This window comes from Necator americanus, chromosome X (assembly GCF_031761385.1).
Source record: "Necator americanus strain Aroian chromosome X, whole genome shotgun sequence".
NCBI lineage: Eukaryota > Metazoa > Nematoda > Chromadorea > Rhabditida > Ancylostomatidae > Necator > Necator americanus.
Window position 1 is genome coordinate 32,103,547 of NC_087376.1, and position 136,626 is coordinate 32,240,172.

The 136,626-nt window shown below is 35.0% G+C and overlaps 12 protein-coding genes across 17 annotated transcripts; 5 read left to right on the top strand and 7 right to left on the bottom strand.

Annotated features, from left to right (window-relative positions):
• Positions 1-10,762: 10,762 nt before the first annotated feature.
• On the top strand, positions 10,763-17,174 carry RB195_026108 (uncharacterized protein; the record flags this gene model as incomplete). The annotated part of the gene is made up of 13 exons (XM_064214521.1): positions 10,763-10,833; positions 10,910-11,031; positions 12,661-12,779; positions 13,382-13,495; positions 13,825-13,965; positions 14,031-14,075; positions 14,621-14,735; positions 15,244-15,383; positions 15,665-15,750; positions 15,838-15,964; positions 16,382-16,476; positions 16,593-16,722; positions 17,103-17,174. The coding sequence occupies 13 exons, from the start codon at positions 10,763-10,765 to the stop codon at positions 17,172-17,174; spliced, it is 1,377 nt and encodes a 458-aa protein (XP_064070402.1).
• A 574-nt stretch (positions 17,175-17,748) lies between these two features.
• On the bottom strand, positions 17,749-20,721 carry RB195_026109 (uncharacterized protein; the record flags this gene model as incomplete). The annotated part of the gene is made up of 4 exons (XM_013437459.2): positions 17,749-17,919; positions 18,560-18,613; positions 19,518-19,675; positions 20,649-20,721. The coding sequence occupies 4 exons, from the start codon at positions 20,719-20,721 to the stop codon at positions 17,749-17,751; spliced, it is 456 nt and encodes a 151-aa protein (XP_013292913.2).
• Positions 20,722-21,534: 813 nt separating this feature from the next.
• Positions 21,535-26,150, bottom strand: RB195_026110 (uncharacterized protein; the record flags this gene model as incomplete). Of its 3 annotated transcripts, XM_064214523.1 has the most annotated exons (12): positions 21,535-21,646; positions 22,063-22,163; positions 23,254-23,354; positions 23,420-23,545; positions 23,607-23,790; positions 23,857-24,027; positions 24,096-24,231; positions 24,578-24,756; positions 24,830-24,977; positions 25,031-25,139; positions 25,514-25,683; positions 25,759-26,150. In XM_064214523.1, the coding sequence occupies 12 exons, from the start codon at positions 26,148-26,150 to the stop codon at positions 21,535-21,537; spliced, it is 1,929 nt and encodes a 642-aa protein (XP_064070403.1). The 3 variants fall into 3 exon arrangements, with proteins under 3 accessions (XP_064070403.1, XP_064070404.1, XP_064070405.1); XM_064214522.1 differs by lacking the exon at positions 21,535-21,646 and having other exon boundaries at positions 21,939-22,163; XM_064214524.1 differs by lacking the exons at positions 21,535-21,646; positions 22,063-22,163; positions 23,254-23,354; positions 23,420-23,545; positions 23,607-23,790 and having other exon boundaries at positions 23,994-24,035.
• A 4,036-nt stretch (positions 26,151-30,186) lies between these two features.
• On the bottom strand, positions 30,187-36,585 carry RB195_026111 (uncharacterized protein; the record flags this gene model as incomplete). The annotated part of the gene is made up of 9 exons (XM_064214525.1): positions 30,187-30,380; positions 30,501-30,626; positions 31,744-31,949; positions 32,598-32,713; positions 33,495-33,620; positions 33,687-33,838; positions 34,892-35,032; positions 35,455-35,560; positions 36,469-36,585. The coding sequence occupies 9 exons, from the start codon at positions 36,583-36,585 to the stop codon at positions 30,187-30,189; spliced, it is 1,284 nt and encodes a 427-aa protein (XP_064070406.1).
• Positions 36,586-38,844: 2,259 nt separating this feature from the next.
• RB195_026112 (uncharacterized protein) lies at positions 38,845-47,575 on the bottom strand (the record flags this gene model as incomplete). Its single annotated transcript, XM_013437456.2, has 22 exons — positions 38,845-38,955; positions 40,340-40,438; positions 40,503-40,618; positions 40,683-40,822; positions 40,900-40,999; positions 41,073-41,217; positions 41,275-41,341; positions 41,411-41,566; positions 41,727-41,825; positions 41,890-41,972; positions 42,757-42,855; positions 43,214-43,306; positions 44,137-44,268; positions 44,326-44,415; positions 44,515-44,604; positions 45,104-45,197; positions 45,535-45,696; positions 46,744-46,824; positions 46,896-46,977; positions 47,139-47,261; positions 47,401-47,435; positions 47,541-47,575. 22 exons carry the CDS (start codon positions 47,573-47,575, stop codon positions 38,845-38,847), a joined length of 2,232 nt encoding a protein of 743 aa, XP_013292910.2.
• A 4,408-nt stretch (positions 47,576-51,983) lies between these two features.
• On the top strand, positions 51,984-54,361 carry RB195_026113 (uncharacterized protein; the record flags this gene model as incomplete). Of its 2 annotated transcripts, XM_064214526.1 has the most annotated exons (5): positions 51,984-51,986; positions 52,044-52,089; positions 53,793-53,861; positions 54,047-54,213; positions 54,272-54,361. In XM_064214526.1, the coding sequence occupies 5 exons, from the start codon at positions 51,984-51,986 to the stop codon at positions 54,359-54,361; spliced, it is 375 nt and encodes a 124-aa protein (XP_064070407.1). The 2 variants fall into 2 exon arrangements, with proteins under 2 accessions (XP_064070407.1, XP_013292908.2); XM_013437454.2 differs by having other exon boundaries at positions 51,984-52,089.
• Positions 54,362-56,210: 1,849 nt separating this feature from the next.
• RB195_026114 (uncharacterized protein) lies at positions 56,211-57,331 on the top strand (the record flags this gene model as incomplete). Its single annotated transcript, XM_064214527.1, has 4 exons — positions 56,211-56,268; positions 56,899-56,955; positions 57,039-57,175; positions 57,242-57,331. 4 exons carry the CDS (start codon positions 56,211-56,213, stop codon positions 57,329-57,331), a joined length of 342 nt encoding a protein of 113 aa, XP_064070408.1.
• Positions 57,332-61,332: 4,001 nt separating this feature from the next.
• On the bottom strand, positions 61,333-72,981 carry RB195_026115 (uncharacterized protein; the record flags this gene model as incomplete). Its single annotated transcript, XM_064214528.1, has 14 exons — positions 61,333-61,481; positions 62,299-62,410; positions 62,635-62,713; positions 63,868-63,956; positions 66,498-66,659; positions 66,738-66,854; positions 67,274-67,386; positions 67,477-67,618; positions 67,737-67,840; positions 68,301-68,342; positions 68,598-68,729; positions 68,932-69,007; positions 72,561-72,611; positions 72,781-72,981. 14 exons carry the CDS (start codon positions 72,979-72,981, stop codon positions 61,333-61,335), a joined length of 1,569 nt encoding a protein of 522 aa, XP_064070409.1.
• A 14,861-nt stretch (positions 72,982-87,842) lies between these two features.
• On the bottom strand, positions 87,843-88,544 carry RB195_026116 (uncharacterized protein; the record flags this gene model as incomplete). The annotated part of the gene is made up of 2 exons (XM_013437452.2): positions 87,843-87,908; positions 88,272-88,544. The coding sequence occupies 2 exons, from the start codon at positions 88,542-88,544 to the stop codon at positions 87,843-87,845; spliced, it is 339 nt and encodes a 112-aa protein (XP_013292906.1).
• A 3,375-nt stretch (positions 88,545-91,919) lies between these two features.
• Positions 91,920-109,629, bottom strand: RB195_026117 (uncharacterized protein; the record flags this gene model as incomplete). The annotated part of the gene is made up of 3 exons (XM_064214529.1): positions 91,920-91,928; positions 99,886-100,059; positions 109,522-109,629. 3 exons carry the CDS (start codon positions 109,627-109,629, stop codon positions 91,920-91,922), a joined length of 291 nt encoding a protein of 96 aa, XP_064070410.1.
• A 1,413-nt stretch (positions 109,630-111,042) lies between these two features.
• RB195_026118 (uncharacterized protein) lies at positions 111,043-121,027 on the top strand (the record flags this gene model as incomplete). Its single annotated transcript, XM_013437451.2, has 14 exons — positions 111,043-111,078; positions 111,171-111,216; positions 111,591-111,687; positions 112,216-112,306; positions 113,388-113,441; positions 117,185-117,273; positions 117,934-118,026; positions 118,113-118,179; positions 119,032-119,131; positions 119,236-119,335; positions 119,508-119,565; positions 119,616-119,696; positions 119,761-119,881; positions 120,861-121,027. 14 exons carry the CDS (start codon positions 111,043-111,045, stop codon positions 121,025-121,027), a joined length of 1,200 nt encoding a protein of 399 aa, XP_013292905.2.
• Positions 121,028-124,893: 3,866 nt separating this feature from the next.
• Positions 124,894-135,088, top strand: RB195_026119 (uncharacterized protein; the record flags this gene model as incomplete). Of its 3 annotated transcripts, XM_064214530.1 has the most annotated exons (18): positions 124,894-124,975; positions 125,063-125,086; positions 125,150-125,292; positions 125,483-125,593; positions 125,834-125,975; positions 126,835-126,985; positions 127,072-127,142; positions 127,202-127,353; positions 127,460-127,556; positions 128,429-128,496; positions 128,564-128,608; positions 128,670-128,756; positions 132,659-132,766; positions 132,874-133,009; positions 133,070-133,223; positions 133,285-133,364; positions 133,431-133,579; positions 134,933-135,088. In XM_064214530.1, the coding sequence occupies 18 exons, from the start codon at positions 124,894-124,896 to the stop codon at positions 135,086-135,088; spliced, it is 1,956 nt and encodes a 651-aa protein (XP_064070411.1). The 3 variants fall into 3 exon arrangements, with proteins under 3 accessions (XP_064070411.1, XP_013292904.2, XP_013292903.2); XM_013437449.2 differs by lacking the exons at positions 124,894-124,975; positions 125,063-125,086; positions 125,150-125,292; ... (7 more) ...; positions 128,564-128,608; positions 128,670-128,756 and adding exons at positions 131,847-131,943; positions 132,328-132,399; positions 132,458-132,603; ... (1 more) ...; positions 134,256-134,323; positions 134,390-134,452; XM_013437450.2 differs by lacking the exons at positions 125,063-125,086; positions 125,150-125,292; positions 125,483-125,593; ... (5 more) ...; positions 133,431-133,579; positions 134,933-135,088 and having other exon boundaries at positions 128,670-128,804.
• Between the last annotated feature and the right edge of the window lie 1,538 nt (positions 135,089-136,626).

Below are 136,626 nucleotides of genomic sequence, written 5' to 3' on the forward strand. Positions count from 1 at the left end.
GCTGTGGACACTGCTAATGAGATGTTAGGACAGCATTGCTGCAGGATATTGGAAGTAACTAAGTTGATCGGTTTTTCTTTCTCACTCTCTCGGTCTCTCTCTCTCTTCCTTCCTTCCCTCCTCTCTTCCTCTCTTCCTCATTTTTTTTTGTTTGTCTACACATGAGAAAGTCAAGTCTACTTCCAGTTTTTCGTTTGTTTGCCATCATTCGTCTATATTCTTTTGTTCATATTTTTCAACCAACTGTTGTTTCTTCGCGTCGTCAAGTGCATAGAATTTTTTTGAAGCATAAAATAAATGAGAAATTAACATTACATTGCGCATGAACAATATAATTATTTACATATGCGTTGTGGGAAGCTGATACGACAGTTGTTGTTATTATTATTAGTGTTTTGGTGGAATAACGTAGTGTGGAGAGAGAGGGTTGTGTGTGTGTGTGTGTGTGTGGATGTATGTCTGGATGTGTATGTGCGTGTGTATGTCAGGTTCTGCCCTCATGTTCGTTCAAGTTGTTTTCATATGCGATCCTTGCAATTTGTTCATACAACCGCACAAACAAGGAAAAAACGCAGATAGCTCCGCTTCTGCTTCTGCTTTTACTTCTGTTTCTGCTTCTGCTGGCGCCACTTTAACCGAACCGGATGTGCCGCCGTCGGTCGCAGCTTCAGCTTTGAAAAACTTCCCGATATAAATTAGTTCCAAGTCTTCCTCGATACATATCTTTTTATAATATTATTGAACATATATGAAAGTGCATTACTTTTTTCACTCCAACATCACTTCACTTCGTTATTCGATGAAAAATTTATAAATAAAATCCTAAATAAACAGATAAATAAAATCGGAATAAGATCTTACATCCCTTTTCCATTCCACTTGTCTATTTGGAGAAGTTTTCTGGATATTGCATGATTGTTTTGTCCCGGTACTGAGTTAAAATTAGATTTTTAATGTCATCGTTCCACGTTTTGAGAAGGAAAATGGTTTCTGTGTATTCATTTCCCTTTGAAAACTTCCTGATCTTTTAATATATTATTATTTAGGAATATTATGTTATTATTTAGTAATTATTCTGTATATCTATTGCCCTTTGTATATCCAATACCCTTTAGAAACTTCCTGATCTCTCAATATATTATTATTTAGTGATATCATTTTATTATTTAGTATTTATTCCAACCATATCATAATTTGGTGAGGGGATGCACAGTTGTAGAGATCCACTGTGACCACACGTTCGATGGTTCGTAACCACCCAAGTGCCAACCAAACCTTCCGTCCTCTTGAGGACGATAAATTGGTACTAGACTTGTTTGGGGGCATTTAAAAAGAAGCTCATTTTTATTCATAGCCTGGGCCCCGGAAGTCATTTTATAACATGACTTCCTAAACCTCAACGATTATGAATTCCAGTAAAAAACGCGTTGGCTCATCCCAAGTGGATTGATACTCTAGTATCCTTTTTACCAGGATTTATTCCCTCACTTTGATGGCGGCCACATCAAGCAATCAGCACTAATGTTCTGCTGTTTTTACGAATCCATGAGATTATAACTGAGGAAACTGTAGGTGTTTTAAAGTCAACTGATTCCTGTGATATGTGAAGATTTACAGCGTTCGTGGATTTGTGAGACATGTCCGGATGACAATTGTTTTATGACGACATAAATCATCTGCGGTGAAGGGAGAAGTTGGTGTTGAAGACAAATTGTCAGCGTTCAACATTAGCGTGTACTCACCAACTGCGGCTAACACGACAGCCGTGCCGTGCCGTGCGTAAACGAGCCGAGCGCGAAGCGGGAGCCGGGCGATCCGAACCGATCCGTGCCCCCGAGAAGTAGCGGCGGCGGCGGACAAAAGTGTGTATAACTGAAAACTGCTACTGCTGCTATTGCTGCCTGGATTCGACGACATTGTGAATGAGTGTGGCGCAGGAGGGCTAATTTTGACGCTCGACTCTAATGGCGCGTGCACATCAATTAGACATGTCTAAACGTGCGATTACTGGGACTATGTACGTGTGTGTGCCGCTCTCATTTTTCCCTCACTGTTGAAACTCGTAAATAGATCCGGAAGCTAAACTCTACATACACGTTTACTCTGCATTTTAACTCTTGACACTTTTTATCCATCGATTCGTGGAACATTCGCACGTCTTTCCTTTCCGTCACGTCTTATAAATGAGAGAAAAAACATAAAGAAGTCCTATGCATGCTTTTAACTCATCCAGAATTCCTTATTATGGATTCTTATATAAAACGTGTGACAACTCAATTTAAGCCATGATGAAAAAAAAAATAAAGTAATTTACATTCTCCTTTTTTGTGTCTTTATGGATAAATTGCTAGTTTCCGGTCCCTTTGAGGCATCGTTTTTTTAGCGACGCTATTAAGAAACTTTCCATAATAGCTGTCAGTTGCATTTTTTTCGTTTATATTCAATATTAGATGTTTCTAGAATTCAACAAGAATTCGAATCTATCAGTTTATTACATTTATCTATTTTCATCCATTAATCGTTCGGAATATTTAATTTATGCACATCTTATTACTTTCCCATTTCGTTCTGGGTCTGCGTTCTCATCATTTTTGATCGGAATCCTTGTTCGTTGGTTTGGAATGGGACGAAAACAAGAATCGACATCTGACACTTCCCTATATACTGTTGTTGTGTAATGTTTTAACGTTCACGATTTGCATCCGGGAATTTCTGGAAGTTCCTTCTATTTTGTGATTTTTTATGGCTCGAATGGTTTTTTAGTTGTTGCATTTGGATTTCTTTGCGGGACGGTTTAGGATGATTTTTCTGCGTTTTCAGGCTTCTGCGTGTCGTTTCAAATCTCAAGTCGTAAACAAAACGTTTTAGTATGTGCACGCTTGGCTAGGATTCCCAGTATTAGTTCGTTTGATTCCGGAATTCTTATCTATGACAGCCCAACGGTCCTAAGTCATCAAAAGTCAACAATCTTCTTCAAAAAGATTGAAAGCTAAAAAAAATTTTCAGTCGTTTAAAAATAAGCACTTGGATAAATCAAAATGCTGCTCTGAGCTGCTTTTAAGCACTAATCCATTAAAATGATCTATTGAAATATGTCCGTCGAAATGACATTGATAAATCACCTCTATGTTGTATTGTAATCAGTATGTTTAGGAGAAAAAAAAATTATTATTTGTGCACGTACACATATGTGATTGTGAATGTACACCGTTATTTGTACGTGCACAAAAATATTCCTAGTTCATATCCGCTCCATTCATTGACCTTAAAACAAGAGATGATCGAAAATAAACGAATAACTTTGCAAAAATTAAGCATGAACGAGATAAAACACATCCCGAAATTTCTGGATGTGTTGAGAATGTTACCATTTTGTTGCCGATTCTTGAAGTACTCAGTAGTATTCGTAAAAATCTCTTTAGAGACTATAAATTAACGTAAGGAGTGAAGGAAATTGGAATGTTCGATTAGAACGTTTGGCCTCATCGTGAGTTTTTCGCCTCGCTCACGTTATCTTCGATCATCTTAAAACGTTTTATTTAAGATGAATCTTTGCTCGAAATCCACAATTCTACTTTTATTTCTCTTCAAAAAAAAACTTTCTTATTTCTGAATTATGATGTTCGAGACATTTTATCTTTGTTCATGTGTATGTATTAAATTTACCACATCAATATACATGTATACATTCATTTTGAGGTATGAGGAGGTTTTAGGTTTTTTCTCTCTTCAAAAAACCAAATATACCCTGTTATCGTGTCATTTATCTAAAATGTAGTCAATTTAAGTTCGTGAAATATCCTTCCCCTCTCCCCCGGCCGTGTAGAGGTGATTAAACCAAGCCAACTTCGTAAATGTTCGGGGCGGTGGCACCGCCCATTCTTCGGGAATAGAAGACGCGACAATTTGAGGCCGCCGGCGCCATCATCCTAGCCATTACGCACATTTTTTTTCATCGTTTATTAGTACATATAGCCTAACTCTTTTCCAGACTAGTTAACGAGAACATTTTCCTTCCAATTTATGAGTATAAATGCTTTTGTGGCCGCAATTATGGCTTTACGCAGAGCACTCGAAAGGTTAATGTTCATTTCACTTGAATTTTTCACTAAATTTTGAATTCTTTTGAATTTCAGCCTATTTTTACTGATTTTTTGTAAACTATAAAAATAATTGGGATGATTTATTGTGTTCCAGTTCACGTTGTATTTATATATTACATTTTATATCTATTTCTTATTATATATTATATATTTCACTGTATTATTACTATTTTTTGTTATATATTTATTATTATTTCAAATTTTATGTTATATTATACATTTTATATTTATTTCTGGAAGCATCTCCTAATAATTCGCAGAACCTTATTTGAAATTTAATAGATGTTGCATTTGATATTCATATGTAGAAAATTTTTATCTCTTACAAATTTCTTCCTCGTCACCGCCACGATTATGTACAGTAAACGAGGAGATTTATTAACCTCAAATTTCAATCATTTCTACTTTTTTTACTTCAAATTACTTCCTGAATGTGATTTTGTGGATAATCATTGAGCCTTTGTCGCCTGACTTGGCGATAATTACTTGTGATTAATTCATTTTTATACGTAGGCATCAATTTTTTTTTCCGTTCTCCATTGTCAATTAAAGCTCCTCCTATCTTCTCAGTTTTTCCTCATTTTTACAACCGTTTTAAAACAATACGCTGTAAAATCCGTTCCGAACATTGTTCCTTAGAACAGTTATCCTGAATAGTTGCTTACATAGATTTGAATTATTTTAATTGATATGATGATAAATAAATTAGTAGTCAGCTGTCTTATTATTCAAGTTTATAAATCATAATTACAGTTACAATAGAAAAATCCCTGGAAAAATCCCAACAAACCACCATTTATTTCGTATATTTTTGAGACACATAACCGTAGATGGCCGTTATTCGACTTTATGGCTTTTCCTCACATTGAAACTATCTAAACGACCTCATTTTACAGCTGCTCAGAAATTTACTTCGTGCACTTGCAAGTGGATTATTTTATCCAGGATTTTGTTGCTTACCGTATATTGCTCATTATAAAAATATCCTTTAAAAGAATGCATTGTTTCCCGGTCGTTTTATATGACACTCTTGGGAACAAAAAAAAAAACAAAAAACGAGGATATTATATTTAACACTCTTATAAAATTAATTTTTTTTACGAATATTCAGACATTACTGTGCGAGAACAATTACTGTAATGTAATATTGGATTAACTTCAATTATAAAAATGAGTATAAATTCGCCTATTTCAATTTTTTCTACTGATACAGATTTTTTACGAGTTCAAAATGATCTCAGATTAGATACTTATGATTTGACGAAAATATATACAGAAAACGTGGTCCTCTGGAAACGACTATGAAGAAGAACATTCATTCATACCCTGAGGGCAGAACATATGTCCGTTCTGACATAAAGTCAGCTGAGTCATAGATGTGTATCTGCTGTTATTTTCATTGAGCGTAGTGTTTCTCGAAAAAACTCTCTAATCCACGAGAAACCTGTATCATTTAGAAGATTTGTACCAAAATGCGGAATTTAATGATGTTGTTTTGTACAACTCTAATTATCATCATTCATTCCTTTCATCAAGTTCTAGCAACATTCATCCTGAGATCTCATATCATTTTTCTCCTTTATCGAGTCTATGTGTGTGTATACGGATTCCGCGAATCCAGAAACAAATAAGATTGTTCTACATCAGAGCAGAATTATAAGCTTGTGAATGTGATGCGATGTGTGCAGGAGAAAAATTAGAGGGATGCAAATCCTAGAGTAATTTTTTCTATCCATCTTTTTTTTGTACAGTAAAGTCAACATAATCGTTGACATCAGTCGGAAGTTGCCGTTATTTTTCTTTGGATTTTCGGAAGTACCCTTTAGAGTCTGGAAAAAGTGGGAGAGGAATTATCGCTTGTGTATACTTATAGAAACCAGTCGTCTTCTAAACGTACTTTTTTCTGGCTAAGTTTTTTTCAAGGTTTTTTTTTACTAATTTACTCTTGCAATTCGAACCATCGAATCTTTTCGATTATGTGTTCTTCATTAATTCTACCGGTTCTCCTCCTCTTCCTCCTCCTCCTGCTTCATTCAGCCAGAAATAAGCTTATTTCAAGATCCAGCAAAAGATAATAGTCGATGTGTTTATGAGAAGATGCATTCGCTTGCATGTATCTCTAGCTGTATACATGATACTTTCGTTGATAAATTATCACGTTATTCATTTTGATCACAGGTTGGGTCCCATGAGTTGATATGTGGTAACATTTTTCGCTGGTTTTTTTTCCTACGTTTTTTTCTAGAAAAAATTATCGTCATATATCGACGTAGGTACTTCACAAAATAACATCATTGACTGTTAATGAAGATGAAAAAATTCATGAGAATATCTTATATACGTCAATATATTTAAAAATAACGCTACAAATATTTCTTAATAAATGAATGAATGTGCTGTGTGTTTCGTCCATAAATGCATCTGAGAAACGTTCCATGTCGTGCTCAACAGACCTAAACAATCATTTATTCGCGTGCACTCAGTCATGCACACATTTTCTCTTCTTACGCTACTCTCTTTCTATCTCTCTATCTCTTTCTTTTTATACATGAATGATTTCATGCGCTTACAAAGAACACTAACAAATTTCTTTATCCATAAAACTTTTGTTGATCACATAATTTTATTTCTTATGGATTTTCTCATGCTGTTTTTCTAGTCGACTAACGCCACTCCCATAGCTTTTACAATGGCTTTTGTTCATTCCAGTATGTTATCCGTTCTATGTTTTTTTTTCCACCCTAACAACTTGTTTTTCTTGGTCTCAATGTGTTTTTTTTCTCTTGCCTTCTAGTACATGGATTTACTTGCGTATTTTCGGAAGTTTTGAGAGGAGGTGAAATCCGGTTTCAAATCGCAATACGACCACCATAATCCTATAAATTCACGGAAGTAAGATGTATATTGGTGCTATTGCAGAAGTGACGACGACGCAATTATGCACATCGTTACGTGTTGAAAGATGGATTGTTGCCTCCTCCTCCTCTTCGCCTAAGTTGAACTCATTAGAGGTAGTACTACTGTGTAGTACGGAGGGCAAGGGAACTACGAAATATTCTTCCCGACTATAAGGTTGCTATCTCATAAAACTATCACAATATCTTTGTGTCGGCTCCTGAATTCTATGCAAACATCCATTCGACCCCCACTATCCACATAATTAGCGTCATTTGAAGAGTACGAATTTGCATGAATTGAGAAATCAGAAGACAACTCATTACTTTCCTTGTAGAATATGATAAAAAAACTCCTTCGCATCGTTCTTTGAAACGTGATTCTTTCCACAGGTTGATCCACGAGACCTCTGGATTGAGTTCTATCCTCTTTTCCTTTTATAAACAGCTTTTTTTAGTCCTTACTTCCATTTTTTTTATCCATGACATAAATTGTACGAATGTTATTCTCTGCTGACGGACTCAAATTTTATGATACATTTTGTGGCAGTGACTAAAAAATGCCCTGCGTCTCGTTTGACTTTTTTTTTAACAAAATTTCTACATAAATTTACGTAGGTGTTGTGTTGATTCGGAGGCGTTTCATTTGCTTGGAGATAGAATAGCCTATACATAAATATTATTTTTTTCTTTAGCAATTTTTGATTAATTAAAATGTCTAGCGTAGGTGGTTTTTTAGCGTTCGCTCTTTCGAAAATATGCTGCATTTGGTTATTTACGTTTAATTTGATGCAAATGCAACCTTTTTTTTTGCGTTCACATATGAGCTTATAAGAAATCTTATAAGAAAATCCTTCACATTCTAAGGATGTGATGGAAGGATTTCCATCACATCCTTAGAATGTGAAGGATTTTCTTATAAGATCCCTTCAACAAATGAACATTTTTCTTTATTTTCTTATTCTTGAAGAACAGAATTCTACCTTACTTCTGAGCTTATTTTTAGTTGAATCCTGACGACGGATGACAGATATTACTTCCTTGAAAAACATAGCTATCTAGTCAATTTATGTTGTGATTCCTAGCAAACAAATCATTTCAGGAATGATGTAAACAGAGAGTAAACGATAACCATAAGTAAAGTAAGCCAAGTGAAATACTTCTCGTTACGATTAAATAATATTTCTTCAGGATAAATGAAGATTTTTAAGATTTTTTCTCTATAGTTTCAAATTTTGTGGTTTTTTTGCGCTGTGGACTTGATATTTTTAATCAAACATATTTCTTTCTATTTTAACCCTCTTTTTTTGTTGTTTACGTTCCATTAGCATACTAGGGGCTTCCCTCAACGCAAATATATCATCTGCATGTATAGTTGCTGCTTAATGTTATTTTGGGATGCGATCGTCCAAAATATATATAGATATCCTTGGAAAATTCATTCAAAAACTTCCACAATACGTCTGAACATCCGTTTATGGGATATGTAGTTTATATATCATTACATAAATTATAGATGATTTCATAAATAATAAACTTTCCGTACTTTAAGAGTACATTTTCTGGAATAACAATGAATGTTGAGAAGTTGAGAAGACTACAATTTTCTTTTCTGCCCACGACTACAATGAAAGTAAACTACAAACTCATCCTCTTGTTTTAACTCATTGCTACTTTGCTTGATTCAGGAAGCTGTAAATAATGTATTTTCTGGCTAAAGTGAGGTGTTGAGTTTTTTTTTTCTGTTCGATTTTTCGTGTAATAAATTAAACATTTCGGAAAACAACAGATAACAATCGAGGACATTAACTTTGCATTCTGCAGTAATTTTTTCATTCAGTTAAATTCGAGATCATTCCGTTATAAAAACACACTGTAGTTCAACTATTACTTTCAATTTATTTTTTTATTATAGTGCAATGTTAACTATGCATTTTACATCCGTAATAATTTTTTTAGATAATAAAACATAACTAATAAAATTATGATCATGCCCTATTTCACATAGTGCTACAGACGTGGCTAATTTTATTATGAGCACATTTCTAGTTCGAGTATCTCGCTTCTCAGGAATTATGGACTACCTTCAGATAGTTCTCTAATATCAACATTACTATGTAGTGTTGAATGAGGACTTTTGGTAATTATTCAATTTTTTAAAATCATTTATTTCATTATGATAAAATAAAAGTCTGGATAGAGTCTTTGTATATGTACTTACATCAGATAAATTCACCTTCTCATCCTATTCCACTTATTTTACCTCACCTAATTTCAGGAAACACTTTTATTTTAAGATTTGTGCCTTTTCACTGAAAGTGCTGAGGAAAATGCACTTAAATTTATGCTTATTAGCGTAGGGAGAGAGAAAAATGTATATATTGAATATGCTTCTGGGCTCCTATCTCTTTAATGAAAACACTATTGATATACATTTCCTCTCAAATTACTTTTTAAAGTTTCGAATATTCTCGAAGTTCTTTCCAATGATAATTATTACTCATCAATGGGGCGTGATGCTGTTTGAATACTGTAGCAAGAACAGAAATAATTGTCACACTTGAATAGATATATAAAAGTAGAATAAGTCTCTAATCTTGTCTATGTCTAATCAAACCCTAGGATTTGTAGAGATTTCCCGTTACAGATCCTTAATTCAGTATCCTTTCCTATCGTTTTAATAAAGTTTTGTCACTACTTGTTTACTGCTATGTCACTTATTTATTTCTGTTATTTATTTTCTTCTTCTGGTGTGGTGAAGTTGAATTTCCGTTTGATCTTAGATATACGAGTTGAATTCGACGAAAATAGTCTCGAACGTTCGCGTGACGCCTTCAAATTTATGCTTTTTTCTTCTGGAATCGTCTAACATTTTTTTTTCAACGAATCCTTATTTTAGGTTTGTCGAATTTGTGTAGAAATTTTTCACGTATTTTTTTTTCGAAAGTTTAGCCTAATTAATTGCATATGTTGCAGCAGTTGTGTGTGTGTTGTTAAAAATAGATTTTATATTTTGCCAGCATAGGCGGGGGCAACCATTCGGCATGTTATTCAGCATTGCAGCACACTCCTTTAGCGGGTATCCGCCACGAATACGCTCTGAAAGGGGGTTGGCACCGAGCGACCAAAAGATATTTTTGCAGTTGGTGTGTGTGTGTATGTGTGTGTGTGACGATTATCCTCTGTTTCAATAATTAAACTTTTAAATAAAGCTATTTTTCAAACCTAAACATCCATTTACATTTTTTTTTACAATTTCATTACGTCATCAGTGAAATATTTCACTAAAATTCACTCCATCATTTTTTTTCCCACCATCATCTATCATCAATTTAACATATTGTAGTCTTTAACAAAAACATTGTAACAATTGAAGGGAAATTTTTTTCCCCATCTCAATATTCCTGTAGCTTTGATCATACATAACATGCATGGGTCAGCACAAAATCCACAATTGCTCCCCGTGGATTTGTTGAAGCGTTTTCGCTTTTGGCTATGTTGAGACGTATCCAAAGTTCTTCGGAATAACAACTCGAACTTTCTTTCTTGGAAGATTTTATAACTGTTATGTACTATTTTCACTGTTTTAATCAGAATGTGTAGGTCTACTGTATTTATCATACGTTTTCAAAACACCTACGTGCTCTCGTTAGCAGCTGATTATTTTCGAATCACTTTTCTCTCTTCCGTTTAATCTTCTTCGAAACATTCTGCATCTACAAACTACCAACTGTTCATCTCTTTTTTTTTCTTCCAGAAAAAGCAATGTCCATACTGCGGGCTGAACTATCGACTTGTTATACACTGTCACAGAATAATCAATCTTTCAACGATAAGTCAGTTTAGTGATCATCTGTTTTAGTTCCCTTATCAATTTCAGATCCTGAAAAATAGCCGAATTTTTTCTTTCAGCGGTTGCTCAGTAAGTTTCGATAAATCGCTTTGTTGGTTAAAAGCCGAATATGGGGCAAGAGTGGAAAGATTATGTCCATTCATTTATTGTCCATCAGTTCCTGGATGTGAAGAAATAGCAAGTGAGTTTCAAAATTTTAAATAATTGATAAATGTTTTCCTAAGCAACATTTTTTAAATAGTTGTAAGTAATCGTGTCGCCCTCGAATAAACTCAATTTGTCGTGAAGAATTCTTGGGAAGCTGCATGGTCTTAGATTTCTTGGAATAAGATCCTAAAAGAGTACACAGTTCTGGATTGTAAGTTTATGGATGTTCATGGATTACATTTCTGTATGAAGTGATATCACTCAATAAAAAATGCGATGTTTTGAGTAAAAGATGTTTAAAAAAATCTAAGTACATCACTTAAAGAAAGGTGAGAAATCATTTCTATTCTACTTTCACTCGCGTTAAGGAAGTTCGTATACGCATACGTCGGGGGGTCGACAAATTTATCCATTCGTCCGTAAACAATTGTAAGTAATCGTGTTGCCCTCGAATAAACTCAATTTGTCGTGAAGAATTGTTAGCATGCTGGATGATCTTCGATTTCTTGGAATTAAATCCATAAATCAGTAGTTCTTTTAGGTCAACATCTATTTTTTCTGTTGTGTTTTCGAACGGAAATAGACAAAGTTGAAAGTCGTTGTTTATTTTATTTTATTGATGATTTCTATTGGGATTAACACTAAAGTTTTAAGTAGGATTTTTAGCATCCCTAGACATCCGCAAAGTGATATTTTTCCATTCTGAACTCTAAATCACAAAAACAAAGAAATAGATAAAAAGTTGAAAGTCACTGTTTATTTTATTTTATTGATGATTTCTATTGGGATTAATACTAAAGTTTTAAATGGGATTAATAAGACAACGATTTGATTCATTTTTTATCCATGTATAGAATTTTTTTTCATGGATATAATGAAACAGAGTTCTTTGAATCCATGTGTGGTTAATTATTTCAATGCGATATCGATCATTTACTTATTCATGACTAGTGCAAATAAGCTTCTTTCATTTATTTAATTTGTCCTCTACACGTCACATCTTTTCTTTCCTTTGAAATTCCAGTATATAATGAATATTTGGAGATGAATAGAGCATATGCTTATCCGAGAAATCTTAATTGCATTGTAAAACTCCATGAAATGAAACGATTCTATTCGTATATATGTAGTGTTTAGAAATTGTTAGTTAGTCAAAGGAGCCGAGGGATACGCTGAGCAAAGTAGCGCTGGGCGGAATCCTTCCGGCTACGCTCCACTCGACACATTTTGTGCTTTGTGGAAAAGGAGGCTCTGGAGAGGAGTGTCTAGAGTCTAGACATATGCATCGAATGAGGACGAATACATTCCTTAGGGTGTAGTTACGCTTTAAATATGTACAAAGCGGGATATCCGTAAATTATAAAGACTTACGTCCTAATCTTGACAAATATTATGTTTTCCGTATGTTTCGTGGATTCGGTTGACTTCAAACTAAATTTTTTTTCCTTCACTCAACTGACTGACTACTCGCCGGTATTTCTCTTTGTATCTGAAATCCGAGAGAAAGCGAAGAACATTTATCAGGCAAGGCGCCACTGGATTTTTATGCAATGCTGGAATTTCAAAGAGAGAGAGAGAGGAGCCGACGGAGAGAGAGAGCGGAACTAATTTTAAAGAAAAAAAATCCACTAATAACATCCTAGAATAAATAAATTCTATTCAGATAGTCATATGGTTAGTCGAGTATGTGGAATGAATGGTGAATGGAATGATTCGAATTATAGTCAATGTATTGAGGTTATCGATGATTATAGGCACTGTATACAAGCATACTGTAACAAGGTAAGTGTATTTTTTTTTTCTGTGATGATCATTTAGTGATTTGCTATCACCCCTTCCCCTCTCCCTCGCTTCACATTTTGTTTGATTTTTTCAACATCAATTTTATTTCGATTCATTAAGTCACAACCATCTCATGGGACCCTTTTGTTTTGTTCATGCATGCGAGAATTTCCTTTCCGTCTGCGTGTAATTTGCTGGATGTTGAATACGCGGCGCTTCGGGCCCAATAAAAGCAAATGCTAACTTCAACAACTGGGTGTTGTTCACTTCTCGTCACTTCTTTGTAACCGGGGGGAGGGGGAGGATTGTGTTAGAATTTCTGGCTACATCAATTCCACTTCTTTCCAAACTTTTTTTCGGATTTTTTCGTTCAAATATGCTAATTTTTCTTTGGAAAAAAATGTACAATGTTACGAATAAATAAAATATTAATATAATAACAATGACATAAAAGAATAACATAATTTTATCATATTATTATCATATCATATGATTGTCATAGATTTCTTTTCGGGACCACAGATCTCATTCGATAAAATCATTCAAATTGCTTGTTTAGAAATGCGAGTTTATTTAAAAATTTCATCTTTTTTTTTATTTAGTGTCCGAATTTACTTCATGATCTTGTCATCTACGTGTCATTAATTCTCTCGATTCTTTCCGTTACACTTCTAGTCATCGCTATATTACTTTTTTCTATATTCGATTCGATCCAGGTAAGTGCATACGCCCACGTTTATTTTTTTTTTCTACATTAAAGTGAACTTATACGGTGACTCAATTAAACGTTCCTATCCATGCCCCCGTATCTATATGAGAAAATGGATAGAATTATTTAAAAGTTAATTAAAAGGAAAAAAATTGACATTTATCCTTTTCATTATTGAGAATAAAATGTCATATTCGTCACTTGAAACTCTTCGCCGAGTTTTCTAAAATGAAAACGGGGAAACGTTTTTTTTCTGGCCTTTAAAAAAGTTGTATAAAAATTAAAATGAACTAAAAAATATTGTGTTTAACTAATAAAAATAGTAAAATATTTTAGTGTCAACGCTTGTCAATCCACAAAAACCTCGCAACTGCTTTCGTCTTTCGATTCGCTGTATTTGCTATTTGGACAATTGTGCAATCAACAAATCTTTTCAAGGATTGTACCACATTTGTTCCACAAAATTTATGGGATTATGTACGTATATAAATTCTACACAATTAAAGAATTATGTACAAGTTATAATGAAATAAATTTTTCAGGAATGGATCTGCAAAGCAATTCTTTGGTTTGTGTTATATTTCCAGGTAAAAAGAAAAACTGAATTCTCTGAATTTTTATAAATTCAAAAGGCTGAACCTTATACATCTTTCAAAATACAATAAATTATGTAGCGAATTTCATGTAATTGTGGAAGACGGATCTTTCCAGAAGAAAATATCAGTAGTGTTCAATTGAGATTGTGGGCTCACGTGTAATTTTTTTTTTGTTCAAACAAGTTTGAGCGAAGATTTTTTGTTTAATTTATCCTTTGTTGCTCAATGCATTATCTTTCTGGATTTCAAAGTTTTGTACAGTATTTTTAGAGCATCTACTGAGAACTTTATGTCAATCATTAGGTTTACACTTGTACTCGGGAACGACTGAAAAAAGCGATGGGAATTTTTTTTTGGATATGACAGATGATCTGTCGAACAGGCTGTATTCTTTCTTCGATGAAACATATTTTGTCTTCTTTCACGGTTTTTTTTTTCGCTTTCTAGGAATAACTCTTATACTTTTAGCTTTATTCTCTTTTTTCATTGGAATTTTTAAGTTTTTAGTTTGAATAATGTAAATCTAAAATATTTAGGTGGCTTCTGTGATATGGATGTTAATCGAAGGAGCCTATTTATATAGTCGTTTCACAATTTTTGCTATGCGTCATAGTGATGCTCCATGGTTTTTGTACATGCTTTGTGGATGGGGTAAGTTTTTGAATTTCCGGAGAAATTCATCCGAGTAATTTCGATTATCTTTACAACCATCGGCCCAGTTCTTCCCATTAGTTTTTGATTCATTTGGTCCTCCGCTTAAAAGGATGGTGCTTTTGCCATTCGTGGCCATCCTGATGACGTAAAAATTCAATTAAAAGTTGGGAAAAAGATTCTCTCTATATCGAGGCGAGAAAAAAATAAAACGTTCAAAATATTTGGATATTTTTTTGGAAAATGTCAGGAAATTGCTTTCCATTCGTTTCGCAACTCGTAGTGTTGCCGCCACCATGATTTGATTTTCGTTACGGGCTCTCACGTGTTAGACTCCCATCCTAAAAGAGCTACGAGCCACACATCAAACTAAATTTACGATTGGTGAAGATGTGTACGTAACCAGAAAAGGTGAAGGTCCCAAGCAGAATAAATTTGGACACAAAAACAACGTGTTGTCATTGTTAAAAATTCAGAATTATCCATTAAAATAGGATATTTTTTTCAGGTGTTCCACTAATTGTTGTAATTTGTTGGACGATAGTACATGAATATAAATCAAGGCAACAAAATTCATTTTGTTGGGTTCCATATGCTCAAGGAAATCACCTGGTAATATTGTCTGGAACGATTGGTTTTGCACTTATTGTAAGTTTTTTTTGAATTTCTTTTAGATTATAAATGTCAATTTTCTCGATAATAATTCTTGCTTGAATTTTATTAAAGTACGGTAGTTGAATATTTTTCTCTAATCTATGATATTTGTTCGCTACATTAACGACCTTAATAACTTTAACTTTGTGGTTATGTAACACCAATTAATGTAATAGACATTTTAGTAAAATTTCCTTCACTCTCAATCTATTCGTAATGTCTTTTGAAAAAAAAAAATTATTCTTTGCATAATGTGCATATTACATGTAATTTAGATGAATTTTATATTTCTGCTCGGCATTGTTGTTATCCTTGTGCAAAAAATACGAGCAGAAAATTCGGCTGAATCAAAGAAAATATGGTAAGAATTGTCTCTTGAGAGATTTTACTTTATTTATTATTTATTTTCTTCTCGGTGTACATCAGAAAAACCTCTTTTTTCCCCTAGGCGTACGATAAAAGCAACGTTGTTACTGGTCCCATTGCTTGGCATCTCAAATATTCCACTATTTTACGAACCCGATCGACCTGGTCCAGCGTATATGCTGGGATCTGCTGTGTTCCAGAATTCGCAGGTGTTTAATTCTGGAATGTAATCTTTCAAAAACTCGTCGAAAATTGTGGTTGTATGTGTTTTCGCACTGAGGCATTGTTCTGCTTGAATTATTTGATATTTGATTCTTTTCATCTCTTTCTTAACCGAATTGGACCAAGAAAAACTTAACGGAAATCCAATTATGCAATTAACAACAAAATGGCATTCATAATGCCTATTTGAAAGATTAAGTGAAAGTGTTGTGGTTATAATCCAGAGATTACCGAAAAGGATCAATTTTTGACGGGCATCACTATGCGGAATCGGGAAGATGAATTTATCGTCAGGGACTGAAACGGATGGATTCCCTCAGTGCGAAAGCAGCATCTATCATAAAAGCACAACAAATCTTTCTTTTCTGCCCACAAATATGCAACGTTTATTTTTCTATTCTCAGGGAATTTTCATTGCTGTACTGTACTGTTTTCTAAATAGCGAAGTACAAAATGCAGTGAAAAGGCAATTATCAAAAGTGCCGATAGCATTTTTCAAGTAAGTTTAAGGATATTTTAGATTTTTTCCTAACGTTAGCTCTATAACAGATTGATATAGAGCTTTTTTTGCGATTTTATTAGGAATCAAATGAAAATTTTGTTTTATTTTTGTAGGCCAAGGCCAAGATTCGAAACCGAACGAACATATGTACCGGAAATTAGAAATATTACTAAACATGGTATGGCAATGGAAGAATTAAATGGTACAAAAAAACTCCCACAAGAAACAACACCTCTGAATCAGGTTAGCTATTAATGTTTACATTAAAAATCTTGTTTACATAAAAACTATTCATTGTGAAGTTGTTTACGGTAGAATGATATTGTTTGCTGTGAAGAAGAGCCTGTAGAAATGCAGTCATTGTAAAAGAAAAACGAAAGACATTCTTCGTGGATTCGTTTTATGAAAAAATTTAGAATTAGAAAAATAAGAATTACAAGAATTGAAAGAAAGAAAAAGTCCATCCAGGAAGCTTACGGAAATTTGTAGCTTAAAGAATGCATTTGACGACATTCATTTATCCACATAGGAAGGAAGTAAGAGTCTAGAATTAGAGAGGAAAGCCTTACTTATTAAAAAAAATTATATTCTTACAAGTGCAAGCAAATTTCTCTACATTTAAGGTGGTTCCGGAATCGCAAATCTTCTCCGTATCCACGGCGCCAAGTTCTCGTTCACCGGATGAGGCCGATTAAATCCCCCCCAACGAATTTAGTCGAATGAATGCCTTTCTTCTATGTATTCCTTAATTTTTCCCCCGGCTATAGTACACTCTAGGATGTGCCCGAATCCTTGTCAGCGTTTATGTGAGAATCGAATTTGGTTTTTTGTGATTTTTTTTGGTAGTTTTCTACGGGTTTCACCATGCCGAATGATGTTTGTAGCGTTTGATATTGGTGAATATATATTTTTTTTTTACAATTCAACTCATGTTATTCATACGTATACTAGTCGTTTCTGGATTGTTCGACATGTGATCTCCTACTGAAAACTCTTTATTTGACGCGTATGGTATGCAATTTCATGAAGCTATTTATACAATTTTTTTTCTCTCATTATGAACGAAGCGATATAGTCGACATAGTAGCACAAGCGTGTTATCCATAAAATTTCTGCAGGATTTTTTTTGTTTCTTGCTGTATATTAGACAGTAAGACATGAGAAATATAACAGGAAATCTATCAGGATTTACAACAGCAACAAAAAAAAGCACCCAAAACCGAATGAGCAATTTTATGTTTCATCCTGATGCAGGATTTTTCTTTTTTTTTACAATTGATGACATGGTGATGTGACGAATAGTTGACATGTGGAAGATTGTGGTGGTTGTTCCGGTGGAATTGTTGATATCCCAAAATTATAGTTTGTTGTACAATCGTAACGATAATTTGTATCGAAACAATAGCCATTTGAGGAGAATTGATCGTATCGGGATTTTTCCTGAAATAGAACTCATTAGAGAAGGAAGTTTAGGGAAAATTCTTCTCGGATTCATCCAACAATTTCTCCGCTTTCAAACCTCGTTTCAATCATTCGTTCCCGCTCATTTTTCGTTTAGAATGAGCAGAAAAAAATGTTGCTGAGTTCCGTCCGAGTCAAGTAATCCGTTATGCTAAAGGGCAGAGTCCGAGACGGTTTTTTTTCAGTGTATTTAAGATGAATGCACAGCAACTCGGCTACTCTGAGAAAAGGTTTTCACATACATACTCGACCATTTAATATTCAAGGGAACTGTTCAAGGATAATGTGCACATTTTTAGCATTGTGAATTAATTTCTGGATAGCAAAAAGCTAATCCTTAGATATCTGGAACAGTTGTAATGAGAAAAAAAGTGCTTTTCAAATCTCCGGAAATATCTTTACCAACAATCAAATACACCCATATGGGTATCGTAAACAAAAAGGGCATTCTTTATTGTTAGCAATCACTTAATGCACTTTATTCAGTAACGTTAGAACTCAAAACAGTAGAGGATAAGAAATAGCGGTGGATGAGGAAGAAAATTCCGGGAGAACGTTTCTTAAGTCAAACTCAATACCATTTTTAAAAAAAAACGAGGTTTTCCTCCAATTAACTCACCTTTTCTCTCATCTCCTTACGTCTCCACTTTGCTCGCCGATTCTGGAACCAGACCTAGAATTGTAAAAGATTTAGGAGAGCGGAATTGTTACCTTCATAATCATATTCTTTAATTTTTTCCATGAAAAAATCCGTTGAGAGTTTTCTTAAAGAGAATTCTGGTTCTTCAACATTTTACCAGGCTCTTGGTTTCCAGAATAATCCATTCAAGCAAAAAAGAAATGGCTGAGTAGAAAAAAAAAAACGGATTCAGCAGTAATTGGATTTATTCGCATCCTTTTCCAATATTTCAACAGCTAAACCTTGTAACAAGCAAAAAACAATGATTTCACCAATAATAGGGAAGGAAGTAAGGAAATGCTGGTATCGATTAGCTTCTATAAAACAATTATATGAGAATAAAACATTCAATATAGGCACGGAACTATTTTTTTTAATAAAATTCTCCAAGTTTCTGCTTCCTCACTTAATTTAACGTTTGTTTTTAAGTTGATTCGTCAATAAAATCAGCTTCCGACGTGTCGGTCGGGAAGCGTTCGCAACACCACCAATTGTTGTGCGATTCATCCAGCCGTTAATCTCGACTCACGTCCTGGACATCTGGCCAATATACCGTACTCCTATGCACATGTCAACCGCTCAACACCACCTACACTTTCTTGCATCGTTGAATCCGGGAATTCTAATTTATAAAACTTACTGAATTAGTTAAGATGTACTTGGAACGACGTGGATAAAGTTAAATCCGTCAAGTACACTGTTCTTAGTGCTAACAAGAAGGAATTAAAACGAGAATCCCTTAGTAAAAGAAATTCCAAGTAGAAGAGATTTGTTCAAAAAGGATAAAAATATTGGCGCTGAACTGTCCTCAGAATTCATGAAGAAGAAAAAAAAGAGAGTGTGAGGATATCAGGATGAGGTTGTTTGCATATGAACATCTAACTTGAACATGACCCACCGTAATCCTATCTTCCGGTATGTCCAGTTTCTCTGCCATACCTTTTTTAGCGGTTTGATCAGGATAATGAGATTCTTGGAACGCCTCTTCGAGTAAAAGCGATTGAGCCTCGGTGAAATTCGTTCGAAATCTTCGTTTTAACGCAGAATTAGGGGATTCTGAAAACATAATCAGGTATTGCCTGGAAATTTACGATTTTCAAAAAGTTCAGGGGGGAAAATAGCATGTATTCTGGGTAAATACTGGAAAATTTTCGAAGGCTTTTCGTTAACTTTTGGAATAAACCAGAATTACGAGGAAAAATGTGGAAGATTGCTATCACCAGTAATCCTTAAAGAGAATTAGAATCCATGAGAATTCTGATTTTTGAAATTATGATCTCGTCAATAATTAATAAATGTTTAAGTGGTGGTAAAGAGTTTATAAATACGTAAGTAAAGTGGTTTAGGTGAAAATTACGGTGGAATTCGATCCTAAATAATAACATTCATTCCTCTGCAATAAATAGCCTGAATAAAAAATTACAGAATTCTCAGTTTTTTCTACAAGGACAAGGGCAAGCAATAGTGCAACATTTCTTTGGAAATATGTGGCTTATATTCTTCCTTATTACAATTCCATTTAGGTAAAGGAATAGATCCTCAGAGAAATCCTCAGGGATTTAGACATTTAACCATGTGAATGCTTCAATATTAACTACAGTTTATTTATTTTTACCTAGATTTTTTTAATAGATGGGATAGATCACTATTTTCACACGCGAACTGCTTTTAATGAGCATTAAGTGAAGAAAAGATAGTGTTTCCTGTTTAATAACTTTTTTAAAGTAGGAGTAAATTACCAAAGTATCTTAAAGTTTAAAGTAGAATTAGATTCTCAGATTATCCTAAAGATCTTGAGGATTTTTCAAATATCACTGTGAAAGTTTAACGTTTACTACTAAATACACAATAGCTCATTTCTGGATTATACCAAGAAACAAATAATCTTATAGTGAGTAGAAACTATCTTCCACCTCAATGAAGAGGTTCTGTATCGCTTTAAATGTTGAATTAGAAAAAAAAGAGTGACTGGTGAATAAAGAGTAGTAAGAATGAAAATCCAGAAAAATTACTACTAGATAAATCCTACCACTTCGATCGCATTTACGTTTCAACGATGATGAAGGAGGTTGCCGCCAGTTTGCCGACGTCGCGTCGCACATCTGTATCGGGTTATGGTATACACCCCTCCAAGCAACCACTGACTATCGAGATCCAGACGATCGGGACCGCCTTTCATTTGAAGCCAGGAACAACCTGGCTCCACTCTATCAGGATAGTTTCTATTTCACAAAATTTCCCAATAATTTACAATATTCTTCCGTTATAGTCTAAAAATTCGTGCTAAAAATCATTCAAAAAATGGTTCATCATTTCATGTGAAAAAATCCAGATTTATTCTCGTTGAATATCCTATTGTCGAAATTTTAATGGTTTCATTTAGCAGTTTTCGTCGAAGCTCCTAGCCCATGGCAAAGTACTGTAAAAAAATCTCGAAATAACTTTTATTTCAAATTTGCAGTATGAAAATACTTCAGAGTAACGAAATTTTCCAGGTTTAATTTATTCCATTTTCTTCTACTGTATGTACGTGGTTATCCGCTAAATAGAAATTTCTTGTCACATCCTTGACCGCAATATTACGTTTTTTTTAAAAGAATTTTATTGTTTATATTGGCAAAAGTTTCTACATCATACAGTCTTCTACTTGAAACTACTATGATGTGATGAAAGGAGGAAAAATCAAAAGACACACTACTAAAAATCTTTGCATCCTCCTCCGTTTCTCTCCTTCTATGAATTTTTGAATGATTAAATAAATAATATGTTTTTTCCAGTGTTCTTGATTACTGAGGATTCTTGACAATATTCCCAATATTTCACTTTTATGGATGAAAATCTAAGAAAAAGCTGTTCAGATATATTTTTTCTTTCTTGGACTTCTTTCTTTTTTGGAGTTCCTTCTTTCTTAGACTCTAAAAATCCCACTTCTTGAAAATATCCATGTTGGGTTTCAAGGCCTCTTTATAAGAATCCTCGGAAGTCCACAGAATTTCACGGAACGTCAATGTGTCCGAAATATAAGCGCTAAAATTAGGTAAAATCACCTTGTGTACTTTCACGCCTACTGCGCAAAATTTTTTCAGTCTACTGCATAGAGTTGAAAATAAAATTTTTATAGGGACCATTGGAGAGGAAGTGTCTCTAGTATCCTCGCTTTTCATCAATCCATTTTAGTTTTGAAAGGAATTCAATAGCGCCGATGATCGGTCATTTTTAAACCAGTTGCACGATGATTTTAACAAGTAATTTTTTATTAACATACATAAATACATGACACATGAAAGACATTTAAAGAGCATTAAAAAATAATGGTCCTTTAACATACAAATGAAAATGAAGAGTACATTTTTGCGACTACAATTTCCATAAGTTTTAATATTTCTCTTTCAGCGAGTTCCTTATTGATTCCTTCCTCGAACAGTGCAACTGCAAACACGTACTCGCAGCCGACCTCGTTTGTGTTACTCCTCCCATTCAAATATGTTCGAAAACTTTTCAGGATGTTCATCCATGAATCGGATCGTTTTTCTACTGTTCTGGTCTAAACAAGAAAAATTTGAATGAATGGGAAAGTAATATATATATATATATATATATATATATATATTGACGTTTTATTTTTTTTTTATTTTTCCTAAAGCTGTATTGATCAGTAGTCATAGAACAATAATAAAATTTCTAAAAAGAAATGTATCTTAGTTACTACAAAGGAAAACCTAAAGACTCTACGCATAACGTTTATAGAATTCTTCTCTGGAAAAAGAAGGAATGAGGATTTTTCTTCCTTCTTCTCGTTCTTTTCTGCTTATAACAGTACAAACTATAGCTATTTATACTACTACTGTATACTATAACTATTTATACTCACATCTAGTTCTTATGGTAATTTATCAAATATTACACGGACTGTTATAGACTAAATTTCAAATATTTCACAAAATTGGTAGGAACTTTATTTGATTTCAGATTTTAAATTTCGTGGTTTACTTATTCTTTTTTTCATCAGTACGTTTTCAGTATTTGACTGCCCAGCATTATTTTCTTCCGAAATAATCACAAAAATATAAGGAAAGTATGCAGTTAACATCAGGTACCCCCTAAAGAACTTGATACTCACGTTCTCGGAGATTTATTGCATTTTTTCCGAAAATCCTTCAGGAATAAGATTGAGTTGGAATTGCTAAAACATGTAAATTGGCCACGTTTACCATTTTGTTTTCTCGAAATGCAGGATTGGACATGAAGAGGCGGAAATGGGCGAATAAAATGGTATCTGGCCTCTTTTTCTTTTTTTACAGCAGTTAATTTATGAAAGCAAGAAATTTTATGATAAATAGGCGGTCATTTTTATCTCCTACGCTCATAAACACTCAAAAATTGGGCAAAATTTAGTTAGCTAAAGTTAGTTAAGTTTAGTTGAATTAGTTAAAGTTAGTTAAATTTCAGGAAGCCCTAGTTTTGACTAATTCTTGGTTCTTTCTAAAAGCAGGAAACAGCTGAAAATCCTAAAAGTATAAAATAAAATTTGTTTTTATAAAATATCAAAAGCTAGATGAGAATCTTAAAAATATAAAGATTAATTCAAGGAAAATTATCAGGTCCCACAGCTGAACATGATGACTTTATCTTACCCTGAAGAGATTGTATCGTTTTCCGGATCTTCCCATTAAATCCACAAAACCGCTACATGGCGAACATTTTAGCGGTGATTCAAATTCGTCTCTTATCCAATCTAAACTATATAAAAATTGCAAAATCTCTAAAATGGAGATGTGAAAGGAAGGAATAGCGAAATACCTGGTGTATAAGTTACAGATATGGATTTCGCTGGGATTGTTACTGAATACGCCACCATATCCAGACCCAAACTTAATGGGGACAAAAATTCTTTGAGTTGTGTGGATCTTTTTTCCAGAGTCATTGCTTGAAATAAAAATATTTTTCAGGATATTCCCTTTAGAAGTAGCTGTATCATGGAATCTACCTAGTTGTACATCAGACCACACGGATCCATCGCTCGTATCGATGACTCGGGATAAAATTTTCCGAAATTGTGCTAATTTTTGTGGAGCAGTGATTCGATGAGATTCAAAACAGAGCTCTTGTAGAATGTTTACAGCTTGTCGTCGAAAATACTCCATAGTAATATCACATTTTAAAGTAGATTTCTAAACATAGATATGTTTACGTTTGGAAACAAAATCAATAAAACCTATCCAACATTTAATTTTTACAAATTTTTTAGCTGTCGAATGTGACATGGTCGAAGAATTCAGCGAAACTGAAGAGATTGCAGATCTCATCGATCCTATCGAGATATTCGTTGAACTCCGTGGTCGATCCGGAAAATAGGTATAGCAACCGCTTGAAGCTAGCAATAAATCGGATGTCCGCTGCCACAATGACTGAAATCCTGGTAGAATGTGACGCAGTGAGTTATAATCGTCACGTCGGATAAAATCCTTAAAGTTACCTCAATGAAATATGCAGTTCTTTCCGGATTTTTCATATATCCTCCACCAGTGCTTCTTCTAGTCGAATTACTAGATGAGAATGCGAGTAATTGTTGTGCAATACTTTCTACTGTTTTTTCGATTTCACAAGTATCCCTGGAAATTTCTGGATAACTGCGATTTAAGGAGACACCAAGGATAAGAATGTTCAGAGCTCTGTTTAATTACTGTAATATTCCACTCATCCTGGAGTCGAGAAAAGCATTACGTTAATTATAGTGAGTGAATTATATGAATAGAATGTGCAAACAACAAACAAAAAGCTAGAACTTCCATAGTTATCCAGAATGAGTCGGAGCTTGCGTAGAAAATTTCAGTTTTACAGACAAAAGTGCTATTTTTCAGATTTTTCCTTACTTTTTTCATTTTTTCTTTATAATTTCGTTTCTGTGTTACTCAAAAGTCTATATTATAGAAAAATGAGAAATGGTTACGGATTCACTTCATGACATCATCCGAGAAATGAATTCGATCAAGTTGTACAAGGAAAACAGTGATGGTCCTGATAAGAATGCTATATTTAGCCTCAAAAAGGCAAACAATTTTAAAGTCTCCACAAATATTGGACACCATAACGTCAACATAGTATGGAATGATTGATTTTGTGGATCGAAGCCAGACCTATAAATATTAATAATTCAAAATAGTAACTATACAGTAGAGAAAACCTCACAGTGTAGAGCAACACATTTACCTGGAACAGTTCCTCGCTCTTACTGGACTCATCACTCGAAATTTGTTTCAGAAGAAAATTCAGATCACTATATGATATAGATTTCCACAAAAGGCCTTCATCACTACTTGTGGAAGAAAGCACATCGCCATTTCCAAGAAGTATACATCTGAATATTTCTTCATGGACTACAGTATAGAAATAGTAGTTACGGGACCCAACCTATTACTGCCGAGGGTCCCATGGAGATGTAACGACAACGCATTCAAAACCGGCAGTGTGATTGAGAGTTCAGAATGGAAAAATATCACTTTGCGGATGTCTAGGGATGCTAAAAGTTGCGACAATAATAAATCCTTAGGAATCTGGGAAAATATGAAATTAATTGATATAAATAAGCACAAATAAATCATAAGGTCGGAATAAATTTCCTTGTTAAATAATTTGATCCAAGAGAAACTCAATAAAAAAGCAAAAATGACAGTAACAAAAGCAAATCAGGAAAAAAATGTGTAATTTTCAAGGAAAAAAAAGAAATCCTTCGTTGCTAGATATTTTCATTTTTTACTTGTAATCACTGAACAATTTGAAAAAAAAAACCTTCAAGGACGTTGCCTAGGGAACTTTCTCTAGCACAACAGAACCAATGAACGCAATAAAATTAGTTCTTCCTGGTTTTTGATGAGTGAAAATGAGGAAACCTGCCTTTCACTTTAGTTTCGTCATGGATGCAATGGTTTTCAGAGAGTGACTTCAAAAAATTCCATCCCAACGTCACCGACGAGGGATCCGTGTCAAGCAACTCGAGAAGAGGACCAACATTCACCTCCAGACCAAGTTCCACATAATCCATGAACTGATGTTGTACCTTTTCGCTGCAATTTGTAACCAAATAAGAAGTAACAGTAAGAATTTGAAGGCATCTCTTCGGATAATTGTAAAATCCTTACTTGTCACCGAGGCATATCAGTAAATAATTACTTCTGAGACGACGTAAAAGTATAGTGACCTGCTCAGAGGTCATAGAAAAGATTTTGTCAAGTTGAATAGACTTCTGGGATCGGCAAACAGTTATGATTGGAAGAAATAGACTTGCAATTTCATCATTTGCAACAATTAAAGTATCCTTGAGATCTCTGTCATCTCTGGAAATTGAGGTCCTTTCGTGAGTACACAACGACTCTGTGGATGAGTCAGTGTGTACGCCACTGGATGTGGAAGGTGTGTCGGATGAGAAGAGGATTTCTGAATGAAGTCGTTCCTGGAGGTAGTCGTCGAATCGTTCATCTCCACCGTATGTAATCACTTCGTTTTTATTTGTGACAAGGACATATCCAAACATCGTGGGCAGTTTTTTTTTTCGTAGAGAACTAAAGAAAAATTTTTACAAATTAATAAAGCATAGATATGTAAAGTACAAAAGAGATGACGATGTAGAGACAGACAAAGATAGAATAAAAAGCCCTAAAATGTCCTTCTTAATATTTTCCCATATAGATAGTTTATGAGGCAACAAATCCTCCTATTTCGACTCAATGTGTGGATCTACATAGTTGCCTCCTTTAAGGTTTTTTGGATTGGATCTCTGATAAAAAGTGCAGATTATTTCTGACAAATGTTATCTGCCAGCGTAAATAAATCAGAAATAGAACGGGAGGTGAACTAGTACGGTTACAATCGTCGAAAGCTGACAAGAAGACAGAAAATTTGGAAGCAATTAGAATCCTAGCGAACGATCCCTTAACGTCCTGAATCCTCGAAAGGATATCACATGGATTGCTTGGACTCTATTTTGGTTATGGAAATTTTCTATTTAATGACTGTTCAAAGGGAACAATCCTAGACAAAAAAATACTGGAGATGGCCATTTTCATCCATCCCATTCGAAAATAGCAATTTTTCTTGAAGCAAAAAAAAAATTAACAACATTATCAAGTTATTGCAACCATACCTTTTACGATTATTCCAGAACCAACCCCACGTAGAAAAATTTTTTACTTCTTGTAAAACTTTTCAAATTTGACAAATCTTCCTCACTCGACTTCTGTTCAAAAACAACAACTGCGTTTTGATAAGGGGAAATAGTGGTGGAAAACAGTAGCAGTGGAGAATTCTGGATCTTCCCGACAAATAAGGGGGTGGAAGATTTGAAACCACCTTTGTTTAAGAGCAATTTAGTGCAGTGAACAGCGGTAAATGTCTATGTAGTTCTGAGTAGATGAGTAAGGAAGAAAATAATTAGTTTGTATTATTTTACTGTAACGTTTGAAAAGATGAAGGAAAAAATAGAGGAGCGCCAAAATATACTTCATCTGAATCACATTTTTCATGTAGAAATTGCTCTCGTCCAAGTTAAGTGAAGGAACATTCAGAGAATTTTGGGAATTCTGCTACTATCGATGAAAATAATTTGGTATCTCCAAAAGAAAAGCATTACAGAGGATTTCTATAGCTATTTTAGGTTGAAAAGAAGTTTTTTATTAGTATTGCTTTAAGAGTACACGTATATAAGTGTTTTTCGTATGCTCGAATTTTTATATTCTTTTTGTTTATAAAGTATTTCTAATAAATATTTTGGTAATAAGGCCATAAAGAAAGCAATTTATGTTTTTGATTTTTAGCTAGTTGTCAGTGAAAAACTACAGCAATAAAAGAGAAAGTCATAACGATGTCAAAGAAAAAAAAGGGGTATTAAAAGAGAAGCAAAGAACGAGAGGGAGAGAGAAAAAAAAGATTACGTATACGCAAAGCGTTACTACTTGCGCCTCGTACAACAGTAGTGAGAATCGTCCGGCGAGCCTTGATATGTGGCTGGGGGTAAGCACCTGATAAGGAAACCACATATCTTAAGGGTCATAAGACATTTGTTCCCTGTTTTTATGACGCTTATGACATAATCTCGTACGATCGTTAAATGCACTCTTTCAAATTTCAAACGTTAAAATATGGATCTATGATTTTTTTTTCACTCGTCAAATGAACATAAATCAAATAACTGAGAAAAAAATTAATAAAAGAAAATTAAATATTTCGGAAATAATTGAATTTCATTAGAAATATTTATTTTATCATTCACAATCCATCACCTAGAACAAATTTCCCAATTTTCAAGTTGATATTAGATGAAAAAATAAATAATTCCCATTTATAAAATTAATTTCTCTGTTCCCTCACGTTTATCAAGAACGGGGAATCTAAAAAAACCATTAAAATAATGTAATCTCTAATACTTCATTGCGTTTCTCCAATCTTTCCATCAGTTTATTGATTATCCTTCATGGATTCACTTTGTCCCATCATCTTTGTTGGTGGTCTTCGATTGAACGGGTAGATCAAAAACATCAATCCGGCTATGTTATTTCATCGTTGATCTGTCTTCCTCTTCTGGATATCGACGTTTACATATTCCCAGTTACACTACTAATACCATGTTGTTAGAATAACTGGACAAAGGTTTATCAAAAACACCTTCCCTCAAAAAAAAAAAAACAATCGTCGTCAATGAGAGTTGAGGGACCCTTACAAACATGAGGGAAAAAATTACAATTTTTTATATTCATTACTGCAACTTTGTGGAATCGTTCATAAAGTCGGTGGTACCATGAACCGATTCCATTAATCATACAACTTGGATATCTTTTTATCCAGCAACGCCTATCGATTACCTATCGAAGCAAGGGGGGCGAATTTTGATCTACTTGACTAGGTGATCCTGGTTGGTGGCCGAAATAGTGCTGAGTTCCGGTTGCCTGACTCTTCCCGCAGTCACTTTATTTAATACTTATTATTATTTTATTTATTATTATTATTTATTGTTTAGAGACAACACATTTTTGAGATGCTCTTATCGTGCGAATGACCTGCCGTCCTTTCAGTTCCTGCACAAACATTCAATGATTTATTTGGAAAATGTCTGGTATTATTCGAAAAGTACGGATTGGTCAAACTGGAAGCTATTTCCCCTTTTTGATCGCGTGGATATGTCTGTTTACATCGATTACTTTCAGTATATTCCAGCACAAAAAGAGCGAGTAATCAATTGTGCATTGATTACCCATTCCTTTTGTCCTAGAACAAATTGAAATCCACGAAAATCTTAGTGTATGTGGTTTTTCCTCATTCTCAACTTTATAGAATGTGAAAAATTCAAATTTTCACTTTTATTTTTTGTGAACCGTGAGAGATAGCGAATAGAAACTACTGTAAATTTCGTTGTATTGGAATTCGTAGTGAGTAGAGTTTAAAATGAGGAGGAGAATAAGGTGAATTCCTTTGAAAAGCACAAAATATTACTACAGGAGGAAAAATTCCTGTGATTTCCGTAATTTTAGAATTTTGCTGGCTAAAATAATTTTAGATAGTGCTGGTGATCATGTGAGGCAAATGAGGTCTGGTAACTAACTGTTCACAGTACATTAAAATCCATGACTATTCTCAGGTAATTTAATAGGTAAACACGTGTTATCGCCACCCACAACTGAGTCCGATAAGGCCAGAAAACATCGTGACTTCACTTGGATGGACCGATACACAGTAGAAGTTGCAAACTAATAGATAATAAGAGGGTAATATGACCTCTTTACTGTTATAAATGATCAAAAATCTACCATAAAATTTCCAACGAATTTTCCGAAATCATATATGGTTGTAACTTTCTGTATCTTTACTCCCGAATAAAAATCGTGGAATTTTTTGGCGACGTTTTTCACTTATCCGACATAGTAAAGTATTCTAACTTTTACAAAACTGAACTATGTAATATCCGCTGGAACACTGAACTACGTAAACAACAAACGTAAACAGTTAATTAGAAATCCTCACCTTATATTTCACCCAACACTTAATTTACATTATTTCAAATAAAAAAACTTTCAAATAAAAAAGTGAATACCTCAAATACCTCGAATGGAAGTGAAAATACCTTGAATTAAGAGAACTAGAACCAGAAAACGAATCCTTGGGTGTCGTTAAAGAACCCCATATGGAAATTGGGAGAGCAAGAGAGAAAGAGAAAGAGAGAGAAAGAAAAGAATAGAATAGAATTAAAAATGAGGAGGGGAATAAGGTAAGTTCCTGTGAAACGCATGAAACCTTACTACAAGAGGAAAAATTTGTATGATTTCCGTAATTTTATAATTTTATTGGGTAAAATAACTTTTAATTGTATCAATGACTAAAAGAAAGTGGAAAACCAGAATCGTAAACCAAAAAAAAAAAATCGTGGAACTACATGATATTCCAGTCATCACCAAAGATGAATTGATCCACTGTTATAGCTGAAGGCGTTTTTTTTTGATAACATCATCAACACTTATGAATTTGGTTTATTTAACATATAAAATCATTCAATTTGTGCATACTGTACAAAATATACAAAACTAATCCTGTGAACCTTGAAACATTGCTCGAAGTTCTGGTATTTCAACTTTTTTCGCCAACTTTTTCTTCACTATCCTTTCCCGGATCAGTATAAGTACGGAATTAGCGATAGCAAAAATAATGGCGCATGATCCGAAGACAATCGAGACGTAGAATGCGGCTCGGATACTCTGGTATTTCTGCGAGGCAGTCCCTGGAAATGGTGAATACGACCCTAATAAGGTTAAGAAAAAAAGGTGGATTTCTCATTTACGGATAGTCCCATTTTAACATCTAGGAAAATGTAGGAGGGTAAAGCATGAAAATATCAAACCAGCAATTTGTACGGCTGCAAAAGCAGCGACACCGTTCAATAAGTTTGTATATCCGAGAGCACCAGGAAGTTGCGATGGTCCAACAATAAGTACCAGAAACTGAGCAACCGTGGCTTGGAATAAACCTAAAGGAACTTATTATTTTTATATAGTCCTTAAATGTGTTTTTCTTGTTGTCCAATGGAATATTTGTGCCAAGCGATCATTCATTGTGCTATTAATTTATTGATTTGTGAAAAATTACAAAGAATTACGAAATTATAAAAAAGGATTACGTAAATGCAAAAATTACGTCAGTGGAGCTCCGGGGTTTTCTTTCAAACTTTTTACTGATAAGCTCCTCATATCAATAAGAAGGAAACACTAGGTTAGAGAGAAAAACTTCACCTGAAAAAGTGACTTCTTTCCAAATTTCAAGGATTTTGGTAACGGAATCGACAATACCTCCATTTATTGATTACTGCCACCCATCCCTAACGTTTGAAGTGCGCTTCGTTTTTTTTTAACTTTTTCTAAAACGTTTTTTTTTTCAAAAAATTAACCGTATTTTATAAAACCTAATTCCAAGAAAGAGGAATCCGTAGATTTACGGATTAGATTTTGTGGTTAACAAGTGTGTGCCTCTAACATTTCTGCTTTGTCAACAGTGTCAGTCCGTTCTTATCGATGAAACAATAAATTATTTGAGGAAAGGGCCGTAACAGGAAGATTCAAAATCAATCCAAAATGGCTAGAGCAATAAAATACTTATATATACTATTTATTTATTATTTATTTATATTGAATAGGTCTTAATAGTTTTATTAGTGAACCTCTAGTAAGAACTTTAGACTTTCGATTCGATCCCCACAGTATCCTCAATCACAAGAGATTAATTTTAGCAAAATTCTTTTAGAATAAATTGCCGCTTGTGTTATTTTTAAACTTTTTTTAGACAAATGATCAAGCTGAAATGAAATGTTATTCAGATAAGAAAAAGCAGATTAATAGAGAATTTAATAAAAATTATAGAGAATACAAGGAATAGAAATAGAAGTAGAATAGTAGGATAATATTTATTACTAATTAATAGAGAATTAAAGAATCCAATTATATCATTATCCGAAGGATTAGTACAGAGTGGAAATTCCGTACAATGATTATCACCATTTATTTATTTATTTATTTATTTGTTGAAAACTATTTATTTAATTTTATTTATTTATCTATTTATCATATAAAACGAAACCCTTAGAAGCTTACCTATACCAAATCCAGAAAAGAAATTCTGTACACGGAACTCCCAGGTGGTATAGCAAAATGCTCCAGAGAAAATAGCAGTTTGAGCAATAATATAGTTGAATATCATCACTATTGCTATATGAAGATCGGTCAGACCCAATAGAAGTGTCAGTAGCGCTCTTCCGATAATGGAAGCTATTCCGTGATAGCTATATACCACCTCAGGTCTGGAAAAACAATAAACCGGATTAAATATAAAATAAACATTAATTAATTGGTTGCTTGGAGCAAACCATGAATAAATTGCTGAGGATACAAACACAGAAAAAACAAGACATTATAATACACAGCTAGAAAAGAGGCTATAACTCAACATTTACCACCATTTTTAATGCTATTTTTAAAATTTTTATTTATTTGGTCGGATAATCTCCGGAGTTGAAAGCATCACCCCACGATTCTGACGTGGTAGGGATTTCCGACGGGCAAAAGAATACACGGAACGTGGAACAGACGTATTCAGAATGCGGTTCTTTACCACGTCCTCTATTGCAACGCGCCACTCTTGCGCCCCACCCCCGCCTGCGATTCGTCGAAAATCCATTCGAATGCCACGGTGGACAATTTATCCCATTCGACGAACCGTAGACGGGGGTGGAGCACAAAGGTGGCGCCTTACAATAGACGACGTCTTAAGGAACCACATTCCAAGGTTGTCTGTTTACAGTGATGCAGGGAGAGATGGGCGAGATCCCATCCGTTTCTGCCCCCCCCCCCCCCTATAGTCTTTGGTCCTCGAAAATCCATCCAGATTCGTGGGGTGATGGCTTTAAGAGAAATTGCAAGAAAAAAATGAATGGGTCGTAAAAACTTACTGGACAATACCTTCTTCCTTCATAAGACCAAGTATATTTGCAACATAGATCATACAAACAGCAGAAGCACAGAATGAAGCAACAGCATGCATCCAGAATCCCATATGCGTCCAAACCTGCGGTGTATGGAGTCAAACTTAGCACATATAATGCTGTTAGAAATAATTTATTAATTAATCCTTCTTTTTTTGAAAAAAAAAACTTCCGAGCTGACAAATAATCGCAGAACAAAACTGCATTTCTGCATTATTGACTCTATGCTTGTCAAAAACTCGACACTCGCTATCTTTATCCACAAAAAAATCGCATCCTATAGGATCGATGTGGAATTATGTTGGTCTGAGCGATTTCTGATGGGGAGGGAGAGGGAAGAGAGTGTCTAAAGGGAAGCGTCGCGATCGTGCGGTTGAACATGAACGTTTATGATTATATCCGATTACAGTGGGACTCTAAAAAGAAAGGTTTCCGTATTTTTTGAAATTTGCAGGAAAAGTCCACGATGGGTATTCTATAGCGGCTTTTTTGCTTATTAAAATAACCGAGGTTGGAGGTCAGAGGCTTGATAGGTTGAGATCAGTGAAATCCCGTAGCTTCCCTTCTCTTCTCAAGAATCGCAGATAATTTAGGAATTTAGGAAAGAAATTTAAGAGCATTCTTGTGGCGGTATCTTGATAATATTGGAATTACAAGAAGTGTTATACAAATAAATATATTAGGTAAATTTGAAATACTTCAATTTTGCAAATGTAATATGTCTTTCTACTAGACTTACTACGTCTGGTTTTTGTTTTGTTAAAAAAAAATTCCAAAACCACTACAGTAATCAGTGAATACTCTCACCTGCTACAGGTGAATTCATAACCTTATTCTTCCTAATTTTCAAAAATCCCTCACTACCTTCAATCCTGTGAAGTGGGCAAAGGAATGATGTTGAGAGGAGGAACGTTTCCTAATGAACATTGCCATAGAAGCAGATACAATATACAAAGCGCCAAGAAACTGGAATCCAGTACTCCATGAAAACTAAAAAAAGAAACAATATTTTTTTATAAACTTTCATCTTTTTATTGCGTTCTGAGATAATCTTACACTATTGATTAGCGGCATTAAGATCCTTGGAAGTACAAAGATCCCAATTCCAGGACCAATTGAAATAAATGACATAACAGTATTACGTTTTGTAGTGAAATATTCACATTGAACGGATATGATAGCGTTACGCATCAGTGCACATCCAATACCTAAAGAAATTAAAAGTAAAGTTACTTCTCCGCATCTGGAAACATTTCTGGAACAATTCTGGAAAAACGTTCTCCGTCTACGTTAATAGCAGTCTTCTCATATTAGTAATTTCTTGATTGAAAGTTTTAAAAAGTTATTTATTCCCCTTTTTTGAAGGACGAGAGTTAATGAGTGAAACAGAAGGCATTTAAGCTTTGCATATTTCAGGGTTCAAACCAAAACCATCGATCAGTTTTAATTTTCTTCTGAAAAACTTCTGGAAAGTCTAACTAAAAAAGAATGCAAGTTATTTTCACGGTGATGGGGTTATCTCGGTAACTAATCGACCTCTTCACTATTTGACTTTTTCACTATAGTTTTTTTCATTTTTCATTACCACAGACCTCGTTTATTTACATGTGTGCGTTGCATCATGCGACAGCGATGCATTCACTGTAATTTCATCAGGCTGATACTGTAAGTACTGTAAGTGCGTCCGGTCCTCTTAACCTGTTTTTTTATCCTATCTGAGGTTGAGCGAGACAGCCGAATATGCTGTTTGGTTTTAAAGACAGAAATGCCTATTTTTTTATCATTATTTTAGGAAATATAGATATGGAATTACATCAGTCCAGGATCCGTTAATCACTAAAGGATACAAGTGGGAAAAAGTAGAAAATATTGTCTCAACACACACACTTTCGGCATCAAATTCTATAGATGTGAATAATTTTTCTTATTATCACAAGAATTTGATGCCGAAAGTGTGTGTTGACAGAATATTTTTATCATTACACGTAATCAATCACTATGTTCTTTCAAAAAGTTTTTTTTTTCAAAAAGTTTTCAATGAAAATGGTGTAAATTTGTATAATACTGTAAAATTATATTTACAAATCACTGGTAAACAGATGTGATTGAGAGCTGTTGGCGCTAGAATTATACCATGAACTCTGTAACTCTGATCGATGAGTAAACAAGACATTAAAGCGGAAAGTCTATGTTGCAACCACTTATCAGGAGTATTTTCACGGTTAACGGGTGTGAAAATCATAAGACGATCGAGAACGTACCGATAAGCACGGTGAAGATTGACAAAATAGGCATTGATGGAGCAATTGAACCGATAGAAAATCCGAAAAAACATAACATTGCACCACATACAATACTTATACGTGCACCAGCAAATTGATAAAACATCGCTGCAACGGGTCCTAAAATGATTCTACAATTTTCTTTGATATAGGATTTAAGCTCTAGTTTATAAGGATTTCAGTAGGTAATTACAGAATTATTGTAATTTTCTATTTTTTTCTTTTTGTACCGTTTTTTTATTGTTATTGTTATTTTATTATTTTATTTATTTTATATTATTTTTTTGCTACTGAGCACTTCTTCTCATTATCGTAAATCTGAAATACTTCTAATTCGATCACTTTTCATGTAACCTTCCCATCTTCGAATAACTAAATATTCTGGATTTTCAACAACTCGAATACCTTCAGAAAGACAAGTGATTTCAAAGTACTTAAAGATCCAGAAATCCCAATTATATCCCCTTAAAACTTCCAAATAAACAACGGATCTGCAGAACACAAAAAATTATCCAAGTGTTCTCCACGTTTCTGGAACTAACCAGCAATAAGACTTGAAGCTGTGGGAACAACTATAATAACGGCATCAGCTTCCTTTTTCGTGCAGTTGTATTCTTCCATAACTGAAGGGACGAAGATGTTCGTTACCTAAAAAAAAGAGAAAAGAATAGAACGATAAAAATACAAAGTAATAGTAATAGTAATTATTATTATTATACAGATGGGTATGTAATTGAGAACGATGATAAACATATGTGAACGGCTGCGGTTTAGGTTTCCATGGTTTTGTTTCTGGGAACATGAAATTTCAAAAAACTAACCAGAATTATTCAATTATTTCTAAATAGAACCCCATAAATCGTTCAGATGCCCTCAAAGATCACTTATTTGAAAGTTCTAGTTGTGTAGTAAGCTCCTATAGCATTTTTCAGGAAACATTATCCGTCATTCGTCTTAAATTTTCAAAAGAAATAAAACGTACTAAGCTTCAAGGTTTACTTTGCAAATGAAATTACTTAGAATCTTTTTTTTTTGAAAGAGAAAAAAAAGGTAAGAAAAAACTTTTCTAAGAGTAGATCTTCTGTTTACTTCAAATTTCTATTAAAATTGCATTTTTACATTTTTTTTATTGTTATATTATTCGCTTGAGATAGTGGGTTCTCCGCACTGTTTGAAAAACATCTTCTAGAAAAATGAGAAGTTTTCTAGAAATCTCTTTTCACTGAAGGATCCTGTCAATTTTTAAGTAACTTTTCCAAATGACAGTACTGTTACCGTTGATCAGATTCGTGAACTGAGGATTTTCTGGACATAAATCTGATCATGAAAGTATTTTTGAAGCATTTTCACTTTCCAGAGAGTAAACATTAGCTGCAATAGTAAGCAATTTCTGCGATAAAACAAAAGATCGTCAAGAAATAATCTCTGGATGGTCAGTTACAAAAAAAAAGAAAGTTAAAACAAAGTCAAGAACTCTCCACAAGAAAAAAAAACAATTTACGATTGATGAAAGATGAAAAACAGAAAACTGAGGTGGATCTCATTCCAGAACTCACATGCCGTACTCCTGTTTCTGTGAGAAGAATATAGAATCCGATAAATGCCAACCATATTCGACGCCATTCAGATGGAGAGCTGTCGCGTGGTTCAACTGTTGAAATCTCTTTTGGCATTGTGGACACCACTTCTGGATGCGCACCACCTATCAATAAAGATCGTTCAGAAATCGAGAAGAAACGCTTGACGTGAACGAAGACGTTCAATCTGGTGCCGCGCTTATCAGACACGCCGTTTTCTTTCACTCAGTAAACGCCAGGGCACCATCTAAGTTCACATAATCACGCTCATCTGAATTTAACCCATTCAAAGACTTCATAACTCACTATTGCATCAATTTATGTATTTTCTGGTCACGGATGAGTCACCGGTGTATCACGCACTAGCAAAAAATAAAAAAAGTCAAAAAATTTTACCTTACAAGCACTCCACACCTTTACGTTACAAACACGTCACATTTATATTATATTCGATTATATTCATCGATGTATTTATTTACGTTATGTGTCATTGTTTATTTACATCTATATCATTTTTATTTACATGTATGTATATTGTATCTATTTACATTTTACCAACATTTTCTTTCATTGTACACATAATCGCACTCATCTGAACGCACCCTCTTCAATGATTTCACAACTCACTATTGTAACAAATTATGTATTTTCTGGTCACGGATGAGTCACCGGTGTATCACGCACTAAAATTTGACTTTTACCTTATAAGCACACCACACTTATATTATATTCGTTTATGTTCATCAATGTATTTATTAATTTTATGTATTGTTATTTATTTACATCTATGTCGTGTTTATTTACATCCATATCGTATTTATTTGCATGTATAATGCTTTTGTTTTTATTTTATCAACATTTTCTTTCATTGTACGTGTAAAAAAGATAGTTGTGATATGATGGCACTTGCATGGAAAAATATATCCAAGGCCATTGTTAATGGAAGGCGAACTGGGATAAAGTAGTAGAAATGCTTCATCACGGATATGCTCGCAGCAGACGATAGGAATTTGATGAGACCTGAACCTGTATCCTATGTCATTTCTCCAACCTGGATAAACACGGACTCTTCCGGACAAATGAGCTTGTGCTGGATATCTTGTTATCTGAGAAAAAATTGCTGGTGGATAAATGTAACACGCATGGAAAGTCCACTCAATCTATCGCTGGATATTATCTTGGATATTATTATTATTATCTTGGATATTTTTATCCAAGAAACGGCTACACCCTGCAATGAAGTACCATATAATCGAGATTACATTAGGAAATCACGTTAGTCACACTCTATTGGGTGGTTGGGAAAAATAAGCGGCCGATGGTTTCATTTCCTATGTGTTTATCCAAGGAAAAATATATTATATTATATTATATTTCGGAGACAAGATCTGGTCTTTCTCGCTCCTTTGAGGACGTTTATTCTGGATAAGTTGGATCTAAACTCACGTCTTTGTAAGAAAACGTTGTAAATCGACAGTAATGCTCACCGGATGTGGATAAGATTCGGAATAGGTTAGTTAATATGTTAATAGCTTGGAAATTTTCAAAAGAAGCAGAATTTCTAAGCGTTTCGTGGACAAGACACGATTTCCTCCACATTTCGAATCTTGTCTTTTAAAAAAATTCGTATGGAGAATAGATTATTAAAAAAGATGGTATTTCAACGGGCCGTTGGACCGTGTGTTCAACCTTGCGACCGCGACGCGTCCACCAGAACTTGGAGTCCTGACGCGAAGAGATTCTCAATTCCTCACTGAGAAGAGTGAGTAATTCCTCATTAATCTGTTGTGCTGCTGAAAATCAAACCAAACTAAAACTTCATTAATTTTATCGAACATATGGCAACAAAAAAAAATGAGATAACGAGCAACAGAAAACGAAAGCACCACACTGGAAATCACGCGCATGTCTGTGTGGTCACTCGTTAAAACGAACTACCTCGAAAAAAAAAGATGATGACGATTCCTCAGGAATAAATCTAATATATGTATGTAATGAGAAACATATCAACAGAACACGTGATACCCAACAAAAAAAAATCTCGCAAAATAGAGTGAGAAAAGAAAAAACAGCAGAATAAATATTTCTATGAGATATCATCGCAAATATAAGTACTGAATTCACTCAAATGAGGCAAATTCAACAATCACACGATGTGAATCTGTTGAAAAAACCAGAGTGTCTGAGGAAGAAAAGCAACAAATTGAAAAGTGTTTACCGGTAAACATACTTTGTAAATGCATAATTCATATAGAAATCTATTTCTGAAGAAAAAAAAAGGAAGGGGGAAAAAAACAGATGCAACTGGGATGAAGAGAAAAAAAAACGAAAAGCAGAGGTAAGCTCGAGAAATGATCAGTGATGAACTGCCATAAGTAGCATTTTAGCCGATTGTGCGACACTGTACGCCGCATGACATGCATCTTCCGCATCCAGAATCGGTGCATTGCATTTTGCGCTGAGAATCTTAACGAGAACAAATGCTCTGATAAGTAAAAAGTAAAACAACAAAGACTACAGATAATAAAACAATATTGATATTTTCCTAAACGTTCTCCTATCCTAGCAGAAAAATCCGAGAAATAACGAGTTTTCTTATCAATCTTTTCTTACATTTTATCAAATGTCAACGAAGATGACTAATTTTAACGGACTTCTTTAGTCATTTCAAGGATGTATCGCATGTGACAAGCGAATACTTCTCCCTATTTCTTCCCAAAAACCTACTAGTTTCAGGAAACTCCACAAATACTCATTCAATTAATTCCATTAGTAAGACCTAGCCTTTAATACTAGTTTGAACATATTTAGTGTCAAGATTAAGTCGATAACTAAAAGCTAAACGCTTCTTCGACTAGCCACTCAAATCATGGATCTGTTGGAAGCGTTCAGGAACACCTTGTTATAGTCTGGTCAAAACGACATGAAACACGTTGCAGTTGCGTAAGCGGCTGTGCTCGAAGCGGTGCGGTGGAGACAGCGGTTGGAATCGAGGTGGGACCATGGGGAACTGCGGAGATGAGTGGTGGAGAGGATCCTTACACGATCCGAACCGCTACGCTCCACCACGCCGCTTCCAGCGCAGCCGCTTGCGCAACTGTTCGTGCTTCATGTCGTTTTAATCCAACTATGCCTGTGGATTCCCATAAAGCGTAGCTAAAAAGCAATAGAACAATTCCATTCACGATGTTTTAACCCTTTGCACTCCTGGAATCTAGTCAGGCACATGGAACACAATGAACTCCAGCAATTTCGGTCACAAATCTTATGCTAATCCTAAGTCACTTATTTTATGAAGCAAAAAATACAGTTATTCCCATACTATTTTTCTGTTGAAAAAAGTAAAACAAGCGTGTCGCCGCTACGGCGATATTGCGTTTAAAGTACATATCTTCAATGTCGCACGTGCGGCGAGCGACAACGGAGTGCAAAGGGTATTCAAAAACGATATTCAAAACATACTTATGAAAAAGCTGAAAAAAAAACATTTTTCCTTGTAAAATTCGACTATTTGCTTTTAATAAATTGATGTAAGGGACCTTATATTTCCATATCAATAATTTCTTATTGTAAATGCACACTGAGATCTCTTCCAAATAATTGGTGGGACGAAAACCGATCCCCGGCTACATTCTGTACCTGCACTCTGAATCACCATCAGGTTTACTCATCAGCTCCTTCAAAGAATTTTTGGAAAATAATTTTTCTAGTGCTTACATCTACCAAGCAAAAATTTTAACCTTCACTTTAAATTTAATTTTAATTCCATTTCTAAAATATTCCTAAAAAGATAAGGTAAAGAATACAAACTAAATCGTATTAATTGGAATTCATTCTGAAGAAAACATACCATAGTTGCATCCATGAGCCCTGTAACCGCTTGTTCGGTTTTTCCGATACGCTGATCGCGAGGAATCAAACATATTATGTGATTAATGAGGGTGGCAATCTAAACAGAAAATATTCAACAACTTCTCCCATATTTTCGTCTCCTCCTCTATCCTCATCCTCACCTTGTGGGCATGATCACTCGAACGTCCGTGAAGCTGTTTATGTTGCGCATCGGTAAGAAGTGCTCGGATGGCCACAGTAAGATTCTCGGTCTCGCGAATCAGATTATCCGGGAACACTGGAATCAACACATGTCCACTGTTCACTTCAACAAAGTACAAAAAACCTAAATATTCACTAACCAGATTCACTGAATGCTTCTTGAACCTTGGAAGCCACCACTTGAGGGGCTGGGGTTACAGTAGCATAGTCGTTCGAATCCATATTTCGATCACGTATTCGCAATTTTTCCCGTGCAGCATCTCTGGATTCGTCTCGTTCTCTGGAACAATCCCTATGTGAAGCACGTAATTCTAAATTACGGATATTTAGAATCGCTACTCATTTCACTATTAATACCTGTGATTCTCCGCACTCATTCTACCACTCGGAACCATCCGTGAATATCCTGGTGTTGATCCGCTCATACTTCCATGTCGCTTCGCTATCCTCGACTCTTCTGTGAATAAACATTTACCCGTAGAACGAATATATTCCTACTTAACTATACGTTATAACTATAAAAAAATAACCTATCGGTGGTCGGCCGATGCGGTCACCGCGTTCCAATCCAACAGAATGCGCACGTTCCACTATATGGTTGCCGGACATATGTGGTACTGTAGCTGGTGACGGTAATCGTCTTGCTAACGCAGCTTGTTCGGATAAACGAACAATCTGAACGCCAGACAATGAATCCATCGACGGCGGTGGATTCATCCATACCATACTCACCTCGTCTTTTAAACAGCTATTCTCTACTCTCATATGTTCCATGGAGTTTTGTAAGCTGGTGAGGATCCTTGAAAAAAAAACAGACGAGACATTGAATTTTACGAACAAATTTGAACCAGAAAAGAAGTATACTAACTTCATGATTTGCGTATTCGTATGTGAAATCGAGTTCAGCTTGTTTTCATTCTCGGTCATTCGTTCCTTCAACTCCAGCACGTCGTCGATTGATACACGTCCATCTATAACAGCATCTATGGAAGATGTCGAGCGAGTCTTGTTTCCGGACGATCTCCTTAAATAAGCAGAACATTAACCAGTTACAGTAAAAAAAAATCCAAAGTAAACGGTTTTTACACTTGTTTCATGTCACTGAATAAAACAATTTATTCCTGATTGTTCACGGAAAAAACTTTAAGAAGAGATTCAGAAATTAATCAACCCGTAGCAATTACCTTGTAGTGCCGCTAGTACGAATCTCGCCTACTCTTCCAGGAAAATCAGCAACCTCATCATAATCCCTGTTAAGTTCACTTGAATCCATTCTTGTATTGCTAAACATATCCAGATAGAACCTCATTTGACATGAACACATGACTCAAAGAAATAATATGAAACCTCGATAGATTGTGAAGGTTGCTAGTGTCCAGTGTCTCTTGCAAATCCTCAGGAGGACGCCCGAAATAGCGACGTTTAGCTTCCTGAAAAAAAGCGTTACACTCATTTCACTGCATTCCTGGGCATCCTTGAAAGAAGATGGACCATTTGCAAACAAATTAATTTGGAAACAGCTGCTGTGAATATCAGCGAAAACCGCAGAGTGCGCCCCGAAAAAGGACCCAGTTGTCCATAATTAAAATAGTGCTGCGCTAAGGAAAAAGGAAAAAAAATGACACTTTGAATATGGGAGTTCAGTAGATTGTTCCGTTCCCTTCAGAGAAAAAAAAGTGATTTTGGTGGATTCATGAACGTAAATAAAAAAACGAATCGATCCATAAATCATATTTTGAGTAGATTGGATTAAAATCCAATTTATTATCCAGACAAGATCAAAATGAGGGTTTACAACTAAACGTAGGAGAAAAAAGGAAAATTTAAATTTAAAAAAGAAATTGAATTACAAATAATAACCAAACAGAGGAGACAGAAGGAAATACGAGGTTTGCGGTTCAGATATGCAAGGTCTACTGACTGTTTCCCACACCGTACGGACTCTTATGCAAAACATGGGAAAAGATGGGAACAGCTCCATTCCCTGAACGTCTACGAATGCGAACTATGACTAATACTCGCATAAATACTCTACTCACTGTATAATAAACAAGGGATTCCAGAAAAATATGAAACATTCGTCAAAGTTTCCCTTTTTTTGAAAAGTACTTCATTCAACTCTAGTATAAAATTTCACAGGAACTACAATGATAAGAAATAGAAAATAAATGAAAAAAGTAAGCCATAAACATCAAATGAACCAACATAGCATACCTTTAACACGTCAATAATAAGTGTAGCAAATTCTCGAACGTCGTATTTGGCCAATTTTTGTCGCAGTTGGTTTCTTGTAGCAGAAAATGCAGGATTCAACTAAATTATGGAAGCTATGGCAAATTAGATGCAGAATTTAGAAAGAAAAAATTACTAAATAACAGTTTGAATTATTTCTTGAAGGGGGTTAAATCATGGCCCATGTCCCTCATACCCTCATAACTCGAATGTGTTTCAAATTCTCATAATAATTTCTTGGTATTGAAGACAACATTCGTTAAAATTTTCGAGGTTAGAATCTCTCTTCCAGTAGGGAAAGCCTGCTATGTATTCCATAAGTATGGGATTGAAACTCGCAAATGTTAAATTGAGAAATTTTCGGATTATCGACTTTAGAAGCTACAGAAGATCGATAAAAAGGAAAAATACTAATAGAACAAATGAACAATTAGCATACCGGTAAAAATACAGCTACACACTGTTCATTTCCAGAAGTTATCTTCCCTTGATTCATAGCCATCCATGCTGCCTGAGTCTCTCGACGATCAACCTAGAATGGAAGCAAAGTGTTGTGACTTATTCAACGTTCTCCTCAGTATTTATGTTCCAGAAATAATGATGATGGAATTAATAGAAATAATTTCAGGCTTTAGATAAAGACGAAGTTATCAAAACCTCAGATCATGACCAAAGTTTCACCAAAACTTTGCTGGTGAAACAAGAAAACATTTTAAAAATTGGAATTTTCTCTTTTCTGCAACTATTATCGAATACTCGACGAGAATTTTTAAATAGTTCATGAAATAAGTAACACTTATTGAGGGTTCCAAAAAAATATGGGCTATTTTTGGATATTCTAATCACATTCCCTGTACAAAAACCTCTTCGACATTGAACAGCGACCAATTTTTCCAACGTCTCATGTCAATTTAACGATATGTCTATAATTTGAAATTCTCAAATTTTCCGTTCCCGTGAAAAATAACTTCCAGGCGTCATAACAAGATCTATAATTTGCCCAATTGATGATTTTTCCTCGAATTTAAGATTCTCTTCAAAAAAAAAAAGACTAGAGTATGTATGAAAAATGATGGATACCAATTCCGGGACCACTTAAAAGAGAGGAATTATTGGAAGCAAAACAAGTAGTTTAAGATAGCCTTCAACAAAGATCAGAGAATGTATCAAAAATATAAAATCCTAAAATTGAAGCCATGTTAAATAGAAGAATCAGTAGAAACAGAATAAAAAAAAAGGTGTGTTATCTCTACGATAGTATAATCTCAGTTATTTTTTTACTGTCAGGAAATCCACCAATCCAAATACCTATCAAGAAAAAACAGAAGAAAAAACAATAAAACTTTCGTAACATTGAAGTACCTCGTCGTAAACGTCCTGTAAAAGTTTCTCAAATGCACAATCAGGAAGCGCTTGAATCTTTAACCGTACTGATCGTAATGTTTCCACGGCGTTCTTAGCAGTAAGTTCAGGAATTAGGAAATGTTGTTGATGCTGGAACAAAAGAGGATTTCTTATGACTATAGATGTTTAATTAGAACAGAACCTAACCTGATGATCAGGTTTACGACCACAAAGAAATAATGATAATCTATTCGTTAAGTCAAATGCTAACTCATCTAGCCGATTAGCGAGGTCAACCTGTAATAAGAAGCGTTGACCTATATAGATAAGCGTAAACAGGTAGTCAAAACAAATATTATATCAATCAAACAGTGATAATATTGGTGTTGGACTCACAAATCCATCCTGACGAGCCAATTGGGCTGGGGTAAGATCAGCTGCATTGCGAAGTAATGGATCAGCACCATAAATATACAATAGTTCAACCTAAATGAGGAAAAGTTGAACCTAAATGAGGATCAAACGCCATTAGAGGATAACAAGAGCACTGAAAATAAGTTGAAGTAAGACGTGAGCATATTCCTTCTCGGATGACATGACAAAAAGTACGGAAAAGGTTAAAGAAAGTTCCAGAATAATGCAGAAAATAGTTCGCAACAATCTAAATCTTAACAGAATCGATAATGTAACTAAGAAGAATAATAGCATCAGAGCCTAAGAGCTTTAATCCACATATATTCTCAAAAATAATCATTATAGTTGAACTTTCCAGCGAAAATGCTCCAAGTCCAGGAAAAAAAAACAAGAGGCACACTACGATCACACAAAGTAATACTAAACATTTTGTTATTATTAATCCATTTCGAGCCTAGGATTTTTGAAACGATAGTTTAACGAAAATTCAATGAAATCAATTAATGACTTCGATAGAGTTTCATTCCAGAAACTGAGGAAAGGAAACTGTAAAACGAATAACAAAACAAACCTGCATTGATTGCCCTTCTTTTGCAGCCACATGTAACGGACTATTTCCTTTTTCCGGATCCACATAGTGGACATCAGCTCCCATCGCTAACAATCTGAAGCAAAAACAGTACTAGATCCACAATGTTCATCGCAATCACACCAACCTCTATTCGCTCAGGCAAGCGTGAAATTAAAAATGAAAAGAAAAACAGGAAGATAACCCAACTAAGCTAACAATCGAACGCAATCCGGATAAAATTGATTAGAAAATAAAGTCACATCACTTGAATAATACATTAAAAGTTCATAATTTCAATTTTTCACATGTTTGGACTCAGAAAAAGAGTGCTTCTTTTCCTCTGATGGACCAGTGGTGATTTTGAATAAGTAAATAACAAATAAAGAAAGAAATAACCATAAAAGTGATCTAAACCTGAACTAGACACTAACCTTAACGTAGTGTCGACATGAGCGGTACGAACGCAAGACCATAGCTGTTTGTTTACATCATCCAAACTCCATGGTTCGTCATCCTTAGTTGGTTTACGGATGAACGCATGATCAACATATTTGGCTTTAATGAAAGCCTCCTTAGTAGGAAGAATCGGATCACTAAATATAAGAAATTCCTGAAAAATTGGAGAAGAACAATTTGAAGCAGATCTCCAGGCAGCTTCTAAGAAATATCTCAACATTTTAATGTGCCTTACTGTACAAAATTATTCTTTGTTCGTTAAACATCTGATTTTTTAAAAGCTCATCCATGGCGACTTTAGCGAATTTACATTAATGGAATGTTTATGAAAGAAACTAAAAATAAATAGATGTGTAATATGCGTACTTTACTGCGAAGAAGTAGCAGTCACTATTTTAAGATAAATCATAACGGTTACCTTTAAAAAAAAACACTCCCTGCTCAAATTTCAAAGAGAAGAGAACTCGAAAAATGCGAAAGTTCTGCAATGTAAAATAATAACGGATTTTCCAGCGAAGATTGGTTTTTTAAGTTATCACCTTATTTTCTCTCAACAGCAGAAGTGAGCTTACAGATGAAAATTCGTTCTTGCAACGAAATATGAAAGAAAATAACTCCGTTTAAAAAAGACGTCCACTATCCGGGAAACAGCTAGTGCAACCAAAAATCAACTTGCTATATAAATATATGAAACATATGAACATATAACTCTTTTTTTTTACAGAATTCGATCAACCGATCGAAAAGACGAATGAATACCAGGATTTTTTTTCTGCTCGACCCCTTTAAACGAAAAATGTTCACAACAATGAACGATCTAAAGTGTTTGACAAACTCGAAGGTAAATACCGAGTCACGCTGAACAACAAACAATGAAACGGAAACTGTTATGCTTTTGTTAATGCTCCTTGAAAAGTCGCGCAGAACAATAAGGAAGAATGTCTTGTCTTTTACCGAGAATTCAATTGGAAATAATTCTAGACGTTCTAAACACAAAAACTGATCATTTGATAGTTCAAAACTTCGGCTGGATAAAGAAAATTACGTTACTCATTTTAAAAATTGCGAAGGAAACGCAACTGAATAGCTGCAGGGGTGTATATAAGAGAAAAATACCTTTCAACAAAAAATTCCAACACGTTCTTATATTATATTTGAGTACTTAGGTATGTAAAAATGCTCACTGTGGTAATGGTTTTCTTTTGAATTTCGAGGATGAAGCCGGATCAAGCATCGCATGTTCCCAAACACGATTTGAGCCGGTTCTAAAAACAAAATGACGTACTTGTTTTCGTTTAAGACGGAAATAGCTCAAAAAAACAGAAAGAAGAACCACTTGTGCAGTAATTTGACGAGTTCCAATTGTGGCGTATCCCACATTCCACGATTTAGTGAACGAACTTGTGAATACTGTCGTCCTGAAGAAAAAAAAACACGGATACTCTCCTATTCTCCTGGTTAGCAACTCGAACTCAACAATTCATTGAGTTTTACAGAAACCACCAATAGTGTTATTGATATGTTATCGATAAAAATCCCTAGCATATGTCCACGAACTTCTCTCATAAATACAACAAACCTAAATTTCTATGAACTGAGCAGCAATCCGTGCATATGAGGACACCACGATTGATTGAGGCCCATTGAGGATCGTCTGCGCTGCAATCTGCACATTGCACAATTTCCACGGAAGACGAATGGGCTGAAAAATCCTTTAGGAGTTGAATAAATTTAAAAAGAAGTAAAAGAAAATCAAAATAAAATAATCCCATTATGTGGAGATTAGACACAAAAAAGAAGAGAAACAAGAAAATTCAGTTAAAACAGCTTATAACAAATACCTGTAGGGGAAAGGACAACACCTGAAGTGTCCATCCTGAAATATGCTGAATTATTTCCATGTAAGTCCTTATAAATATACATAAAAAGCATTATAGACGTTAATAAATACAATTAATAATCGATAAGCGGAATTGCTTACAAAATAGGCGAAGCACGTACGAATGTTGGCCTCATTATCGAAGTATGTAACAAGTCCGAGTGCGTGGAATTTACAGTGAGGGAGAACGATAGAAAAACTTGGAGAATCCGCCTGATCGATAAAATTCGTTGGACATGTTGTCGGAAACGGGACAACTGTTACAAGCACGGCTCAGTTTGCTGTGGCTGCTGCTGCTGCTGCTATCCCGAACTCTTTTGTGAATAGAAAAGAGACGGGTAGAGTGGTTATTTGTTAGTTTTTTTTCATATGTAAACAATAAAAAATACTGGGAAGTTACTAGGTACTAATGAAGTAAGGGAATAAGAGAAAATGAAGAGACGAAAAGCACGAGATAAGAAATTTTGAGAAAATTTCACGGATAAAAAGAGGAAATATTTGACGAAACTGCAGAACAAAGTAAATCCCAGCACATCAGGTGTTGAGGTAAGCAAAATTAAAATATATATGGATCATTATCATTGAGGTTGATGATTGTTCGCTGGGTGGTTGGCGTCGTACGAGGTCGCTCCACGTAATAGAAGTCTCGTTAGACGGAGAGGGCAGACAAGAAAGGAACTCGGGGCCGCTTTTGCCTCCAAAACGGGGCAGCGAGCAGCCGATTCCGCCCACCCACGTCGAAAAAATAAAACCGTCATTCTCACTTATTCGACTTCGTACGGATCCTATCATGTTCGAATACAGGTGATTTGGATTGTTCTCAGCTTCCAAACGTTCACTAACTGTTTGTGTGCTGTGCAATTCACGAGTGTTTCACGAATCGTCCACTTTTTTCGTGTAATTTCTCCTGGATAGGTCTAAACGTATGATCTGACAGATCAATGTCGAATCCATACGCTCTACTTCCCTATCTATCACCACATGTTACCGTATTCAAACTAAATTGTTGATTGAATCACTGAATTAGCACACTTGACAAGTTCGTAATCATTCCGAGCGATAATTGTCCTCATGACACATTCACTGTATCACAACAATGATTCGAACTCATTGTGTTTTACCTCAATTAATTGGTCCTCAACGTTTCTCTGCATTGATTCCTATGACCTGTAACTAATCTATGTTGCTAGGACAACAATCGATGGAATGTTTCGGGAAGAATGTCATCACTTCTTAAATGTCATCATGTTTTCATTATTGTTTCTGGAAGTTGAGATTTAAAGGTGAAATTCAAACGCGTAGATATACGTTGATTCATTGTAACGTAGCCAAACAATTTTCCTCCATTTTCCCTCAAATTCCCATGTTCGCACTGAAATTTGAGTGACATTCAAGGTAAACAATCTGAGTACACGTTTAATTTTCTCGATCTTGATGAAACAAAAGCATGCTGACCATCTTTATGGATTCTAATACAAATATTTCTTTTATTATTTAAAATTCTTCTCCATTGTTATGTGTAGGCTCTGGACCTAGTGGTTCAGGAAGAACTCGTTGCGCGTGGTCCGCAAATTGCCCAAATTAACTCCGCCTCGAACCAAATTAGTGAAAATCCGAAACGATCGTTTGTACAAACTGGATATTTGGTTAACATTTGTTCAGTTTAATGTTATATTCATGGATATTAACTTTGAAATATGAATTTAAAATAATTTTAGAGTTGTTTCATTCCCCGTGGCACATAGAACTAGTTCTCTTGACTTTCTTTTTTGTTCATAATCCAGTCATTGCATGAAAATCGTTGAACATCATTTTCCTGCACGTTACTTCTTTCTCAGCGTTCTCTCACCTTTTTCTAGCGATATTTCCCTTCTCTGTGGTCATACTTCTTCATCGTTCTTTCCAAAATTTAAGCGTAACCGACCTAAACCTGAACTCGCCTCCAAATATGTCCATGTATTTGTCCTTGAGCGGATAAATACGATGGAAACGAAACCACTATCGACGACTTCTTTTTCCAATCCTGCTATCCAATCTTATTTGGTTATTTCACTGACGCATATTCGGTGCAACGGTACTTCGTTGCAGGACCTAGCCGCTTGTTGCGGAAGAATTCTGAGGTTCAAAATCGTGTGGAAACGTGTATTTATGCTGCCTGATGCGTTTGTCCGCGGACGGATTTGTATTGATTAGGAATGTATCCATCTAAGCCACACTTTTCCATTGGGATACATTTATCCAACTGGAAAAATTTTACTGGATACAGTCTTTGAGCTAGTCAATGAATCGCTTCATTCACTGGTATTGCGCTTCTTCTCTTTCGTTTTTTTTTTTTATTACCATGCGAAAACTACCAACATTATTTATCATCGGCCATACCATCATTATTTGCTGTCGAATCATATCCTTGATTTTTTGATATCCACGAGAAAATATGGTAAGATTCTTTACATGCCGGAAACCATTTTGAAAAAAAAGAAAACAGTATTCGATTTCCAATCTTCAGTTGGCGGCGTTCGTAATAAGCGGGAATTTCCTGAACATTAAGGATTGTGCAGGCGAGGAACTCGTCTTCGTTCATCGAACGTATCATTTTCCACCATGATTTAATGACCAATTTTTAATAAAATCAATTTTTCTCCTCTCCTGTGAGTTGTGTGACGGCTCAAATTTTTCTTCTCCTAACACACCACTTCTCGCTCATCAATAATGCAAAGAAAAAAAAAACATCCATTCTAGTTGTTCCAGAGAGCTAAAGGATCAAAAATGCTCTGGTCGGATAAATCGGATGCATTTTATCCTGGTGGCAATCAGCTGGAGGGGTTTTCTTTCGGATGAAATCAGAGGTGATTAAACTATAACGCATTATTTAACAACACCTCCATATTTTGTTTGTCCTGGGAAAATCCATGAATTCACGTTATATTATGTCATTAAATGTCGCGTCTTTTGAAAGCGGATCTTGGCATGTGCCCAATGCTTTGTTTCTATATTTGATAGGAGAAATTTGCTTGGATTCTTTTTCTAGAAATCATCTTGCATCTAAACCATATGAGGCCGATTTTGAGGTGGATTTGAGGACGGACCAATTCTTCTTTTTTGATTCGTAGTTTGTTAAAATGATCAATTTCACCGCAACAGAATGTTCCTTTCCGATTTTTTGATTTTTTTTTAACCTGTAGCTGTTTTTCTCTTACATTATAGCAGGTGTATCGTTTATGCTCGGAAGAAAAAATAAAATAAAATTGTATGTATCATTCTGCAAACATATGAGTTGTCCTTGATAAGATCACAATCATCACGTCAATGTCCGGACGAAACCTGTTCGTTGAATGTTCATTTATTCATGATTCTTTTCAGTTACCAGTAATTCCTTCTACCGTATCGTTCTGGAGAAGTTTTAGAATGATAATATTGATCAAGAATTGATTTCAGCGTCTTTGTTCTCTTCTAGTTCCATAATATCTGATTCAGGACATTGTTTAGCTTTGTTCAACCATTCTTACACATCTCTTCACAACAGGATCGTCTCTGTTTACTGTCGATAACAAGTGTTTTCCACAAACAGTAGTTATTCCTTGATTTTGATTCTCTGGAATTTCTTCACATGATCTCTTATCGATTAATGACAATTTTTGAGCGCTGAACAGTTTTGGCGCCTTGATATTTGCGGTTATTTTTGATTTTCTTCTTTTCCGAAATACAAAAACCAGGTTTTTGATCAATCTACCTAAGAAATTAGGTTCCCTTAGGCTAAAAAGCTTAGGATAAGAGGTTTATGTTTGTTTTTTTTTGTAGACTCATACCTTTTTCTGAGGGAATGGAATTATTCAATGGTATCATTAAGGAAGGTAATCGAAGGAAAAACTGAAAGGTATAGGCAGCTGTCCTGGAATTTCTCCGGCAAATTCGAAATCTTCTCTTTCCTAGGTCTTTTTTTTTAACTAGGGAACTGTGTTTCAGTTATAAAGAATTATGGTAATTCTGAAAACAAAAACATTTCTGGAGTTTTTGGATTGAATTTCTTGTTTCTCCAAAGTATTTCTTTCTGATTTCTTTTGTGATAATCCTCATCACTCTTTTGAAGATTTTCCTTGAAGTTTTTGGTTTCTTGGATTATGATGTGGCTAATTCTTAGCACAGAATCTATGCTTATCCATCGTTTTCTTCTTCTGAATGGTGTGTTCTTCTCCGACGACAGCTTAGTTCTATACGTGATCACTAACCAGTTTTCTAATAACACTTGCAGTGCCGGAATTTCTCTACGTGACCCACATTTATACTTGTTTCATAGTCTTTTGAAAGTGTACTGTGTAGTTTTGTTCTGTGTAATTCTAGATATGTTCGAATTTGTGAGTGTGAACATTTGAATGAATGTCGTATGGTTTGAATTCTTCCTGTTTACGATTATGTCATGTGTTTTCCACGTTGTCATTATGTCGGTAACCTTCAGGGATTGGTTTGTGTTGGTTTGGCCACCCCCCTCCCGATCGGAGAGACTGAGACCATCGATTCGCGACCACTTACGTATTACTATCTTTCGGGATGGTGCGTCCACCTCTACGGATTATTCGTAATTCTGCATTGCTAGATGATCATTTCCAGGAATGTGCATTCGTTGTGGAACAAAAGGAAAGCTCTACAGCAACCGGTATGTACTCTTTTATCTTTTCATCCCTTTTCTGGATGAACATTACTATAATAAAGAAAAGAAGTAAGAGGATGAAACTTTCAATGATCAGTGTCTGAAAATTAATAAAATTTTCATACTCAGTTGTTTTTCTTTGCTTCTGTAGTTTGTTTTGAAAATATATCGCTGTAAATTATGCAAACTTTAAATTTAAAGTAAGTTTAAATGAAGTTTTTAATTGAGAAAGGTTCTCGAAAGATTTCCAAATAGTTCGAAAAAATTTTGAGTTATAAGTGAGGGTTAATAGGATAGAAACGTTGTGGAGAGCAGAATTTCCTGCTATGCGCTATTTTCCAGTTGAAAAGTGCTAATCTAGTGCAATGTTCTCTTTGTCCAGAACTCCTGATACATCCAATTTTGAGCAATTTTCTGGATCTAGTCCTTGTTATCCATCTTTAAATTTCTCAGTGACGCACCGTACTTAGAATAGTAATTGTTTGAAAAAAAATATTTACATTGTTGTTCACATTTCTTCTATAATTTTATTATAATTCAATTACAATTGTGTTTCATCCTTGTAAAAGCATAAACGGGTGAAATTCGGACTCTGTTTGTGAATAATGAGACATTTCTATGCGTACAATCGCGCACCACTCATGATCGATCGATACGCATCTTTTCTAAGCGGTCGTATGAGCGCGGAAGACGATTCGTTCGACCTTCTATGCAGTTTATCGGGAATTTAATACGCTTTCGATAGTTTATGAGGAGAAATTTTCCCCAGTTATTTTTTTTATCCCTAAATAAACTAAAATATAATTGAAAGAATTCGAGACGAATTGTTGTTGTGGAATCAGAGCATAGAATTCGTTTTGTATCGTTTTATACTTTTTCTTCATTTCATCCATCTATTTCGCGAACATTCCATATGTCACGATATATTAAAACTGGTTTCGTTGAGAATGAGAAAATCGGCCTCACGACACGACAAACGACGAAAATGAGAACAGACATGGACAATAAATGTTTATTTATTTTATGTATAGTTGAGAAAATCTTCCATCTATCTGATAAGTGACAAATTAATGTGTAGTTTTAAAATTTTCGATCGAATAACTGGTGTGATAAATGGTTTGTTAAAAAAGATGCGTTTATAGGATCAAAAGTTGCATTGGAAAAATGTGTAGCTTAAAACCATCCTTTTTTTCTGGATGAAATCATACCTGAAATGAATGTATTCGGTTCCTATTGAATCTGTGGTTATTTTTTTTATTTGTTTTTAATTTCACTCTATTAGATTATTGCGGAGCACACCTCCTTCTAACGTTTTGTTTGCTTATTTTCTTAACAACCATTGTCTTTTGTTTACTATTGATTGGGAAAGATAAACATATTTACTTATCTGATGTTTTGTTATCGCAAGCTACACCCATCCCCGCAACGCTGCATAATAGAATAAAGAAATTTTGGAGTGATAAATATTTTGTTTTCATGTACACTTTTATAGACAAATACCGAAGTTTTTTTGTTTTTGTTTTTTGAAAAAAAAAATGTGAAACACAAATAAAACTTTAATACTTACTTGGACGAAATGATCCAATTTGGTTTTCATAATATTGGAAATAAGTGATGATGCTGAGTTTTATCCTCAAAATTTGCCTGTTACAAAATATTGTGACTAGTTACGGATTTAGAAAAAAAAAACTAATTCTGTACTATTCCAGTGCTTCCACAACGGACTTACGCAACCTGCTGTCTTACAATCAATCTTGCTCAACTAACATTACATGATGGTAAGTTTATTTCTCAATTTAATGGATTTAATGACAAATTTGTTGTGCTCACACTTACCAGTTCCATAAAAGTATCCACAAATTTGTTTCAAGTTCGTTTTCCTTCTTCTTTCACATTACGAAACACAGTTTTAAGGAGAAGTATTGTTTTAAAAGGCTACGAATGATCCTGTGTTTTTGTGCAGAAAATCCGAAAATAAATGGATCATCTCACCTCAACAACGGTTCCTCTACTTACACGAACTCCTCATCCAGTGAAAACTCGGATCCCCCTAATCATAACGGATCGAATGGAACCGATGAAGTATCTGATGATGAATCCGAAGTTCTTGTTGATTCGAATGACAACGTGGTATGCTTTTGAGGGCTATTTAATCTGTTTACTTATGCAATGAATCAGTGTTTTTTAGGCGGTCACGGATGGAATACGAATGGTTGACGAAAAATCCGGAGGAGAGCCGTCTCCTAAGAGACGAAGAAATCAATCAAATGCAGAATAGTAAACGAACTCGAGAAAGTACTACTTGAAAATTTCGCATTCCTCACATGGATCTTCTAAGGATGTTAAGAAAAATATGCATTTAGTTGTTCAACGTGAAATATTTGCCGAACATCTTCTACTTATTATTGTTATAATTACTTGTTCCTAAAAATTGAAGGTAATGTTTTAGCGCTTACAAAAGTATTACTTTTGGTGTTTCTCCATCTAATACCAGGACTGTTAACCGGATTTTCATGGAAATTACGTAAGGTATGGATGGGAATACTAATGAAATTAACAGTGAATTTGATTCTCTGCTATTGTTCACTTGTAATAAAATATTTCGTGCTTATGTGTTCTTTACGACATAGTGTTTATAGTATGCGCATTGTTCGGCGACTAAAATCGCAGCGAAGCCGCTGCTGTGATCGATACCGTCGGTTGGTAGCGAGAATCGCACCCGAAAAGCTGAGCGCAACGTAAACGCCAGCACCGTAGGCAGAGCGCAAGACAATGTACCTGGTACCATCTATACTCTCCTCGTTAATTGATTTTTTATGGGGTAAAGCTGAGTCCGTCTTATATCCGGAGCCCGTATCCAGGTTGGAGCTATTTTCCAACTGGATAAACGTGCTCTGGTGGAGAAATGTGCTTCGGTTGGAAACTCGTATCCAGTAAAAATTCGCCCACGGATGAACACGTCACGCTTCGGAAATACATTTTCACTCGTTTTAGCATTGGAAATGTTTCTGCAGCAAACGGCTAGGTCCCGCAACGAAGTGTCGTTGCACTGAGTTTGTGTAAGCACATTATCTAGTAATATTGGAAAAAAAGTCGCCGATGTTTTCCTTTCCATCATACATATTAGTCCTCCCAACGAGGGAAATATGGGATATGGGTTCTGGAGGACCACCATGCACTGATAGCTTATGTGTACTGTGTAAGTTCAAAATTGATAGACTATGACATGGATTGAACTGCTCCGCGAGAATCCACAAAAGTACTTGGACGCATGACGTCATCCCCACTGAAATCCTGGTTATCCAACGCACATTGGGATCGCAGCGTTGTTTTAGAAGGTATATTCAGGATGAAGAGTGTATACTCGTAACCAGTAAGGAATCTTGATGGTTATCTAAGAGTGAAGACGGGAAAGCGGGCACCGCTGTCCAGGAGAACGCATGACGATTCCGTTCAGGACCAGCAGCACAAATTACGTTAGCGACACATGATCACGTTTTGCTTAAGAACCCTTTGTAAGGTAAATGCTCAAGTCCTGGGACGAAGATCGTGCATCGTGACAACTCGCTGATGTGTCGTGGGTCCTGTATGGAAGGGTGCTACCGTGCTTCTTTCGAATTAAGCATCGATACGTGGCTTCGGTTGCTCTTCATAGCGTTCACGTAGCTGGTTCATTTCGTTTCATTTTGATGATTCATGTATAGTGTCAGGATAATTTGATGAGATGTCGTGGATTGCATCCATCATTGCATGCATTGTACATTGTTCTAAGCGTAATTCCATTATGTGGACAATTATTGTGGATTTTCTTCATCATTTAAAGTTGTTCCAATTTATTTCTAGTGGATAATCTGGAATGACTTCCGGGACTTTCCCAAAATCCGTATCGAGGAGTTTTTTCTTATTCTGTCAAGTATATTTATTCGAGGTGTTTCTTATTAATATAATGTCCTTTTTCCCCGTTACCTTATTTTGTGCTCTTCAAATATCATCAGATGCCGTGGATTTCTTATTTCACTGGATCTAACCACCCGTTTTGATTTCTTCGATATGTTAGATTTATTTTTTAATCAATTCTCAAGGATAAAGCATCAGACTCTGGAGGTATTCACTGATTCCACATCGCAATGGATCAGTCCCATGTTCAAACGTTTGCTGTGAAATCACCAGCGGGTAATTTCAAAGGTAGCTAGTTGTTTACAATGCTTTTTTTTTTTGTTGTCACAAAAGTACAGTGTTTAAAATCAGGTAATTATTGTATGTCCTGGGCTAATGAGGAGCTGGAGAAGGTCTTGGACGTTAATTGTGCATATTGATTACTCATGGCATCTCCTTACGGACCAGGACCTCTTGATTATTTGAATGACAATTTTGATTTGAAATTGCGTTCATACTATTCTAATAATTGTTGAGAGGTCTTGTCACGGTATGGATGCGAATAAATTCCACCGCTATCCGAGAATGGGCGCAACTTGCTGCAGAAGGTTGTCCCATGTTATGCTCAGTGATTTAAGTGAGACTGATGCAGAACCAGGGTCCCATTCTTATTTTTAGAGATTAAGCACTGTTAGACAGGTTTAATATTATTCTCGTAATCATTCAGAGTAACTAGGTGAATGAGAGTGAGTAGTATTTCTTGAAGTCCTTGGATTTTTGCTGCGAAGATGAACTGTTGTTTTCAAGGATACTTGTCTGAACACTATTAAATTCAACTTAAAAATAATAGTATTCTAAAAGCTCTAGGAGTGTAAAAGTAGTAAAATAGTCCAGTAGTAAACTACTAATAAATGCTAAATATTAATAATTATATTCCAGCACCTGTCTCATCGACTTTTACCGCAGGGAATTTCTTTCGACTAATTCTTACCGATGGTAAGCCACTCATTCCGTTAATTCCACGTCAACAACTGTTTCTTTGTTTACTATATTTTCAAACAAACAAATTTTTCCTTTAGCTAACAATAATATCATCTCCGATGCAAATATTTCTTCTGAAGGCACAAATAGCAATGGACACAATGAATTTCGTGAAGATCGAGCAAGCAACAGTCCCAAAAATGCTTCCGCTCAAATTTTCCGGATGAAAAAAAAGGTATGATCTTTACCCGCATAATGTCCCGATATCCTTGATTGATGTTTAGCGTCCGGTTATGTTTAGAACGGTTCGGATGAAAAATACGACCGCTGCGAAGAGAGCTCAAGTGAGTCTTCGCCCAAAAGAGGAAAATTTGTACGTTTTGAGGATTAATGACAGGAATGGGGAGGTTTCTTTTTTTTGGCGCTGATAACTTACTTATAAACCTCACATTTCCAACATTGTCTGGATTACTTTCTTCGTTGTCTACCGAGAATTTAACTTTCATTAGATTTTGACACACTTTTTTTTTGCTACACTAATTGGATGAAGCGACTGAATTTTACCTTCACTTTCTTTCTATTCATTGTGGAAATTTTCTGGATATTCTTTGGTATTTGTTCTACAGGATTTTCCATTTCTAATTCTATTGGAGAAATTTCTATCGATTAACAATAGTAGTTTACTGTAACGTTGATTTTTTCAATGTTCACTTGTTTCACGAGTTTTTTTTTGTTCCGTTCTCTTGTCTGTTTTGTGAGCGCTGCATATTGGAGTTGACCTAGATTAAATTTTTATCTGATCATTTGGAAAATTAGTGTTACGGAGTTGTTGAAGCTGAATTTTAAGTAAAATCTTCTGGACACTAACATCAGTTCCTTTGATGTACAGCGCGCTTTCCAGAAAAATGAATAAAAAAGAAAATTGGCGGTTGTGATATCCGCAAACATGTCACACACATTTCTATACAAAACCACTACTTTCGATTTTCTTTTTCTATCCAGGGGTGACAAAGTGTACGAGAACTTGTTGTCCAGAAGAGAGGGGAAAAAAAGTTGCTCTGACAGCAGCGAGGCGTGAAATTGAGCTCTTTCATTTCGGATACGTACATATGTATTCATGCGCGTATGTTCCGAAAAGTAGGGATGTGCGAGTCCGGAAAAAACCTTAAACAAAACGTTGTTGGTGGATCGAGAGGAGAATCTTTTGAATTATTGAAATCTTGTTGCATAATTGCTTAATTGCATTATCGATTCGTTGGCATAATTGCTTCGGTTCTTCCGGCGTACAGCTAAGGTCTTCCTGTACCCTTTTCCCTTCGAGGATATATTTGCTATTTATCGATTCTTCTAGGATTTTTATAAACAGGAAACACATTCGCTTGTGTCAGCGCGTTTAGAAAAATTTGATACGATCGCTGAAAGTACATAGATAATCCATGTTCCAAACTCAATCCAAAGAAACATCCGGGAATCTGCTTGGCTCACTAACCGCTAACATTGTGTACATTGAGGGAACGGGTTCCTCACTATGAACTCTCTACTTTTCCTTCCTGTCTTCCAGGAATTCTGCTGCGATTTCTCTTCTAATACCTGGATATAAACGGAATGTATACATAAGTTTATGTCTTCTTCGGATTTTCAGGGTGATTTGATAGCGCTTTCTGCTTCTGGATCGTATTTATTATCCGTTATTTTATCCCTCTTTCGCCCTCATATTAATCAGCTGAGGTCTTCTTTCTGCTTTGAGCGATTTTCTTAACGAAGTGAATTTCAATATTTCGAAAGAGATGAAGAAAGTTATATAAATTAGAATTATAAAACGATCTAATGATGAGTTTATTTTCTTCTGAAATTAAGAGTGCTCTTTTTTCTTGTAGTTTCATAACGTTTCGAATCTTTTCGAGTTTTTAAAAAAATTATTGTATGTGTAGAAAAGATAGGTGCCCGTCATTTCAAGGCTCATTCCGAAAATGGAATTGGAAGAAATAATCATAGCTTTGCGAGAGGGGTTTTTATTGAGATCCAATAATCATCTGGGAAGACATGCAATGTTCCCTTCAACGAGATAATATAATTTGTCTTAATAAGAATTGAGCGGTACAAAAAACTAAGAACATGATGCTGGAACAGAAATTCGATTAGGTTACAAAAAGCGAGAAAATCCACAGAGCTTGATTGGATTGAATTAGCTGTTGATCAATATTTTCTATTTGATGACTTTGTTTTGTTGAAAAAAAACACATTTTTTTGAATTAAAATAATAATGAAAGGCATACACAGTTGCGTACTTCCTCCTGTTTTTCACTACCCTCTCAGTAGTGTAGAAACGAGAAATAAAACAAACAAGAAATGATAAAAATGAAAAAAATTGGAATGATGAAAAATGAAAATGTAAAAATTCCGTTGATTCCTCTATCTATAAACGATTTTTTCTTTTTTCTAAATGTGATTGCTTTATTCAGAAGCTTCCCTGTCTAGAGTATAGAAAGGAGAAAAAAAAAACAGGAAAGGAATTATGATGTAGAAAATCTGTTGATCCCTCTATAAAAGATTCTTTCTTTTTTTTAATGTGATTGCTTCATTCAACGGCTTTTATTCGTCTGTGATTCCGTCATCTTTGCCTAACATGGTACGCGTGAATGGCTCGAATCAGCGTTGAGTTGTTTTGCTACCATGGCAACTAATCTGAGTAAAGTTTGTTTGAAGATGATACAGAATGTGGAAGAAGTTACATCTTGCGTGGATATAAACTCTGTATGCTTTGCACTCCAAAAAATGAGTGCATAAATGCAGAAAAATCTTTCTTTTAAAACATATTTCTACCCTTCTCCGCGTGTGAAGATGTTCCACAAAGGATTGAGGATTCTAGGACCTTTACAAAGTGCTGTTATTTCCAACCCATACATATCCAGCTATTTGATGATGTATCCTTTTCTCACATTATTTATACAAGAAAATTAAAGGCACATTTGTTGAGTTAAATTTTTTCCTAGACGTGAGTATAAAGGAATTTTTATAAATTGAAATGAAATGAATTTTTTCGCATACGGTTACTGAAAATATATATTCCAATTATGATCTGTCATCTCAGTTACTTTTTCAAATTGAAATTTTACTCTTGCTAGCCTGATTGGGAAAAGGAACGGATAAAAGCATTCACCACTCTGGAGGATCTCATTTCCGGACATTGTTTGCGTTCGAAAGTGTGTTTTCTTTTTTTGATCGCTTTCAGATATGAAAGGTTAGAGGATTTTCAAAAAAATCTCAGGATACTCATTTTTTTTCGATTCCCTTGATAGAACGAATATGGGGGTCTACCGGTTTAGTTGAACGTATTTAATTCACTTCAGTTGAATGCTAGTGCATGGATACAGGTAATGTTTTCCTGGATTTCCGGGCTCAGAGATTCTGTAGAAGAAGTTTAAGAAGGGGATTGAAAAAGAGAACTATTATTCAACATTCATTATTATTATTCGTTATTCATTTGTGGATTTTTTTGTGTAGCAGATTTCTGGACAATAACAAAAATAGTGGAACATTTATTAATATCGATGAATACAGTAGTAATAATGCTCGTCAAACCCATCATTACGCATTTGATGCTTCATGGTAAGGAAAGGAAGTATATTTTTCAAGCTTATATTTAAAGTTCTGCATATAAAAATACCATGCTTTTTTTTCTGTTGAAAAATTTCCAGAATTAGAGGCTAAAATATAAATATGACACTGTAAGCCAGTCATGGAAGGACGTTCAAAAAACATGTAAACTAGAAAAGTAAAGAAAAAAAATGAAGAAATATGTGACGGCAGTACTGAGCTGCATTTCAACCGATGAGGTAAAAAAAAATAGTAAAAATTGCCGCCCGCCGCCGTATGAATCAATCAATCAGTCAATCAATCAATATCATTGACCATTGAATAGGAGCTAAAATTCGATGGCCTAAATTCCAGAAATTTGAACAAAATAACACGTAGTATACAATAGAGAAATAGAATGATCACATTGGATGAACGTTACCAATAAAAGCTCTGTTAATTAAGAGATTCAATGTATAATGGCAAGTACCGTATTGAGGCATAAAACATTTAGAAAAAAAAAAACATTTTGACTTAGAATTATGCGTTGAACCGGCAAGCGCAGTAAAATAGAGGGAAAGCATTTTATATTTTGGCAACAAAAAAAAAATACACAGCACCCAGCTCACACTTTTACAGATCGGCAGTTTTGGAAAGAACATCGTGCACAAACATCTCATCATATTATATGCACCTATATTTGATGATAGAAAAAAAAAGAATCATGGATACACATTATCCATAAATTCCTAGAGATCGTCGAATATGAAATGGGTACGGAAATTTTAACAGATGGATTATAAGAGCGTAAACATCCTAGTCAAGTGTTCCCTGTCCATGTTCAGCATCCCAAAATTGTGTCGGCGAACGATCAACGTTATTAAAATCCTGCCATAGTGCCAGAATTAGCTCACTGCTCATCAATTCGCCAGCATGTGTTGATATCATACGCAACATAAAGACACCTGTTGAAAAAAAAACGCTTCAAAAAATCTTTAAAATTATCTTTAAAATCTTTGAAAATCTTTAAAATGTTCAAAAAATCCTTAAATCTTCAAAAAAATCATCCTGATCTTGTTGAGATTAGGATTTATGAAAATCTTCGAATTCCAGAAGTTAGTTAAAGATCACCGGATGACAGTGTTTACTTACGGATGAACACTAGTGACAGTTTATAACATAAATATTTTAAAATGGAATACTCTGCCCTTTCATAATCTCTAACCTCATTATCCTACCTAATTTTTTTCTTTCTTAATTTCTGACTCTTTCAACCTCCTAAGGATACATCCTAATGTAGCATCATGGAAAAAATTGGATTGCTTAAGAGTAGCGGGAAAAGGTAACGTAGATACATAGAACAATAGTATAAGGAACGTAATCCAGAAAATGGTATTAAAAATATGTGATAGGAAGAGATTACATCTCTCAACCATATATTTTGAAATTATTTTATCTTAAAACTTTGCGACTGAAACGAAACTATAAAATAGTCAGAGAAAATAGTATTATAGGTTTCGTTTACTAGTACAATATTACTCCTACCGTTCCACTGTTAATTTGAACCACAAACTAAGAAAAGATCAGAGTAGATAGAGAAAAAGAGACAAATCATATAACTTTAGACTCATGCTCGCAGCGTTTTCCAGGATATAGGTGTTTTTTTGAGAAATTACTGGATTCTCTCGATTCTAAACCACTTACTACAAAATGTCTTTATTTAATCTTATTGTTATAGTTGTTATCGCGATATCTAATTATCGTGTAAATAAAATGAGTTACCGTCTTTCCGCAGGAAATTATTGGTGAACTTCCGTAATGTTACGTCATCAGCAATAGGTTTAGCCGGATGATCGGCAAGTACACGTAAGTACTTCCGAACGAATGACATCCCCTGTAATACGTGAAGCGTAAGTGCAGTAGTCCGGAATTTTTGAGGAAGAACATAGAGGTCCCCAAGGATTTGTTGTTAAATTTCAAAGGACAGATGAAAAAAGTAAGCTTGTCAAACTCAAATATCCAACAAATCATCGCGGATGAAGAAAGAAGTGATGCAAAATTGCACTCTCCGAAGGAATTTTTCTCTTGGAAAAACTGATCTAAAATCCGGAAACGTACCTGACTAGGAATAAACATAATTAATATCCAATAACAAGTGTTAAATACAGTGATTACACCAACAGTTAAAAACCAGAACCTAAAAATCGAGTGATAACTGTACTAGTTATCGAGGAGCTCTCAAATTGTGGATCAGAAAATCTTAGTAATAAGTCCCAGGAAATTGCACCTGGTACCACCAATTTCTTTTTCAAAAATGATTTCCAGTCTCGTGACAGTGTAGAAAGATATTTTTTGAAATATGAGATGGATAACAGTGAAAAAAAGTCGATGAGTTTCTGATAAAATTTGCTTAGAACTGAAAAGAAAATAAGAATAGAAGAATCTCCAAAAAATGTCTAAAAAAATTAACTGCTGCACCTTACTGATCCTTTTATCTACATAACTCTACTATTACCTACTTCCATTATCACTACTTGTCCTTATTTACTCAACAGCTAAATTTATTTCCTTTTCTTTGAAGGAAGAGACTTCAAAAATGTAGGAAAAATTTTAAAAAAGTGATGTATCCAATCAATCCAAAGCACCAGAAAATAATGATAGGTAGAGGAAAAAGAGTACAGCTAAATAATAATTGAAGACCATGAAAACAAATTGCAGTTGCTTACAGTACAACATTTTTTCTTTGTGGTATGAATTGTGCTCATGGTAATCATCTCACTTTTTTCCATACAGGCTCTTTTCCTAGATAATTTCAAAGAAAATGAATGGAATGTACAGAGAAACATCTACCCTTTTGCAAAGTTAGAGAGGTAGATTTTAGGGGCTTCAAAAAAAAAGGTTTTACCTCAAGTAGATGTAATGTTTTATTTTTTTCGAATGTTACATATATTTTTATTTGCGATATTTTCGAAGAAAACCACTGTAAGTAAACAAATTCTGGGAGTGAGCCCTAAATTCGTACACCATTGTCTCATTTTCAATGAGATAGAGCAGCAGTGTTGTACAAAACATTATTTTATTTTTATTATTTTTTTGTTTTTTTACAACCTTTTTTTCAAAATTTTCCCACCAATTACTCAAGTTAATGAAGAAACCGACGGATCTCAATTATTCGCATCGATGCACACAGCTTCCTGGTTCAGACTACCGCATGACGTTAAATAATGACTTCCTACGGCTCATTAAATCAAAAAAATCTCTTCAAATTTTAATTTCTAAGCTTTTTTCGAGGCTATCTCTAGTAATCAATAAAAGAAGGAGGATATTTTTATTAATAAAAAAAAGACTTACCATAGAAATAAGAATATCTTCTCATTAAACATATTAATCATGAGCACACATTGAACGGTATGCCGATGAATATTCCCTAACACGCGCACCTGAAATTTTTTTTTAAATAAAAATATTACTACTGTTCAAGATAATAGAAAATGAGGTTGGATTTAAAAAGAAATAAAGGTAAAATGACTCAGGTACAATTTTTCGGTCTGCAAAAAAAATAAATAAAAATCTCAATTTTTATCAGAAGAGAAAGTTTTTTTTCTTTAAACTAGATGTTCTTCTGTTAGAATTTTTTGAAAACAGATCTCTGTAAAAATTTGGAGTTACTGTGCTGCTATAAGCGTCATTACGTCAATATTATTTTATTATTATTATTATTATTCATTACTATTTATTACTATTATTATTCATTATGTCAGCGTAAAAAAAAACAAAAAAGAAAAAAAAAAAGAAAATTATTTTTGAGTCATATATAGATCCATTCAAGGCGAAAGAAAATTAATTGCACCTGCCACTGCATGAATTGCAGGAAAACTAATAGCAATTACTCCACATACTCCTTATTTCCTCTTTATGGATTGTGACTGTTTTGAAATCAAAATATACGACTCTTTTAGAATTCCTTTCAAAAAGAAAAAACACCAATACAAAAAAACAACTGCCGCAATTAGTAGTGATAAGGAGAATGAAATTAGTGGATCCATAGTTTCATGCTGGGTTGTAATTGCAGTTTCAAACTAACAAATTTCATTCATGATGAAATGTATCAAAAAATCTGATATACAAAAGAAATCCTAGGTGAAAACGGATTCTTACAGCTGTTCTGTAATTTTTGGAACATGAAATGTTCAGAGTCCATCTGCCAGGAAAACGAGTTTAGTAGCGGAGATTCCCGCGACAGCTCAGGATGAGCATAGTCGAAGTTAGAATTGAAATATTGAGATTATTGGGAAGAAAAGAAGGAAATTATGGATATCGGCTTTAAAAATAAGTTATAGTCAGAGTTTCATTTTAAGAGAGAAAATCCGAAATTGAAAAAAATTTCTTCGAACATTGTAGGTCAAAAGTAATGGACTCTGAGCGCAGTGGATGCCTAAAAGCTATAGAAATCTCTGTGGATAGATCTATTTAGAAAATAAAACTTAAACTCACTTAAAACTTTATGCACAGTCAGTTCAAGGAATTCATTGGAAAGAAAGGGTATAAAATGAGGAGAGGACCTAACAAATAATTTTTCCAGTGCATAGTTCTCATGGCAAAATAGTTTCCAATCCTTTTTCTTCGCTGCTGTTTCTTTTTTTCTGGAACTGATTTATGACGGATGAGCACAACGCGTCGCTGCTTGAGCACAACGTTTGGGTCAGCGTCATTTTTTTGAAAGTCGTAATACATACTATTTTTTCTGAAAAGGACCCCTATACTAGAAAGATCTGTACGCTCCAAGAGGAGTACAAGAAATTTCTCAAGAAGTTGGAAAAATTGTACAAAAAAAAATTGCTTGCGAAAAGTTATTTGTTGCCATAACTTTCTAAAAGATGTAGTGTTTCAGAAAAATTAAATATGGTACTTTATTGCTTTTTGTTGTTAATTAAATCAACTCTTAGATAGCCTTAGATTTTCTTTTTGCTAAAAAGCTAAATTCTTTCAGGATTTTGAGGTCATTGATGAGTAAAATTTGGAAAAGCTGTAAAGAAGACACATAAATTATTAGAATGGTATGCGGAGAAAATAAACCCAGCTCAGCAGAAAATATTTGAATGGAAGATTCCCAGGTAATTTGAACTCCACTTTGGATTTTTTAAAAGTTGCTTATTTAAAATTCGTTTTTGGTCCATGTTTAAATTCAATTTCGTTTTTTTTTTCATGACACTTTTCAAGGGATTTATTTTTCTTGAAGGAGTGGTTAAATAGATTGAGATCAAATGGAAAAAAATATGTATTAATTTTTTTTCGGTCTTTTAAAGGGATATTTATAGGTAGCGGATAAGGAAATAGAATAATCCACGGTTTTCGTCATATATCCAAAACACTAACTGATCTCATAGGATTTCATTATATTCTATTCTGCACTTTTTCACTTTGAGACAACTAACGGGTGGCAGATCACGAAATCAAATTTGCAGACATGCGACGACACAAGTGTCGCAATATCCTTACGAGCAGCGTAATCTGGATGTACTTTAGGATTCATGTCCGATTTGAGCGTTATCCTCTTTGTTCAGGAGAATTTTGGCGTATTCTAGTGAGAAATAGCTAAAAAAAAATCTACATATTTTTCTCCAGAAATCCTTAGAGAATATTATAATCTATCTATAACATTATAATCTAGTTATAAATAAAAATTTAAATTTTCTCTTAAAATTAAACAACAAATATAACTAAATAATACATTTTCAACTCCATCACGCACTATATGTATGGTTAGAAGTTCTCTTAATTCTATAGTTAAAATTTATAGTTAATTAAACTTAGTTTAAGTAAATTTATAGTTTATACCTGAGTATCTGAAAATTTTCTTTTCTCTATGTAAAAAATATAGAAAGTTTAAACAAACGAATTTTAACAATGAAATATGTGAAAGAAAAGCTAAATAATATTCTTAGAATCTCTCAAGTAATTTTTCAAAATTGAAAACATGCCTCAAAGTCACAGAGTGTAACACGTGGAAACATTCCGGTTTGTTCCCATTCAATTTCGTGCATAAGATCCTTTAATAATGAGAAGCCATAAGCTAGGTCATTCGAGCCGAGTAGATGATTCAATAGAAAAAATTGCAACAAGACATTTGCCGAATATAGAATCTATAAAATAATGATATGAATATTAATGAATATTCCAATGATGATGAGGGGGGAAACATCCCGAAACACATCACTCACTTTAATACCAATATAAAGCATTGTTACGTAGCAACCACAATGTCGACCACAATTCGCTCCTATTTGCATATTTGAGAAGCATGTCCGTGAATGTCCGGATCGGTCAATATTTGTCAACTGAAAGTAGATGTGGATTTTAATTGAAGAAAAATATTAATTCCCTTAATAAGTGTTTTTTTTTCGTTGAAAAGATATAAATCAGAAGGGAAATTTTCCCTGGAACAGAAAGAGGGAGAAGAGTCTAGATGAGGTGAAAAATCATGAGAAGTTATGTATCATATGACGAAAATCACATTCTCATGTAATTTCTAAAATGGATTTCTGGAAGAAAGACGGGATTTCAAGTGCTAACAAAAATTACTTATTTATCTATTTATTTCAACCCATTGGAAGGTGTTCCATAGTATTTTTGTACTTTGTTAAATCCTGAAATTCCTGGAATGTCCACCCGTATATGTGGGGGAAAAGCGAACATGGGAAAATCCCCCCAAATAATTTCATTTCTATAATATTTAGGACATAATTCACACGCTTACTTGCACTTCATCCTGCATATGTCGTGCCATAGTATAGACAGTCCTTGTTTTCACTTCGGAATCCATTAGACGTGCATCGCACGCCATTTGAACGAGACCTTGTAGATTGATTCCTGAAAAATAAATAACAAATAACAATTTGTATCGTATAAATTGCTATTGAATGAGAATAGAACACTAGGATGAATCAAATCAATACTAACCACTGTGCCAATACAGTAAACCACGCCAAAGTATACATGGCACATAAAATAGAAGGGCTTCTATTGCCAATATGAAAGGCACCCATTGATAATAACCAATTTGACGATTGCGACGCGAGTAAATTTCGCGAGGAATATCCTCCTAAACGTACACACCCACATATGTATATGAAAAAAACACATTTTGTTGATCATCCCTACGAAATAAGATCTAATATTATTCCCAGAAAACTTCCAAAACAAATTCCATTCAAGGATACCTGCATTGGAACCCAATAGGTATTTTGTACCCAACAATAATTTTCCGTATACTGCTCCATAGCATCAGTAAATGTTGCTGGAACCCAACATTGAATTGGAAATCCTGGAAACAAGCGGTCAGCTGATAGATAGTTCTACTTAATATTGAACAAAAAATCAAAACCATATTCTTAGCAAATCCACGCAATTATTGTTATAAAAGGAGAAAAGAACGCCAGCATCCTAATATTTACAATGTTCTCCTCATAAATTGAGTGTGCTCATTATAGAAAATGACCCATCTGCGGCTTTTGGAAGCGCTCATCATCTATATATGGAGAATCATTGGGATTCTCTCCATTAGTCTTCGCATTTTGAAGGCGTTTTTCCGGAAAATCCCAACGGGATCTCGCAATAAATACGATTTTAAAAAAAATCTGTGAAACGAAAAACTAGATATATTTAAGCTCCATAATATTCCCAAGCGAAATATTAAAGAAAATCTTTGGCAAAAAACGTTGAGATCGTTACCCTTTGAAGTTTTCAAGAAAAAAAAAGGAGAATAATTGTGAGTTTAAACTCACCGACGTACTGCTTCGCTGATACAAGTAACGCAAAGGAGGCCACTGAAACGGTGAAAAATGTGTGAATTCTATTTTTTTGATATCTCTTGATAGATAAAAGTTAAATGAAAACAAGCGTTGCCGAAATGGAATGCATTCGTCATTTAAAATAACTAATTCTAGTAAAATGTAGCTTTTACTGAATGATGAACAACATTAAAAAATATTTAATAATTATTTTCTGCTTCCTAGGGATGTTTTAGCAGTACTTGAAATAAAATTTGCGGCATTTTTTTATTTAAAAAAAGAAATACTCACAAATAGTAGTGGTATAATAATAGTTGAGCTTATCGACAAAGTCATCGTCTAGTCGTGGATATAGAGCGCGAAATGCGGATGCAAGATAGTAGAGAATCATTGCAGGACCAAACTCCTTCTTATGACCGTGGCCTGGAAAAAAAAGGAGTATGAGGATGTATAGCAAGAGATATTTATTATGTTAGTTGTTTGTTTACACGTTCCAAGGTCTATCAGATGATTATCTGGAAGCTTAGATAAGCACGAAATCCATATTGTTAGTTATACTACTCGAATGATTTTTTGGAGGATGAAAATGGCATGAAAAGACAGGAACTTTTCCCGGATTCATTACCTGCGCCGTGGCCAGGAGCTCCAACGTGATGCGTGTCTATACGTAGTTGATGTGAGCCGTCCAGTAGTTTTTGAGCCTTAATAAATAGTAACACGATTCAGATGAGTGTTCAGTAGGAGGTTGGTACGAAAATTATTGAAAATTATCTAAAATATTATTATTGATCACTCACCTTTCTCAAATATTTGACATTAGCTTGCTTTTTCTGTAGCATTTGTACAAAATTTAATATTAGCAGTAGTGTAGGCAGGAGATCGATTCATGATATTCCGAACATAATGAGTTATGAGTGAATTCTTTCTCTATGACTTAGGATTAAATCCAGTCACACACACACACACACATACACGAACAGACAGACACACGTACTTTGCGATTGCGGTTCTCGTTTGTACTCGCACGACGAGCGTTATTAGGACGGAGGGTGGCGTTCCCTGATCAGCTAAATGATATTATCCGACCGAGATAGGGTCCACAGCCCACGGGGGAAATAGTGCGCAAAATGAAACGACACTACGAATACAGATAAGCACCCCCACCCCACGTAATCCAAATAAATATAGAGATAAATTTAAATATATCCAGAAAAGAAGAACAAGTTCATTCAACTAACTACTACCGATGAATTGAAATGGTGACAAATTTTGTCAAATCCTCAAAACAAAGCAATATATGGGGTGGATGTATGTATTGCGGGGATTGAGGATTGAGAAGGTGGACCGTTTGGCCAGCTGAGCCTTCCTCATCATGGATGAGAACATGGCTCACGTAAAAGGCGGAGCATTATGAAGATCCATAACACTTCAGCATGAACGTCAGCGTTCGTGTGTATATCTATATATGTACGAATTTGGATGTTTACCTACTATAAGGAATTCTATTTGGATATCTTATGTCAATTTAGCCGATGTGTATTGCATTCGTATGAACGCCTTCCCATGTTCTTAAATATATTTATGGAAATTTCTCGAAAGTTCTACACATATTATAGGTTTTCATATAGTTAAAATTCGTTTTTTTATCCGGAATCCTTCCACTAAAATTCTTTTTTTCACGATTAAAACTTGATTAAAGTTTGCAAACTGTAAATTTGAAACATGAAAAATGTAAATTTAAACTTCTGGGGATTTTTGTTTTCACAAATATAGCTCTAATTACATACAATACTAATTTCTCCAGAAAAACTAGAATTTGTATCGATCTCTTAAACATATGTACAATAATGTGCAAATAATTGACATAGAAATATGTCGCTGCAGGTGCAACTGGGAGTTGAAATTCTTTAAAAAATTCTGGAATTTTTTTAGAAGTGAAAATTGTTCGCAAAAGATTCTTTCATACATCTACAAACCTTATTTTAAAAGGTTCTTTTTCGGTTATTAAATTGGATGTTAGTTTTCTCTCGAAAGCCTTCATTCTACTAAATATTACTTAATATCGTATATCCTTGGATCGTATATCAGGTGTCATAATCAAAGTCAATGATCTTGCTGATATCCAGAGAAGTAATTTGTTTTTATGGCTACAAACATCATGAAGAATAAAAACGTCTCAAAAAAAACCTATAAAAGCAGGTTTCCTTTAAAAAAGAAAGAGAAAATTAGCCGCTAAATTTTTCTATTACAGAATATCCCTGGTTGACTTCAGGAAGGATAAAATGTATGCTTTTCTAGCGAAAAATTCCTCGAGGTGCATGAAAAGGACGATTTTATAAGATTGTATATGGAGTATAACGGAACTCGAGCGACGAGATGATACGAAATGTTTTGACTTTTTAGACTGCATTGGATCCGTGATGGACCCGGAATAACTGGAATCCATAGGGTATTCGAGCGGAGAATTATTCGGACTTTTATCCACGAATATATAAATCTCTGTAAACGATGATGATAATGAATGTTTACCGTGAATGATGTAGATGAATGTTTTTACGGTAAATGTTTCAGAGTATTGTATATAAGAAGCTACAAAAAACACTGAATTTGTTGCTTTACTGGGAAACAAATTTTTAAGAAAAAAAGAGGAAGTGGTTCAGTCAGAAAGAATCCTAAGAATAAGAAAATAAGAATAAGAAAAGTTGAACTTTTCGCTTTTTCATAATTTTACTACCATCTTAAAAAATGTGGTGTCTTGATGTCGTAGTTTGAAGAGAGAAAGAAAAACCGTAGAATTAGTCCGAGTTTTATGTGACGCCCGGAATGTCACCCATGATGGACGCATTGGACCAACTTCATGACAAGAGTTAATCTCAGTGCAGCAGCGAAATTGAACTAACTGGGAATTGTGCGAGTTTTCAACCCTCACTAATTTTTTACACTCTTTTTTTGCAAGGTGATACTGAGAAATACTCTTGAACGAGTCTACACTATCAAAATAACCTTTTAAAGAAGAAAGAAAAAATTAGGCATTCAATTTTTCTATTACAGACTATCCCTGGATGACTTCAGGAAGAATAAAATGTATGTTTGTTTAACGAAAAATTCCTCGATGTGCATGCAGATGTGTTTCGTGTAAGAGATGGTGGTAATTGAATTCGCACCGCTTAATCTAAACGTGGCCTCATCATAATATTTGATTTGAGACTTTTTGCCCTCTTCAGGAGGTTTAGAAAGAGGCCGAAGGTTTGGACAAGATCCATAGGAGCAAACATCAAAATGGGATCATATTTTCATGGCAGCATGACAAGATGGAGGCGGATTTGATGAGAAGAGTAGACGTGAACAAACGAGATCGAGTAGATTGACAAGTCAACCGGCGAAAATCCGTCTTGACCGCTCTGGATATGAACCGGAAGTGTTTACTAACAAATAAGATTAAAAGTTCATTACCAGGACATCCGTTCCGGAAAGAACATCAAATACAAAGATGTCTCCAAAAACAAACACCACTTAATCCCTTAGAATTCGTTCTCGTACACTACTACACCACTATTTTATCGAATTTTACTCATTATTTTATTTTTATCAAAAAAATTGAAAAGAAGAATTCAAAGATGGGCCTTATACCATTTCTTAACGATTTCCATTAAAATACATTTATGTTGAGTGTTATTTTCACTGTCCTCAAAGTTTTCTGCATAAGATACAACGTCATTCTCTGGATTATGACCTCGAAAAACTTCATTCTCCAGATGTAAGCTGGATATTTGCAAATCAAATGCACATATATGGACGTAAATCCATCTTTTATTTCCTCGATTTTCTCGACTACAACTTTACGAACACTTCAGTTCAAGTGTTCTACGTTGATTTTAATCTCCTTCCATTCTCTGAACATTTTCACTTTTTGGACTCAAATTTCGTGAGCTAGTAGAGAAAATTTTTCATTCGAAAGTTTTTTTCACCCCGTACACAACCACATTTTCTGTAAGAACACAGTTTTCTGAAAAATGGTTCATCTATTTGTTTCAAGAGCTCAATTTGTTTGAAGAAAATGTATTGAATTTCCTTCAACAGAAAAAGACGTAACAACTGCTTCAGGATTAAGGAGATTTTCGATAGAAGTAAAAACATACTGGACTTTGGAACTTTTTGCGTTTGCCTTTCAAATAATATAGCAAAAATAATAACATTTTCAAAAGGAAGAAAAAAAGGGGGAGTGGAACTAAAAGATTAAAAAGAGAATCTAACCTGATATGAAGGAAGATTGTCGAGATGACGTGCTTTCTCTAGTGGAGTACGCTGAAAAAACGAACATATTAAATCGGAATCCGGAAGTTTTTTTGCACTTATTCTCACTGTAAGATTTTTGCCACATCAGGAAGTGCACATTTTTTTGCTGTCGAAGTGTGTTTGCTAGTTATGCATTCATAAAAGAACACAAAAAGAACAAATGTATGCGAATGTATGCCTGATTTTCCTTGTACGGGCTTTCGCTGTATTTGTTCCTAGCGTCGTCACGTTTCGGCTCCTGTTGTTTTTGTGGCTCTTTAGGTGTGACGGTCGACGACGGTCGACGTAATAACGCAGTAGTAGGTGCGCGAGGTGGCGGTGGCGGTGGAACTCCGACGATCCGCGAGAGCAGCGGCGGCTCAGGCTCCGAACCGAGCATACATCCGTCTGTAGAGTCTTGTAAGCGACTGATCGAATCAGATGATGTTGATGTATTGTTCCGGTTCGATTCGGTGCTTACGGAACTATCGATGTACCGTAGCCCACCCGGCAAGTGCGGCTCGTACGACAGCGTGGGATTTTGGGACGTCAGTATTGTCTATATAGCATGAGTATGAGGAGAAAGTGACTGATTTCAATGAATATTAGTTGTAGTGGGTAGAAGTATGATAGTATGAAGCATAGGGCTGGCAATTGCGTGCTAGGAATGAGGCGCTAACAATTGGCAAGTGGATGAGGGCATAAGTATGCGAAGCGCGGGACTCGGCGGCGCAGCGGCCTCGAGTCATCGTTTCAAGACATCAAAGGGTGGGGGTAGGTAGGAATAAGCGCGAACTCTTTCTCTCTCATCGTACCAGTATATGTCCCGTTCCGCGCTTTTACAAGTGAACTCGAACGAGCGAACTAAGCCCATTTAACGACCGCCCGCTCGAAAGCTGCTTGCACTTGCAACACGACGTTTCTCTCCTTTTTCCTCGTCGCCGTTCTCCTCTCGTACTATGTCCGGAGGGAACCGTTTGTTTTCATAAATTACCTGTGTAATATCGCAGGCTATTACTACTCGCAGTATACGTATGTGTGATCCAATAGCGTGTGATTCAGGTGAATGGGACGCTAAAAAGAACAAGCAAAACAGCCCGTGGCTGTTCCAGAACCAATTCATAAACAAACTTAGTTGATTGAAAACACACAGCTGATCGTTACGTGGGATTGGCCCGCACGGATATAATACGATGAACGATGCTACGATTTGGCGGAATCAAATGTGGTTCATTTGAGAAGTATTTTAGTGGATTTTGTGGAGTGAAAGTGGGCGGAGGAAAATGCTCACCGCACGCCAATACTATTGCACATTTATTCGCAGCTTGCGAGTATGATGGTTTGTAATTACATTATCGTGTGAGAATGCCTTAACGCATAACGTTCAAACGATCCGATTATTGCAAATTTGAAGCGGGAGCAGTGTGAAAATGTGTGTCCGATTGGAGCACGAGTACAACATCAATCTCTCTCCCTCACACAACCATCTATAAAACAATACAATTGCTTCCGTTCGAATGCTCGAAGAAAGAGCTACGGTGAGCAACTGCTTTTTTTTCACCCTCAAGCCATTAAGTATCGCGTTCCTGAGCGGAGTGCGAATTGCTGAACGAGTCTCAAGTCAAGACTTCTATCTCTCTCACTCTCACTCTCACTCCCTCCCTCACTCTCTACTTCATCCTCTTTTACTCCTGATTTCGTGATGACCACGACGTGTACGATAATTAGACGACTACGCTGTTTTTATTGGCGTTTACACATTAGCTCAAGCTTAAGTTTTGCGAACGCCTCCAGAATGCCTATGATTCTCACAGAGATCACATCCATCATACGGAAAACTAAAAGGTGGAGGAGGTAGAGAGGACTCTGAGGAATTCTCATCGCCTATTATCAGCCGTACATTCGAGTATACGAATCAGACTCTCGTCAACTAAATCCAGTTTCGATGTCGATACTTCCAAAATCCTAGCCGATGTTAGCCTCGGTTGCGGATTGGGTGGATTTTTAGAGTTTTGAGTGATTTTTTTTTTCATTTCCAGGCTTCAATTCCAAACGTCGCACAAAAGTTCTATGTGATATCCCAAAAAAAATGCCTGCTTGACATCACAACACTTTGGGATTGCGCGAAGCGTTTGGGATGACAATAGTGAGTGCACTTCAACTCTGATAATCAGGAGAAAAAAATCACCAGTGAAATGCAGTTAAACCAGAAAGGAAGAGAAATGGAAAACGATCCTAAAAGCGTAAACAACGAATCCCAATGATATACAACTACAAAATTTTTGCAATATTTTTGAATTATAGCAAGAAAAACTAGTGAGAATCATTGCAAGAAATGCACTTCATCTCATATTACTCTACATTTCTTCCTCAATTCTACTATATTACTTCTATTAAAGTTACTTATAGTAACGTCCATGGTTAGATATTACTAAAAGTAAGTAATAATTAGTACCAGATCGGTTATGAGCGATTTTCCTTTGCGCACTATAGCAACGAGTCGGACGCAATAAAAGCACATTGTATGTGCATTGTCGTTACGAGTACATAAAATATGCCCTCATACTCCCAGACACACACTGAGAATTGTTTATACAATTCATCAATGTTCATCGATATATGTATTCTAATAGAAAAATTCAAATTCCCTCTTCACCTTATATTTTCCTAGACGACCAGTGATTCGTTGCCACGACACATGTCCATGCATTTCATTCCACTTGATTAAAATATGGCTGTAGAAAGCCTTTAAATTAATTTGAAATAAATAGAGGTTGTGGATGATGGTACCGTATCAGAGGTAGAGAATGTGGATTTAGATAGATTCATTGTTTTCACATAAAATGTGAATACGTTAAAACAACGGGGGTCGTTTGTGACATTGAGGCGTAACGCATGCAGAGAGCTAGTAGCAGTGCCTCGGGGGCGTGGACGACAACGACGGAGACGACGGCGGCGACGATTATCGCGGAAAAGGTGCACAGATTGCAAGATTTGCTTGACACCTCACGTTCGATTACATCCTGTGAACTGACTACAGCTAGCAATGAACCTATTTTCTGGATGAACACATAGCAGATGCCCATAACCACAGCCATTCGGATGTGCTTAGCGATTGAACACAGGATGCGCAACTTTTACCCCCGAATGCATTGATGCGCAAAGCTTCGTGCTCGTCATGCTTCATCATCCACGAACACACATACACACAGATACACCATACGCACATACATATTTTTTTAACTTCAAGGATCGCATCAAATTTTGTGAAAAGCTTTAAAAATCTGACAACTATTCATTACTTTCGGAAGGGAACTTGTAGACGTCGTACAAAGTTCGGTCGTTTACGCACAACCAAACAACAGGATTTACTGGAAGAATGAAAGAACGCTTTTGGTCCGCTCCTCATTTGTTGACCGGAATAATTTTTATTGCGTTTGGAATCTCGTTTATATTGAGCATAATGCTCTACAGCAGATTTCCTCTTAATTTCTGGATACTTCCTCAAATTTCTTAAGAAGTTCAGTTGGTATCCTTCAGTAAAGGGAGAAGACTCCTACTCGATGTAATAATATTCAAAATCGAGTTAAATTCACATCAGCCCTCAAAAGGAGTAAAGTACGAAGGGAAAAGGAAGGAAAAGTTCTGTTTCTTTAAGGAAAGGTTCTGAAAAAAATTTCACGATGAAAGAGCGAAAGAATAAAAAGGTCAGGAACACAATGTGTTTTTTTTTCCCAGACGAAAACTACATCCCAAAACACAGTACACCTAGGTGACTAGATCTTTGTGGATTGTTCATATTTTTCTATAGTAAAAATAACACTGTACATTCTATTCTAGTAACTAAGTCCAGAAAGTACGAAACTCACATCGCAGGCCTTCATAAAACATATATGCTAGTTATGTTTTTCCTCTGCATTTTTGATATACTAACGTTTATTGCAAATATTTCAAACCATTTTTTATATTGAGCACTTTTTCTTCCTTTTTTTTGATGTGTAATGCCTTTTTTCGGTTTTTCGATCAAACATCAAATCCCGGAATGTGTTTCGATGCAATGCGCCTAATGCTCCTCACTCTAGAGTTTTGAGTGCCTTCCCTCAGATTTGATAAAACCTCGTAGACGTATGGGATCATTTCAGAATTGCATGCGGCCAAATTTCACGTTACTGCTCATCATCGTTAAGCAAATAGTTGTTCGTAGTTCATAGGGTGATCCAGAAAAGTTCTTACTGGAAATGATTCCAGTTCGTTTATCCCACTTGGAAATGAAACTTTCACCTTTCTATTTAAATGTCAGTGACCTCTTTTTATATTTATTCGCTCTCGAATGTTCGTTTTTTACAGTATAATTAGGTCTAAAATTGTTCAGGGCTCAATCAGAAAAAGCTCGAATATTATTTTATCGACATTTCAAAGACATGAACACTCACTTTTTTTCAAAAGAAAATTATAGTCATAATGCTTGGAAATTGTTAAATGGAAATGTTTTCAGTAGTAAAAACAATATGTGAGCGGTACACTGGAAAATAGTCGGGAAAAATGTACTTATAAGGTTATAATACTAAATCCAATTTAGCAAATTTATTACGCAGCGATTGTGGATAAAAACAAACAAAACTATCCTCTTTTTTGCAGGAGAAATTCCAGACTAAGTAATCGCTACAATCTAGATTCAAAGGAAAATGTTAAGAAAACGAAAAGATGAAAAAGCTTGATGAAAAGGTAATCTGGGAGGGAAAAATGAGGAAATGATTTGTATCATTGTAAGACTTGTTGAACAACAGAAGATATCTGTTGAAATTATAGGAGAGCACGAGCCGCACTTACCTGGAGAGCTGAAAAAAAAGCACCTTATCTCCGGAACTACCGGATAGACAATATTTGTCCAGTCAAGACCAGCTCATCTAGGATTATTTCATTGAAATTATTTATTTCTTAATGAAACCATTGAAATGGATTTTTTAATCGTATGTTATTGCACTCTATGATTTCTCGTCCTAGGACCATCATAAGCGATGATTTTAGTTGTTCATAAGTGGCGTAATAGTGATGACCTCTTTCAATGAGGGCAAAAGCCGGCGTTAGTGAAATGAGTTGATTTGCATATGGCGTGCCATAATTGAAATCAAGGCCTATCAAACCTTTGACAGCTGTCTAACTGAGCGTGAAATTGGCGACAATCGGGGAAAATGCTGCCCGAAGGGACCAGGAGGGGAAAAGATACTAGCATTTAGTAGTAGTCCTATCCTTGGCACTAAGAGCTTTGTGTGAAGCTGCGGGCTGTCGAAAATATGAGAAGCCCAAATATATACGATTTTTTTATGCGTTGTGCGCAAAATATCTTATAATTATGGAATAAACAACTCTTTCAAATTCATATCCTCAACTTTTAGGAGACCTCTCACCTTTGGCGGACGATACATTTGTTGTTTTCTTTTCGAAAACGATTCATAATCGTTTGTTGCAATCAGGACACATAGCTGAAGTAGTTGACACAATGCCATATAAGCTATTCAATATTCAAACACTAGATCCACGTTTTCATGGAATAGATAGGATTAAATTGTGAAAGTACGGTAACGATGTGATGTTGGGACCCGCTTATGTGGGCGAGAAAAACAACTAAATAATTAAAGCAGTGGTTCAGCTTAGAAATTGGCGCGAAATGAGTGGTTTCCTTGAACAGGACACGAAGTGGATATAATCAGGAATTCTTCTGGATTTGTATAAAGAGTCAACGAGCAAGTACTTATCACACGTACTTTTAGGAAAATAAATGAGAAAGTCCCATGTTAGTAACGATTACTTCTACTAGGTTCTCAAGACCAATGACTCAATCTGTCATGTCACTCGAATTAATAAAAAAGTCGTCTGGAAATTTTTTTTGCCCAAAAAGCTATAACGAACTATTAACTCAACTGTTAGTGAGATGAGGGATTACCCAAGAGATCCTATTCCAGAGTTTCGAGGATAAAAAACTGCACGACTTGAGAAGTGAGTTGCCCTTACCTCTCTGTTATGAATATGCCCAGTAAAGAACACTGATGAAATGGCAAAATTGAATTTTAAACGTACTAAAATTGTTTTCAGCATAAAATAGAAGGAATTTTGGTTCCATAGCACAAGTTCAAAAATTGTATGGATTTTTTTTCGAGGCAATTTGTGAAATTCTTTATGAAAAGGGCACCATATTTGCGTACGGCACAAGTTCTATCTCAATAAAGAAAGGTTATTTAGAGGGAAGAAGGTGATTCTCTGCCATTTGATGCAACCTTATGGAGAGTGTATATTGTAAAATCCAGAAATTTCGGATAGTTTCATGTATTACGTGGTCGTTTAAAGTGGTTTTTTGAGGGTGAAAGCGAATTTTGATGTGTTCAACAGGCGTGTCTTCAATTCGGTTGACGTACACCAGGTCCGCCCGCGTCTACGCGCACCACACAATGTGCTAATTTGTAATTGAATTTTTGAGAAGATTGCCTTTGATTTCGTCGTGGAGAATTGCCGCAAGCAGATATGCAAATGGAAGCAAAATCGGCCGCTTCTAACACTGCTAGGATGCATCAACCCGAAGCAATCTACAGCCAGCCCACACAACACTATAGATCCTCAATCCTTAATCAACACAGGAAGTGCTGATTTAATAAAGTAAAACGAGAATTTAGGAAAATTTTATGGATAAGATTGCTCCTTCAAAAATAAAATAAAATTCGACGAGTCCTTCGAGTAAAATTTAAAAAGAAAAGAAAATCTAGAGCAAAACCCACAAAAATATTAGGAAAAGAATTCAGAAAATAATAGAATTCATGCTCATTTCTGAGCAATAAAACGGTTTTTAAGCAATAAGAGATTTGAATTCACACAGAAATAGAAATTAAAATATTCAACTGCAATAAAAAAACGTTGGAGGCAGGAAATAAATTTGTTTAAGATTGATACCCAATTTTTATCTAGGTCCTTAAAAGAATCATGGACATCTGTACAAGATTATCTGATTTCATTAATGATTCCTTATTTTGATTGTGGATAGTTTATTCACTTTATTATAGAAACTGGAAAAATATGAATTGTTCACAATAATTTTGATAAGTGGGTTTCGTAATTTATCTGCAATGCTACCATATTTAAAATTTCTAATATTACTTTCCTGTTACAAAAGAAAATTGTGATATTTTTTTCTGAAAAAAAAAATTAGCTCAAGAGCTCTTTGGTGATGTGATTCTATAAACTAGATACGAGTCGCACTTAAAATAAGCTAAATATTGCGAAAAAACCACTAGTGTTCTTGGGATCATCATATGTACACTAAAGTAAAGCAAGGATAAGATGCTAAGAATAAAGATTCCCGGAGAAGGCGTTCAAGAGCGAGAGAAGACATCAAGCATAGTTCCTCGTTTGATTGCATTCATGCGAAAATGTATAAATACGGATTTACTGCAAAATCAGAAAAAATTTTAACATAAACCATATCTAGAGATTCATATCATATTTCAGAACATCTAATTTCGAGGGGGAAGAAGAAAGAATCTAAATAAATAAAATAACATCGCCTAATTTGGACAGCTTGGTAGAAATTTTGTGTTAATTCTCAAAATTCTCGAAAAAAATTAACCGAAAACTAATCCAATAAAGAAGGGTATCAAGGTTTTTCTATTCAGAAATAAATTCCGCTTAAAAAATTCTGTTAATGGTGCTGAACAAGTGTTTATCCAGACGTTTCAGTCCCAGAACACTTTCAACTGTATAAGGTACAAAAATAAGCATGCAAACTACATATTGCAAATAGAATCCAGAGATACGGTAGATCCTTAGTCAAAATCTGTAAAAATGAAAATAACCTCACTCACTCACTATGCTTTACATCTAAAAGGATCCGGATTTTTTTTTTGCAAGCCACAAAATCTTTTAGAATGATAAATTGCGAGGATTCGATTGTAAGGATGAGTTTAAAAAAGTTGACAAATAGCACCACACAACTGCATTTCATTGATTTTTCAATGGAAGCATGTTTTTCCAGTGTTCATTATAATATTATAACATTATAATGATTATTATTATTATTCATCACTATTTATTATTATTTATTATTTTAATATCGACATAAATAAATAAATATACATATATACATATATATGTATATATAAATTTGATTTATTATTGTTATCATAATAATGATCAAACTCTTCACCTTTTTCCATACATGTATGCAAATCTTATAATATATAGAAATATTAAATTGATTTCCAAAAAATTCATGTTTCTCTACGAAAAAAAAAACAATCTGTATTTCTACAAAAAACGTTACATGCAATATTCTTTAGTAAGATTTATGAGTAAAGTTTTTTTATTTACTTGGATACGAAAAAAACTGGCACACCTTCTCTCTATATCTTTTACAGCGATTGCGTGGATTATTTAAAATATTTGTGGCCTAAAACCTAATTATATATTCAACGTATCATTGAAAATTTATTACTAGATGGATCTAGTAGGAAAAATAACAGACTCACACTTGATGTTGATGGTTCGGATGCGACATCTTGAGACTCGGTGCCAGAATCATGTATCCACATGGATTTATGTTTAGAAAATCGTGCAGCATTTACAGAAATATGACCGACGGCTGGTTATGTTGAGAAATGTATTGAAACATGCTCTGACGGAAGACTTTGAAGCCAAATTTTCGGCCAACAATTTAGCGGACGCCGGTGCGCTTTGTGCTGACACAATTTTCTATTGTTTGGCAAGTCTTTGTGAGTATCAAAAAACTCTTAAACGATTACTAGTAACGCCTCACACAACCCTTTATGTATAGGATTAGATTGAAAATTTAAGAAAAGAAAATTCTTCCAGTTTTTTTGGTTATCTTTACTAAATGAATGATATGAATCCTCGGGAGAATCGTACCTGAATGAAAAAAATGCGAAAATAATTCAGTTCTAGTCATCCAACTAGTGTTAGTAGATGAAAGCGGCTCGTTGGCGTAATGTTGCACACCGCCATTCCTGGATTTCCGCTATGGTCATGCAGATTTCCGTCAATGTCCATGTACATACGGATTTACACAGATGTGAGAGCGCTTGTACTTTTGGAAGGAACAGGATTTATGTATGCTTGTTTGGGAATTGGTTATAAATCCATGGTATCTCAGAAATTTTATATTTATTACACTTACATCATGTTTATGTATATTATTTTATTATTTTATTTTTATAAAATATATTTATATGTTAGATCTATATTTTTCATATATTTTGTTTATCTTTTATGTTATTTTTATACTTTATTTTTGCTTAATTTTAAATATTTCATCTATCAAAAACTCATACACTGGTTCTCAAAGGAATTGGGTTGGTTCATCAAAATTACACTCTCACTAATAAAGCGCATCCAGAAACCCATCGATAGAGAAATCTACGGGAGTGAAAATGGTAGTCGGATCGATTATATCTGGCAAAAATCCTCTATTTCCACGTGGATTCCCTCAAACTTTGAGGAAACTATGGATGTTTTCATCTCTCGGCATTTACGTTATATAGACATGGGATAGGATAAAGGATTATAACAAAACAGTATTTAGAGGATATAATCGGTTTCCGGATAAATTTAATCGCTTGATAAAATCCACAAGATGTTGTTGTTTACTTGCATGTGTGGAGTTCAAAAAATTTCTTTCACCCCACCTTTTAATCAATCCGAAAATCTTCCAACACATATCACACTGGTATTCACGTGTAAGTCAGATAGCTGTATTTGAAAAATAAATATCAATAAAATCTCCCCAATTTCACGAATTTCACGAAAAACGTGTGCGGCCGACAATTCCTTCGAACATGTAGCATTCACCTGTTCCATACACACCAACTCTAGCGTAAAATAACTCCAGAACTCAAGAACTCAGGGAAATCGCTTCAATAGAATGAGTAGCCGCATTAAATTCCGTGGTTACGTGTTACTATCCCTTCCATCTACTGCCATGGAAACGAGAGAGTGAGAGAGAAAAATTAAGAAATAGCTATTTACAGAAAATCCTGCTTTTTAATGATTCTTAATTTTATGATCCAATTAAAAAGTAAACTATCATGCTAAGTATTAATATCGTAAATACGACAATGAGTGACCGTCATCCACATTCGCCCGTTCGTAGTTTGTTCTAAAATGGAAATTTCGGAATAGGTTCGACGTCATTAAGTCCCCCTTCCTGAAATGTATCCAAAAACTGGGAATTCTTTGAGAACGAAGCCAGATTTCACCAAATATTCTCCTGAAACGCAACAATTGCAATCTAATCTTAGGTAATACTTATGATTTACGACTTTTGGTCATTTGACAGCAGGTAATGCATACATACACCTGCTGCAGATCAGGAATAATAAATTATTTTATTTTTTCTTTGATTTCAAAGAATTCATCCTCTGGAAACGTAACTGGAGGATCCTGAAAGAGTTTCCAAGGACCAAAACATTCACATTATTATCGCACTAGAATGGTAGCATAAAATCTCACAAAGTCCTCTATCTTTTTGTTTACTACAGAAAATCCTGAAAATATGGTCCAATAAGGAAGCAAAAGAGTCCACCCACGGACTAGGCAGCTCTTCAAACTATGTGTTCTAAGGATTTTGGCTTCCCTCAATTTGAGCTCTGTTGCGGACATCCACGAGGGTGCAAAGTAGTGGAAAATAAAATAAAAGATTTGAAAAATGGTGTTTTAAAGAACCGCATTGCTTTGCTTGACGAAGAAGATTCGCTTTTCCTAATACAATAAGAATAAACATGCAAATTTAGGGAATAATTCTGCTTAACCGGAATTTTTGTGTAATGTGGAACTATAAGTCCTAGAAAACTGCTTCAAGTATGTCCACAGGCTACATTTGGTTGAAATTATTCAGTTTTTCGAGAATATTTGGTGATAATTCGCTTCGTTCTTGAGATGCTACCAATTCTTGGATAGAGTTCAAGGAAAGAAACTCAATGATGTAGTAATTTTTCCAGAATTTCCATTTTCGGTCGAGGTACAAGCGGACGATGGTGGGCGACGGTAAGGGATCGTCAGTCATCGTCGTTTTTTTCATGTTCATCCATGGATAGCATTGTAGAACTCAAAAATATAATTGATAATAATAATAAAATAATAAAAATTAAATGAATAGTTGAAGTGCGAAGTATATCGTTGCGATAACTACAAATATATAGGATTGCTACCAAAAAAGCCTCAACATTAACAAAAAGAGGAAGGAGAATTTGTCGAATAATGTTTTTTTTTCTAATGTACGCCTACTACAAAACTATTTCCAATCGTAGAATGAGAGAAATATATTTTAGGAGGATTACATGACGTTGAATGGAGTTAAAAGAGGTTGAGGAGGTGACTGGGTCAATACCTAGACTCAAAGATCATAATCGATCATAGTTTCAGCCACCGACCTATATTCCAAAGATCAGATAAAAGGAAAGAGAACTTAGAAGCGCTCTGTTACTCCTTATTCATTGAATTTTTTTGGAAGAGAATCCTAATTATATTGTTCCACATAGATTGAACGGTTCCAGAAGTGCTTTTTCCAGAGTTTTCAACTTTTAAATTCATATCCGCTTTGGTTCTGCGCTAAAGGAAAGAACAATCTATTTTATCGATAAACGGAGGTCATTGACTATCCTCGTGTTCCCACTGTCCACTGAAATATTTTTACTGTAGGGAGGAAAGTCCAAAAACAATAACCAGAATATATTTTATAATAATAATTCTTGATTAGTTTATAATAAGGTGCCAAATTCATGATTGGAACATATTTTTCTGTGAAAACGTAAAGAATGATCACTTTCTCTGAATTTTATTTTTCAGGACATTATTATTTTTATATGTTGTTCAATAGATAAAAAAATTACGTATATAATATAACCAAAAATATAAAAATATAAATATATATATAAATTAGTCAGTTTATAATATTTTTAGTGTATTTCTCAAAATTTTATCGTGTCTAAAAGTAACTGCTCAGACTTACTCCAGAAACAATGAAGTTGACGCCATCGGTGGACTCCTAGGATTTATCCATAAACGAAAGCATTTATAAGCAGATTAGTTTCATTCTTCACAATCACGGAAGAAGTCCATAGCGGAAGTGATTATACACAACAATGTCTGAGATTTTTAAAGCTCTTAGAGACTTTTTTTTCGTGGATACCAAAATTTTCCTTAACGTACTTTGAACAAAGTACCAGTTTTTTCATCATATCTCAATTTGTTCCTGCACTTCTTAAGATGAAACTTCAGTGAAGTGGAAAAATTTCAAGTCACAGTGGATTTATTCATGAAATAGACAAATATGGAGGGACTATAAAGTACGTTCGAGAATCCGTGCACCCCTTAATTTGACGTTTTTATAGTGGTCCCCTGAGAACTTCCCGATGAAGCTGAGCTTCTTATCTGAATGCGAATCGTGCAAACCCCCTGAAGATGTTCCGCCATCCTTGTGTCACATATCTTGAATATGATAAATTTAACAACATTTGAAGGGACGTTAGCGATCAATTTACAGAAATTTGAGAAATTGCTGTTTAGAAATGCGATAATGGCATCTTTCTGATCGCATCCCTGTCTCGGTTATGTAAATATTTTTTCGCATTAATTTCAGGACTCTAGGATGTCTACACGTGGCGTGAAGAATATTCAAGAAGAAAATATTGAACAAGAGAACTAATATTATGAGAAAAATGAGAGCGGATTCATTACTTTAAAATATTTTTTTGAAATTATTGTTAAATCCATGGATGTATTTCTTCAACCCTTGTTTTTTTTTTTATGGAAGAGATCTTTGAAAGAAATGTTCGTGTGGATATAAACGATCCTTATGGTCTAACTTAGATCAGAAATCATCTTAACACGCGTTGTTTGTTAGGGATATAATAACGAATGTGCGTGTCAACATCCTTGAAGAATTTTCGTCATTCTATTCAGATCCATATCTTCTTCCATATATTTAATCGTCTTCAGAAAACGTATATAATAAGATTACGAGAAGAATAAGAGTAATTTGTGTCAACATTTATACAATTGTGGAAGCGTTAAGCCGCAACCTTGGATCGGATATACGAAGCTTGATACGAAAATTGTCGCCGACTTTCAATGGTTTGTAGAGCTGGCTTTTGACGTAGAAAAGTCACGTTTCACGTGGATTTTGTAAAACTTCTGGATCTGGAGTTATACCACACTTATCGAAATGAGTTAGTACCCTTGTTCCACTTTTTAGACACAAATCCACAGCAACATTCTCACGAATTGGTGCAATTTACGAAAATTAGGGGAATGGCATAATCCCTACGGGATTAAATATATGTATTATTTTAGTATAACAATCAGAATAAACGCAATAATTGAAATGTATCCCCTAGAAATTCGTTAACATTTGCCTGGATTTATTTTACGAGATTATTTTTCAGTTATTTAGCGATGCAAGTTGATGTTAGTGTGTCGTGATTTTTTGAATTTTTTCTCTAGGTTCCCCCCGTAGCAAAATTACCCTGAGGCGAGCATAGTTGATGCCAAACAAGCACTCATGAAAGTCTGAAAAGACAAAAAGAAAAGAAGGATTTCAAAGCAGGAAAAAGCATGAAATTTAACCGCTATTGCTAATGAGGTCCCACTCTGTTTTTTTTTCTTCGCTGATGAAAAAAAGAGAAGAAAACAGCATGAAAGAAAACTTTTTCCACTCAACACACCCTCTAATCTCTTTCAAGTTGCAGACATGCTTCACTGAACGATAAATGAAACATTCAAGGTTCTTCACGGATGTTTCTGAAGGACGTAGTTCATGTGGAAAAGTTCTGAGTTGTTTCCACCATTTCTATAATAGCACTAAAATATTCTAAGCTCAATCAGGTGTCATAATATGCAGTTATTTTTCCCACACATTCCCCTAAAGCTCATCAAATACCTTCCAAACATAGTCTTTTTGGCTGTAGACATGACTGATTCGTTTTCGACCTTATATTTGTGAGTTTTTTAAGATGTCTACAATGTTGTCCTCGTGGAGAAGAATAGGGGAAGACAACGACATCCTCCTCCACATCAATGTCATTAGGAAACACGCATGATGTCCCTGTGGAAATGCCCTTTTTGTTAGTCTTTAGCTGGCTGCCAATGCTCATCCTTGGACAGCTAATCCCTTTTCTGTTCGGGAGTGTGAACATTAATTATGTAAATAATGGACATACGCCCAGTTTCGTTTTGTGTGCGGGTGTGTGTATGTGTGTGCAACTATGAGAGTCATAACTTGAGGCATCGATGAAAGAAAATTGCTGGATGAAGGTCTCGGATGCATTATGCATCGACGCAATAGGAAACGACTACTATTCCATAGTGTTACACTTTACGAATCATTGAGGAGTAAACGTATAAGTGCTAATGGTGGTGGTATTGGTTATGTTTGAGAGTAGTTCAAGCGAGAACACTTCCTCTGTACTTTGCTCATATTATCCGAATGTTACTTCGGATAACCACGAATCCACGATTGTTCTAGTACAAAGAAATCAAAGAAATTGCTTGATGAAGGCCTCAGATGCATTATTTTCCTAACAGATGTTGAGCCAGAAAGCTATCCTGAACGCATGTTACACAACATTTCCAACTATTTTAAATGTATCGCTTGCTTAAATAATTTCTTGGGATCGGGGAGATCATCCATCGCGACACGGCCACCTTCACGACGTTGCTTCAGGTGAATAAAAGAACACCGTGTGAGATGCGATATCGCATCGCTAAACAATTCGACATTTGCCCCCCGTAACACCACCCCCGTCGGCGGGTTCATTTGAATAGAGGGAGAGAGGGAGAGAGTGCGGTCACCTGATATGGTGCACAACATTTCAAAATACTGAAATATGAGCCACGAAGCAAGCATTTTCAACGAGAATAAGCGTCGATAGGCGAGAGGAGAAATTCACGCTTGTAAAGTGAAGAGAAAAATCTCTCTCCCCCCTCTTAGACAGCTAAATGTGCGATCTTAACGGTGCTATGCTAACATAAACGTAAGTGCAACACATATAAGCATTGAAGCGTTTAGTTAGAGACAATTTTTAGGTGGGGAACACCATTGAATCGTTTAAACCTAATAACATGCGAATCGCTGATTCCTTCCCGATGAAAACGCCTTTAATTCTCAAGTCTCGCACACAATTTGCATACTTCAAGCTTGTCGAGCAATTAGCTGTCACCGGTGAGAGCGAATGTGAGGTGGAGCGAGGGGAAAAAATCATCCCCTCACTTCTTCGTCTTCACTTGTAAACAGCCTAATAGGCTCGTTAGTTTCACAGTTTTGACATCATGCTAAATGAAAAAAAATTGGTGAAGTGAGCAACAAATGAAGCATTATTCGAATCTCTAAACTTAATTCCCCACGTCTCGGTCGTCAATACAAACAATGAGAAGAAGATTGGTAGGCAAGGAGAGGAAAAAACGACGTAGATGAGAAAGCAAAGGTGAATCGATACGGATAAACTGTTCAAAAGAAGGCAACAGCGATGAGGAGGGGAAATTTTGCGGATTTGTGTTAACGTTCACGTGACAGCTCATGCATTTCCGATGGGCATTTGGGGACCGGAGAAAGAAACGTGGACCGGTGCCACGAATTTGTTACTACGAGATGTTGATACATAAAAAAACTAGAATGAAAAAAAATTGATGACTTACGATATATCCGGCTGTTTCGGGAAGTACACGCGATACAGGCTGCTCTCTGAATACAGGACGTCGTGGATCCGGGACCGGTACAGTGGCCTTCTTTAGTTTCGGCCCTCCGTTAGTAAGCGGTGTAGTCTCAAGTACGGGCTCAAGCGGTGGATTAACAATCGAATTATTGTTTAGATGATTGTTGTTGGTTAATGTGGCTAACGAATGGGTTGAGGGCAACGGTGACCTCCGAATAGGGGCAAACTGCGCAGAGGTGCTCGATGATAGGGACATGGGGATGGGACCATAGGGCCCACACGACGGTTACTCGGCGGACCGCAACATCTAAGTCGGCAATCAAATACTGAACGCAACACGTTTGCACTCACAATCGAGGGAGAGAGAGCTTAGGCCGTAAAAATACGTGAAGCCGCAATCGAAGAACGAACGAACGGCACACGCACACACTCTCCCTTCGGGTGTATATAATGAACACACTATTCGAATGCGTTTCAGGCACCGCACGTGCCACTTCGGTGTGGGAAACGGCTTTTAGCAAGTACAAATAGTAGAGCAAGTAATAGCAAGACTGGGCGCTCGGGTGGGCGGCGCCATTCGAACGCGCGCCCATGGGACGGCATAAATCAGTCTGCGGGCCAACACAGGGCACAACACGGGGACCATACGGATACGGATCAACACTTCCGGATCATCCGACGACGTCTCTTCAGGAACAGCCGACCTCAGCTCCTTGCCCCTTGCCCTTTGCCGCCCGATCGCTGCACCCGAACAAATGATGAACGTGGCGCGTTTTCTTTTGTTAATGGCTCCTCTAGTTCCTCCTCCTCTAGTTCTAGTTCCTCTGAACCTTCACCGCCCAGACGTTTTTCACTCGTTCCTCATTCTCGTACAGGATGAGCAGCGCTGCAGAGTTTGACGACGCTTCTAGGGTTAATACAATTTTACATAGATTTTTTCTAAACATCTTTGATAAGTCTTGGCGACAGAAATGTCATATTTAATGTTATGCGCTAGGACGAGTGTTTTACGTTGTGTATGTTTGGTGATGTGTCGGCTAAGTTACTTCATCACATCCCTGATAATCAGGTTACGTGTGTGTGTGTGTGCGTTCACCAATACAGCAATACATAGCAGTAAAGTAGCAACATCTGCCGTCCGTTTGATGATGGTGTGAAAATCTGCTGGCGTAGGTGAAAATTATTAATGGATTCTTAGTCATTAGCTCAGGAAAATCTTATCGCCTACTCCTGGCGAAGCTCTCTACGTCATTAGAAGATGATTGAAGTGAAACGAATTTACCAATTACATAATTGTTCAAAATCAGATTACTTATTATTCAGTTTATTAGAGGACCTCGTTGAGCGTAATGGAATGTTTCCGGCATGTCTCCGTTAGTGCATTGTTGGTTTCCGCTTAAAATCTGATCGACAACCTACTACTACATCTATCAAATTACTGCTTTTAGTGAGCAATGTTATGAGTTATCCTGGTAATAAGAAAAATATAAGCGCGTTTTAATCTATAGTCATGTTGTACCTTCATAAAGATTTCTGGGAAGATGGTGACATTAATACATGATGTTAGATCCTCAAAACACTCATTTACGAAAGAGTTAAATTTGAAAAATTTACAAAAAAAAAAATGAGAAGGAAAAAGAAGAATAGCTAATGAAGCAGCATTATATTTATTTGGAAGAATTTCAGGAGTATAATTAAGAGTAATATTGTACCAGAGTAAGTCCACGGTGATTCGTTTCGAATTCCCTTATTTTAACTCCACAATTTTTCACAAGGATATCTTCGAACCCTAAGTCAAACCACCACCACCAACTTTCTGCGAAATCCGTTTATCATTGTGGAATGTCAAACAAATGACACGCTTCCATTTCGAACACGAATACTTTCCATAACGCTGGCAGTTATTCCCCAGGCACTCATAACTTTAGCGAGTTATGAGTGATTCGAGGTCAACGATTGGCAGATGTCCCCTTTCAAAGTTCACAAAGACGTTCGTAATTTTTTTTCTCGTTTTTCTTGAAAGAATTGACAAAGATTCGTATAAAAATGCACCTGTCATGAGGTAAATCTATTAGGGGGATTTTGATTAGGATCTAGTTCAAATGTGGAACAAATAAAAGTACGACATGTCTAGTTCGAGTTTTCCAGAGTTCTTTGATTATAAAGCGTAATACTGCTGTCATAGTCATTCTAACCATTTCTTTGAATTGTTACTCATATATTCCAAGGATTTGTTGCATTTGACTTGGATGTAAGATAATTAAATGAAGAGTCATAATAATTTAGAACATCCGTGAACACCCTCTCTTCGTTTTCGATGTTTTTCCTCGAAAGGTGGTTACAAAAGTTCACCTCTTGAGAGTAGAAAAACATGATGAAATATTCACCATCATGCTAATGCATATATACGAAATACTGCAGCGAGTTGTTGATGGGAAATTTTTGCCAAATTTGAATGAAATTTTGATAATGGTACCCTATATTTTGACATATGAACTACACTCCAATTCCACTCCAGGTACCACTTTCATCCTGTAACGAAACAAATGTTCTGCGACACATTTCAAACGCCCTTATTCATTTCTTTAATCGCTTCTTCTCAGAACTATGCCAGTTTTTTATGGACAATTTCCTTGACATCTCTTTCATTGCAGAGAATTATATGCAATCTTTTATTTTAAAGTGAACCGTCAGCAAAACAATATTGAAAACCCCATAAAATTTTTAAATGTTTCCCGAAGAGACCGCAGTTTCGAGTATGAAATTATAAGGTGAAAAGTAGTTAAATGCCTAAAGTTGTACGTATGTTGCTAGAAACTTGTCAAGATTACCTTCAAAAATGCTATAGAAATAGAATTCGTTCGCCCATGAAATAACATTAAGGAAAGTATTACACTTCACAACAACATCATACGAAAAAGTAAACATAAATGTTACTAGAGCACCTATTTTTCCGCAATAAGATGTGATTGAATGGGATTTAAATTCAAAAAAAAAATCCCTCTCGGGCAATTTTTTTGTAGCAGTGCTTAAATTTCGGCTGAAGTCTTTAGAATCTTGAGTAATTCAAATAAAGTAAGGAAAAAATATTGGGTTCAGATACGATTCCTCCATTTTCAGTCAGCAAATCCCGACAGAAGCCTGTATTAATATCGTTCACATGGATTCTATGAATATAGCTTAAGATTTGCCTCCAGTATATGGAAAGATGCAAGAAATAGTCAATGGAAAAGAAAAGGAGGAAAGCAGGAAAATTGAGGATGTGAAGAAGATGCGAAGAAGAAATGTTTAGGGAATATACAGCTATCCTGTGGCCTTAATTTTAATATATTTGAGAAGAGGTTCGGAAAGAGGAAAAAATTCCTAACTTCAGAAGTTTTGAAGATCACTTAACTTCGAAGACTGAGTAAATTGTGTAGAAATTTTTAAAACAGTTTAAAGATTAAGTAAATTGCGCTGGAATTTTTCAAGCAATTCAGCAAACAATGTCTTTACAGTACAATAACAAATTTATAATTTCTAAAGTTTATAATTTCTTTCTTTTTCCAGATGAGCTGGCAGAACTGTACAAATATTGTCCAAAAGAAATCGTGAAACATACTCACCAGAAGTAAAGACTGGCGCTCGTTGATCAGATGCCCTGAAAATGTTATAATTATTTGATATTCTATAAAAAATCACTTTAAAAATCGCAATATCTCTTTGCATTTAGCAGAAAAACCACAGATTTACAGATGTGCTTTACAAGGGAAGCATAATGCTGAAAGTAATGGGAATCTTAGTGATTACTGAACTAAAGAAGCCATGATTCTGGAGAAAAAACGGAAAATTTCCAGAACCTTTGCACAAGAATAATGTATAATAATTTTCAGAATAGGGAGCAAACGAAAAAATAAACATTGAAATCAAGGTGAATTTATGAAATCAGATTATCATGGTAAAACAATGGTTAACAGGTAATTATTAATAATTACATATATTTCTCACACTATTTCATCCGCTAATTTATTTTCTTAACATCGCAAATAAGAAATATAAGGACAAATAATTAATAAGAAATAATGAAAACAAATAGTATATGGTTTTTCATGTTTTAAAATTAAAAAAAGGAGACTTTGCTTAGGAATAAATGAGTTGTTCCAGTTTTTATAGCAACATTAAAGATATTTAGGATAAGAATTTTTCAAAATAATTTTCAAATCAAATTTTTCAAAAAAAATAAAATACAATAATTTTTCAAATAAATACAAAATATAATTCGATTTAATAATTTTTCTAGCGAAGAAAAATCAGTGCAGCCGAAGGAGCACTGTGAATGCACGAATGGGATGTGTCTCTAGGAGCTGCGAAAATGTGAACATTTTTCGAAGAATGCAGCAGTAGCAGTTTTCTTCGAAGACCTGTGAAGCAATTGCTTAGCGCCTTGAAATTGTAACAAAATGAGGCCGTTCAGGAAGCGAATCTCGCTTTACTGCAATTGAAATCGAGAATCTTACTTCTCCTGATTAATCAGATGATACTGAACGTTTGAGGATTCGTCTAGAAAAGGTGCATTAAATCCCGTTATCCAGAGGAAGATAAGACCTGAATGTGGGTGAGCGTTTGATTAAGCTGAGCAGTCAGTCGGTTAGGTTAGATCGGCAATAGGATAGGCAATTAAAACGCTTCACAGATCTGCCCTCATTTCTTCACCTTCGTAATCCTGAAATAGTAGAAAGGAAAAAAACCTCGCTTTTAAGCCTCCATTCTGCTATTTGTCTTCCTTCTCAATTTGTCATCTTCGTTTAATTTCAGAGCAGCGAATTTGTATACGTGAATTTCGTCGTATCATTCGAAAATCCCCAACGTTTCAAATTCTTCAAGTTTTTCCGTTAAATGACGATCCAGAAAAGTAGGATCACACCGTTTTTAACCGCAGATGATCGACTGAACGACCATATGCGAATAGAATGCGGTGAAAACGAGCGCATCGCGGCGATTATCAAGCGCTAAGAACGTGGGAAGCAATCTGCTTCCGCATCCTAAATATCCTGAATCGGAATGAAATCCAATAACTTTTAAACTTTATGGTATGTCCAACCACGAACAACGAGACGAAAATAATAACTATCAGGAAAAAAAAGAAACGAGAAAATAACGAGAAATACAAAAGAAATCAAAGCTAAAAGGTTCAACGATAATTTTTTGATGTTTCGTATGCACGTTGCTTTTGCCTAATGGATTTTCGATTTTCGAGAACGATTCGTACAAAAAAAAACTCAAAAAATCCCATGATACTTAATTATGAATGAGATTAATAGGATTAATGAAGCAATTCCTGATTTCCACGAATCTAACATTGGGAAGCCATCGTGTTTCCATTTTAAATTCACAAAGTGAGAATAGAACAAGTGAAGTGTTGCGCTGTGTCCAGAAATTAATTCAAGAAAAACTGATTTAAACGTATTTCGATTGATGACAGCGAATTTCTGCACCAAAAAATGAAACTGGTGCTTTTAACTGACACCTAATACTTGTGGGAAAACTAAAAATAATGCAAAACAAAATGAAAGAATGAACGTCATTTTCAGGAAAAAAAAGCAATAGCACAGCAATATTCTAGGAAAAAAAACGATATTTCAAAGTAGTAAAGATTATATAAAAATAAAGATTAGGGTGCTTAGGGAAGTGGAAAAAGAAAGAAATGTTAAAGAAGAGGAGGAAAGAGGAAAAAAAAACCGGCGGAACGCTTCCATAGCCACGACACCTAAACGACGGACGACAACACAGCCGGCCGTTACACATGGAAAATTCAATGCGAAAACGCGTACGGGTTAACTTATGGCTGAAAGCAGTAACACAATTAGCCGTTAGTTCATTCTGATGCCGTCTTATGCTCATTTAGATTTGCGAACATTGTTATTTTGTGGCAGATGAATAGAAAAATATGTTGAATGGCTTCTATATTCACCGTAGACAACGAATTAATAAGAAACCAGAAAGAATCCGATCATGTAGAAATCATTGCGGATTCTTCTTCAGGACACAATGATGAAACAGGTGTTCCCGTTCGAAAAAAAGAGGAGGAAGAAGAAGAAGAAGCGAATAATAGGAGAACTAAAAAAAGGTGCTTTTTGGTTTAAATGATAAATATTTTTAGCGAAAAAATCACGAAACAACAAGCACCAATATGTTGCCGAACGTACCTAGTTTAATGGAGCGGATTAAAAGCAAATCTTCCACTCAAATGCCACCTGTCAGTGCCGGGAACAGCTCAAATCCAAGCAAAACGAACCGCTGCGCCTTTTTCGGCGCAACATTTTCGCTATATAATCGAGTTTTCACATTTTTAGCATGATATTTTCGGTGAAAATATTGGAAAAATTCTCCCAAAATTTTTCCTAATATTTTATATGTCATGTAGATTTTGTTTATACTAGTAACAACTATAGTTGTTGGTATCCAGTAGATGGAGCAATATTACTACTATATTATGAGTCGCGGTCAAGTTTTGAATTCAATTTGTGTGTAGCACTCGTCATACTACATCACCACATAAACAAACTCTACGCAAGTTTTTACTCGTTCCTGTTGGACCGATCCTAACGGTATCCTTGTTTCATAGGGAAACCGGGGAAAAAAACTGTCACATAGATAAACAAGTATGAGCACATACTTAATGTGGCGGCATCAAACTCATAAAGAAAAATCCATAAGTTTGGAAGAAAAGCGTAATGCAACTGAGTCCAAGGAAATTTTCGTCGTCCTAATATACGATTTCATATTGCGTCAGAGATCACATTAGTGGAAAAGCAATGGGAAATGAACGAAATGTGGCCATTGAAAGACTATAACAAAATGGAATAATGAACGGAGAAAGAGGAAGAGAGATGGTTAGAGGAGGAAGAAGAGCGAGAGAAAGAGAGAGGGAGAGAGGATTGAAACAGTTTGAATATGCTTTTAGTATAGCTTGTAAGCCGAAAGGTGTATTGACTCGATTTTTTTTTCTTGTCTATTCATGGCGAACCAATTGACCGACACGAAAACTGCGAGTTATTGCTAAGTTCGGGAATAGGCAAAAACAACGACTGAAGTGAGAGTGAGGTGGAGCGAACTGCTAGCGTTGAGAAAGCAGCACTTTCCTCGTTCAGCAATATGATTTACACATTGACAAGCTCACCACGAAAACCGGATAAAAAACCGAGAACCTGGTGCGCACCGAAATGCCTGAAATTTATCGGGTTTACACATTTGAACAGACGAAAATTAGTTCGTAAGAATATGAATGCAAATCATATCGACGGAATTGATCGTGGATAAACATCGAGAGAAGCTCATCTATAATAAAAAAAAGAGTAGAATTTTCCCATGCAGTTTTAGGAGCTGCTTAGAACCGACGCCTTTGGCGCATTTTTCGTTGCTGCACATTTCGAGAAAATCGTGAATTTCCTCCTGCCTTTCATGTAACCAAAGTGATTTCTCATTGTGTTATGGAATTATCTTAAAAAAAGAACATTTAAAGCATTGGGAGATGCCAGGTGATCCTGAACCAAATATCCACAAGGTTTTAACGCTACGAAATTTTGGAAACTTTTTAAAGATTCCCGAAAAGGTTCCAATCATGAGAACAAAGAAGTATTAATATTCAGCAATAAAATGTTAAAAAGCTACCGCATGAGTTCTTTTGAGTCAGTTTTTTTCCTAGGTGGGAAGTAACCCCCACCGTTACTTCCTAAAGGAATCATAGATCATGTTCCTGTACGATACCATTCCCATAATTAAAAATTATTCTTTTGAGAAATACAAAAGAAAATATTTTGAACATCTTCAAATAGAATCAGATAAAGCCAATAATTCGTAAAAGAGATAATTCTTCTGTGAAAAAAGAATACTCAACAAAAAATCTTTTATTTCGTTTAAGCGAAATACATCTAAATTAATTAGCACTCTATTAGAAACGTATAAGTTGATACCAAGTATTTTTTGTGAGGAGTCTTAAGAGAAAATATTTCAAAAAATATATGTTGTGTCAGAGGTTCAGTGTAATATATTTTTTATGGTTAACAGATTCGAAAAAAAAATTAAAATGATAAAAGTTCTTCGGAAACAGAACAGACTCTCAGTTATTTGTGTGCATTTGCATGTCAACTAATTATAAAAGTCCGAAAAAAAGAACGATCATAGATTTTTTCCGATTAGAGGAAAATTAACAACGTAACGTGGAAAAGAATTAGGAATGTGTTCATAGTTAAATAGGAGGCGGAAACGAAAACAAAGAAGTGCTTTTCGTGCTGGTGTGTTCACTCGTAATGTTTGTCCACTAGAGAATTCTTGAAGGCAGCAAATAGGAATTCGAATGCCATTTATTGCGTACACATAAACAAAACGTAGAATCAATTCTTGTTCGGGAAAAAAAAACTTGGTTTTTTTCCATAAGGACGTAAAATTCTGAAATATTTGAAATATTTTGATTTTATAATGATCACAATGACAGATTGTTGTCCAAAAATACTATTTCTTGAACTCTTGGGTTCATTACAGTCTATTAAGAAGTTCTGAGGGAAAAAAATTTTCTGCACGGATTGAAGGAAGATGTCAAGTCTCATGATGAGATTGGTAATGCTAACAAGAAAGCAAATGGAATGGGAGTCTCCTAAGCAGGCCGTTAATGGCGCCCCCCACCCCGGCCCGGCCCAATATCCCCCGGGCACCGCTTTATTTGAATACGGTCGACATGCAAAACTGACATGGATCTTTTTGGAGGCAAACGAGACATCATAGAAGAATTATCGAGGAGACCACTCAGATGCATTTATTTTGTGTGGTGGTGTTACGTTGTTAATTTTCATTAACGTTACATAGTTAATTTTACTTTAATCCAGAAAAATTTATGATCGGTATTGCAAAAATAAATGAAGAAATTTTGTGTTAAGGAGAAATGAATTAGTGGAATATATAAAAAGTGTATTCCAAATTATTTGTACGCTTTCTTTGAGGATTTGGGGAACGGAGAAAATATGAATAATCAAAATAAGGATTTGAAAAGTATCAAAAGAGTTAAAATTCATCGATCTATACGAAATTTGCTCAACTATTGTGGTCGACTTAAAAATGTGTGGAAAGCTACGTTGAAGAGAAATGAAAATTATGGAACCGTTGATCTATTGAGACAAATTGTTAGCATTCTTGAGGAACTCGGATTTTGGAGTTCGCATACGGATTTTGCCCTGTGAAAAGGAGAAAAGGTCGTTCTCACATGCAGGGGGTAAGACAGGAATGAGTTATTAAGTCTTTCATCCTTGTTCGAAAGCGCTACGCCTTGAATTCAAACTCGTCTCGCCTATTTTTCTAGACAGGAAGAAAAATTTTAAAAAAATAGGCAGCAGACATAAGCTTAAAAATGAGATCATTCGGCTAACAATAGAAAGGGAGAGAAAATACACCGCAATCTTTTAAACTGTATTCTTTTTCAGGGGATAAATCATTAAGATTTTTCATAGTTTTTTTGTTCAAGTTTTCTAACACGTATTTTCTTATATCCTTGAAATTTCGATCATTTATTGGCAAGATACAGTAATATAAGGATGATATTTACTATTAACAGGCTTTATTATAAATATATGATCGTTTCTTTGGATATTTTGTGCAGTGTAACCCTCTGTCGCTGATGAAAATTGTTTTAAAAACGTTTCGTTGATGAGTGAGAGGTAAGTAAGGATTAACAGAAGTTTATGGATATGAATGGTATGTTCCCTGGGGAAGAACAATGTTACTAAATAAGAAATCCATTCAAGATGACTCCTTGGTGAATATCCACGATAAATGTAAAGAAAAATAAAAGAAAAATCCACATATCGGTTAGCATAGAGAGGTGCTCAATGTTGCATCCATCGCATATTACGAGAAGCAGACGTCAGTTCAAACAGACATATGTCGCTCCGTTTCTGCTTTCAGGCATTTTTTGTTAGTTTTAGTCAAATTTCATCGAATGCAACGCTCAAACCACATTATCATGAGAGTTAAATTGATTACGGGGTTTTTTTCCAAAAAAAAAAAAACGAACGAACAAGAAGTAAATTAATGAGTGGGTTGTGTGCTTATAAAGGGCTTAAAATAAATTTACTACGTGTAAAGTATATTATTCTATGAGAAGTTAGTGATTCTCAGTAATAATGCTTGAATTTAAAAAAAAACATCTGCTATGAGTAGTCGTTCAAGTTATATTCAGTAAAATTTTATTTCATTTGAGGACACCATCGTATATCTTTTAAATCCAGATACATTCGATTTAAAGTACGGAAAAATACATTACCTATAAAAGATGTTTGTATTATATGGAATATTTCACATTTTACGTAAATGAATAAGAGGACATTTATATTTTATTTTAGAAGTTATTTATTTTTAAATTTTACAAAGATTTTTATACTTGTGAGAAAAAAAATCGTTAAAAGTAGATGAATCTAAATAGTACTTTCATTTCCACAATCTCGAGGGAATATACCTTCATTAAGGAATCTTAAGCAGTGTACTAATGGAATTTTGATCATGGCGAGAAAAAAATGCTGGAATTCTTTAAAACCTACACATTTTTGCGGAGGAGAACGAAATTGAGGTATAAGATTTTTAAAATACAAATTAGAAAGAATTAACGGGGAAGTGTTTGAACAAATAATAGAGGGATAAAAAAGAATGATGAATTTTAATAGCAGCAGCAGCAAAGAAGAAAAGAAACGAGAAACTGCGCAGAGAATGAACGACCATTTGCGGGACTCTCTCCTTCTAATCTTTTCTTTCATAATTAACCGGACACGAGTCGAAATGCAAAGTCATTACTCAAAACGAAACGCGCACTGAGGATTGACTGCGCAAAACCCTCTAAACTATGGGAAAACGAGCGCATTTCCGTGGACTACTCCACGGATTGTCGCCGACGAAATCCACACATTTGCACCACACGTCTGTTGGTTGGCCGAGTTAAAGAGAAGGTTTTTTTTCCCTTAATGCACCATTCGAATAGTGTGCATTGTGTTCGGCTGTGTAATTTCTCGAAGCAAATTCAGTAACTTATGGGTAATTGTGGTGAACATTCAGGGGATAAAAAAAGGATGGATGAAAAAAAAATGAAATGATTTTTCAATTATTCAATAATAAATGATCGTTATGATGTCGCCGCTATACGTTTTGAAGATTATTTTGTCGTTGAGCAGCAGCGAGCAGCAAATGACAATTGACTAATAATAATGTGGGTCAGAAGGGAAGAAGATGCCAGTAGGCATCCACTATGAATTACTAATTTCTACAGCCATATCGAATTTCGAGCACATATGGACAGACTATTCATATTCCTATGGCCGGCATATGATCCCATATAGAAATCGTCGCCACACGTTTATATAAGATATATTCAGGTGTTCCGTTACAAAGCGCAGTCAAGTGTGAAACGAGGGTATTTCGCCGTTTTTTTCTCTTCACCTCGTCGGACGTCATTGGTGGAAATTTCCAAGAAAACGTGCTGAATTGCATTCAACACCATCATCATCGATGGCCGAAAAAAACAAATCAACAATAATGATGGTTAGTGGATTAAAGGAAGAAAAACAACAACAGCAACTCACTTTTGGCGTGGTTAACGTTCGGATTGTTGTTGTTGAAGGTGGCGATTTTCTTCCAAGTGTTGCTCGGCAAAGCGATGTCGTTGAGAGTGAAAAGTAGAGGCTCTTTCGAATTATAGGATTTTGAGACAACCGCGGTGAAACACAATTAAGGACCGGTAATGGACGATGCTCAGCCTCAAGGGGAAAACGAGAAGTTTCGGGAATACACACACACACACCACTCAACCATTGCTTCATTGCAATGTGATGAGATGACGAACAGATAGTAAAAGGTTGGAAGGAAACGAAAAAAAAAAACGTTATTTTAATTTTATTTTTGAACGTACTCGTTGCAAAGTTATGTAATAGTATATTACTATGTGGTTGTTTATTTCAAAAAAACATTATTCACAGAATATAAACAACCCATCGACTGCACAATATACAGCAACACACTAATAGCACCACCAGTGCCAATGACTGTTCCAGACATTTCACGACTGCATCCAGTAAGGATTCAGTTTGTTTGAAGGCACCGTTTTCAATGTTTCTAGTACGATTTTTCCGAAGAATTACTGGATTTTTGATATGTAACTACGGCTAAATTGTGTACGGAATTGTGAGAGACTTCAAAGGAATTCCTATAGGTTGCTGTCATAAAATTTTTCGTTCAAACCAAAATTTAATGCAAATAAAATAGCCCTAAAGACGAAATCGCAAAGAAAAATAGCAATGAAAAAAGTCTAGGCGTATGTTTATTCAAAATAATTCCGTTTTCACGTCCTCATTTTTGATCAGGAGAATAAACTCGCCCTCAAACCATTTCTAGTGAATTCTTCTCGAAATTTCTGGGATATATCTAGTTGTCGGTAAATATTTTGAAAGTTCAACTGGCTGTATAACAATTGTTCATAAGATAGGAACAATAGAAAGGCAATAGATTAAACAAACTGACATGTCAATCCAGAAGATGCAGAGAAGAATGGAGCGATCATATATTTTCAGAAAAAATGAGCGAAAGATATTAGTTTTCGGTTTACTAATGCAATGGAAAGCAGATATAAACTAACGGATGAACGTCTGATATCCATAGATTTATAGATGTTCTTTTAAATTATCTTAAAATGAACGTCTTAACACGAACGAAAAAAGAAGACATTGGTATTACGCGAACGGCTAATGTGTTTGGAAGAGAGGGTCCTATCAACGTAGCGTGTCTGTTAAAAGGGTTCTGCTTGGCAAATGACCGCCGAGCGTGTCAAATTTCAAGAATCTGGCTTTGTAGAAAATGTAAAAACCTTTGAAGGACACAAAATTATGTACTAGTAGATTTCTGCCAATATTGTTACATAAATAAATTTAAAAAAAAGAACTAGTTCTTAAATATACATACACGTAGATTCTTCAAGTTTTTGATGTCAATATTTTCATACAGAACATTGATTACGAAACAAATAATCGAAATCCAGGACTTTGCGGATTTAATAACATCAACATGTGTATTAGTGCTTATGTAAAGGAGATCCGAGCGTAGTACACTGATGTGAAAGGTTTCGGATTACTGAAAATGACTGCATCATCGCCACGTTGAAACATGTCAGCATAGCGATCATTTGAAGAAAATCTCGCCAGCTACGAATTGCAAGCACTGATGCACGGATTTTTTTTTTCTGGATAACTCATTTACACTTTGTGCGACTTGCCTACATACCTTCGCTCACTGCTCAGCCCCATGAACATTTTGTGAACAAGATAGAAAATGAGGTAAATTGCAAAGATTTTGTTCAAATGAAAAATCCATAAAATCCATGCGATTATATAAATATGACGATATCAGGACTCGCTTCACAGTTTCTTCCTCTCAAAAAGCAGTAGAAGTTAAAATAAACCAAATTACGCATGATCTTGTTTCTGCAGTCATCTGAAAAAAAGGAGGAGTACCAAAAAATTCCTTAAATTGTTCTTTGATAAAATTCCTAAAAATTTCGGAATTTGAAAATATTGAAAACAATGGTGGCCTGAATATAGTAAATGATTATTAATAACTATTGATTTTTCATTTTTAAAGTAGATTTGAAATGCTACGATAAAAATTAATAAAGCACGTAGTTGAAACGATCCTGAAACTAATTTTACAAGGAGAAGCTAATTTAAGATAAAAATGGGCCACATCAGCAGTAGCATGGGGAATTCTTCGACAGCATGCCATCAAAACGTTCCTGAGAAAGGACGGCAACTGTTTTCCCAACGGGACCTAAGTTCCACTTTTTGAGGTCGTTGAAACACAAATCTTCTAGATCTTTCTTAAAAGATAAGCGAGAACAGATGAGAAAGGGTTAGACATCAGATGATACTGTGGTTAAGAAAAAAGTCTGTATGTAATACGAGAGGGCCTTTGAAGTTAGATACAGCAGATGAGGAGAGTGATGAGAGTCAATTTTCATTAATTTTTCCCCGTTTTTTTTTGTGGAAATACTCCAAAGTGTTGACAAGTGATTTGGTTAAATAAGATTTCTTGCTAAACTATAAATACCGTATTTTTTAATTTATAGTAGTAAGTTTGACTCTCAGTGTACTCACAGAGACAAAGGGACTCATCCAGAAAATCTCCCTGAAAATGTTATGGCCGGTGGTGGAAATTGATCAGATTGGTTTCAAGTCAGATTTTCCTCCCTATTAATGATTTTATTTTGATCCTCGTTTTCCAAATGTATTTTATCATTGTGTCATCCAATTCTCGCCAAATTTAGTAAGGAGAATAGCAATTCTCCTCAATTTTTACAGTCATTGGGGAGCAATATTTTTAAACTCAAGAACCAGAATATATTGTATAGCAGAAAACTGTTATTTCAACAGATTTTATATCCTAAAATCAGCCAAAAATATGTCTAAACAAATAGAACGCTTATTTTGGTTTTACTTCCGAAATAAAGCTGATCCTGACTGGAATTTCCATTTTTTCCCCTCCTTATGCCTATGTTTAAGAAATATTTAGTTTCTCAAATTTACAGGATTTATAATGAAAAGGACAAGCTAAAAGCATTACTATGTAACAGCGTTTTAAGTAAAAAAAATACGGCCTTATGTCTTTCCTATCCAGCACCTGCTCCACTTTTTGTTTCTAGGATTCTTAGATCACATGACACGACTATTTTTATGTTCTAGGAAAATTTCTCTTTATTTTATCAGAACCGCTTTAAGACTGCATGTTTTAATCGATAAAAAACAATTATTAAAAGGTGGATATTTAATATTTACCGTCTGGAACATGAATAGTAGTTTTATTTTTTGATTATGAGCAGATGTATTGAATGAAGTGTATTTTAAGTTTATTTCCAAAGTTTCTGTTGAAGTGATGTTTAATGTTTGTTTAAAAAAAAGCTCTCGTATAGCGTAATTACGGGGTTAGAAGTGTACTTAGTAAAATAACTTGTTTCATGTCTTCTACATGTCATTAAAAAACCCCTCATAAGTATTGCAATAAGTGCTACGATTACGAAAATGAGGCTTTTTGCTGTCATAAATTCACTAGCTACTACTACTAAACAGCATACGGTAATTTATTTCCTACATGTCATCCTGAAACTGGTTTCAAATGTAGCATGTTTAAACGTTTCAAATCACCAAAAATCAAACGATAACTATTTGTTTCATGGAAAAAGACATAAGTGAAGAAGCGATTGAATCTTTTCCATGTAAACATTTTTTCGCGTTGAGTGCATAAATGATCTCCTGGATTTGATTCGCCGAACAGGTGTATTTAGTGATAATGAATCGACTCACATTCTAGTTATATATAGAAAAACATAGGTTTGAAAGTTTTCTTTCAAAAAGATTTTAAATTTGAACACATTCCTTCAAAATTAGCAATTATTTGGCGCAATGCTAAAGAATATAGAGGATTCTCGTTGGGAAACTATAGGATCAACAAGGACTTATTATTTCACTATTTATGAGACGTAAGGATTTCCTTCTCTGAACTCGTGGATATTGAACACAAAAGAAAAACAATAACAACAAAAGACCAAGAGAAAACAAAGATCATACGATCAACAAATCAGATTAATCGATGATATTTTGACGTTACAATTCGGTTCATAGCCATTAGTTTCTAACAAACTATTCCGGATCAGACTAAAATTTTAGAAAAAAAAAACAAATTCTCTTCGTAGCAGTACAACAAATTAGTTTTGAAATTAGTTATCTCAATGAAACTTCTCCTGCTGAACCTCTCTTTTGAATCCAGAACATGGAAAAGAGAGATTTTTTCCCTCGGAATATCTTACCTTCTGGATTTATTCAGAATAACTCGCAGAACTTTATAATGAGAACACTCAATTAACTCCCGAAAGGAAAAGGATCATGTCCCAAAATTTAAACAAAATCCATTAACCTGGATAATGACATGTCTATACAAAGGTTTAAAAGTAGAGAAAAAATCCGTAAAATTTTACTCAATATGAAAAAATGCCTTTAATAACGAGGATGAGGAGGATGAAAGTGCTTGGTGGGCGGACTTCTGAGTGCAGAACTCGCTTCGATCGGCAACAGAGATCAAAAATGCATTCGTCAGTTGACTCAGAGCTATGAGATGAACATATGAGTGGAGACAATTCTGGATGTTTTGATCGTTTCGATCAATAGCACATTCTTACAGCGTTATAGCGAATAGCGAATTTCTTTGCAACATCAAAAAGAACTTCTATTTTTTTCTGCTCTACAAAAACTTTCTCTACTGATTGATCTAGTCAGGGATTAAAGTAAAAATATTTATAGATAACTTGGAATTTAAAAAAAAAATGATGAAATGTGTCATTACGAAAAAATGTTAGAAGGAAATAATAACCTCCGGTATAACTATGTAGTGAATGATATCCTGGCACCAAACATTATATTCGTTAAGGAAAACAGTAAAATAAATAAAATAATATAATATATGAATGAAACATAGATAAAACAATAGAAAATTAAAGAAAATTTTGTAGAAACACAAAAGTGGCGACGATTCAAAGCGTACGAAAAATTTGTAAAAAAAAAGAGGAGTTTACTGCACTCCTCATTCCTGTAAATATATTCCTTGGATTCTATTTTAGTGCATGAATATTTTAAGGTCCCTCCTTACATTTTTTTCTTAAAGAAAAAAAAGCGGCGCATAGCAATTTGCGTGAAATTGGAAAAATCATCGCATTCCGTATGTTGATGGAGTTAAAGTGTTGTTTGATTTCACCACAAATAAAAAATAATTCCCCCGTTATTTTTTTAATTGCTTCAAAATAAACCACGTAGACAGCTTTTCAGTCATATGATTCATTCCGTTAACTTAATAATTCATTTTCCATTTATTCATCATTACAAACAAACTATAAACACAATGTACTACAGACTCAACGAAAGCAATCCAGAAAAAATTTGAGAAAAATTCTATGCTTTGACTAGGATATTAAGAAGGACGATCCCGATGAAAAAATAGGCGCCATAATGTCTAGGGGATACAGTAACGAACATTTTTTTCCTGAACAACAATATGAAGTATCTGTGAATTCGATTTTCGCTGAAAGAAGTACATAATATCCAGATATATTTTATTCAGATATATAATAACGGATAAGTAAAAAAAATACTGGAGAAACCCAAAAGAGTGTCATGGTGCAATTGTGGCGTAATTGGTAAGAGGTTCCTCTCTGTAACTGCACGATCAGTCTCTGGTTCGAAACCGCTCTAGTGCCAATTAATCATTTCATCCCTTCGGGGGTCGGTAGATTGGTCCCAAATTTGTCTTTAAGGATAAAAACACTGACTAGACACACATCAGATAGCCCCGGAATCCACTACATGGGCTAGACACGAGTTCGTAAACCACAAACGTTTCTGGATTTAGGTGAACTCGTTTCCGCATCCGAAGCAGTTATAATTTTTTTAAATTTTTTTTTGTATTTTATATTGGTATATTTTTTTGTATTTTTATTTATTCTGATAACTTTGTGGTAGAATTGATCATTATTTTGAATGAAATTTTTGAATTTTGAAATGAATTTTGAATTTTACACACACATTTAGGATAGTAGGAAGACCACCTCAATTTTATGAGGAAGACTGAAGCGAAAGGGAAATTCCGTGCTAGGGACGAGTTTTTTTCAAAATGAATTTTTTCCCGAAAGAGTTTAGGAATAATGATAATGGATCAGTGTCACAATTTCAAAGGCTCCAGGAACTCCTGTGTAGTTTCGAGGTTGTACAAGGAAACATCAGGTGTCATCAATTTTAGAGACAACATTCTCTTTTACGTCCTGTAAATCCATAATCACGTTAATTTTTTTGTGGCGAAAAAAAGTGTTACGGAGTGTTTAAAAATATAAAATGTTTGCCGACGTTGTACAGCATGTTTTTGTTGTTCAAATACGCGTTTGAAAGGTTAATTGCGGCCAAAACCTTGACACTTCTTTGCGATTCCTCAAATGCTATGTATGTACGACCATCAAAGTAATGTCCTATACAACATCAGGAGGGGAACGGAGAAAAAAACGCCCGTCTCACTCGTCTCAAAACTGTTCGGCTGTTCTTTTCGATGTACGTGAACGTCTTGTCTTCTTGAGTGGTGAGCATTCAGTGAGTAAACTGAACACGTACAAGTTATAGTATTTACACAAACATTTGTTTCTTGTTTCTATAAGCTTCACTACAAGATACTGCTTCCATATAAGAATCATGGATAATTGACATTATCATTGTACCCATGATCTAAACGTTTGAATTCTTCCCAGATAGCGCTAGAAATTAACGTCAATGTTCCAATATTATTCAGAAAAAAGTTAATTATCCAACTAAAAAATTCTACTTTTCAGCGAATCTATAATATTTATCTTTCATTTTCGCACTTTTTTTTTCTTCATACACATATTCCATGGTCGCTCTTACTCTTTTTATACATATATACATTTTTAAACATTTTTGTATTATATATGTACATTTATATATACTGTTAAAAAATTTCAACTGTTCCAAAAAAATTATTTTTTCCAAGAACCACACCAGCAGTCATTTTCGCACTTTTTTCTCTTCACACACATATTCCACGCTCTCTCATAGCCTCTATTTATAAAAGTCCATTTATTCATTTATTTTTTGTAAAATTCAGCTGCGTTTGTTTACTGTATACAGTACTATTGGAAAATTTAAAGAAGAACCCGCTGCAAAGTATTCTTTTTTTGAAAAATTTACATATAACGATGATATTTTAACGTTTCGAGAGAAGTTGAATTGTTTGTAAATGAAGTGAAGTGTTGATACATGAATTTTAGATCTAGATTTTTGTTTGTTCATTTGTATTTTTGTTCTTATTTTTTTAAACTTTGTATTTTAGAATTTTAGACATGTTCTTTTTGTATTATAATTTTTAGCCTCTTATTTTTCCAAAGCAGATCAACCGTAAGGGAAAGATTAAAGGGTTATAAAGTCAAATGCATCCTCTTTTCCTGTAAACAATAAGCACGCAATAATTTACCAAATACAGAAAGTTTGACGTTGAAGGTGGTCTTAGTTTGAATTCTTTGCAACGCAAAAAAAAACATATTCTATGTAGACATCAAATGACTACTCCAGTAAATATTGCGAGCTCGTTAAATTTGTTGGATTTTGTTAAATGAGCAAAAAAAATTGATTTCAGGATGACAGCCTCAGTATTGGTCATTTTTTTCACCATGCACTAATAACTGTGGAGTTTTACCTCATTCACTCCAGCCATCATATTTCTCCGTCACAAGTCTGTCATATGTTTCAAAGGACTTTTTTTTTGAGTTTTCCGTGCTGCACGGAAAAAAGATATTATTTTTTCTCTGAAATGGTGGATAAACGCATGGTGTTCTTTTTAAAACACTTTTTTTTGTGAGACGTTCAAATCATGTGAATTCAAAGCGAGTTGTATGGTTTTTGCAGATATTTTACTCAAACTTTCGCTCCTCTTAATGAAAAATAGGAATTTCCTCCTCTCCGTTTTTTGGCAACATTTTTTTTTGTATCCTCATCAGTAAGGATTCGTACTTCATGCATTCACGTTCACGTCGGTACGTTTTTTGAAATGAACATTTGATTTTGCTCATTTTTCTGTTTGACCTGTATGTTTTGATTTCTTCACCGTAATTTTTTTGAAACTCTCAAAGATTCCACTACATAATCCGCTATTTTTGAAGGAAAAAAGTCTGGATTCAGCAAAGAAACGTGGATTTTGTGTATCGTAACATTTTGTTCGAGCAAGGACGGCGGCTACTAGCGTATGTATTTGTGATCGTTTCTTTTGTTAACGCTAGCCGTACGCAATACTTCTATTCATCGTAATACAATCATTTCGCATTGCTATGTGAGGTCGAACACATTTCATTGTTAGCATATGGTTCACAATATCGCTTCACAAAACGTCTACAGTAACGTCTACAGAATTCTCAAAATCTACGACACGTTTTCTGATTGTTTTCGTAGAATCCTTTATTCGTTTTTAGGTCTTACTTTTCCATATTAATAAGCATGAACATCTCTTTTCTTTTCCATACGTAAATCGTGCTATCCGGCATCATTTGAACGCTATGCAAATATGCGTGACCGCCAGCATACGCAAAGCCTGTTATCCATCGAAGAGAGCCTAAGCCTAATCCTTTTGCCGAAAAGCATTACCATGGAATAAGTGAAAAACAAAACCTGCTCTACCGAGTTTTATTACCAACAGAAACGTTACCGTCTGGATGAGAAACTGTGCCAATCGGAAGTCCTTTTAAAACAACAAAGATCACTAAGTACTTAACGATAGGAGCTTGAATGTTCTTTATTTAAGCAAAAAGCACCACCAAGAAATAAAAGAAAAACAAAACCTGTTCTATTCAGTTTTATTAGTTATATAAACATTACCTACTTTATGAGAACCTTTGTCAATCGGAAGTCCCTTTAAGCAACTAAGATTACTAGAAATTTAAAAATAGGAAACTTGAATGTACTTTTTTTCGAGTTTTTTTTTTTCATGGCAGCAAACAAAAAAGAATTGCAAAGTGACAGAGACAAAATCATTGCATCGAACTAAAAAAATGTTGTTGTAGGACTTTGACTTCTCTACATGTTTCCTATCAAATTTTTAATTTACTTTTTTTAATTTTAAGGATATAGAACACAAAAATAATTGTTATTTATTATTGTTACAATTATTATTTAGCCTTCGATTTTTTATGTAATATGTATTGCTATAATATGTGTGGATGTTTCAGCATGAGCCGTTGGCTTGTTATTCCAGAAAAAAAGCAACTGCGATGTTTCCACAAAAAAAAGGGAGTAGTAGTCGGTTTTCAAAACATTTCTTGTTATTTTTTACCTAACAAATATTGAAAAAGTAGTGAATTAACAATTAGCTTAATAAAAGGGAATCTATCATATTGATTTTTTTTTATCCATTATTAAAATATCTCTTATGTGTAATGAAAACAAGATGTGTAAGATGATCTAGAAGTGCATTGACCCTTTTCACGAATGGTTTGAAATACTGATATTTTCGATTTTTGTATGCTGTTTCATTAATTATCATTGTAAATCTTACATTCAATGAGTTCAGTCTCTGCTTCAATATTCATCGCAAAAATTATGCGTGACCTCATAAAAAATAAAATATTTCTCAGGCTTCACCTCCTCCTTAGGCTTGGTGTCTTCGACTAGCTTCACTTCTTCCTTAGGTTTATCTTCCTTCTTCTTTTTCTTATCCTCCTCCTTCGGCTTTTCCTCTTTTTTAGGCATAGCGGCTTCTAGCGCCTTAATCTCATCTTTCGGTTTTGCTTTTTTCTTTTCCTCTTTTCTTAGGAGGTGACAAGGAAAATGTTTAACTCGTAGGAAAAGAAAAACATAGGCGGTTCAAGTCGTAGAACAATGAAAGTCTATGGAATGTAGAGTCGTCGTCCTTATAGAAGGTTTTCTATGAAGACAATAACTATATAATTAATGTTTATATCGTATTACACAAGAATCGGGCAACACTTGATCATTAACATTTCGATTTTCCATGCGATAATTGACGTGGATGATGTCAAAAAGTGAATAGTTCAGATTAATTTCAGCCGACACGATCATTAATGCTAAATTAGGACAACACTTTACTGCAGAAAAATACGTGGAACTTACATTATTGTCCATAATCTATAGAAAACTTCGTAAATGTCATTGACAATTACGAAATGTAACAACATTTTGTGATCCGGTTCTCAATCGTGGAACAAGGTGCACACAAATTGAACAATGTGAGAATTTAACATAATTTCGAGTGGTTTTTTTTTCTCGTTACTTTTTTTTGCGTAACTTTAAATGAAGAATTCTACTACTACATCGTAGGAACATTTGCTGGAAAAATAAACGTCATCGATCGATAATGAACCAGTTAAGTCCCGCCCACATTTATCATCTTTCATTCAGCTCGAAAACTCACGCCCACTCACATAAGGATTAGCGCATTTTCATGCTATTAGCGTTGGGTGTAGCGTCGTCGTCCTCGACGACCTCGTTCTACGGTGTGTGTATGCGTGTGTATGTGTGTGTATGTGTGCGTATATGTGTCTGTAGCTCCACCTTCTATGTGAGTAGCTTGATAGTGAGGCGATCTATCATCTGTTCACCTCACTCAACTTGGAGTTGACACGAAAAAAAAATAGGCGCATAATCCTAGACGAAAACAACTCATTAAGCCAGTGGTCCGGTCCGGGATGTGGTTCACCGTCGAGCTCGTAAACCGTGAAATTGTAAGAAATTAGAGTTTTAATATCGTAACGAGGAGAGTTCATTGTTTCTGTTGTCGTAATTGTTGTTGTGACGATGGGACGACGGGGGTTGAAAATGTTAGCGGGTCGAACGGACGGATACTTCACCGCTGTCAACTGAAAATGTCGTCTGTCATGAATTTTGCCACTACAACTCCTGCCTACCTTACTCTTCTGTTGCCATCAATTCAAATTGATTCATTCTTTCCTGGCCTGTTGTTCTCCCCATCCTCACCAACACACATACACACACTTCGGTCTTGATAGAGTTGAAATACTCGTTTCTCAACATGTTCTTGTAGAATCTACAACGAGACAAAAAAACTGTATACTGTTCTTTTACCGTTTAACACGTATGGAATGTCTAATGATTCGTTCGAATGTTTCTTGTTCACCTTTTCAGATGATTCGATGGTTTCTGAGGTTTCAGACGTTATTGGTAAGAGAAACGCTTTCCCACACCTTCATATTTCCTTCACTTTTTTGATTCCATGGAATATACGGTGAATCTAAGAAAGAGTTAATTTACAGGCAGCGCATATGATTCTAGCCGACATAATAGACAATGGTTTAGAAGGTGAGTAGTGCTCTTCTATTGTTGAAATCACCTCAAAACGCGTCCTCTACTTCTCTTTTTGTGTCTATTTCAAATTGTCCTTAAAAATTTGCGGATTTTATGGCTGAATGACAAAGGCTGGCGGTCATTCTCCTGAACACCTGAACATCGAACAAGTTGCTAAAAATGGTGCATGACCTTTCCGCAACAATGATCAACGAAGTTTCGAAAAAGTCTTTTAGTTGTTTTTCTCCGACGAGCGTTAATCTGGATAGTTATTCAGTTGGAAACAATACATAGTGTTCTTTGCTTATGCATCCAAGAAAAAAAAATCATCCAGGTGTTGTTGTAATAATTTCATTCATTCTAAGAATATTTTCACCATTTTCTTTTAGGTGAACCCGTAATAGAATGCGGTAGTGAAAGTCTTAGCGTTCGATTCCGTACTCGATCTCCTTTTGAAGGACACGTCTACGTCAAAGGGCATTACGGGTGAATTTTTCTTTAAATTTAGATTGAATAACGTTAATAAAAGTACATTTATTAAAATGGGATATGTATATGCTTTGATTTTTTAAGAAACCTCCTATTACAGGAAATTCTATTAAAAATGTCTTAATTTTTTGTCTGACCTATTGTGATTTTGGCAAACTAAACTTTTACAGAAAACGAAATCTTAGTCGGTGAATTTTTTTGTTGGTAAGAAAAAATTCAAGGACTTAACGGGATTCACTGGGAACCACCTGCACTCTAACCCTTTCTCTCGAAGTTTCTTGAAGAACTTTTTTTTTAAAGATATCAGTCGACTGGTGATCGATGAAGTCGATGGATGACCGACCCTCCATCTTTCCTATTTGTGACCATTGCATCGTTCTTTACCATCGTTCCTGGACATTGTTGATTTATTCTTTTTTTCATTCCCCCTGATTCCTCTTGTGGAAAAGAATAATTCAGGATTCATAATTAATTATGCAAAATACTCCATATTTGTCTGCTACTTTTACCCACGAAACATTTTAGAACACAAGGATGTCGTACGGACGCATCACTTGAGAACACTGCTAATATAACCGTTGGTTTCACTGAATGTGATGTGATACGACAAAGATCGGTTAGTTCTTCTTTTTCTTTCTGGATTTTCACCACGTTCTTCAATTCCTGTACTCTTGCTAATAATCAAATAAAATCGTCAATTCACGTTGTACAGTTTTTTCTTCTCTTGCACTCGTGACGTTTTTTTTCTTTAATTCATTGATGTGTAGCGTTGCAATTGATACTGGAGTTTTGCCAAGATCATCCATATTACTTGATCCTATGAGTTATTTTTGTTTCCAGTATTATTTGAGATGGAAATTTTGAGATTTTGAAAATTAATTTTGAAATTGAAATCTGTTCATCGTGTGAATACATGGTTTGAATTAGTTCAATGTCCTCGATTTCGATCTTATATTATCTCGTCGTTCGATGAACGCTAACGGAGATTTTCGCCTACAAGTAAATCATAAATCCAAGAATAAACCATCGTTAACCTTGAATGACGCATACGTTTGTTAGATTTGTGTGTGTGTGTGTTTTTCTTGCCCCCAAAACTTTTTCAAATTCGAATGTCAAGACTTCTCAGATTGAACAAACAGTAACGACGAATGAATGCATTTATATAGAAATACAAGTGTGAACAAGTGTGCTTGTCACGAACTTCTTCACATATGTGTACGTTTTCCATGCGTGAAAATCTTCACGAATTGTTGAAAAGGTACATTTGAGCGTGGGGAGAGGGGGCCTTCAACAGTTGTTCCACTACCATTTCGTGAAAAGAAATTTTCGTGAAATTATCAGCAAAAACGTGAGAAACTAGCTGAATTAACGGGCATACAAAGACTTTTCAACGCTGGTGTTTTTTTCGCGTCATTGAAAAGATTTCTTTCTTTACTTCAAATTTGAAAAATTTGAATCACAGTACGATTTTCTTCTTAGACGCTTTCTTATGTAGTTAGTATGTAATTATGTAACGTATAACAGGCTCCTCACATAGCCATAATTATAAATTCCAATTATCGAAGGTCAAGTGGTGCTTCAGCACTACGCAGCATTGCGTTACATTCGTTTGTCGTTCAGATGTATGAAGTATAGAAGACGTCATTGCGATAATAATTGCCGTATTGATGGTATTTTCCTCTTTTTTTTATTTTCAGAATTCACCACGAGGTCTTCTACTTGTCTCAACTGTTATCATTTCATTTCATCCGGTGAGTTTATGAAAATTATGAAGTATGAAAAAAAGAGAATAAGTGGTGTTTGTCTGCGAACATACATAAGTTTCAATGAAAGTAATTTTTTTTTACTTTACAATTTTAAATTAAATTTTACTTAACTCTAAAATGAAATAGTTTGTACTTTCTTTTTGTTCCTAAAATTCTCTGACTCAGACAAAGTGTGTTCCATTTTCTTTAATCTTTCTTTTCTGGTGCACCATATGTGTATGTGAATAAATAAATAAATAAATAAATAAATAAATAAATAAATAAATAAATAAATAAAATAACCTAGAGACATAAGACAAGCAAGTATTTTTAGTACTTTAGTTTAGTGCTAAATGATATATTAGGAATATTATTACTATCCTTGATATTATATTAAGAAGGATGTATTGTCCTTTGATAATGAAGAAGAAACATAAGATATATTTATTTATATTTATAAAACGTCGTTCATCCTTGAAATGGTAATGGAATGACATCAAAGAACGATGTAACGGTCTGTTTTGTGAGTTCCAGTGTTCCAAAACCATGTTATAATTTCAGGAGAAGTTTTTTTGTTCTTCCACAATCCACAGTTTAGAGTTTTGAAATAACACATTTCAGTCGAAACGATGAGTCTATTCAATGACAGTTTGAATTTTGAGAAAAAAAAATCCGGAGATTTCGTTCCTTAGAAATTCATCTATTCGATTTCCACAGAGGTCATGTGCAAACTTCCAGAACAAGGATCAATTTCATTGCTGGATGACCTTGTAGGTGTGTTTGTGTGTGTCTGTGTGTCTGTGTGTGTGAAATTCCTCAAAAGACAGGGACACATGAGTCACTAGTGTGTTCAAATGCATTAGACATGACTCCTTGTGTACGATGTCTGTCTAAGAAATAAAATAGAGCGGAAATTAGCACATTGACACGGGTGAAGAAATGATCATTGAGAGTTCATCGATGCTATTCCAAAACTTTTTCTGCCTACATAAATACATTATTACATCGATAGCGAATATATTTTACTTATATACTACTATTCCATGCTAATATCATAAGTAGGAGAATTTGATATGAATATTAATGATTATGATGTGAGGGATGTGGATTTTTTTGAGGATGCGTCTCCTTCAAAAACAAATATTATTGTCTTCTTTCTTTTTTATCTGTCTTTAGGGAACTCGGGAATCGGTTTCGGTTAGGGAATCTTTAGATTTCAAAATTTTTTAGGTGGTCATGATCACTGAGTATGGAAGGCTAACTTAAGGAAAGAGGCTAAATATCCTGAAGATCGCAAAGGTCTGACGAAAATTTTCTCTGCTAAAAATGTCCTACAGCTTTTCACAAGACCATCTGCTAAATCTGTTCCTTAATTTTTTTAATAATCATATCCTTGTTCCTATCAAACTATGACGATCTCCAAGCTCCGAGGAACATTCTCTTAAAAGATTAGGGAAAAAAAATCCCGATTTCCATTTCGCTATGCCTTTTCACACGTTTTCAGCTACAAATTCTTCCACTGACCGATCCAATATGTAGATTCCAGATTTTCTTTCAAATACGCTCTCCTGTAGTCCTCAACAGAACTAGTTCTTGCAAATCTCAGAATTAAAACCAGTTTATGATATTAGTCGCTATTTGTGATTTGGGACACGAAAAATAACAATGAAAGTGTTAGAAAGAGGTGATCCTTCGAAACTATTATACTTTAATTATAACAAATAATTTCTTAACCTAGGTAGGCAAACAGAAGTTGTGAATGATGAGAAGCAAAACAAAACACGAAACAAAAAATAATTCCACAGAATTAAATATCAGAAAAAAAAACACCATGTACGCTTTCATTCGTCAAAAAATCCACGATCATGAAACTTATGCGTTGTATCCTTACCACATTTTTAGATATATCTCTCTAATACTATTCATGTCTTCAAAAATAACTATCTTAGCTAAAAGTAGAGGTAAAAATCTTTTTTTTTTCTTTTTTTTTGCTGAAACAGCAGAGTATCAATGTGTTGCAGCACTTTTTCCACGGTTTATATAATATTTGGTTTGATTTCCAGAATTTTCTACGAAAATTTTGGGTAGAGAATATGATTTTTCTGGCGCCCATCAATAAAAATACATCTGCTTACTTTCCATCATATAATGTTCTATTGTAGGGCTAACGAAAAACATTGGTTATAAATTTGTAACCTACCTCTTTTCACTTATTTCGTATTTCTATACAATTCCACTAAGTAATAGATAAATTGGTGGAGTTTCTATCAAAAACATGGAGCGGTTCCACTTTTGCGCCTTCTCAGAAGTCATCCGCAAACCAGACCTCTGTACGTAATGAACGCTTCGAACAATCCATCTTTAACCATAACTGATGACGTCCAGATGAATCAATTTGATTCCAGCTTAAGTGAACGATTACGATTTTAACGTGAAACGTACACTTTAAGTAAGGCACGATCCAAGGCATGATCCTGTTTTTAATGATAGGATCGTTTTTTGCTGAATGAATCTATTAATCGCCAATGTTACGCATGTCCTTGTCATCTTTCATCTTTTTTCAGCTTTCATTTCTACCTGAAAGTGTTAAATGTTAACACCTTTTGATTGGAAAAGAGAAATAGAATAGAATATTCCATGGAATAAATCAATATTTTAAAATTAGAGCCTTCTACATAAGAGCGAGCACTGTTAAAACTGTAACATGTATGTATTACAGAAATTCACAAGTACCGAAACTGATTAAAAATTATGGCATAAATGAAAAATACGAATAAAGAATACGAATAAAAGAATAATTCAAATAAATAAATCTATTATCTAAGTACTGAAGAATTTTCAAGTTATCGAAAATAATTGGTAACATATGTTTACGTCAGTATACGATGATTCTCTACGAGGAACAGGATGTTTCTAGGATAATGGATGATAGTAAGAAAAGCTATTAATATCTGCTAATCATACTTATGCTTATGAAATGGATCATAATTCCTCCTAATGTGGAGTTCGAATGTCGTGCATTAACGGACTAAATCCACAAATGTTTGTATAAGGTCCGTATTCAAGTCTGTTTTTGTGTTTACAATGACGATTATGTTTATGTTTTGTTTTATGTTCATGCTATTCTTCCTTGAGAAACCAGTTTCTCCTGTTTAATGTAAAATGTCCAATGACATTTTCAATAAAATAACGCATTACTGAATAATAAGTGGGTGTTTTCTGGAAATAATGGATTTGAAGTTGTGCGAAGTTGTATTTATTTTGTGTGAAAACTAGAGAGATTTTGAAATTTGAAACAGTATGTAATTTTATTCAAATGTAGATCCTAGCATACACTAAAATGGTGTCGGCTTAAACAACATATGTAGTTGTGGTTAAAATAAAAAAGTAGTCTTTTTTAAATCTAAAAAAGTTAATTCAAATCTGAACACAAATGAAGACTAACTGGTCTCTTTATTTTCTAGCCCCAAAAAAAGGTAATTCAATTCTAATTACAAATGAAATCTAATAATTCAACGTAATTTAAATACTATTCCATGGAAATTCGTTGCTCATCTAAGCGATCTTTGAAAATTTTTGTTATTTTACTAGTTTTTCTCCTTTCAATTCAAAAAAAAAGAGGAAAAATTGTTGTCAATGACTGTGGCTGGACGATTTATTGCAATGTATCGAAGTCAACCTAAAAATCTTGAGAAGATCTAAAAAAAACGTTCTAGGAAGTGTCACATTTAGTTTAGCAAAAATTCCAGATGTTCGTCACGAAGATTGACAAGTCCTACAAAGTGCAGTGTTTTTATGCAGAGTCCTCAAAAACAGTGACCCAAAATCTGGATGTCAGGTACCTTCCTTTTTTTAGGTTCAAAATAACCGTCAAACGGGTGAAGTAGTTAATTGCAATTGAATACTTTTAAAGGGAAAAAACTTTTATGTACTCGTCTCCAACTTGCCTGAAGTTATCTCATAAATTGCACAAATTGCGATAAAATTAAAATTCAAAAGGATGATTACAGTGTACAAATAGGGATGCAGTACAATTCCCAGCATTATATTATTGTCATCTAAATATTTTCTTTTCACTAGAATCTAATATGGAAAAAAACATTCTGGAAAATTTAATTTTGCATTGTTCATTTTATGTAATAGTTTGAATCTCGTACCCAACCATTTTTAAAATAATATAGTAAGCATTCACGAAAAATGAAGGTTTTAAAAAAAGGAGAAAAAGGCAAGTAAGGCAAAAATAAGGTTGGAAAGGCAAATTATTTCAACTTTCCTGATAAACATAGGATTTCGGAAGAAGTCATCATAAAAAACTTAATATCAATGAAGAGAAATACACTGCACATAGTTGATCTTTGTTTGAAGTGCTTTTACCTTGAATAATGATAATAATTCAATTTTTTGTGTAGTCCCATAGTCTTTGGATTCATTCTTTATGTATATGTAATAAATCGATAACACCAATATGGAATGTAAAAGATAATTTTTCAAATTTTAGTGAAGGAAAAGATATGCAGAAGAATGTACTTGTGATTATCGGGGACGAGGAGACAAATTCATCAGCAGGACGACCATCGAACGTTCTACACGAGTGGGATACTCTTCTTGATAGGGTCAATCGAGGACCGCATTAACAAAATATAGTAATTTATCACAAATGTTTTATTTCTATTTCAGCGTTGCACGAAAATTGCCCAGCGAAACGATCAAATCAACAGTGCCACTTCCTGAATGTAGATATCAGGTGAGCTGATTCCTAGATCATCTCCCAAGGCAACTTGTCTTTTGTAAAATTTTCCCAGAATCTTATAATTTTTCCTTCTTTTATCACTTCTCTATCATCAATCTATAGTAATTTTTTAAACCGATTCTTTTTGAACCGCTCAAAAATGACTCATTAATACCATTTCTACTCAATTTCATCAAAAATTACGTAATGCGTCAAAAATGTTTTAGCCAATCCAGAACTCCTCACATAGTCTAAACAAAATTAAATAAGTAAAAAATTAATTAATTAATTTTACGCGGTCCAACTAAACATTTACGATAACCTCATCTCCATTGTTTTATTACTAGATACCTCAAATAAGTATCATTTCCAAACTAGAGCTCTTGGACCGATGTTTAATTCCGAGTACAGCTGAAAAAATTCCCGGAACGTAAACATATACTATCCTATTTTATTGTGCATTCTGTAAATATGTATCATTAATTTTTTATTAAACTCCTCGCTAGAAACTTTGAATGAATTAAGAGTTTCTCCTCCTTTTCTCTTTTTCCTATTGTTCTGTTCTTTAACTTAACATTTTTAAAAGACAATTAAAGAGTACATTAAAGCATTCCAGAAAAAAAAATAAAATCTCAACATTACGTCACAAATGGACTTTTCTAAAGTGGCGAAGTGCCGCCATTTCTCCAAGTAGACGATCCACTTACTTTTTGTGATGACGACACATAATTGATCTGGCCTCGATTTGATACATTTCTCCTCTTTTTGTCCATAACATTAAAATCCTTCCACCCTTCAGATTCTTAGTTATAACGTTTTTTTGCCTCCACTATTCTTTCTTCTGAACAAGTTCCAGGATATGTTTAGGTTCTTTCCGGCGGAAAAGATGGAGCACCATTAAAATTCGCTTCTGTAGGTCAACAAGTTTACCATGAATGGAATTGCGATCCAGACGGAAAATATGCAAGTAAGCTGACATGTTTTGGTTCTTTGAAAAATCCGTTCAACTTCTTTACTGCTATTCAGAAATTTACAGTTCTGAGTATCATTTTTTTTCGTGAAAAAATGTAGGTGACTCGTCATTTTGCGCAACAGTTCACTCATGTAATGTCAGAGAGGATGGAGGTCGTGAGGTACAATTACTTGACGAAAATGGATGCGCAGTAGACAGGTGAATTATTCCCCTAATAACTCCAGGTCACGTCAGGAAATTACTCGAATTTCATTTCGGACAATTTGTCATGAATTTCTTTTCAAAAGAATCTTATGTGTGCAAAACCCACTGACATGAGTTTAGCAGTTCCCTTCATCAGTTCAAATTAATTTAACTTGAGATTTATCAGATACCTGCTTAATAACCTGGAATACACTTCCGACCTAGTGGGCGGCCAAGTTTCGCAGGTTTGTTTCTTTATTTATCCGGTTTGCCAAAATTGTTATAAGGTCTTCAGGTATTCAAATTTGCCGACCAACCCTCACTTTTCTTCCAGTGCCAAATTCGTCTTAGTCTTAAGGAGGGTGATGTTTGTAAGGTGAGCTGAAAGTTATATAATTTTCACATATTACATTATATAAATTCAATTTTTACAAATTAAGCGTTCATCAGACGATTGTCCGAAGGCCTTGAGAGGTAAACGGTCATCTGAGAAAGAGGACAACAATGTTGATGTTATCTCACAATATATGACCGTCTTTGACATAGATGACACCACTGCAGGTATTTTGTTTACTAATTTGTATGGTTTGTTTAGGAGAAACATCAGAAAAACAGAAACAATCAGAAACAATCGAAAAAAAATCACTTCAATAAAATTTTATAAACCATCAAATAAACAAAGATTTGAAAAAAAAAACTTGAAACTTCGAGAAAACAAATTCTAGGAAGGAAAAGTGCCGATGGTTCTAATCAAAAAAGATAAAAAAAGGGGATTATTGAGGCTTTTTTGTCGTTTTTGTCTAAGCACTGCATTGAGAAGAAAAATTAAAAGTTCTTCTCCAACAATATTGAACATCCCTCCCTGCGTGATGCACATATCGAACTCAAAAATTATTTTTAGCGACAAAAAAGTATTTTTTTAATGTTAATAGTAGTACTCGAAATAGCAAGTGCAAACCAAGCCTTTCATCCGGGCTTGTTAAATTGGTACCAGACTCGTCTGGGATGATAAAAACACTGACTTGATTATCGGCTGGTCCCCGCAAGTCATTGTATAGGCCAGCACTTGTTCCAAAACCTCAGCGAGTATGAATTACAGTAAAACGCGTTAGCACATTACAAGTGGATTGATACGTCATTGACTTTATCCCTTATCCTTTTAATAATAGACAAAAATATGCAGTAATCTTCACAAGCACTAGAAGCATCCAGAATACATAATTATACTCGCACGACTTCATACACTATACACTTCATTCACTACTTTATTCATCCGTCAAAAATGATGTGGGCTAATTTCCATGTTTTTTAAGAAGAAAAATGATTATGTTTACAACAATAAGTCGAAGAAAAAATTTAAAAAAATTAAAACAACAATCCCTTCCCAATTCTTCTTAGACAATTGCCAATTAACTTAGCTGTGGTTACCCTCCTTGTAATTCTATATCCTTCCATTGCAAAAGCTAATTATTCTTCCAAACTGGCTTGTTTATTTTGTGAAAAACAAGTATGTATAAACATATGTTATACCTATTTCCAGATCCATCAACTTTGCGTCAGGATTCACTACGTGGAGACATTTGTATTTCACCACTTGCTGCCGGTAGTGTTCTATCCGCATTCGCATCATCTCTGTTGATTTGTGTGATCTGCATGGCCACTATGAATAGTCGAAGAAATCCTGCTCATGTGAAACTCGAGGAATGAAATCCTCCTCCAGATCAAATATTGCTCGTTTTCCTGCCCAATAGGAGCTGCCTATTTTGGTGCTTTTTTTCGGATTAGCAATGAGAGACCGTGTCCATCATGTAAATACTAGTTTCTGTCTTCTCGTCTTTTTTTTTCAAATGTGTCCTTTTTATTCAACATTGACAGTTCCATCTTACAAATTGGAAGTGTACTGTTACAGTATCTTACGCTGTCACATGTTCGTAATCTGTGTGAAAAATTCAAAGAATTTTAATAAAAAGCAGACGCTAGTTCTCATTGATAAGATTTGCTTGTTTATTTACTGCTATGTACATTAAATGGATCGTAAAGTAGTCACTGCGCCCGTACTGAGTTTGAAAAATTCAAAATATTCAAAAGAGAGGGTGTCGGCTTCACCTTCCCTTTCTGTACTACAGTTAATCCAGACGTTGCATGCATTTATAGGCGGTATACCACAAATCTGACGTCTTAAAGTAATCCGCGGGAGAAGCTAGAAATGAGATTGTAGACTGAGGGATCCGGGGTGGTTCCGCTCACCTCTAATATCCCTAAAAACAGCGTGGGAACCGCTTCATTTCCTACGAGGTGCGTTAGGACGCGCTTGTATGTATATGTTCCGGTATCCTCAACAACCTATTCATTGGTTTCATTGAAATGGGTAGGTGAGAAGATATCACTGATCCTCGACCGCTCGCACTTGTGTACGGCGCGTGCAGAAGGATGGTGTCGTACCCCGCGTCCAAGGAGCGGCAGGGATCGGCGGATGGGACCCGAAGCCGACCGCCCGGATCCGGAGGGGCTCCCGCTGGGCTAGCCACCACACGGCGGCCCAGCCCCTCCGAACCCTGCAGACTCGTCCAGAGTCCCATCCCCCTGCCGCGATTCCCTTTTCAGGGGCAATGGGGCTGTTCCCTCATCTTACCCTCCAACCTCGTGGCCTATGGATGAGCTGTGGTACAAGTGGATTTATGTGCGGATTTATCCTAATGTCGATGATTCGTGACAATGATAAATATACGATATTAAGAAGAGTGGATCGATTATGGGTCTGCCATGGTGCTCAGTGGTTACGAATCTCGGCTATTGAGTGGATGTAGTAACCGATCATATACGAAGACATGGGAGAACGACACCAAAGGGAAACGAAAAAACTGGACGTCGAGTGCACGGGGCCATATACACTGCGGACGCTACCGTAATACATTGCCGATGGCAATGTTTCACGCGCGCCGCCTGGGAAAGGGTGCCGGCTGGCTGAAAAAAAAAGAAAGAAAAAGAAAAAGAAAGACTGAGAAAGTCGTGCCGGACATGATGGCGCGTTGCAACTGAAATCGCCATTAAAAAAGGGATGTCTTCCTCGTCTTTTGTAACGGCTATTAGGAAGTGTTGAGCGGAACCATCCCGCAATCTAAAACCCCATCTTTGGTTTTTCCCGTGGTCCACTTCACCACTTTAAATTCCTTTAAACAATCAAAAATCATAAAAAGGTGAATTATTGCGAGAAAAGATGCAATAAAAATTTGCAGTTTGTTAATGGGTTTATATGATTTTAACAATTAGGAGGAGTTTCTAATGAAAACTATGCATAGATTCCAGCTTTCATCTATCCATCTCCGTGCTAACAACTAAAAGTGATATGATATTTCACAGCCCTTCAAGATTTATTTTGATTTTTAATGCATCTTTGTCATTTTAATTCTACTCTTGAGACTACATCATATTTCACCAAAAATTATTCTTTCATAAAAATTTCATAGAGTTTTAAAGGCAGCATATCACGAAATTGACGTAGTATAGAAACCCATGGAAAACATAGAGTTCGAGAAGTAGATTACGGATGTGAGCGTGACACCGCTCAATTTTTCCTAGCACTCCTAAAAAGAGGCGTGGGAACCGCTTTTCCTCCTACGAGGTACGTTATAACGCACATCTTAGTACATGTTTCGGTCCCCTTAGCTGACTATTTCATGTTTTTTTTTTGACTTGGCCGGTGAGGAGACGTTATTAATCTTCGACCGCTCTATCGTCCACGTGGCGCGTTGCAACTGATTTCGTAGGAAAGAACGCCGTTTGTCAAGCCGTTTCTCTGGAAGACTAGGGAAGATGAGTGGAGCCACGCTCGTTGCCATAATCTACAACCGAAGCTCATCGTTTTCCGCCGGGTTGAACGCCAATTTCGTGAGACGTTGCTTTTATAATTTTCTTATTATTTTAATTCAACTCTCGAATTAATACTTCATATTCAGTCCTCTTTTCAGAGAATCCTGTGCAATTTTTAGGATTGTGGTAAACTCATGCTCTACCGTTTTCGCGTTCTTCTAGCTGTTTTCCGCCATAACGTCACGATTTTATTGCTAGTTTCTTTACGTTATGTGCACGTCAACAACATCTACCACTTTTAACCTGCGTGAAGTGTTTTGATCTTCTGAGCCTTTGAGAAGAGCCTTTATTGGCGGAACCAAGAAGAACTGGAAATTTCAGACATGGAACGGAATTTTATACCCTCAATAAAGGTAGGGACAGGAACTTCTTCCTGTTAAGATCATTCTTTAAGCGCCAGCAATTTTATTTTCTCTTACTGACAATATTAGCAAATGATTTGCAGTACAAAATACTTTTGCACTAAGAACATTTCTGCTCTTTTTTTCTCTTCCTTTTACTTATTCTGGTGACGGTAGTAATATCAAGTGTTTTTGTTAAGGAATTTGTTCGAATTTTAAAGAAGAACACTTCAAGTTTACCTTCACAGGACTGTATTTAGGAAGAAGAAGAGAAAGAGAAATTTGTTTTGTTTTTATTTAGTTATACATTTCTATCGCGGTGGAATAGGAGTGAATTCAAAAATGAAGAAAAATATGGAACGAAGGCGTTCCGGAAGAAGCATTCTTTGTTGGTGCTGCTACATATGATACATAACGAATATGTAACTATGAGTTTATTTCTCAAACAATATGTTGACGTCAAAAATCATATACCCATGTGGTGCAACTATCTCTTTTTCCAAAATTTTTTCCAGAAAATATTTTTCTCTTAGTGAAAGATGTTAGAAAAAATAATTATATCCAGTCATTAGAGCTTTCGCGCACGAATCTACTGATGTCCAGATTTCATAACTTAGGTGAAAATGAGGCGAATTATGAAGAAAAAAGAATTCGCGCTCTTTTTCCTCTTCTGTCGCAGGATTAGCGATTTTAGTGTAGATAGTTGATTTCCTAGGCGGTATTGTGAAAGAACTCGAAATATTTAAAACTTTCCCAGTAAACCTTGGAACGTAAAATTTTTCATCAAAAAATTCTTATCGAATGAGCTTTTTTTACAGATACGTGCAAAAAAAGATTCCACGTCGCAATGCAATAAAAGAATCATATAATTCAACGAGATTGATTGGAAAAAACCCCTTTTTTATAGATTCCAAATAATTGCATAGTAATCCAGAGAGTAGAAATCCATAGTCCATGTAAGGACGATATAACCAGTGAGAGAAATCCGATAGCGTTTGGGAACGAAAAGATAACTGTGTGTTACGACACTGTTCTTTCTTCTTTGCGATCGTATTCACGCCATAATCGTCTACAATCTCATGAATGTTTGAACTTGTCGTAGTTATCACTACTCTTCAACTCTTCACATCGGCCTCAACACCTATATATTGGTTGGAAGACCACCCACCTTGGCGAGACTCCTAAACAGATAATTTTCCTTGGAATATTGAATACAGTACATCGGTTACGTATGTGTACACCCGTTAGGCGTCATGAACCAGTCGTATAAACGTGTTTTACATCGTCTACCACGTTCTCTATACTTTTCGAACTCATTTTGTACCGTAACTTCTTTTTTTTCTCGAAGATAGAGATACAACCATGGCTACATGGAAAACTGTGGACGATTTTTATGAACATTCTCATGTTGCATGTGTTCGAGTTGATGATTTGAATCAGTACGGTTAGTTATACTGTTTTTGTTTTACATCTCTCTGCGTTTTCTATGCTTTTTTCTTCTTTCACATCCTTAAAAGGTTTTTTTTTTCAGGGATTTCAAAGAATCAGAAAGGAGGTGGGTACCATACATATACTCCAGCGACAACGTTTACACGGAAATTAATCGAAATAATTTCAGTATCATATTATTTGAATTATTCACTATTACTACTTGACAGACATATTGGTTTACGCCATTTATTTCTACTCTCAATATTGACCGTATATTCACTTCTCGGAGGATATTATTTATGGTATTTCGAAAGCAATGGAGAAGCTGAAGTAAATTATTTTCTCAGGTTTTTTGTTAAAAAAGACCCTCTGAACTGACTTTATGGATAGACTTTAGGATTACTTTGCCAGTATGAACTTGAAGACATTTTCCTTGCTCTTAAAATGACGTCACTTCATCCTTAGAACTCTCTGAATATTTTTTTTTTCAAAAGAATTACCATATCTGAAGTGGTTTTAGGCAGTACCAGCCAGGAAAGCTGGTCTAGAGAATAAAATGCTGGAAATAGCTCAAAGATATAAGAATATGAACTCGAATCTAACGAATGAAGAAAAATCGGAATTATTAAAGGTAACGTTTTTGGAAGTGGCATTTTGTAATAGTTTTGTTGTGGAATTACATATGGTAGTTGGACAATATCACAGAAAAAAAGTTGTGGATTCAGAACTAGGGTTTATTCAATTAATCAATTTTGGTAACTATTCCATTCAATACTGTCCGATACTCATTCCATAAACAATGATCAATCATAAAACACGATTGGTATCGACTAACAACGTTCGATTACTGAACGATAATGACAGTTTTCAGAAAGATTATCTTGAACTCCTCAACACAGATGGACTTTATAAATGGTCAACCTACTATAAAAGTGATCATGATGATCACTGGAAATGGACATTTGGCAGCAGCTTTTTCTATTCGACAAATGTATATACTACGGTAGGATACGGTGGGTAAATTTAGCATTATTATTATTATTATTATTATTATTTATATTAACTAAATTAGCATTATTTATATTATTTTTCGCATTCATATGCGAACTCGTAAAAGCTCAGACGAATTCTGAGTTGAATTAAAAGTCAGGACGACAAGCGCTTCATTCTTTTATCATTTTTTTTACATCAAAATTGAAGGTGCTTTGTTCTGCTTCATCTATATGTGTAGTAAAAGAATAGAGTTATAATAAGTAGTAGTCAAGAAGAGGTACGATATTATTTTTCTATTTGACCATCCTATTTGTTGTTCCTCTGGAATGCCGCTGCTTCACGTATCAGTAGTGTGATTTTTTCTCGTTAAAAAGCAAATCCAGTCATTCCTAGATACGTTAATGCACGAAACCTTATTATTCAACGTAAATGCCTCAAATTTTTTGAAACTACATGTGATAATTCCCGAATTTGGACTGTTTTCAAATTTTTTGAGAGATTTTCAATAATTATCGTTTTATTTCTTTGTATATGTACTAGCAAATGATGTATATCTTAAAGTCTTCTGACCTGGTTGATCTGTTAGGTCGATATTCCACTCATTGATGACTTGACAGCAACGCAACGGGAATATTTTGGCCTGTACGTCGCTCATTTTTAGAAATCCTCGATTTTTAATATTTTTTATAAAACCTTATTACAACATCTATTTTGTTACTTTTCTACTTTTTCTTTTTTGAAGAAACTAGAGTAAAATGATTTTCTAGAAAAATAATTTTGTATAGAGTTAAGGAAAGTTCAAGAACATCCATGTTTTTCTTCTCATTTCTTTCACAAATCGGTCATATTGAAGTCAAATACATAGAAATGTGCTTCTAGGATCAATTGCTCCTGAAACGTTGGCTGCAAAATGTTTTACTGTACTATATGGCACTTTATTCTGTCCTATAACATGGATTATTGTTCGTGATATTGGACAACTAGCACTTGTTTATATGACAACAGTTTATGCAAGATTGAAGCTACGATTGTGAGTGAGATTTTCATCTTATTTCTTTTTTTTACTATCGATATACAATGTTTGAAAATTTATTTCGGCTGAATTAATTGTTTTAGCATGAAAATTGACGAAAAATCTGATCAGGTGTTCATGCTACCGATATGGATATGTGTCAGTATTTGTGGACGTGAGTCTATCACCATTTACGCACGATTTTTGTACGTTCACATCCTATTTTTTTTCTAGTCATCATGTTTATTGGGACAATATGGGTGTACTATTACGATGCTATGTCTGGACCACCAGGATCTGGTCTTGACTGGTTCCTTTCGATGTACTTCACCTTTCAAACATTTACAACCATTGGTCTTGGTGATGTTATGCCTAATAACATACCAGTAAGTCTTTTTTTCACTTTTCTTTAATATTAACTTAGTAGGAAGTATCTGGAGATCAGTATCTAAAGTTTATTACTTCAAAATGAGAGTAAGCCACAGTTTTCAGTTCGATCCAGTTATTTGTTCCGTGTTTTTCTTCACCTTGCCGATGTTGAAAGTTATGAACCGAATCTGCTACCTTAGTATGGAAAATGGTGTCTACGGTAAGACTATTCGCGCTTTCTATCAAATTATGGGAAAAATCTACTGTCAGCTGTCCTTAGCGCATCCTGGATTTATTGGTGAATCAAAATTAGTTAGCTTATTTATTGAGAACCTATTTAAGTTGTAAAAGACGAATCGTTACCTGCAGGAAGCTTTGTTTAAGATTTTCTGAGTTTTTTCTTTGTTAAACTAAAACCATCTAGTGGTTTCTGGACCACCTCCTTCCTTACTCAGTGATCTTTTAGCTTGATATAACTTTTCATGACTTTGTTTTCTTTTTAAGCAGGAATTACGTAGAAGTTGCTGAGATCTCCTAAATTCTCTGCCTGTAGTTTTTCTAGAAAAACCACAGAACGGATTTCTCCTCCTTTTACGACAGAAAAATCAATTAAAAAAAACTTAAAAAACACAAGAAATAAACGTGGTGGTCAGCATAGGATTATACAAAAAATACTCAAAGTCAGTAGAGGTCCGAGAAAAAACGACAGAAGAACTGAAACAATGACGGTGTGTCTTTACTGTTAACTCGTCATTGAAAGAAATACAAACTTTAGAGGTGAGGTAGATTAGAAAGAGTGTGGGACTTCCACATGCGCTTACTTCCCATATTAATACTCTTTAAAAAATCTGAGCTATAATAGACTCAAAACGAAATGAAGCACGCTGCAGTTGCGTAAGCGGTTGCGCTCGAAGCGGTGCGGTGGAGATAGCAGTTGGAATCGAGCTGGGACCATCGCGAACCACGGTAGTAGCAATGGTTCTCACTCGATCCTGACCGCTACGCTCCACCGCAGCGCTTCGAGCGCAACCGCTTACGCAATTGCACGGTGCTTCATTTCGTTTTGACTCGACTATAACTCGTCTAATTCAGGTGCGTTTGAGGTTCTAAGCAATAGAATACAGGCAAATTGCTGTAAACAAGCGGAACCAGCATCGCAGGTAATTTCGAATATTCGACCAAAGTCACTCCTGTTATTCGTTCGTAACTTATTTCTCATTATTCCAGATAGAAGTCGCTATGAAGCCAGGAGATCAGAAGCAAGCAGATGAGGTGGATATCTGAAAAGAAACGTTTAGATCCTGCTGATGTTATCGAAATTTTCTTCTTCCAGCTTGACTTCACTAATCAATTGACTATTCAATCGATAGCAACGTTTATGAAATCGAATGCTGACGTCTATGGCGGTCGACTGGGAAGAGTGAACCTGCGGAAATCCGACGTCGAATTGGAGTCATCCACGAGATGATCTCCGATCATCCTACTTCACTTCTGTACAACGGGCATCCACTTATCACTTGTTCATAAATATTTTACTGCACCTTGTGTACAGTTTCGGTACCGATGTGAAATTTCTTGAGTCACGTATTGAGTCTGAAAATCGTAGTTAAGGAATTTTCCTCTTCGTATGAAGTAACAAATGCATAAAAAATGTTTGAAAAAAAGAAGCGATAAAATTGTGATTATGAAAAAATTCACTGATGAAATTAAAGAAGCAGTACTATCTTATTCCTGATAAATTCAACCGGAACATCACGTGAAGATTGGTCAAAACATGCCCTCCTCCATTTGAGGGACAGAAGATTATAAAACATTAGAGATTAACACACGAGGAATACTGTCCGAATACATAGTTCTAATTTTTTTACGAATTCCTTATGGAGCGCTTAAAAATATCCGGATATATCATAGATGCAGATGAATGAGGTCAATCTAGGACTTATACGAGGTGGATTTTATCCATATGTGGGGTTGGTGGTTCACTGGCCCGGCTTGGAGCACTTCCAGGTCATCCATATCTTCCAGGGGATTCACGATCACATTAACTCCTTATATTCCCTAGCTCTCATTTGTTACTTGAAGACTACCAGTACAGGCTGAACATCGTTTGTTAAGCAGATTGAATTTGCGATTCCTTCTTACAAGATCCAAAACATTAAAATTAATCGACTTTCGCTGTGGGACAAGATTTCTTATATTTTGTTAATTTTGCATTTTTGGCACTTTTTCTGGATAACAATAATAATGTACTCTTAGAGGAACGAGTCACTTACCTATATATCGTTTATGTCGGCGCTAGTAGCGACAAATGGCGACGGTTGAGCTGGAGGTCTACAGGGCTCTCTGGCGTTCTTCTTGCACTGATACTGTAAAGCCATCTGTTTTAGTATGACCACGGATGATAAACTCTAGACGTTCACAAATAGTTCGTAGACCTTGGCCAATTTGTGCACGGATGTTTACACTAAACTTGTTTACTGTTGTGTTTATTACAGTAGGTTTATAACATAATGGTAGCCATTATTTCGCCAAGAAATGACGTGATGATCGTTGGGCTGTGAGCGTTTACATTACAATGTTGACCTTGTACAGGGTTTCGATGACGACATTTCTAGGAACGCAGTACGCAAGTACGCGTAAGGATCACAGAGACTAAAATCGTTTTTCTATCGTTGAAATGAAATCCGATCTCAGGTTAAATATTAATTTAAAAATTAAATCAGGACTAAAAAAATCGAAAACAATATCTTGTAGTGAAAGAAATCCTACAGCAAATAACTATTACATAACGCTAAGCTCTTTTTTTTTGTGCATGACTTTAAATTTATCAAAAAAAGGATTACTTATGTAACAAAATAATATTTTATGAAGAGCTTGGAAGCGGATTCTACACTTTCAATATTATTTAATAGGAAAAATAGTCCTAGATCAAAGAACAAGGAATTATCCAGGAGTGTCTTAAATGTTTGAGATTAAGCTGACACACAGTGCCTATTTTCCCATAAAATATTTGTAACGTCAAAGTTTGATATCCACGAAAGCATGAGATGCTATCTGTTAGACCTATCGTGATAATTATACCGTAACCGATAACGTTACAGTAGATATAACAGTTCCTGTCCCATGAACAGTGGAACTTAGGAAACAGATTATTTCTATTACAGATTATTGTGGATGGAAAGAGCTGCAAGTTTGCGAATTTATCTTTAATCTGTAGTCTGTTAGGATTGAGAGCATCTCCTGAAGAATCAGATTACTCTGTGTTATATTTAAAGTCGATGCTGGTGTAGTGTAGCGGTTTGAGATTTCGCTTCCTGCACGATCGATCGGAGGTTCGAAGCCACCGTAGTGCTCACCAAACCCCGGGGTCGCTAAATTGGTAGCAGATTGTCTGGGAAAATAAAAACACTGGCTTGACAGACTATCCCTCGCAAGTCATTGTATAGGCCAGTGACACGTTCGTAAACCTCAAACGATTCTAAATTGAAGTGAAGCCCAAGCGGATTAATTAACGCCAGAAACTTTGTCCTAACTTTATATTAAATTCACTATAGTCACTGGCGTATCAATCCACTTAGGATGCGCCAACACGATTTGTTGGAATTCGTAATCATTGAGGTTTTTTGGAACGCGTGTTGGCTTATACAATGAATTGGGGGGGGGCAGTGATCAAGTCAGCGTTTTTATCCTTTCAGACCAGTCTGGTGCCTATCAACCCAGAAGGGATCAAAGGCTTAGCTTGCACTAGGGCGGTTTCGAACCATCGACCGTGTGCCTATAACGGACCTCTAAACGACTGCGCCACACACACCCCTGCGTTATATTTGTAAGGTTAAAAGCAATTTATTGGCAGATATAAAAAAAAATAAAGAGAATTTCCTGCCTTTCCTGAAAAGAGCACTCCACTTAAAAATCAAATTTGAAGGGGTTTATTTAAGGTTAATATTCAAAAGTTAGTAATAATTAAGTAAAAGAAGAATAAGGATAATAATAGTAGTAGATAGTAAAGATTAGTAAAAGAAGAATGTTTTTTTTTTTTCATTTCTATTCCTTTCGATTTATATAACCCTTAGCGAAACGATGTAAAAAATTGAATCTGGTCTAGTCGCACCCATTTCAACGTCATTTACTGGATTCATTCAGAAAGCAGGGCTATAATACTTAGTAAAGAGGTATTTACCTGTAAAAAGCAGGTTGTGAAGTAGTAAGAATGGTCTCCGGGAGTTTACTATGGAGTAAAAAGTTGCGGCAACAATGTATCATGTTATTTTCACGTGATTATATCAACCGTACCAATGATGTCATTGTTATGCCACGCCTATCCGTTTTAAGCGTTCTTTAAGAGGACCGCGATGAGATCGAGATCCATCATAGGTTTCTTGTAGATGTTTTGATGAATCCACACTTTATTTATCGTTTTACTGTGTTCATTTATTCATGTACTGGAAATATTTGCAGTATATGTTAAAAAAAACCTTAGTAAATCAAAGTTCCCTTCAAATATTTCAGAATGGGACGTGAAACAATCGGTGAATTCTTCTATCATTCCCGAGTTCCTAAAATTGACATCACTAATTTCAATGATACAACAAATTACAAATATACAGGTGCAGTATTTTTTATTAAAAAGAATTATCCCAATATGACAGAAATTTAAGTGATATCATCCAGATGATCCAACTCTTATTTAATAAGATCGTCCTCAAACACTCATTATTCCTCATTATTCTTCCAATGTCTCACCAATGGTCTGTATCATTAACTAAGTTAATACACACTGATTCAAAAAAAAGCTTTAGCAAGTGTTGGTAATTAATAATTAACTAGTATTAGTAAACCTATTTTAGTGTTTTTTCTTTTTTATTTGATTTTTAACGGAAAAAAAACCTGGTTCTTGAAGAATTTTCTTGACGTTGAAGGGTGCAGTGAAACTGAAACTTTGAAAATATCGTATGTCATATCAACAACATAGAGCAATTCCGGAATTTCAGCAGAACCAGAAATAAAACGAATCGATCCATGCCCCACTACGAAATGCATTCATCAAAGAGAACAGAATATAGGTAATTTCTAAAGTATTTTTGAAAATACCCGAAAAATTTACCCAGCGGATTGTTTAAGGATACAAATGGAACAAATATTACTGGCTATGGAAAGCTAACGAATGGATTGGTCTACGCCATTTATTTATGATATTTATGATCATTGCTTATACAAGTATTGGAGCGTTTTTATTTTACAGGATCGAATCTAGAAATGAAAGAGTTGTAAGTATTATTTGGTGTATAGCTCCATTGTCCTCCGTTCTTATATGATTTTAAGGTTTACCCTATTCGTGTCAAGTACCTAAACGGAAAGGTTCTGGATATAGCAAAGAAGCTTAAGGAGAACTCATCGTGGAACATTTCAAGGATATTTCAAGAGTTTAAGGTTTGGTGTTTTCCAAGGATTGAAAATCTCTAAAGTAATGTGTACATATGTCAGGGGTCAGACTAATTTTTTTTTCAAGTAAACATCTCCAGAAAATACTTTTCTAGACGGACTACAAGGATTTGCTTGCTTTCGACAATGTTTACAAATGGTCTGCTTATTATCGTACAGATGTACAGTATAAGTGGAATCCATGGAGTGCAACATTTTTTGCGATGAACCTATACACAACTGTTGGTTACGGTAAGCTAATGTCAAATTTTAGTTGTTCTATCTAGATATGGTGAATATTTACGAATCCAGGAACAATTGCTGCCGAAACTACCATCGGAATAGCTGTAGTTATTCTTTATACATTACTTTTCTGCCCAGTAACAATGGTAATTAGTCGTGATTTGGGACAGTTTGGCTTGGTTTACCTAACAAAACTGTATGGTTTCATAAAATTCCGATATACGTAAGTTTTTTATGCACTTAAAAAGGTTTGATTTCTTGTAGATTATCCTGATAATTTGAAGGTCCACGATAGAAAAAGCGAAACTCCATGCTGATGATCTTATAATCCTCCCTATAAAATACGGCTGGATAGCTATGTTCGGTTCGTTTTTGCTGATCGTACTAGTAAAGTGTTTGTTGAGTTAACCAAAAAGATTAAAAATTTCAGGATTTCTTGGTATTACCACAATTTTCTTGTACTACTATGATGGTCTCACCGGTCCCGATGTTGGCTTATCGTGGTGGGAGTGTTTTTATTTCTCTGTACAAACCTATACTACTGCTGGATTCGGTGATATCATGCCCATCAACGTTACGGTAACTTCATTTCTCATTTTCAACATTATTAAAAAAACAAAAAAAATAAAAACAGCAAATACTTATAAAATGAAACGTAAGGACCTGCAATCAGTGTTTTCCTCGCTGTTTTTTTTTTCTCCTAGACAGTTTTCCTTTAGTTTCTCGGATCTTTCGACTCTTAACGTCATAATATTCATCGCTTTACTTGATTACCTTTAATTACCTTGTATTCTAAACAGTTATTCAAAGGAAAAGAAACTGAGTAATTTTTTTCTGGAAACCAACGTAGCTCAGTTTCTCTTCCCGTTGTTTCATCGTCTTTAATATTTAAAATTTTCTTAAGATAAATTATTTTCGACCAATGACCTAACATATTTTTAGTTCGATCCTATTGTGGGTCTCGTCTACTTCTTTTGTTTACCAGTGCTGAAGGTTGTAAATCGAATGACTTATTTATACTTGGAAAACGGGATCCACGGTATGTGTACTAAAACAATTTTGAATTTCGCAATCGATAACATGATTTTTTTTAATGTAACTGTCGATATTTTGCGCATGTGAACTATGGCTTTAAATGTTTTTTTAGCCCAGAATTTAATTTTAGCGCAATCCTGAGATTGTTTATTATTGACGTATAACTTGACGGACAACTCTATATTTTTTGTTGTTAAGACAACCATAATTCTTTTTATAGGATACTTTGCTATGATCGAATCAAAAATCAATCGCTATTTGAATAACACGCACACTACAAGTTGCCCGGTACTTAAATATTCATATTTGTACTTATAATCTAGTACTTAAATTATTTATCATGTTGAATTTAAGCTATCAAACTCTCAAATACCTTGCACAACCTTGCGTGAGAAAGATTACGGCAGCAATTATGAGGTTTGTGCGACTTTTTTTTTATTTAATAATCTTTCTATTCTTCCTAAAAGCATCCAACACTAACAAGTACATGGATACCATTTACTGCCATTTTTCGAGGCAATCCTTCAAAGTATCAAAATTTTCAGCCCAGAAACTACAGCCAGATGGCTTTAATTATCTTCAAAAATCCTAGGAATCAAGTCAATTACTCTTTCATTGGGCTAGGATGTAACCTTTTTCTAAAAGGGATTGCTTAACAGAGTTTAGCCTCATGAACAATTAGAGTAAGCGTTAATACGTTTCTCCGTCAGATCCCCCACATAAGCTGAATAGTGTGGATTTTCATTATCCACAAATTTCCAGCCGTTAATTAGAAAGAAAGCATTGAGCGATTAGTGAGAGCATGTTGCTGTCAGATCACCTTATTGCTATTCACTGCTATTCAAACTCTATGTAACGAATGAAGATATCCAGAAAAAGAAACTTTCTTTTTTCCAGCCTGAATGGGTCAACAACTTCACCATTCATTCGTTAGCTGCTATGGCATCAAGTTCAGCTGATGTATTCGGTGGAAATCTTGGAAGAGTTGATTTGAGAACCGACGATTTATTACCAGTACAGGATCCTATAAGAAAACCTAGTAATGCTGCTTAATTGCAACGCATCAGCAGCAGGTGAATTGAAAAGAGCAGACCTCATGACTTAATGATATCCATGAAAGTTCTGTAAAACCTTTTTCAATACTTTCTGCTCTGGATTTAATGTGATACAATTTCTGGAAGTCGTCCTTTACAATTATTGTGGCCAGTGTAAATAAACTAGTGATCTGTTAGGTTGTATATCTTCTCTACTTTTCCCTTATAAGTCCTTGAAATATTAGTAGGGTTTTTTAAACAAAAAATGTGTCAAAAATAGATAAAAATGAATAAAAGAATATTAATTACAAAAATGTGTAGTGAGCACCAACACCTGTATATCTGAGCAAGTATCCTTCTTTTATCATGGATCTATGGTTATTGATTATTGATTGACTGTATTCCCATCGAAAGCCGAATTCACGAAAAAGAATGTCTTTCTGATTCATGCACATCTTCATCCTTAGAATCAAATGACATAAATCCGTAAAGTGTATCGTATCAAAGCTTGGTGCTAAAGCAATAATTATAATATAATTCACAGAATAATTTAATTTGATATAATTTTTAATAATTTTAGAATTGTATGTATGTTCAAAAACAGTGTCTGTGTGAATTTGTCGAATGTTACCCAAGAATTTTGCAAAAATCATGGTATCGTAAAGTTTTTCCCTCATCTTTTCCTCCTACTTCGCTTTTTTCATACCACAGTTTACAAATCTGGCTATTAATAGAATTTATACTTTCATGATTATCCAGATCCATGGGGAAACTGATAGATAAAGGATCTAGTTCTCCTTCATAGAATTTAATGTTAGCTAAGAGGTGAGTCTAAATATATGTTCCAAATGTCATTAGAAGATCCTCACAAAGTGTGAAACCTAGTAAGCTGATTAAGAAGTCCTTATTTCCTGTGCTGGTTTTATTTTCAGGATGAAAGTATTTCCATAATTAACTATGTATATATTGGGCTTTCAGAGCTGTCATGTAACTGCATTTTTTTAAAGGAAATAATCCATCATCTATTCCACAGGAGGAAGACACCAGTTATTCTACGTAATAATCAACTAACATATAAATATACATGTTTCGTAACTTAACGAAATCATCGCTAAAAGCAGCAAATTTAGAAAATTTCAAAAAAAAATTGTGTGCTCTATCGACTGCTATCATACTATGTATGAATTTTAATGTCTCGGATAAGTCAGATAACAAAAATTGGTTCAACCGATGTCGATAGAAATCGAATCGCTTAAATGGCGAATAAGGCTACAGTATATTTTCACCCAACAACACTGTATCTTGTTATTGGATTATTTAAGGATACATGCGCGAAATTGCAAATGGAACGTCATGCCTAGAGAACTAGTTTTTGACGGCTTCAAAGTGTTCGACAAATACCTTAAATGCGTCACCGTTTCGAAAAAAACACTGTAAAGAATTATAAGAGGTTCGCTTTCCGTTTAGCCTTCAGTTAATAAAAGTAGATGCACTAAAATACATATATATGTAGTCTTAAAGGTGCTAAATTATTCGTATACAAGAAGAAACTCAATT